The 142,266-nt window shown below is 47.0% G+C and overlaps 3 protein-coding genes across 5 annotated transcripts; 1 reads left to right on the top strand and 2 right to left on the bottom strand.

Moving 5' to 3' along the window:
• Nucleotides 1-12,682: 12,682 nt before the first annotated feature.
• On the top strand, nt 12,683-92,551 carry Ubr2 (ubiquitin protein ligase E3 component n-recognin 2). Of its 3 annotated transcripts, none has more exons than XM_040729669.1 (47): nt 12,683-13,094; nt 21,787-22,046; nt 28,508-28,586; nt 30,618-30,731; nt 33,028-33,158; nt 34,837-34,975; nt 35,678-35,740; nt 37,762-37,882; nt 39,078-39,185; nt 40,031-40,119; nt 41,276-41,374; nt 46,303-46,466; nt 46,551-46,650; nt 48,472-48,600; nt 49,453-49,636; nt 52,810-52,871; nt 54,021-54,131; nt 55,079-55,144; nt 56,396-56,518; nt 56,598-56,661; nt 57,416-57,540; nt 58,548-58,600; nt 60,757-60,859; nt 61,662-61,710; nt 62,902-63,056; nt 65,472-65,574; nt 65,668-65,777; nt 65,875-65,955; nt 66,584-66,762; nt 67,357-67,556; nt 68,561-68,654; nt 69,402-69,563; nt 71,204-71,307; nt 73,335-73,413; nt 75,528-75,676; nt 76,823-76,878; nt 77,036-77,132; nt 77,296-77,363; nt 78,587-78,722; nt 79,265-79,352; nt 80,892-81,022; nt 81,969-82,077; nt 83,258-83,314; nt 86,465-86,542; nt 87,485-87,655; nt 88,706-88,807; nt 90,342-92,551. In XM_040729669.1, the coding sequence occupies exons 1-47, from the start codon at nt 13,017-13,019 to the stop codon at nt 90,481-90,483; spliced, it is 5,265 nt and encodes a 1,754-aa protein (XP_040585603.1). In that variant the 5' UTR covers nt 12,683-13,016; the 3' UTR covers nt 90,484-92,551. The 3 variants fall into 3 exon arrangements, with proteins under 3 accessions (XP_040585603.1, XP_040585602.1, XP_040585601.1); XM_040729668.1 differs by lacking the exon at nt 41,276-41,374 and adding an exon at nt 41,108-41,206 and having other exon boundaries at nt 12,684-13,094; nt 79,262-79,352; XM_040729667.1 differs by having other exon boundaries at nt 12,684-13,094; nt 79,262-79,352.
• Nucleotides 92,552-95,950: 3,399 nt separating this feature from the next.
• Prph2 (peripherin 2) lies at nt 95,951-115,491 on the bottom strand. Its single transcript, XM_040729649.1, has 4 exons — nt 115,443-115,491; nt 114,210-114,339; nt 101,365-101,611; nt 95,951-97,434 (listed from the first exon to the last, which is right to left on the bottom strand). Exons 1-4 carry the CDS (start codon nt 115,489-115,491, stop codon nt 97,219-97,221), a joined length of 642 nt encoding a protein of 213 aa, XP_040585583.1. The 3' UTR covers nt 95,951-97,218.
• A 6,982-nt stretch (nt 115,492-122,473) lies between these two features.
• Tbcc (tubulin folding cofactor C) lies at nt 122,474-123,691 on the bottom strand. Its single transcript, XM_005072370.4, has one exon. The coding sequence runs from the start codon at nt 123,622-123,624 to the stop codon at nt 122,602-122,604; it is 1,023 nt and encodes a 340-aa protein (XP_005072427.1). The 5' UTR covers nt 123,625-123,691; the 3' UTR covers nt 122,474-122,601.
• Nucleotides 123,692-142,266: the final 18,575 nt, after the last annotated feature.

Below are 142,266 nucleotides of genomic sequence, written 5' to 3' on the forward strand. Positions count from 1 at the left end.
AAATAAGGAAATCTTAGAAAGAGAGAAAGAAAACTAAGACCCAGAGAGATTATTAGGTAACGGTTTCAAAGTCACTTAGTTACAAAAGGAGAAGCCAGGGCTAAGACACACACACATATATATATATGTACATGAATGGTATATGCAAAGACATACTCCAAAGACTTCGCAGTGGTTATGTCTGTGAAATGGTAACAATGGTCCAAATAGTGGGTCTTACCCTTCCCAATGTTGTGACCCTTTAATAGAGTTCCTCATGCTGTGGTGACCCCAAACATAAGATTATATCATTGCTACTTCTTAATGGAACTTTGCTACTGTTATGAATCATAATGCAAATATCTGATATGCAACCCCTATAAAAGGGTCATCTGGCCCCATGGGGTCGTGTCCCCCAAGTTGAGAACCACTGGTATAAAGTCTTTTAGATTGAGTCTTGTCTTCTAATTCAGATAACCAGATGAAATATGGGAACTTGCTTAAATTTGAACTTCTTTTCTTTCCTGTTTTTTTTTTTTGGTTTTGTTTTTGTTTTGAGATGTGGTCTCACTCTAGTTCTAATTGGCTGGAACTCACTGTGCCTCAATTTATAGAGATCTGCCTGCCTCCTAAGTACTGGGGTTAAAGGTGTCACACCCTGCAAGCTTGAATTTGAACAGAACAAACTGATTTTTAGTGTTTACTGAGCATTTTAAGAATTTTAAAGTAAGGCTGGACACAATGACACACACTTTTAATGCCTATGTAAGGCTGGACACAATGACACACACTTTTAATGCCATGCTTGGGCAGCAGGGGCAGGGGAATCCCACGATACCCTTGTCTACACAGTTTCAGTCTGGTCAAGGCTACACAGTGAGACCCTGTCTCAAACAAGGGAAATGAAATGAAATGTGCAGTTTGGTTCTGAAATTCACATTTAGCTGAGTGTGCATATTTGTACTTGCTAAGTCAGGCAGCCTTATGTTATTTAGTCCACCTTCCATTGACGAAGCTAGCGACTCCGTGTTCCCACCACAATGAAATACCGATTTTCCAGGAATTCTGCCACCACCTGATAAGACTATGGCCTGATTCAGATATTCAAATTACTCCACGAAGTGGTGACATATTAACTAGGGGTAATTCAACAACTATGCCTGAACCTCTGTCTTTGGCTTTTTTAATATCTTACTTTATCTTATTGAATGAAAAGGGAGCTCCATCAATTTGAAGAAAATCCAGTCGTGAGCACACTAGTTTGTCTCAGGCTGGTCCTCAGAAGAATTCAACCTGTGCCAGGAGGGATTTTCTCTCTCAAGTCCCCTACTACTAAAAAGCAAGATCTCAACCAGCATCCTTGATGCTGGCGTGGCCATGGCCTGGGGAGGGGAAGGACTTGGTTTCTGGCGGTCTGCCTGAGGATGTCATTTTGAATGTCACTTCCTAGTTGTTTATGAAACCTAAAATAACAAAGCGACACAGAGTACTTCTGGGTCCCCAGCTGTGCCACCGGGTCACAGATAAGCAAACGCAAGCTCCATTGTTAAAGAGAGACTGCAGCTTTCATAAGGCCAGCCCTGGGCGGGAGCGCCCCCTGCAGGCCCCTAGCCGTATCTCGGAGGATGCACATCTGAGGATGGCTCCAAGGTCATTTGAAACTCTCCTGGCTAGCAGTCTCTGTCTGAAGGTCTACTTTGAGAAAAGGATGAGAGATGTCACTCCAGTGAGCAAAATCAAAGGCAGAGGACCCGGTGATTTGGACTCGGGATCTACAGCTGTTGTGTTCCGGTTTCCAGGCGAAGTTGATGGTCAGTCTACTGGATGGGCAGCTGGCATTTTGCCTGCACAGAGTAAAACTCTATGGAGGGAATAGATGAATAACTCTGACAGAATCAAGTATGAATGGTGTGGACCCCTAAAGTCTGGGTTAGGAACTCCATGTACAAAGGCGTGCTGGTTCTGCAGGATAAGGCAGGCAGGTGGACATGAGCAGTATCAGGAGGAAGGACGCTCATCACGAGCCCAAAGTGCCCATTTAACATCCACGTGCTACTTACATGGGGCCAGGGATGGATCCCAGGACCCTGTGCTTGTGAGGCAAGGCTGACTATCAACTGACCTACATCCCTGATGGGTTCCACACACCACTTTTGTCTTAAGTATTTATTTATTGCGTGTTCACAGGTGCACACAGGTCAAAGGACAACTCAGGTCTCTGCAGTCACCATGCGGGATGCAGGGATAAGAAGTCATCAGGCACATGCAAAAGCCAGCCCGGCACTGTGGATTAGCCTTTGCCTATTCCTGTATCTGCAGGTAATTGTTTCACCAGTTGCTAACATGTACATTGTATTTTACTGCTGTCCAGTTTCATAGCTACAATGACTTAAGAATGGATTTATGGCCAGGCAGTGGTGGCACACGCCTTTAATTCTAGCACTTGGGAGGCAGAGACAGGAGGATTTTAGTGAGTTCCAGGCCAGCCTGGTCTACAGAGTGAGTTCTAGGACAGCCAGAGCTGTCTTGAAAAAAAAAAGTAAGAACAGATTTAAAACCTAACTCTTTCAAGGATCCTTTCAGGGTTGGGACAGTGGCACCTGCCAGTCAAGTGTAAGGATCTGAGCTTGAATCCCAATAACTTCTAACAAAAAGCTGGGCACACACATACACATATAACCACAGCCCTCCTACAAAAGTTGGGTACAGTACATGCATGCATAACCACAGCTCTCCTACAAAAGCTGGGCACAGTACATACATGTGTAACCACAGCTCTCCTACAAAACTGGGCACACACATACATGTGTAACCACAGCTCTCCTATGAAAGCTGGGCACAGTACACACATACATGTGTAACCACAGCTCTCCTACAAAAGCTGGGCACAGTACACACATACATGTGTAACCAGAGTTCTACAGAAAGGTGACAGTGGAGACAAGAGAATTCCCACAGGATCATGGGCCAGGTGGCTCAGCATAGCCCATGTCTAGCTTGTTTGATCCAGCCTCAAGCAAGGTGACAGGTGAGGGAAGGCAAACTTCCAAGGCTGTCTCCCCTGAACCCCATGCACAGGACACGACACAAACTCATCCATACTCACACACAATCAAAATTAAAACTGCCCTTCGAATTTGCCTATTTTCCCACCAGGTAAAAGGGAAGAATTTATCCCTCATATTGCAGCTGAGAATTCCCCCTAATTTAGGAACACAGGGCCTAAAACTCTCTAACAACTCATTCATAAGAGAGGGTCTCACATAGCACAAGCTACCCTCTATCTCTCCAAGTACCTGAGGCTGGCCCCAAACACCTGTTCTCCCTACTTCCACCTCCAAATGCTAGAATTGCAGGTATGCACCACCGTGCCCAGCAGAAGTCATACGCTCATAAGAGAATGGCTCCCATGGTGGTGAGATGGCTCAGTGGGTAAGGACGCTGCATGCTAACTCCAACAACTGAGTGTGGTCCTTGGGACCACAACGGTGGAAGGAGAGAACTGGCTCCCACAAGTTACCCTCTGACCTCCATGTGCTTGCGGCGGCACAATACTCTCTCACCCATAGATAAATAAATAGTTTTAAATGCAATATAAAAATATCTATGGTCCCTCATTGCATAACTCTACAGCAGCAGGACCAAAGGGTGAGAACAAGTAAAAAGTAAGTGGGCTGAACCCCGGGTCTATCTGGGCTACCACCTACAAAATGGCCTGATAGACACTGGTGAGGGATTTTTCAACCCTGCCTTGATAGACAGAGGCTGGGCAAGGAACGAGAAGAAACTTATAAACCAGGAAAGAGCAAGTGAACCCGTGAGTCTAATGATACACCTCCATCCTTTAATTTGTTAACTCATTTTAATTTACTTGTACAGTGTATAATGTCTCTGAGCATGTATGCCATGTGTGTACAGGGGCCTGTGGAAGTGACAAGAGGGTTCAGATCCCCTGGAGATAGAGTTATAGGCATTTGTGGTTGCTGGGAACCCAACCCCAGTCCTGGGTAACAGCGGCAAGCACTAAACTATCTCTAGCTCCTTTTTGGGTTTTAGAAAATGCTGCAATCGACATAAGGATAACTCAGTGGGTAATCTGGAACAAAAATGCGTATTTTCACACTCCACTAGAAAGCTTAAAGTAAAAAATGGAAACACCTTTAAAGTAAGCAGATAAAAGCAAACTACATATCTGAGAATCAAATCATGAAAGAGGGAGGAAGGACAGGGTGGTGTGTGGAGGAAGTCCTATGTATATGTCAATAAAGCACTGCTGGCCAATAGAAATCTAGATAGGTGGGACTAGGAGTCCAGGAGGACTCTGAGAAGGAGAACACAGGAAGTCGAGATGTAATGCCATGGGGTAGGAAGCCCGGAAACTTCTCCGGTAAGAGAAATACTTAGATTAACAATTATGGGGTAATTATTTAAGTCAGAGCTAGCCGGTAAGAAACAAGCAAGGCCAACAGCTTCATAATTAATACAGTGTCTTGTGTGTTATTTGGGGACTATAACGTGGCAGAGCCCAGGCGACTGGCGAGTGATAAACCAAAGCGGCTCACAAGGAAAAAGCTTCCCTTTACAGTGGTGTTTGGTTAACTTTTCTTTTACCTGAATGGCTGCTCTGGTCCTATTCTCCCCGCCCCTCCCTTCCACTCCCTTCCCTTCTTCACTAACCCTTCTCCTCTCCTTCTTTTCCCATCCCTTCTCTTCCCCTTCCCTTTATCCTCTCCTTTCTCCCCTTCCCTACCCCTTGCCCCCAACCCCACCCCTGCTCTTTGGCAGGCTCTCATATAGCCCAGGCTGACCTCAGACTCACTATGTAGCCAAGGATGACCATGAACTCCTTGTCCTCCTGCCTCCACCTCCTGAGGGCCAGGATTGCAAGAGTGCACCACCGCATCTGGCTTCATCCTGACGCCCTCATGATGGTTCAGCTGGTCAAAGCCTAGCCCTCAACAGGGAGGTATTATTCCCTCCAGTGGAAGGCTCACAAGGCATAAACAAAACGGGTTTTTTATGTGTCAGCTGTGGGCAGACTGAACAAGTGAGATTCAGAGAGAGAGAGAGAGAGAGAGAGAGAGAGAGAGAGAGAGAGAGAGAGAGAGAGAGATTCAGACCTAAACTCTACTATAGAAGGGTTTGACTACTGTTGCCACTGGAAAAACTAATTAATAGTCTGAATTAAATGTCAATCATAACTGATAAAGGAGAATGCTGGTCTTTTTTAAAACTAATCATTTAAAATTTTCCCAAACCTTGAAGATAGAAATGTTCCACTTAGTAGGGGTTAGGGAGATGGCTCAATGGATAAAAAGCTTGCTTTGCAAATGTGAGGACCAGAATTTGGATCCCCGGCTTCAGCACTGCTGATGTGAAGATAGTAGAATCCATAGTGCAAGGTGCCTATCGAAATTAGTGGAATCAAGAGTTTCCAGTTCTGCTAGTGATCCTGCCTCGGTAAATAGTGGAGAAGGATCCAGGAAGACACTTGGGATCAACATCTGGTCTCACACACATGCACACTCACACCCCACACATATACACATGCACATTCATATTCCACAATACACACATGAACATAGGCAACATACATATGCATGCATAAAGAAAGAATGAGAGGAAGGAAGGGAAGGAAGGATTGAGGGATCGAGGGAAGGAGGGAAGGAGATTCTACTTGGTTCTAGCACCAATGCGTGGAAATTAACTCTTACTAAATCACATCATTGTGAAAACCCAGTATTGTAAGGATGAAAAGAAGAACCTGTAGATTTCCTGAGATAGAAAACCATGTCAGCAGCCGGGCGTTGGTGGTACACGCCTTTAATCCCAACATTTGGGAGGCAGAGGCAGGCGGATCTCTGTGAGTTTGAGGCCAGCCTGGTCTACCAAACGAGTTCCGGGACAGCCTCCAAAACAATACAGAGAAACCCTGTCTCGAAACGTTCCCCCCCCCCAGAAAAAAAAAAAGAAAACCAGGTTAGCAACAAGTCATCAGACATCAAAATAGCTGTGGATTTCTTTTCTTTCTTTTTTTCTTTTTTTTGTTTTATGAGACAGGGTTTCTCTGTATTGTTTTGGAGGCCGTCGGTCCAGCCTGGCCTCGAACTCACAGAGATCCACCTGCCTCTGCCTCCCAAGTGCTGGGATTAAAGGCGTGCGCCACCACTGCCCTGCCTGGATTTCTTGATAGTAGTACCAGAAGCTACAAGAATCCTGGAATGCTTTTTGACACAGCCATTTTTGCGAAACTACTGCAATACATGCTTAAAGAAAATTATGGTGGTTCCAAGAATGAACACAGTGTTAGAGATAAATAACTGATAAATAGCTCCAACACAAGAGGGAATTTCTTTTTGTTTTACTCTAACTTTTTCAAAAATTATGAGTGTCTTGCCTACACGTATGCCTGTACTTCCAGACCAGAAGAGGGAGCTAAACCCCTGGGACTGGAGTTACAGGCCATTGTGAGCCACCATGTGGGTGCTGGGAATCAAACCCAGGACCTCTAGAAGAGCAGCCAGTGCTCTTAAGGGTACGGAGGCAAAGCATTCCATAGTTACCACCTGCTTTTATCCTTTGCTATACTGAAAATGAACTTGGTAATTATCTGAAAAAGGAATTTTATTCAATATTATGCTTATCACATGAAACACCAGAAAGAGCCGATGAATTCCACAATAAAGATAAACACATAAAGCATAGTGGTACATGACTTTGATACCAGTACTCGGGAGGCAGAGGCAGGCAGATCTTTGAGTTTGAGGGCACCCTGGTCTACAAAACAAGTTCCAGGACAGCCAGGGCTACAGAGAGAAGCCCTGTCTTGGGAAAAAAAGATAACTACATAATGGTGTGTCTGTCATAGAATACTATGCAACTATAAAGAGCATTGTTTGTTTAAAAAATCAACATGAGTTTCTGTTTTATTGACTTATGTTTGATTTTTATTTACTTATTTTGAGACAGGGTCCTGTGTATCCTAGGCTGGCTTCAAACTCATTATGCACCTAAGTAAGAATGACCTTGAACTTGTGATCTTTGTGTCTCGCCGTCCAAGTGCACCATCGTGCCCAATGAGACTCTGGGGTCTCCAGCTGACTGTGCCGTTTTCCTCATCTGAGCTGAGTTTTTCTACTCCTGGCTGTGATTTCTGGATTCTGACAGCTAATTCTACTGCTTTTCATCCATTTGCTTTCCACCTCCCAAACTTCTGATGTAGACCTCTAGCCCCTCCCTCACTCCCGTCATGAGGCATTCCATTCAATGTATTAAGTGACGGTTACAGCTCAGGGTTAAATGCTTATATGGAGAAACACTGAGATTGAAGCTGACCTCCCACATAAAGCCCAGGCAGTAGAGGAATGTAACACCATTAAAAGGCAACACTGGAGAAAAGTGTTCACTGAGAGCAGAAAAGGCTTTGCCTTGACTCTGAACATGAAGGATTCCTTTACAAATTTCTTCCTGGGACTGGAGACACAGATTGTGGGGTATGCTGTGTGATATGTACTGCTGTGATTGGCTTAATAAAGAGCTGAATGGCCAATAGCTAGAAAGAGGTTAGGTGGGACTTCTGGGGGCAGAGAGGACTCTGGGAAAAAGGACAGAGTCATCAGCCAAATGGAGAGGAAACAGGAAGTGCAAGATGAAAGAGAGGTAACATCACATGACAGAATGTAGATCAATATAAACGAGTTAATTTAAGTTATAAGAGCTAATTAGGGACAGGCCTAAGCCATAGGCTGAGCTTTCATAATTAATAAGAAGTCTCTGTGTCATTATTTGGGGCTGGTGGCAGAAAAGAAAGTTCATCTACAGAGATGTCTTCATGACTGAGAGTAATCCCTACTCTTTTAGAGGATCCAGGCTCATTTCCAAGAACTCACATCAGTTGGTTCATAACCCAAGGGATTCAGAACCCTCCTTTGACCTCCAAGGGCACCCACACACATAAGCCATACATTCGCAGAGATCTGCACATATGCACATAAATGAAATAACTTAAAAAATGTCAAAATAAGATGGGTGTTGCTGACACACACCTTTAATCCCAGTACTCGGGAGGCAGAGGCAGGTGGAGAGGCCAGCCTGATCTACAAAGTGAGTGCCAGGATAGGATAGGCTCCAAAGTAATACAGAGAAACCTTGTCTCAAAAAACAAAAACAGCAAAACAGAACAGAACCTTAAATAATTAATACTGTGAGGGAAAATCAAGCCAAGAAACTGACATCAAAACTGGTCTAGAGTATATGATTCTCTGAGGCTGCCAAGGTAGATTCTCAACCATAATTTGTTCAGAATGTCTGTCCTTGAAGAGCAAAGAGAAAACTAATTTGAAGGAACGTGCTATGGTTTCCAAAAATCGCCACCCAAATACAATTCTTAGAAAGGAAGCATGGAGTCATTGAAAGTTAAAACTCAAAATGTAGCTCAGTTGGATCAGGCACACCTGCAGAGAGAATTTACTATCTAGAAGATCCTTCTAGAAGGGCTACCGATGTGGTTCACTGGACAAAGTTGCTGAGCAAGCCTAGTGACCTGAATTCGATGTTCCAAACCCACATAAAGGTGAAGGGAGAGGGGCTGGAGAGATGGCTCAGAGTCAAGAGTGCTTGCTGCTCATGCAGGGCATCTGAACTTAGTTCCCAAAATCCATACTGGATAGTTCACAACCATCTGCATCCAAATCTGGGGGACCCAATATCCTCTTCTGCTTTCCAAGGACATCTATTTGCACACATGCGGCATAACCCCCCCATATATAGACATAATCAAAATAATAAAGTAAGATTATTATTAAAAGGTGGAAGAAAGGAGCCAATTTCACAGACTTACTTTCTGATCTCCACCCATGTGCCTGGCATGCACCCACACCCCCACATCATACACATGCACACACAGGAAGAGGAAGAGGAAGAGGGAGAAGAAGAAGGAGAGGGAGAGGGAGAGGGAGAAGGAGAAGAAGAGGGGGAGGGGGAGAGGGAGGGGGAGGAGGAGGGGAAGAAAAACAGAACTCAAACATAAAAGCTTTGAGAGGAAATAGAATTAAAGGTGACACTGGAAGAAATAATGGCTTTGAAGCATTCTTTGGCCACACACCTCTAGTCCAGACAACAAATGTCATCAACCACTAAGCAGGTCAGCTTCTCTGCTCACAGTACAACACAATGAGAAATCAACAACAAAAGGCATCCACAGAGCTACACACATTGGAGACGTAGCACACATCTCAGATAACGATAAGACTGGAGAATGTTCATAAGTGAGTGATAAGGAAAATTCAGCCAGCCAAATATGTGAATTGTAGTTAAAACAATACATGGGGGATTACGGGCAGGTGGTGGTGGTCCCACCTGGAATCTCAGCACCCAGGAAGCAGAGGGAGAGGAGTGTTGCAAGGTGAAGGCCAGCCTGGTCCTCATAGTAAATGCTCAGGTTTCATAGAGACCCTGTCTCAAACAAAATTATATATGAATTTATATGTATATTATATATGAAATTAGATATTAATACGTGTTGCTTTCATAAATCTGTGGGTTTCAATATTTGTCCCTAGTCTAGGAAATAGAGCCATAGAAATGCAACCCAAACCACAAGTTCAACTCAAGACTCACTGAATCAGAAGTTCTGATCTCATTTCCAGACTCTAGAAATCCATATTGTACAAGACATGGCTCATGGACAATCTTCACAACCACTGTCTTAAGATATTCATAATGAAAAGGGACGGACCTGGAGGGAAGACCCAGAGGAGGGGTCCAATGCTGCCCGGTGGTGGCCCCAGTAATGGAAGTTCCAGACCCAAACAATCCTGAGCAGGTCATTTGGCGTCATAATGAAAAGGGAAATACTGATGTACTGGGTGGTTTTGTGTGTCAACTTGACACAAGCTAGAGTCATCAGAGGAAGGAGACTCAGCTGAGGAAATGTCTCCTTGAAATCCAGTTGTAAGGTATTTTCTCATTTAGTGATAACAGGGGAAAACCCAGGCCATGGTAAATGGTGCCATCCCTGGGCTGCTGGTCCTACGTTCTATAATAAGGTGGGTTGAGCAAGTTATGGGAAGCAAACCAGTAAGCAGCACCCCTCTCTCCATGGCCTCTGCATCAGCTCCTGTCTCTGGGATCCTGCCCTGTTTGAGTTCCTGTCCTGACTCCCTTCAGTGATGGGGGAAATGGCAATGTTGAAGTGTGAGCTGAATAAACCCTTTCTTCTCCAACTTGTTTATGGTCATGGTGTTTCACCACAGCAACAGAAACCCTAACTAAGAAACTGATAGCCCATCCACTCACGAATTTTTAAAAAGAATACCTGTATACCTTTCTTTACTTCTTACTCCATGGCTGGCTGTGTAGCTGAGTGACTGGCCCCAATGTCCTCTTCTTCTTCTTTTCTTGCTCCTTCTATTTATTCTCTCTGACTACCAGCCCCATCCTATCCGTTATCCTGCCTAGCTATTAGCCATTCAGCTCTTTATTAGATCAATCAGGTGTTTAGACAGGCAAAGAATCACAGCTTCACTGAGTTAAACAAATGAAACATAAAAGAATGCAATATATCCTTGCATCATTAAACAAATGTTCCACAATATAAACAAATGTAACACATCTTAAAATAATATTCCACAAAGGGTTTCACTATGTAGCCCAGGCTATCCTGGAACTGTATATATAGACTGTACTTGAACACACAGGAATCCCCTTGCCTCTGTCCAGAGTCCTAGGATTAAAGGCATGTGCCATTAAGCCTGGCAATGTCTTTTAAGACTTTGAATAACATTATAATAGTAGGAAAACAAAATCATAAACATGTTCTCATCTTGGTCTAGCTCAGAACTGTTCTATATGTCAGTCAAGCAGGTTAGCATGCCTGATAGGTGAACAAATAATTCTGTAGCATGTGTGATACCCCGACTCCATTTTTTCTCAAGATTTATTCATTTTTACATGTACAACTGTTTTCTCGGCTTAGAATGTACATGCGCCACGTGTTTGCACCTGGTGCCTTAGGAGGCAAGAAAAAGGCATCAGATGCCTGAGGACTGGAGCTATGGGTGGTTGTGAACACCACATTGGTGCTTGGAACCAAACCTGAGTCCTCTGCAAAGCAACAAGCACTCTTAACCACCGAGCTCTCAGCAGCCCCTGATATTTCTTTTATTAAAAACGTATAACTTCATGATATGTGTGCTTATGCCACACCATGTATGAAGGTCCGAGGATAGATACTGAGAGTTACTTCTCTCCTTTCACCAGTTTCTGATGGTGACACTCCAGTTGTCAAGTTTCTATGGCGAGCTCCTTTACCCAGTGAGGCAGCTTGTAAGCCCAGTAGTAATATTTTTGTTTTATTTTAGCTAGGAAATCAAACCTAGTACCCAGTAGGCAAGACCCATCCCCTGTGAAAGAGCAGATATTTTTATATGTGCGCCTTGCAGGAGACTGGAGTCAAGACAATGATAGATAAGCTTTGGATAGGATCACACCTTGACCAGGACTGCCCTCTGTCAACACCTAAACAAGGTGGCGAACTTCGGGGGGGACGACAGAAGGATAGGTCACTGGACTTCTTTGTCGCTCTTCCCAATGTAGCTATATCGAAAAGTCTCCCTTCTCCTGCTTTTTTATTATTGCGTGTCTCTTTAACTGTCCTATTAAGAACAAATGCCCAAGCCTCGCTTGTTAGGGGCTGCCAGGCTGCAAGATCTAATCTTAACAACTCCAATAACAAAAACATCAGCCTCTTCCTACAGGGCAACTAGAGTCTGGTCACCTGGGAGGCCCTAAACTTCTCCACGAAGACAATTTAAAAGGTATTCAAATATACGCCACAAATCACAGTCAGTAAGTACATACTAGCCTCTGGCCAGTCTGCCTTTAGAAAAAACGACGGCTAAACACTCGAGTTCAGTCAGTATAATCTTGCAGCAACCTAGCTGAAAAAATACCTAGTACCTCTTCTGCTGCCTTGTGGGCTGCCATTGGACCCTAAAGTTTTTTGCTTTTGTTGTTGTTGTTGTTTTTTTTTTTTCTTCTCAACCTTTGAAAAGCTGCAAAAAACAATAGCAGCGCCAGCTCTTCTCCCTGACTCTCCCTCCGCGCAGCCGCAGGACGCAGGCGGGCTGGACGCGGAAGTAAGCGCGCGCTGCCCAGGCTGTTCGGCTCTAAGTGGGCTCGTTAGACTTCTTTTCTTTTTCATCAGAGCTTAAAAAAAAAAAAACTCAATCAGTGGTCATAAACTAGACTACTCTCGAAGTTTAAAAACATATGTCCTAAAACTTTTCTAGACCTGGTTCCTAAAGACACCTCGATGACTAGATGACAAGGCGTTCGAACCTCAGGATGGAACGCGCGGTTCATTCATTCTTTCGACAATCGAGGGCTTGTCAGACACCAGACCTTTGACAGACAGCTGAGTGTCTATTGCGCCAGGGACTGTTAGTGGTGCTGGGGAGATAAAAACATGACGAGCACAACGGGGATTAAGAGACTGATACGGCAGCTCACACGTTATTTCGCTCTCCTGGCGTTCAAGTCCCTCTCGCGGATTCTACGTTGTCGTTTTCCAGGCTTCCGCCAGGGGATGGGACTACAACTCCCATGATGCCCGCGCGCCGAGTCCTTTTTAGAGGCTCCGCTTCGCTCCCTGGCCGTGCTGGGAACGACTACAGTACCCAGAGTGCTCTGCTCCCCCGCCTGGGTGTCTTTGCCCCTCTCTTGGCGTTGAACGCGGTAGTGGCCAGCCGGAGTGCCAGGCCCGGCGTTCTCGGTGTCCTTCCCCGGGTCACGGGCGAGGCGGCGACTTGACTTCTGGGCGCCGAGCCCGGGCGCGCGCGCAGGCGGCCGCCGTCCTCGCTGCAGGTTCGCGTCCCGCTTTGCTCCTTGCGCGGCTCGGCTCGCGGCCGCCGGGACGGCCCGGGACTGACGGCCCCGGGACAGGGGCGACCGTCGCGACTGCGGGAGCAGAAACGAAGCCGAGGCCCGGGGAGAGGCGACAGCGGCGAGAGCGCCCGGGGAGGAGAGAAGGAGAGAAGATGGCGTCGGAGCTGGAGTCCGAGGTGCAGGCCATCGACCGCAGTTTGCTGGAATGTTCCGCCGAGGAGATCGCTGGGGTGAGAGCGGGAGCCCGGGAGGGCTACGTCCGGCCCTCGCAGGCCGCGCCCCGGGGGAGGAACAGAGTCCTGGAAATCCCGGTGCGCGCACTGACTTCGGGTAACAGCCGCGCTGGCCCTGTCCTGTGGGGGAAAGGACCCAGGAGGCCAACGAGCCTGCTGCCGCCTTCCGTGCTCGGAGGTTCCCCCGTATGCCTGGCGACTCGACCACGGTGCTTTCATTATCCCTCTTCCTTCACCCTCCATTAAACCTACAACACTCGGGCCTTTGCCCTTTATGCCGGCTGTTGAAAGACGCGAGCGAGCGAGCGAGCGAGCGGCTTCCTAGCGTCGTCGCACAGCCGCCCTACTTTATCTGTGACTCCTTTTCTTGGGATAAGCAGAGCAGCGTCTGCTCTTAGGCTCGCTGTCCTCACCAACTTTGTTGCTGGGACTGCCGGGGGCACGCAGGCTGCAAACTGCGTAGCCCCACATCCCCCCTCCCCCAGTGCTTTTTGAAAAAGTTGTTTTGCACTTGTTTGTTTAGTTAGATGGCAACATTGGTGTCTGTGTGCAAGGCAGTGTCTTGACACGTTTGCTGACCGTGGCGACTGGGAGATTTTACAAAATACATTAATTTTTCTAGAAGTTGGGAAAAGTTGGACGAGAACAAACGTTATATAACTTTGAGAAAGCAGCTTTGGTTAACAGATGCAAGCTCATTAATGATAGAGTTGGTCACAGTGTGTCAGCAGCCCTTAGGCCCTAAACTGAAGCCATTCAAACCCAGTAAGGGCTAAAAGTGTGTTATGAACACTGCTGATATAAGCAGCAAAATTATAAAAACAACGACTTCAGCAAACTCAGTGTCATCTTTTGCCAGTGAGGGCAGGGGACACCTCTCAGAACAGATTGTCCATAGTGACTATGAATGGTTCTGACAATTGGAGCAGTCTCGAAGGCCTCCAGTTGAAAACTCTTAGGAAATGAGTAGGCTCTTCAACACGTCAGCACTCTGCGTGCTGGAGACAGTATTTGGGATTTGAGACTGTTGAGTATTTGGAGTGAATTGATGAGACCGAGGAAATGCAGGTGGAAGTCAGTGAGAGGGTAAAGGTGATAAATTTTTTAAAAATACATTGTTGCCTGAAGAGTCTTTCGAAGTTTTATACTTTTTTTTTGTAAGAGTAAGGTGTGCAGCCTGTTTTCATGGTCTTTCTGTGTGAAATTGCACAACCCAAGGATTTTCAGCCCCCATCTGCCTTTGATTTATCAAAATTTGGAAAAGAAAATGAAAGCCCTGTTATAAGAAAATTAGGAAATAAATAACAACTGTGACTTGGCATCCTTTTCTGATTGTTGTCAGATCTGTTTATGTTAAAGAAGTGGGTATTTGTTTTTTGGTGTTTTTTTTCCCTCTCCCACTGAATTTTTTGCATCTGCTGGCTAATGATGTTAGCTGTGTTACTCCATTCTAGAAATGATAAGAGTACCCTCAGTTTGTTGAGGTTCCTGAGGAGTCATTTATAAAACCAGTGCCAGAGGCTGTTGTTCCCAGTTCTTAAGTGGTGAAATTTTCAAGCAGATGGAGTGGGAGAAAATAAGGAAAATTCAACAGAACCTTTTTATTTATTTCTGTGTGTGTGTGTGTGTAACTAGTGTTACAGATGCCCGGTGTGGGTGCTGGTCGAAGAGTAGATGTGCCCTTAACTGCTGAGCCTTCTCCATCCTCAACAGACCCTTATTACCTTCCGCTTGAGTTTGTGAAGATCTCTCTCTGAGTCCTGTTGCTTTTTGCTCAGTTTCCTTTTAAACTGTAGGAAAATAGTCCGAAGGTCAAGAGAAGTCCTTCAAGTAGGGCAGATGCACACTAGAGTCAATGCCATACTCCCCAGTTGTATAATTTTTTTCCTAGCGTTGTATCTAGAGGGGTTTACTGGGTGTATTATATTAAGATGCCAAATACTTAACATTCATTGTTCTTTTAGCCTTAGGCTCCAACTAAAAATTAGCATGACATTTTCTCTTGGGTTAAAAGTAAATTTTAGTCAGGTGTGGTGGTACATTCCTTTAATTCCAGCACTTCTGAGGCAGAGGCAGGCAGATACCAGTTTGAGACCAGCATGGTCTGAATAGAGTTCCAGGCCAGCCAGGGTTATGTAATAAGAGCCTATCTCAAAAAAATTTTTTTAAAGTAAACTTCAGAGAAGATTAAACAGAAAAAGTAGTTATTGTAGAATTTAGACCTCTGTAATTGGTAATTTTCTAAGACCAATTCCATTTGAACTTAAGTACTGATGCCTTTTGTGTCATTATTTTGAAGTGGGCTTGCTGTGTGTCCCAGGCTAGTCTTGAACTCAGAACCCTCCTGCCTTAGCCTCCTGCATGCCGGGCTTGCAGGCATGTGATTGCACAGCTGGCCTGTGAGTACCGTCTTGAGCACAGGATTGACACCATGTATCTGTCGGGCAAAAGGACTTTGCTATTGCATCCATTTCAATTAAGCTGAGTCTACACGTGTGATCTTAGAGGGTCGTTGAAGCCAGCTGGTGTCAGTCTTCTCTTTCTTGGTAGAACTGATTCAAGTATGATTATTCCAGTGGGTTCTGATGGGTGACTATCATTTAGGAAGTACATGAACTGTTCTCGTCCCCTTCCCCCAGCACAAAACAAATATAAACTGTTGTGTTGGATGGTGCACATCTGTTAATCCTAGCACTCAGAAGGTTAAGGCAGCAAAATCACTTGGGAGTGCCGGTCCAGCCTGTGCTACATAGGGGATCCTTGTCTCCAGAAACAAAACGAAAAGAAATTTGGAACTGGGGAGATAGCTCATTCAGTCAAATGCTTCTTCATGAACACAACATGAGGACTTGTGTTCTCTGCCCTCTCTGCCCAGCACCCACATAGAAGGCCAGGCACAGCAGTGTGTGGCTGTGATTCCAGCACTGGGAGCAGGAGACAAGAGGACCCCTGGGGCTTGCTAGCAAGCTAGTCTGTGTCTGTGTGTGAAGAGCAAATGGACTTGCGTGTTGGGCACTCTTGAGGAGCTCATAGGACATCACAGGCAGTCTATTTCCCTTCTTTATGTGGACTCCGAGATTAAACACAAGTCACCAAGCCTGCCAGGCAAGCTCCTTTAACCACTAGACCACCTTGCCACACTCATTATAGACCTTTTGTGAGGAGTTTTGTGGTGCGTTGATTACTTCTAGCTTTAACATTATGGACAGTCTTAGGAATGTACAGCACACACTGTATGGTTCCAGGGCTTGGGTGCATTTCTAGAGTTGTTTGACCATGACTTCCCTTTTATAGTGAACATGTCCCCCTCCAGACCTCCAAGCTGTAAAAACTGCTAATCTATTTTCTGTCTCCATAGATTCGTTTATTCTGAATATTTCATATAAATTGGACTGTACAATATATTTTATGGTTTTTCTTCCTTCTTTTCACAGATGTTTATCAGTGTTGTAGAATGCATTGATACTTGATTCCTTTTTATTACCAAACAACAGCCCCTTGTAAGATGTATATAGCACATGAGTGGATGTACTTCTCTCCATTCATGAATGGAGAGATATTTGGGCTTTGATGCTTTTTGGATATCCAGAGTGAGCTACTGTGAATATTTGTGTGGAGTTTTGTGTGTGCATACTTTGATTTCTCCTGGCCATGTCCCTAGTGGCGGAGCTGCTGGGTCATATGGAAATACTCTTTTGAGGAACTGCCAGCCTGTATCCAAAGTGGCTGCAGCGTTTTATATTCCATCAGCGGTGCGGGAGGGCTCCTAGTTTTCGCATTCTTGCCAGCACTTGTCTGTGTTTTTGATTATCACCATGATGTTAGGTATGAAGCACTTTCTCATGAGTTAGATTTACATTTCTTACTTGATCATGATGATCATGACTCGACACTTGTCATGAGCTTATTGCCCATTTCTGTATCTTCCTACCTACTATCTTGCCGTAGTTTTCCTATAATTCCATACTCCATTTTACTTCTAGGGACTGCTGTTCTATAATTACTTCACATGTTGCGTAGCCTTGTTTGAAAGCAAACCAGATGTGCTTGAAGGATGCAGTTTTATCTGGCTATAGAACACTTAGATGCAATAGGAAAGAAAGCCAACCTCTAGGGATTCTTTTGTTTTTGTGTTTCTATTTTATATATGTTCTCAATCTCGAGGTTTAAGTTTAGCAGTCAATAAAAGGAAAGCTGGAAATGTTGTCATAGCATGTTTACTTTAGTGGAATGAGGTGACAGTTTCTCTACTTACTTGATGGGGGACTTAGAAGGTAGTAAACGCTCCAGTCCATGTATCTGAAATAAGGACAAATTAAAGTACAGCCAAGCTGGAAATCCCAATAATGCTTTATGAAGAAGACTCAGTTGCATTTAGCAAGTGAGAACTGATGTGAAAAGCTGTTGATTTAATTATTTTGAGAAATATGTGAGCAATCATTGTGAGAGACAATCCTGTTTTTTCTTGCTTTATATAATGATACATGTTAAGTTTAATCAGATTAAGGTGCCTGCAATACAGTACAAAAACGTTAGGTGGCTTTAATTTTTCACACAACAGTAATAAACTTTGGTATTTGTTTACCTATTTTGGTGGTATTGGGTACCCAGGGCTTTATTAACTACTGAACTACGTCGCCAGCCCCAGTGGTCTGCTTCTAAGTGATGGGGAACACATGGCAGCCTTTTAGCTGGGTTTTGAAGTAATAGCACACAGTAAAGTGATATTTAAAATTAGATACTTGTTTTACTAATGACATGCTTCATGTAAGGATAATAGCCTTAACCTTTTTCTTTCCTTTAAGATTTATTTTTAATTTTAGATATGTATATGTATGTGTGCGTGTATCTGTGCACATGTGTGCAGGTGCCCTCAAGAGGCCAAAAGAGGTCATGGATCCCCTGGACCCAGAATTATAGGTGGGTGGAAGCTGCCCTGTGAGTACTGGGACTGAAGTCAGGTTCTCTGCAGCCACTGAACCTTCTCCAGCTGAAGCTGCTTTTTTACCGCAGAAACTGCCAACAGATTTGATGCATCTGCTGATGGAGCTGCAATAAATACTACATAATCTCTTCTAAGAGCCGTCTTAGTCTTGACTGCAGTTCTGCAGAAGTGAGGCTTTAGGAGAGATGAGAGCATGGAACTCAGTTTTTCTTCATTCTTTTAAAACAGGGCCCCAGGTGGCCCAGATTGACTATTACTCCCTAAGTAATAGAAGGTGACCTTGAACTTCTGATACTCCTGCCTCCACATCCCAAGTACTGTGATCACAGGCATGGCTACCATTCCCGTTCCCCCGCCTATTTCACCACCTTAAACTGATTTTTTTTAATTCAAGTTCTCATTCACATATCCCCCCCTCTTTTTTTTTTTTTTTTTTTGGACAGGATTTTTTTCAGCTCAAACTGGCTTCGAACTCACAGAGATCCTCAGCCTCCCAAGCACTGGGATGTTAGTGAGCCACTACCATCCAACTGAAAAAAAAATGCTTTTAAGTAAAGCCTTTCATAGTGTTGTCAATTAAAATTCAGATTTCTTACCTTTTCATTCATAAAAAATACATAGGATAATGTGATAACTTTTATTCTTATCTTGGCTTACCTGACAATGGGTATGCAATTGGACATTACTCTTGGATGTGGCCAATAAAAGTGCATTTAGAAACTTACTGAGTCTGATGTGGTGGTGCATGCTTTTAATACCAGCCCTCAGAAGGCAGAAGCAAGAGGATCTCTGTGAGTTCAAGGCTAGCCTTGTGTACATAGAGAGTTCCAGAATGTTCAGGGCTACACAGAGACCCTGTTTGTTTTTTGGTTTTGTTTTTGTTTTTTCGAGGCAGGGTTTCTCTGTGGCTTTGGAGGCTGTCCTGGAACTAGCTCTTGTAGACCAGGCTGGTCTAGAAATCACAGAAATCCACCTGCCTCTGCCTCCCAAGTGTGGGATTAAAGGTGTGTGCCACCAACGCCCAGCACAGAGAGAGAACCTGTTTTAAAAACAAACAACAATAAACCCTCAATGAGTAAGATTCCACTGCTTGTCCTTTTAGTAACTATGGAGCCTAAAGTGTGTGTGTATGCTCACATACTGTGTACCTGCATGTATAAAATTTGATTTATAGCTCTTCTTTAAAGGAAGAATCCTTAACATGTGGGATTGTCTCCTAAGAAATATTGTTATTTAAAAATAATTTAGTCCCTTCCTGCTTACATAAAGCAAACATGAAGGTCATGTTTGGAAATTCACTTTTATTCAAGCGGTATTTTGTAGTTATGGCATTTCTTTCAGTACTAAGCCTTGTGAACCAAGTGTTTAGATTTTTATCAAAGTTGTCTGGAACATGAGATTGACTAAAAAGTTAACATATGCCACGTCACAGATATTTAAAATGTTGTTTTTAGAAGGAAATGTGTGGGCTGATAATAGCTAAGTGAAGGTCTAACATGGATCTATCTATCTATCTATATATCTATCTATCTTCTGTGTGTGATCACTTTTCCTGGATGTATACATGTGTGACCATGTGTATGCCTTGGTGCTCTTGGAGTTCAGAAGAGGGCATCACATACCTTGGAATCACAGTTATGGATGGTTGTGAACTACCATGTGGGTGCTGGGAACTGAATGTGGGTCCTCTGCAAGAGCAACAAGTGCTTTTAGCCTCTGTGTGTGGGACTCACAGCTTCTTATACTGACTCCGCCAGGTGCTGGACTATTGCTTGATCATAGTCCCTTGAACTCTTGATCTTCCTGCTGCTACCTCAAGAGATCTGGGTTACAGGTACATGGACAGCACCGTGCCCCGCCCCTCCTTTTTGAGACAGGGTTTCTCTGTGTAGCCCTCGCTGTCCTGGAACTTGCTCTGTAGATCAGGATGGCCTGGAACTTGAACATCTGCCCGATTCTGCCTCCCGAGTGTTGGGATTAAAGGTGTGCAGTGTCATACCCGGAAAATACAAGTCTTTTTTTTTTTTTTTTTAAGATTGTGATAGCAGCCTAAGTAAACACTGGGTTTGTGAGTTGTATTAGCAGTTCAGTTAACTGTGTTTTAGTAGAAGCGGGTCATTTCATTTCATATTTTGAGGTTTATAATCTTTTTCTTGACTTAGAACCAGTGCGGCACAAAGACATTTAAGAGAGCAGTGGGCACATGGGCAGAAGGAGGCGGAAGGCCAGGGAAGGACAGCAGGAGAGAGGGAAGACAAGGGAGTGCTTCAGGGACCTTCCTAAGGCTCAGTGGGTTTGGTGGTAACTTAACTGACCCATGCTGCACGTCTGGACGTCCCCTCTGCTATCTTTCCATGTGGGCCATCTTTCTGGAATTTATGAGTAAGAGCGTACTTGCAGTCACTCACCCGTCTACCTAAGTGCTCACTGCCTCACACCTGACAAAGGGGAAGGGAGGTGGGAAATGGACCAGAAGGCACCTCCCAGGAGGCAAAGCAAGTGCGCTCAGAGAATGACTAGAAATGGCCGTGAGGCGGGAAGTAAGCCAGAAGGCCTTTGCGGCCATTTCCAGGGCTTGACCTTAGACATAATGGGAAGCTGTGTGACATGTTCAGTCGTGAGGTTAGACACGTTTACAGAGGGACAAGGCTGCTGGGGCCCCTAGGAAGGGCATGGCTGTGCTGTTCCTGGGGATGGGGTGAGGGTTCTGTAGAGAGAAATGAATGCCTGTTTGATGGTGAGGACACAATTACAGTGTTGCTGAAGCAGGAGGAGGATTTTCAGGGTATGTACTTAGGTAAATGTTAGAGAACAAGAGTAACAGACTTTGATGGCAGTGGGAGGGTTATGAGTTCAGTTGTGGGCATTTTGAGTTGGTACTTGTGAGATATCCAGATGTGTAAGTAGTTGGAAGCAAAAGTTGAGGCACAGAGCCGGGTGTTGGTGACGCACACCTTTAATTCCAGTGCTTGGGAGGCAGAGGCAGGCGGATCTCTGAGTTTGAGGCCAGCCTGATCTACAGAGCAAGTTCCAGAACAACCATGACTACATAGAGAAACCCTGTCTCGGGGAAAAAAAAAAACACACACACACACACACAGGAAAGGGAGATGGGAGATGTTTTGGTTTTGGGATTTAGTGGAAGAGTAAGGAGGAAAGGATTCATAGAGAGAAGCTGGTCAGAGAAAGAAGCCAAGTCAATAGGTCAGGCTATTGTGGGATGGTGTTCATAAGACCACACACATACACACACACACACACACACACACACACACACACACACACACACACACACCCTCACCTCATCTGTCTATCCAGCCCTGAAATGAAAATCCCTGTCAAAGTTGGAATAACATTTTCTGAGCAATGCATTAGAAGTCAAAGGAATACAACTGGCGTCTGAATAAGGAGAGAGGGGGGGGGGAGAGGAGAGAGAGAGGAGAGAGAGAGGAGAGAGAGACTGTGTGTGTCTGTGTGTTGGCAGGGGCACATATGTCAAGGCTAAAGTGACAGCTTTGTGGAGACTGTTTTCTACTACCTTTACAGGGGTCCTGGGGATTGAAGTCAAGTCATCAGACAAGCACTTTTCTCATCTTGCTGGCCCAAATTAAAATGTTAATGTATAACAGTATAGACAAAATATGATTGTTACTGTATTTTTACCAAAAAGGAAGTTGGGTGTAATTGTTCAAATTAGCAGTCAGTTGACCTTATCTAAAACTTTGTTGTTTTCTTTTTCTAAAGAAATGGCTGCAAGCAACTGACCTCACCAGAGAAGTATACCAGCATTTAGCCCACTGTGTGCCCAAAATCTACTGCCGGGGTCCCAACCCTTTCCCACAGAAGGAAGACACACTGGCCCAGCACATCCTGCTGGCACCAATGGAGTGGTACATCTGTGGTGAAGACCCTGCCCTGGGATTTCCGAAGCTGGAACAGGCGAACAAGCCTTCTCATCTCTGTGGCCGAGTGTTCAAAGTAGGGGAGCCCACATATTCCTGCAGGTAAAACCCAACAGTTCTCGTAAAACCTTCAGATTATTATTTCCAAATTATGAAATTACACATTTAAAAGTCCACACCCCCAATATGTACAGTTTAATACAGTGAGGTGGGGACAGATACTCATTCATGGAATGATTTTCCAGCTCAAGAAGCAGCCTGTCCCCACAGGAGAAGCCCCTAAGTAGCCTCCGTCTCTGTCCTGGCCACAGTGCTCCCTTACCCTTCCTGATGCGTCTTGCTCACAATGATTCTTTTTGATGCTCAGATTGTTCCGGAGTTGGCCGCGGAACCCCATCACACTGGCTCCTTTGTTCCTCTCCTCTGCCTTCATTAGCTTGGGGTGCTGCTTCCCTTTCTGGCGTGATGAGATGCCCACAGCTTTCAGTATTTGCTGTGACCTATATGGAGACTCAGTCATTTCTCCAAGGAGTTTCTTTTTAATTGGGAATGGTAGAAAGTAGGATATGTTTGCTATATGGGCTTACTAATACAAGATGACCTTAAAAATTGATGAAATTGAGTCTGAGAGAGAAGAAAGAACCTGCCATGAACCCTTCTGACTTCCCATGCTTATTATCACTGGTTAATACTTCTGTCCTTCCAGAAATTCTCCGTGCATAATAGGCGTCATGCATGCATGTATATACATGTATGTATAGTCTATCGTAAATGTGTATGCATACATAGAGGCTGGTGAGGTGGCTCAGTGGGTAATGGCATCTGCTGCTAACCCTCATGACTGGAGTTTGACCCCAAAGACCACTGGCACTCAGAAGACCACACACATGTGCCCATACACACAAAATAAATTAATGTAGCAAACAGAAATATGTAAGTCAGATGTGGTGGCACACACCTCTAATCTCAGCACTCGGGTTGCATAGACAGGCAGATCTCTGTGAGTTCAAGGCCAGCCTGGTCTGCAGAGTTCCAGGACAGCAAGGGCTACACAGAGAGACCCTGTCTTGAAATAAATATATACATAGAATTAAAATCTCTGTTTGACAAAAGCTTAGTGTCTTTCCATTAAGTTTACACAGCTAGAGAGTATTCCATTGCAGAAACATACTGTTGATAGAGACAGTCTGTTTTTATAAAACATTTTGCTGTATAATTTAAATTAAGCTAATTAAGGTTTCTTGAGTTTCCATGTTAGTTTTTCCTTATTAGTGTGGCCAGAATATCAATTCTGATTGTACTATACAATGAAGCACTGTAGCATGAGTTTTAATTGGTCTTAATAATAAAAACTCAGAGTCAGATATAGGGGTAAATGCTCAGAGAGACAAAGGAGCAAGCCGCAGCCACCTCTTACCTCACCAACTGCTCAGCCTGAAAAGGGGCCAGCTCCTGTCTGCACCCACCTTATATTCCTCTTTCTACCCAGCCACATCACTTCCTGTTTCCTCCTCCCTAGTGCTGGGATTAAAGACATGAGATCCCAAGAGCTGGGAGTAAAGGTATGTGCCACCACTGCCTGGCCTCTATGATTAACTAGTGTGGCTAACTCCACACTCTGATCACCAGGCAAGTTTTATTTGTTAGGGCACAAACAAAATATCACCACAAAGCACTCACTGTTGGATCAGTTCTTTGTCATTAGAAAGATCTCTTTGGGTCTGTGATGATGGGTAGATATGGTTCAACCTTGTGATTCACCAATAAGGAAGCTGCCTTCCAATGGTTTCAGCAGTGTCCTTTGTACCCACAAGATATACTTCCAGTCACACATTTGTATATCTTTAAATCTGCAGTCTGAATATTACCCTCAGTCTTTACTTGATTTTTTTTTCTCATGATCTTGACACTTTTGAAGATTACAAACTAGTTAGTTTTCAAAATGGGTTCGTCTGGTAAATGAACCTTGCACCAGATTGCCACAGAGGTGAGGAATCCAACCCTGCTGTGTGGCCTGTGGTCCCCTTGACCACTGGGTTGCTGTGCTGTCTGCAAGCTGTGTCCACATGAAGTCACATTTCCACCTTTCATTGAGAATTTTGTAAGGAAGCACCTTGTCACTATGAGCTGTCCTTTTCTCTATCAAATTTTGAGTTCCTTTGTTTGTTTTTAATATTTTCAGTGCTAGGACTTGACCTTGAGATGTTTGACCCACGTCCACTGGTGTAGCACCCTTCTCTCACTTGGCACAATGTCCTAGCCTCACACAAGAGGACCCTTTGGTGCCACCTGCTTCTTATGCTGCTAGTGTTCTCAAAGCGCTTAGTGTCTGGCACAGGATTTCTGGGCAGTGGTGGCCCACGCCTTTAATCTCAGTATTCAGGAGACAGAGGCAAGGGGATCTCTGTGAGTTCGAGGCCAGCCTGATCTACAAAGAGAGTTTCAGGACGGCCAAGGCTACACAGAGAAACCGTGTCTGGGGAAAAAAAGATGACATCCACAGTCTGGGAGCAGAGAGATGGATGCTGGTGCTCAGCTTGCCTTCTCTTCATTCAGCTCAGGATCCCATCACAAGCGATTGTGCCTGCACTCAGGATGGTCTTCCCACTTCATTTAAGCCTCTCTGGACTCATAGACATACATATATTTCTACTGTGATTCCGAATCCGGTCAGTTGACAGTGAAGATGACCGGCATATTTCCATCCCACACACATTCCACCCCTGCTTCTGTTTTATCACCCAGCTCTAACTGAACCTCAGCTGTGCTGGGACTTCATCCTGGGGCTTACCTTGGGAACTCGTTGCCTTGGTTACTGCTCCCTTGTTGTTTGGCCCCTCTGTATTTTATCTCATCTCGCTTGTTCCCAGTGGCCGTGATGGTGGGCTAGTTGAGTGTATGTTATCCTCCCAGAGCCAGTAGAAATCCCAACTGTATCTGAACTCAGGCGGCTTGTTTGCTGAGCACTATCCTGACCAGACGAATCCCATCAGTGGGAATCATGTTTAATCCTTCCATGGCCTCTGAGATAGTATCCTTCAGGAACCTGGAGGGTCAGTGAGCAAGCAACTTCCCTGCAATCATAAAACTTAAAATCACATCTGATACAGAGGAAAACCCAGAATCCATTTCTGTTTCCCCTGCTACGTGCTTACAATGCAGATGTCAAATGTATGGAGAGTCCCCTCCACCCCAGGCAAGCAATCAATCAGTTAGAAGATAGTGTCAGGTCTCACAGGTTGAAGTCTCAGTCCTACCTCCTCCTACCCCGTCTCAGATGATGCACAGCCCTGAAGCCCCTGTATTCAGGATGGATTTATTTGTAATTGGGATTCCTATGGCTCCCTCCTTGGTTTGATTAATGTGCCACAGGAAATTGTAGTTCTTGGCTATTATAAAGCATGTTGCAGAGGATACGGATGAAGGGATATGCAGGAGAAAATCTGAGAGAACCTTCTGTACCTTCTGGGCATGCCTCTCCCAAGGTGTTCAACATTCTGGAAGCTCTCCATGCTGTGTCGTATGGGAATGTGATTGGACAAAAGTGTAAGACCTAATGCTCATGATAGACAGAATGGGAAAATCCCTGAGGCTTGTCTGAATGGAGTCTTCTTGGCCTTGAGTGTTCCTTTCAGTGGTGTGGGGCAGGACTGCTTCTGGAGTCTCCATTAGGATCCACTTAGGAGCTACTCTCAGAGAGTTTCTTCGTGGCTGTCTGCAGGACAGAAAGGCTGTGGTGACTAGGGTGTGTTTTCAGTTCTGAGGACGTGCTTAGGGGAGGGAAGAGGTGAGAGGAGGGCAGGAGAGGGCCGGAGGGAGCTTGCGTTCTGAGGTCTGTAGCACCTCAGGGTTATTCCAACCACTAGGAAACACAAGCCAGAACATGGACAAAGCCAGAGTGTCTGTGTCCTGTCTCACCAGGCCTCTGACTGGAAAGCCCTTTCTTTATTCTCACATACCAGTATGTTAGGAGGTTTTCACTCATGCATAATAAAATGTGGGAAAATGGCCTGTTTTTTTATGCAGCTAAATTTAAATGCTTAGACATGTACTTTGTTGTTGAAAATATATGATGGTGGCTGGAAACTGGCTCAGCAGTTAAGAGAACACACTGCTCTTGCAGAGAATCCAGCATCCACACTGGTCAGCCGGAAGCTACAGGTAGCCCAGTTTTAGCAGGTCTGACTCCCCTCTGTCCTGTGCAGGCGTCTGCACTCAGGGCATATACACATGCAGATACACATACATAAAATTTTAAATGCTAAAATATTTGAAAACACATGATCTCCTGGCAAGATGGCTCAGCAGTTAGGGGTGTTTGTCACCAAGCCTGATAACCTGAGCTAAATCCCAAAACCCACATGGTGGAAGGAAAGAGAGAACTGACAACTGCAAGTTGCTCTCTGACCTCCTTCATGTGTGCTCTGTGGTAGATAGGCACACACACACACACATAGGCACACACAAATAAATATCACATGAGGTACATGAGTTGATAGTCATAAAAGTTTTGCTTTTGAATATTCTTGATTTTGGTTTTTTTGTTTTGTTTTTGTGGACTTTTTCTTGTCACCAAAACTCAGAAGTGTGACAACTGCTGTTGGGGACTATTGTTCCTAGTAAACACTGGGGAGTTCCTGAGATAGAGGAAGCAAAACAAGACCTCTGTCCAGTTTCCTAAGTTCTTTGTCACCTCCTAGAGAAAGAATTCTGAGGCCAAAGGAATTTTGATGCATTTATTACAGAGCACAAGTAGGGCATGTAGACTTCTAGAGAGAATTGTGTGACAGCTTGTCTTATGGGCAGACTAAATGGAGGAGAGGATTATTCACAAGTTTAAGGCAAATTATTATAATTTTTTTTCATTTTTGGTTGTTTTTTTTTTTGAGACAGGGTTTCTCTGTATTGTTTTGGAGCCTATCCTGGAACTTGCTCGGTAGACCAGGCTTGGTCTCGAACTCACAGAGATCAGCCTGCCTCTGCCTCCCGAGTGCGCCACCAACGCCCGGCAAGGCAAATTATTTTAAGACTGAGTCAGGATTTCCCCTGCAGAGTTCACTCTCTTTCTACTTTTACATGGAGTTTTCAGGTGTGTCAGGTACATGATGGGAGCAGCTAGTCTTGCAAGGCTGAAGATAGAGATGTTATTTTAATGAAGCAGGGATAGCAGTCATCTCGGTTGGCCCCAGCCTCTTAGCGTTGCTACTGTGGTTTAGTGTTGCAGCAGTCCAGGGTGGCATGCTGTAACATAGCTCTGAAGTTGCATCAGCAGCTAACCTCCATGTAATTTGACTCTTAGTAGAAAATCAAGTTGTATTGTGGTCTACTCTCTGTTAGCACAAAGTACATACAAAGTTTAGTATGTAGACAGCATACTTGGGCCTTAGAAGGAACTGTTGTTAACTTAGAATCGTGGACTTGGTGTCCCCATCTCTGTTATCCCAAGGAGGACTGGTCTGTGAACTGTTGCTTGCCAGTTGCATATGGGAAATATTTATCTAGTGCTTTAACATAACAAATATTGTCAGTCAGATACCTGTGCTACTGTTCAAAATATAGGAGACAGCTGAAAGGTGGCATTTTATTGCTCTTACTTTAAGTTCCTTTACTATTGCTCCTAGTTATATATTTCTAGTTCTTGTTCAGTGGTATTTATTTGTCAACCTTTTGAGAATGCTCTTCAGATTTAAATATAGAAAATTCTTCCACTCTGGGTTTTACAGCCTCAGACATTCACTCTGGAACCCAGTTGGTCATAGGGCAGTTGTTGCAGCAGTATATAAGACATTCTTACTGGCATGGTGATGCATAATCCCAGCACTCGGGAGGCAGAGGTAGGCAGATCTCTGTGAGTTTGAGGACAACCAGGGCTACAAAGAGAAATCCTATCTTCAAAAAACAAAACAAAACAAGAACAACAACAAAAAGGCAACTTCAAATAAATAAAGTGTCTGTGTCTCTTAGGAACATTTGTCACTCCATTCTTTGGGAATTTTTTTTTCTACACGCAACCAAATCAGCAGGCTGTCAGAACTATCTTGGATTTGTTATGGGCACTAAACAGGGTGGCCTTTACCCACTAGAGATGAGACTGAGAGGTACGTCTGGACAGGAAGATCCAGAGGAGATAGATGTTAACCTAAGAACACCAAGGGGTCAAAGAAAACTTCACCTTTAATCCCAGCACTCAGGAGGCAAAGGCAGGTGGATCTCTGAGTTAGAGGCTAGCCAGGTCTACAGTGTGCATTACAGGACAGCCTGAGCTACATAGTGAGACCCTGTCTCAAAATAAACAAAAAAGTGGTATCATCTTACAAGCACTCCAGCCTGACCTTCATTGTAGATGCTGCTTCAACAGAAGGTTGTAAGCTGTGAGTGATCACATCTTCCCAAACTCGTGGAGATGTGGGTCATCCAGTCAAGTGTGGCCTGAAAGCCTCGGATCCTACACTCCCCTGTGAGCTGACTTCACTGAGCAAAGACCTCCAGCGATGGGGACTTGTAGGAGGGCTCTGGTGTTGTGGAGGAGTATTAATTCATTGTCTTTTTCTTTAACTCGACAGAGACTGTGCAGTTGACCCCACCTGTGTTTTATGCATGGAGTGCTTTTTGGGAAGTATCCACAGAGACCATCGATACAGGGTTAGTAATGTCCAAATGACAATCACACACAATATTGAATTTTATACGAGGTACATTTTGTCTCATTAAAAATCTAACAGGGAAGTTGGGCATTGGTGGTGCACGCCTTTAATCCCAACATTCGGAAGGCAGAGGCAGGTGGATCTCTGTGAGTTCGAGGCCAACCTGGTCTACAGAGCCAGTTTCAGGACAACCTCCAAAACAATACAGAGAAACCCTGTCTTGAAACAACCAAAAAAAAATCTAATGGGGGAGGGCTGGAGAGATGGCTCAGGAGTTAAGAGTGCTGGCTGCTCTTTCAGAGGTCCTGAGTTCAGTTCCCAGCAACCCCATGGTAGTGGCTCACAACCATCCGGTGCCCTCTTGTGACATACCTAAAAAAATGCATAAACAAATAAAATTTAGAAAAGAAGCCAGTGGGTGTGAAGGCAAGCTGGCTGTGGTGTCCACCCATGCCCACCACGCTTTCGTCGACTGGCCGGGCAACGCCCTTCCTCCCTCGCTGCTCCCCTGGGAGCCCGCTCAGCTGACAAGAAGGGCCTTCAACAAACGCAGGGCCAGTCTTCAGTGAGGGCATATGAGCAGCTGAGCCACTTGCTGGAGCCTCCAAACCATCCTCATTTTAAAACCTAAAGATTTAACAGGAAAGGGGAGAGGATGGTTTTCAGATTGTGGGATTTTGGTTTTTGTTTTTAAGATATGTTGCTTGTTAGTATAGCACTTTCCAAGAGTGGGCAGAGCCCTGAGTTCTATCATAGGAGGAGATTTGGAGGTGTTCAGTGTAGAAAGGAATTATAAGCCTATGCTTCTTGGAACTCAGATTTAAGAAAGGTAACAGGGAAATCAGGTCTTCTGTGATAGCTGTCAACTAGCGTGGTCTGGTATTTTAAATGATTATTAAAGGGGCCTATACTACTGTGTCATTCAGGGCCCACCTCCAGCCCCTAAGATTCTTGATAGTAGTTTTATTTGGGGCTGTCCCCAAACCTGCCCTTGTTCCTCTGCCGGGAGTGATGGGTGGGACAGCAATAGTCAACGGTGAAGGACAGTTGTTAGAGGAACCTCGTGCTCTCACTGGAGTAGACTGTGGGAGGAGCTTCAGTCCTGATCGTAATTCTGGAGTGCAGCTGGGTCAGGGCTTTTCCACTGTTTTTCTTCCCTCTGCCCTGGTCTTGATAATAATGAACAAAAAGGACTATATAGATATAGTTGTCTTTATAAAACAGCTTGAGTCTCCCAGGTACCCTTCAGCTGTTCTGTCTGGCCATTAGTAACAAGAGCACATGTGTACACCAACCTCTTTCCCAAGTGGCGACCTACCCATGTTTCTTGGCCCACATCTGCATCTCCTGGGAATACATGGAATGTGCAGGATGACATTAATTATGCTGGGATACAGGGCATACAAATGCTTACTTTGGGCAGAATAGAGTCAGATTTCTTCTAAAATGTGGTGTATCTGAATTAAGGTTACTCTTTGTGGCACTTCTTTTAAAAGAATTCCAGTGTACCAATTATTAGCCTGTAGGTTCTGTCTTGCCAGACTTAGTAACTAGTTGCTGTAGCTTAAGGAAGTGTGACTAATTCTTGAAGTCTCCAGGTGATAACAAAGTTTCACTGAGCACTTTTTACCAATCCTTTAAAAGAACAGAATTTTAATGAAGAACAACTGTTTCCTTGAACCTACTATGTTACAGCATCACTAGCAGAGAGGCAGAGCTCCCTGGCAAAACCCTAGGGAGCCTCTGCAGTCCTCTATCTTCCTAATTTAGAAAGTAGATAGGCAGACACAGCCACCCTGAAATACCTGAACTCTCCCACTATAACAAAGTAGCCCATTTGCTTTAGAAATCAGTCAAAAGCTTACAGGCTTGCTTGCTAGGAAACATTGACAGCCCCTTTTATTTGATTTTTTTTTCCCTTCAAAGCAAGAGAACATTTAAGCAGTTTTCTGTCCTCAGCACTTGATATTCTTATTTATTATCTGACAATCCAGTGAATACTTACCAGATGCTGTCTTCTGTTTTCAAGATGACAACATCAGGAGGTGGAGGCTTCTGTGACTGTGGTGACACTGAAGCATGGAAAGAGGGTCCTTACTGTCAGAAGCATGAACTTAACAGCTCTGAAGTTGTGGAAGAAGAGGTAACCCAGAGTTGTCTTTAGGTGGATATTGTGTGCATGTGTGGCTGTCTTCCTCTCTTGCTTTGCACCTTACTTTTGGAAACGGTCTCTCTGAGCTCTCGGGTGAGGGACACTGTTCCCACAGAGAGCCTTGCCCAATGCATGCTGTACCAGGCCCAGCTGTTTACATGGACGCTGGGGATAACTCAGTCCCTCATGCTTGTGGGAAGCTGGCCAGCTAGACTAGCAGGAATTCTCCAGCTTCAGCATCAGCAAGAGACCCTGCCTCAATACCAAGGAAAAAGACTCTGTGCTCTATACGCATGTACATATGTATGCACTCGTACCTACACACATCAACACACCATGCACACATTCACACAAAGAAAAAAGTAAAATAGTTCGGATAAAAACAACAGAATAGTATTTTGCCATGTGAAAGTAATGTGAAATTTAAATTTTATTATCCATAAATATTTCTTAAACATAGTCACGCTTCATTGCTTTAAAGATACTTTTTTTTAAGTGTCTATGGGTGTTTGCTGCTTGTATGTCTTTGTACTGTGTGGGTACAGTGTCCTCAGAGGCCAGAAGAGATTATCCAATCCCTGCGGAACTGAAGTCATGGATGGTTGTGAGCTGCCATGCAGATGCTGGGAATCAAACCTGGGTCCTCTGGAAGAGCAGCCAATGCTCTAATGCTGAGCCACCTCTCCAGGCCACCAGGCATCGATTTTAATGCATTGTGTGTAATTTCTTTCCCACTGTAGCAGCAGAATTGTAGAGCAGAGCCCCACAGCTCAACCTGCATTAGGCAGGGTTCTCTACAGAAACAGAATTGACAAGCACAGATACTTTACAAAGGGAGATTTATTAGAGTCTAGGCTTGTACAGTAGGAGCTGGCTGGTGCAGCAGTGGCCATCTGCATGCTGGAGACACAGAGCAGTCCTCAGAGCTGAATGCCTCAGCATTCCTAGTTGGCACTGCAGCCCTGGAAGTTCCTGGAGAGTCACTAATAATGCTCAGTTCACTTTGGGAAGCCAGTTTTCCCGAGGCTGGAGTTGGATGGCAGCAGCTTTAGCTGCGTTTGCTCAGAAGTGAAGGCAAACAGCACTGGCCTGGGGCCTCTTTCTAGCTGATTCCTCATCAGAAGATGCTGCTGACTTTGAGGGTAGGTCCTCCTCCTCAGTTAAACCTCTGTAATAACAGACGGACCCAGACCTGTGTCTCCTAGACAGTGCCAGACTCCCTCAACCTACCGATCATTGCAGTTAAGAGCACTTGCTGCTCTTCTGGAGGACACAAGTTCGATTCCCAGCATTCACGTAATGCCTCACAACAATTTTTATCTCCTGTTCCAGGGAATCTGACAGCCTCTCCTGGCCCCTTAAGAGCCTGGGCAAGCATGTGTTTCAAGAAACACTTGTAGGCAAAACACCCATAGCAGTAAAACAAAAATAATTTTAAAAAGATCAACTATTCGAGTACTGTCTGATTATGGGAAAAATTTGTTGAGCAGGCAAAAAGGCCATTGGATACATTGTGTTATGCCTTGTTCCCCTTCACTAAGTAGTAGCATCTCCCATCACTGTGACAATTAAGAAAAGCCCCATCAAAATGGCATATGGCCCCTTGGCAGGAAGAATGAGCAGGGAGGTAGTGAGTGTCAGGTCCCTCTTAATTGAGAAACACAGTGTACTGTGTGACACCTCCTGTGTTCATTTAAGAGACTTCTGCCAGGTCCCAAATGGGAAATGGCGTGTTTTCTCCCATGTGACTCGGATGGCTGATTATCTTTTCTTGTTTGTTTTGTAGGGTGTTTTTTTAATTAGTTTGGTTTTTGCATTTATTTAGTGTGTGCACACATGCATACCACAGACTCATGTGACAGTCAGAGTGCCTTGCAGGAGCCAGTTCTCCCCATCTACTGAGTAGGCCCAGGGATCAGACTCAGGGTCAGGCTTGACAGCAAACACCTTCGCTTAGTTCTGCGCCAAACATTGGTACATCCCAGGCAAGGCTGTAAAGATGGTTTGGAGACAGAATTTAGAGATTCCAGTGTGCCATTCCAAAATGTTTAGTTATATTCATTAGGCATTTGAGTGTCTGAATGTTTTGACTCAGTTAATTTAAAATTGAGATCATTGGAAGAAAACATTTTCGGGAGTTTAATTTTGTATTTTGTAACATATACAGGATTGAATCCATTATGAAACGAAACCTGTCACCCTTCTTGTGTTTTGAGAATTGGAGTTGGGAGGCAGAAGAAGCTAATTAGTGTGCACTAAGGGAGTTATGTTTTCTGTTCTCCTTCAGGATCCGCTTGTGCATCTGTCAGAAGATGTGATAGCAAGAACTTACAACATTTTTGCTATTATGTTTCGTTACGCAGTAGATATACTGACCTGGGAAAAAGAAAGCGAATTGCCTGCAGACTTAGAGATGGAGTAAGTATGGCCTGTTCCTTGTGTGTGTGGAACTGCTATATTTTAACTTCATTGACACAGCTAGGAGAGAACATAGTCTTTTCTTTTAAAATCACTATTACATCTATTTACCCATTTGTGTGTGGGAAGGAGGGGTTGAGTGCCATGAAGGTCAGAGGAGAATCTGCAGGAATTGGTTCTAGCTACCAAGTAGGTCCTGGAGACCAAATTCAGGTTGTCAGAGAGAGCAGCAGGTGTCCTTATCTGCTTAGCCACAGTGCTGTCGCAGCCCAGCAAATTTTTTTTTTTTTAAGAAAGATTGGATTTTAGTGGAAGCATGACTTTGGTATTATACCCTTGCAATTTGTATGATTTTCTTAGGATGATTGGTTTGTAGCAGTGTTAGACCATGTAGGGTTAGCAAGATGTCTCAGCAAGTGAGGCTGACAACTTGAGTTCTGTTCCACATGATCCCTGACATCTCTGCCTTTGCTTTCTTTCTCTGACTGACCTGAAACTCACTGTGTAAAAAACAGGATGCCCTCAAACTCACAGAGATCTGCCTGCCTCTTCTCCCAAGTGCTGGGGCTACAGGTGTGTGCCACCACACCCACTAGCCTTCTTTTTGATGACCTAATAAAACTGGAAAGATGTTAGGGGATGAGCTCTTTTATATAAGTGGGTTTAGGGGTTTTATGAAATGCTCAAATGCAGTTTTAGCCATTTTACTTCCAATTATGAAATGTATTCAGCACTGGGCTGTTTTACTGTACATCTACCATTTTTATTTAGACTATTGAGGTCAGAGACTGGTGAGTAGACACCTGGATTTAGCCACAGCTGTGTTGAAAGGCCTGGCTGCTGGTTCCTGCCTCCATGCTCATTTTACAGGCCTCCTCTTTTCTGAAAAGTCACTTCCTGTTTGTTGGACCTTTGTTCCCCTGAGGGTGACTGTGGGCTGGAGATTGGAGATTAGGAGGTCACCAGACTTACTGGGCATCAGTCACCAAAGATGACTCCTTTGCTTTTTAAATGTGTTCCAGATAATTGGGGTTGTGCCTAATCCTCCCTCCCTCCCTCTCCTGTTTGTTTTTTGGGTTTTTTTTGATACAGGATTTCTCTGTGTATCCCTGGCTGTCCTGGAACTCACAGAGATCTGCCTGCCTCTGCCTCTGCCTCTGCCTCTGCCTCCTCAGTGCTGGAAATAAAGGCTTGCCACCATAGCCTGGTTTTTGTTTGTTTGTTTGTTTGATTGGTTGGTTGTGTTTTTTGTTTTGTTTTGGTTTTTTTTGGTTTGACTTTATTTTCATGGGGGGGGGGGGGGGGGCAGGGTTTCTCTGTGTAGCTTTGGAGGCCGTCCTGGAACTAGCTCTGTAGACCAGACTGGCTTCAGACTCACAGAGATCCACCTGCCTCTGCTTCCCGAATGCTGAGATTAAAGGCATGCGCCACGTTTGACTTTATTTTCATTTAACTGGCCAGGGCCACCAGGGAATGTGATGGACTTCTCTGGTAATATTAATATTTGCCATATCAGTTACCATCTGGCTACAAACCTGCACCACCCAGAGCCCTTGGCCAGCACTTGAGCTAGTTTCCCTTCTTCTAGTTCCTCTGTTACTGCTCATGCCCACGCATGTCTGCCTTGAGGGCCACGCCCACTCTTTACACTGCATTAATGTCAATGTTTTCTCCCCAGAGAGAAGAGTGACACCTACTATTGCATGCTGTTTAATGATGAGGTTCACACCTATGAGCAAGTGATTTATACTCTTCAGAAAGCTGTTAACTGTACACAGAAGGAAGCCATTGGCTTTGCAACTACAGTTGATAGAGACGTAAGTAATTTATCATAAGAAATTTAACTTTTTTTTAATATGGGGTCTCACTCTATAGTTCAAACTGCTGTGTTGGCTAGACTGACCTCAAATTTATAGAGATCTGTATACTTCTATTTCCCAAGGTCCGGGGTTAAAGAAATTGAGCTTTTTAAGTAGTGTGTAGTGTGAGTCTACTTGTATGACTATATGTGTCTAGGCTGGTTTTTTAATTACATTTGCATATTAGCCCAAATATATATATAAAGTTAAAACTAAGCTCTTACCAGGTAAAACATTAAAAGTAAATGTACAGTCGTCCTAAATCTGCCTAGTCATTAAAAATGCTGCCCCATGAGAGTGAAGGTATAGAAGCCTGCTGGAATAGTCAGGGTAGCATTAAAGAAAAGTTTTAGCTGTTTTACTTTAGTTTTTGTTCTTTGAGACAGGGTTTCTCTGTGTAACTGTTTCTCTGGACCTCACTCTATAGACCAGGCTGGCCTTGAACTCACAGAGATCCTCCTGCCTCTGCTTCCCAGGTGCTGGGATTAACAGCGTGCATCACCACCACCTGGCAAAATTTTAGTTTTTCACTGGTGACTAGTTCATTTGTTATAAATATTAAAGACTGACTCAAGGTGTATGTTCAATCATAGTCACTGGTTTACAGACTATTCGTGCTGAATATAGTGCTTTTACAGTTAGTTTTAAATGTCTTTCCAGGGGCGTAGATCTGTTCGATATGGAGATTTCCAATACTGTGATCAAGCAAAATCAGTCATTGTGGTAAGTGATTTACAAACATGTCTATTATTTTTTATCGGCATAAGACTCTATCTCAGCATTTATTAAGGCATTTGTATGCCTCTATAAACACACTGTCACCTAAGTGTGTTCAAAGATCGTGATTCTAGGTCGCTCAAAGCTATGTAAGATTGCTGATGGGAAAGAAATTATACATGTTTTTGGCCACAAAAATTTTTACCTAAAAAAATTTGATACCTAAAGTCAAAAGACAGATGGCAGATTTCTCACACAGATGTATATGATGTGTTTGTACAGAGAAAATATGCAAACCTATTTATGGATGTAGGATATGGAGAGGACTCAGATGAGACATAAAAGGAAGTAAAGTTATATGTTTAGGAAGTGTTGCTAGACTCCAGTAGACATTTCTCTAACAAAGAGAAACCACAATAAGAACACGGAGAGCTGAACTGCACCTGGCCTGGGGAAATCAAGATGTCTCACTCCTGCTGGGATGACTTCAGCAGGGCTGTGGGGTGATTGACACCCTTGTGGAGTGTTGATGGAAACGTGAAGGACGGGAGCCACTATGGGAAGCTGCATGGCAGTTCCCCTAGAAATTAAAAATAGAATTACATATGAGCCAGGAGTTTTGCTTCTGGGTATGCACATAAAAGAGAAGTTTCTACAACCCAGTGCCTGTTGACATGTACAGTGGAATGTTATTCCACATTTAAAAATGAAGGCCACTTTGTAGGTGCTACAGTGTATATAGCTCTTGACTGATGTTAATGAGCAAGTAATGGATGAGATTGTGTGTGATTCTACTTGTATGAGGGATAGAAGAGTAGAGCAATGGCTAAGGAAGGGACAGGTACATGCCCAGTGGGTATAATAAGGTTTCAGCTTTCAAAATGAAGAGTTCTTGGGGCTGGAGAGAAAGATGGCTCAGGGCTTAAGAGCACTGGCTGCTTTTGTAGAGGACCCAGGTTCAAATCCCAGCACCTACATGGCAGCTTATAACCGTCTATTATGCTAGCCCAGGGGACCTGATGCTCTCTCTCTCCACTCCACAGGCACTGTGCACATGTGGTATGCAGACATCCATGTGGGCAAAAACACACATATACATGAAATTAAAATGTAAAAGCTTAAAAATAAATAAAAGAATGCATCCTCTAGCTGGGCTTGGTGGCACCTCCTTTAATACCAGCAGGAAGCATATGTAAGAGGATCTCTGTGAGTTCAAGACCAGCCTGGTCTATGTAGTGAGTGCCAGTACAGCCAGGGCTACGTAGAGAGACCCTGTCTGGAAAAAAAGAAGAAAAAAGAAGTGTTCTGAATATTGGTTCTACAACAGTGTGGACAGTGAACAGTAGTACTGACCTGTGTTCTTAGAAATAGTTAAGCTGGGGCTGGTGAGATGGCTCAGAACTTAAGAGCACTGACTGCTCTTCCAGAGGTCCTGGGTTCAATTCCCAGCAACCACGTGGTGGTTCACAACCATCCCTAATGAAATCTGGTGCCTTTTGTCATGCAGGCATACATAATAAATAAAAATCTTTTTAGGGGGGGTTGAGACAGAGCGAGTTCCAGGACAGCCTCCAAAACAATACAGAGAAACCCTGCCTCAAAAAACCAAAAAAAAAAAAAAAAGTTAAGCTAATGAGTTTTACAGGTGTATATTTTAGTATGGCTTTTAAGTTGATAATACATATCTGTGTAGTGAACTGAATTATTTAAATAGTTCTTTGTTTTACAAAATTGAAGGCAGAGAGGAAACTTATTTGAGAATTTAAGTTATTTCTACTTGGCACTATGGGTTTTCAGATACATGGCTGAAGGCATTGGGGACTTACATGATAGGGCCTCTTACTGTTGTCACTGAACCTTTAGGTTCTATCTAAAAAATAACCTGAGTCAGTACATTATAAAAATAGTGCTTTATTATAGATCATGAAAGTTGTGTGGACAGTGTAATTGTATTAAGAATGCTAGTGTCTCCTGCCTCTTAAACAGCTGTTTTAAGTTAGTCTTCTCTCCTCCCTGTTTCCTTTAAGAGGAACACCAGCAGACAGACCAAGCCTCTCAAAGTTCAAGTAATGCACTCGTCTGTGGCTGCTCATCAGAATTTTGGTTTGAAAGCTCTGTCTTGGCTGGGAAGTGTTATTGGATATTCAGGTAGGTTTACAATGACAAGGCTATTTCTAAATGACTTGACCAAAACAACTGTTTTCATTGACATATCTCGTGCAACCCTTCACAAACAAAGCTGCAAAATGCTGCCATAATAAATGTTGATGATAATACAATTTAAATAAAATTAATTTAAATAATTTAAATGTTTGGCCTCCTACAACTTTTGTGCAAGATGATACTTTCCATATCTGAAAAACATGTACATTGGAACATATGGATTTGTTTGCTAGTCTTTGGTTTTCCTTTTCTCGGTTCACAGAGTTATATAATGTATCATAATTATGACCCTCATGTCCAAAGCCAAAAGTGACAGTTGGGTTGTAGCAGTGAAGGGTAAACTTGGGATAGATTTGTGCTACCTGTCACGTAGACAAGACATAATGTTACTTAACATTGTATTGAAGGCTTAGGAAACCCACACTGTGGACTGATAATTAAAAATACAGACAGGACCGGGTAGTGGTGGCTCACACCTTTAATCCCAGCTCTCAGGACGTAGAGGCATGAGGATCTCTGTGAGCTCAAGGCCAGTCTGGTCTGCAAAGCGAGTTTCAGGACAGCCGGGGTTGTTTCACAGAGAAATCCTGTGTGGGGGCAGGGCTCAGACGAGATGCACCGTGTGTGTGTGTGTGTGTGTGTGTGTGTGTGTGTGTGTGTGTGTGTGTGTGTGTGTGTGTGTGTGTGCTGGGAGAGTGTGCTGATGCTGGAGTGTCTGCCAGGCACACACAGAGCTGTAGTGGATTTCCGTTTGATGGGAACTGTGTTACTAGCACCAGTAACCCAGACAGATACATATTAACAGTGTAGGATCACTATTGTTCTGTCAGCAATTTTGTGTCATAGCTGCCTTACACATTAGAGTGTTTGTGACAATTTTACCACACCTGCCTAAGTACCTAGAGAACAGCATCATATCAGCGGGCTTGAGTTTCTTTTTCTCTGATTAAATTCTTTAGAGCAGAGAAGGCCATTGCCTTTCTGACACATTAACTTCAGCATCCTGCAATTAGAGTTGCTTGTGATTTGAGATTTCCAATTCACTCCTTTTTGTGAAAGTAAAATAGTTGATGTTATCAGATTAATGCACTCTGTTGGAGTCCACAGTGAAGGGCTGTCTCCCGTTAGTCTTCGAAGCTTGCGGTTTTTGTCTCATGACCTCTCTTCCTTCTGTTTAAAGATGGCCTCCGCCGGATTTTGTGTCAGGTTGGATTACAAGAAGGACCAGATGGTGAAAACTCCTCTCTGGTAGACAGACTGATGCTTAATGATTCCAAATTATGGAAAGGTGACTTGCTTATTGCTTGTATTGCTTGGTGTCAAAGTTGGGTGGTTTTTTTATTTGGAAATATTGTTAATAAATACATTTATGCTTTTTAAAATTATTCCTAGCAAATATACACAAACTTTAGCACTGTAACCTTACTGTTTGAAAAAGAAATTATAGGGTAGTCCTGTGACCTAGATTAAACAATCTTTATATTTCATTACAGTATCATATTTAGAATTAGGCAAGGTAGCACATGCCTGTATTCCCAGCACTCTGGAGGCCAAGGCAGGAGGATTGAGAATTCAACACCAACCTAGGCTATAGGCTAGCTATGCACTATATAATAAGGCCCTGTTTCAAAAAAGCAAAGAGGAGGTTAATTTTGCACACATTTTATTTTTAAAAGCATTGCTGGATGGACGAGATATCTCAGCAGTTAGGAGGACACACACTCTAGCAAAGGACGAAAGTTCTACTCCCAACACACACATCAGGTGGCATGTCCCCATTAACTCCAGTTCTCAAGGATCTTGCACCTCTGCCCTCCGAGGTAACCCGGACACATGCGCACACACACAGACACACATGCAAATAATTAAAGAAGTAAAATCCTTTAAAAGAAAAAAATAAAAGGATTAGCTGGGCACTGGTGGCACATGACTTTAATCCCAGCACTAGGGAGGCAGAGACAGACAGATATCCTGAGTTTGAGGCCAGCCTGGTCTACAAAATGAGTTCCAGGACAGCCTCCAAAGCTACAGAGAAACTGTGTTGAAAAAACTAAAGAAAATAATGAATAAAAGGGTCAGTAGGAGTGTTGTGTGTGAGCCCTGGCTTCTCTCACGCTCTGCCCTCTCCTGTAGGTGCTAGAAGTGTGTATCATCAGCTGTTCATGAGCAGCCTGCTCATGGACCTCAAGTACAAGAAGCTGTTTGCTGTTCGATTTGCAAAAGTAAGTAGGGGTCTTTCCTTCCATTTTGATGATAAACAAATAGGTTATGTAAGAAATAACTGTAGTATTGTGGGCTCCAAAAATATTAGTGTTTGACAGTGAGATGTGAAGTTATCCATTTGAATTCTAAGAAACTTCTGAATATTTTTACCTTTTGCCAATAAAGGCATAGAAACAAGACCCCCTGCCCCCATGTAGTGATTGCCAAGCAGTGGTGGTACACACCTGTAATGCCAGTGCTTGGGAAGCAGAGGCAAGCAGATCTCTGAGTTTGAGCCCAGCCTGGTCTACACAGAGAAACTGCCTCAAAAAGCCAAAATAAAAATAAAAGGAAGGAAAAAAAAAAAAAGGCTAGCAACATAAATACGAAGTGACTGGGGTTGGAAATGATGATGACTTCACCCCATGTCATTATGAATGGGTTTGATCCTATTCCTGGAGGCAATGTGCCTCTGTTGGTATGGTTTGGGAATGGTGAGTTCCAGTTGGCTGGCGGAGTTGGCTTAAGTTTTGCTTTCAGCAGCACATGATGACACTATGTACTTAATTTCTGTATGCCCCCAAGTAGGAGCTCTTAACCAGGGAAGCACACGATAGTCCCTTGGAGAACATCCATGTTTGTGTCCAATTCCCAAATCTATGGATGGTGACCTTGCAGGAGTCACATGATGTTCTAAAGCCAGGAAAGGCTGGTTTGGGGACAGACAGCATGATTTGCTGTGATACACACACACACCAGGTGACAGTGGCACCTTAGGGTTTTAGGCGGCCTGACTCCGTGTGGGCTGCTAAACTGCCACTGTGCTCCAGAAGAACCCATTGGCACAGCTTTCTGCAGCAGTGTTGACACAGAATCTAATTGGTAGTGATCCTTGAGTTTCCATTGTCCTAGCAGTGTTTCCTGTTGCCGTCTCCAGCACTGACTGTTCAGTATAACCCTTAACTGTTTGGTCACTGCATTAGAGGAATCTTCCCCCTTGTTGTTTAGAATTACCAGCAGTTGCAGAGAGATTTTATGGAGGATGATCACGAGCGAGCAGTGTCGGTGACTGCTCTATCTGTCCAGTTCTTCACCGCACCTACTCTGGTGAGTAGTGTCTGCCTCTCCCTGTAACTCATAGCTGGCACTCCTTGCCTTTTTTTGCCTTCTTAATAGAACTATGAGCGTTTGCAGAGTGATTATGTGACAGATGACCACGACAGAGAGTTTTCAGTCGCAGACCTCTCGGTTCAGATATTCACAGTTCCTTCACTTGTAAGTACTGAAAGACTAGAGAACACTCTGGTTTCCATTAACAGAAGTAAAGCCTCAGAATCATAGAGGTAAGACCTGTGTGCTCCTGGATAGGCTGATACTTCAGATTTTGGATGTCACCAAGCACACACAGCGTTCCTTTGAATATCGAAGTCATAATGGAGGAGAGTTAGATTTCCTAGTGGTTTTAGACTGTTAAGGTACCAGTTAGCTGGTTGGTTTATCAGATATATTCCTGATGTTCGAATCAGATAGCATGCCATGTACCATCCTGGATCTTGAAGTGTCCTCCTCCTCCACCCTCCCCTCCTGAGGAAAAGTAGCTAAGGCAACTGAGTCACGCCGCCTGCTCGTCTTCACTAATGTTCACCTTCTGCTGTGGTGAGTCAGCGTGACTAAAAGCACCTTGGGGAGGACAGGCTTTATTTGGCTTACGCTTCCACATTGCAGTCCAGCAGTGGCGGCAGTCAGGACAGGAACTCACACAGGGCAGGACCCTGGAGGCAGGAGCTGATGCAGGGGCCATGGAAGGATGCTGCTCACTGACTTGCTCAGCTCACTTTGTCGTAGAACCCAGGGCCACCTGCCCAGGGATGGCAGCACCCACCATGGGCTGGCCCTCACACATCATCCACTAATTAAGACAATGCTCCACAGGCTCACCTACAGCCCAGTCTTACGGAGGCATTTTCTTAACTAAGGCTCCCTCCTCTCAGATGACTCTAGACTGTGTCAAGTTGACATGAAACCAGCCAGGACAGTCCTGAAGCCTCCATTAATTATTTTATTGTGTAGGGTAAAGGTCATACTTGGTTGAAGAAATTTACTAGCATTTATTAGGCCAGGCTTTTAAAAATGCAATGGTGAACAAAACAGATGGAAATTGAATAAATAATTAAAGTGCTCTGCCAGAGGCCTGGGTTCGGTTCCCAGCACCCAAAAGGTAGCTGGAAACTGCCTTTGACTCCAGGCTGATGGTGCCTTCTGGCCTCCTCAGGCACCAGACTAGAACGCAGTGCATAGACATGTGTAGATGAGCAGAAGTACACATGAAGTTTGCTTTCTGAGACAGAGAATAAGGACATAGGCCTTTGCCAGAGTCCAGAGGCTTAGCTTAGGAAGGCACCTTATGTGGAGACTGGGAGGGAGGATGTGTGCCGGTTGTGCCGTGGGAGGAGCTTCACATGTGGGAGCAGGAGCTCAGTGTTCTTGGAGACCCTGAGCTTGCAGCAAGGCTGTGGAACTTTAAGAACAGTTTTTACTCACTTTCCTAACAACTACGTGTTTTAGGGAGGCGGGGGAGTTCATTTCTTTTTGTTAAGAAATGTGTTCTAGTGCAAGCCTTTAATTCCAGCACTCAGAAGGCAGAGGCAGGTGGATCTCTGAGTTCAATGCCAGCATGGTCTACAGAGCGAGTTCCAGGACCACTAGGACTGTTATACAGAGAAACCCTGTCACAAAAAAATAAAATAAAAAGAAATGTATTCTAGTAGAGAACACCTTTAGTAATCTGCCATTAATGAATGCTACATAGGCCAGATCAAAGAACTGTGTGCTCATCTTAATGGCACAAGAGGTACCTGAACTATTGTATTTTGACTTATGTGTGTACATGTCTGTATATGAGTATGTGTGTGAGTACATGTGAGTATGTATGTTGTATGGTACCAGGGATCTGACTCAGGGCCTCGCATGCTAGGTAAGCTCACTCTACCGTTGAGCTGTAGCTCCGGCCCTACATCTGTGCTGTCTGTAAGATGGGGAGTAGACTAAGGAAGACAGTGGAGGGAATCTGATGAACTTACTAGAACTTAATGCGATGAGGCTGGATGAAATGAGATGCTCAGCTGGCAAAGCCACTTGCTGTTAAGCCTTAGCCCTGAGTGTAGCCCTGAGACCCACGAGTGGAAGGAGAGGAGAACCGAACCCTGCAAGTTGTCCTCTACATTTTTCAAATCTGTAGCTTAGCTCAAGCTAACCCTACTGGGAGCAAAAGAACACTGGGATAGGTTTTTTGAGATGCTTCATTAGTAATTCTTAAACACATTCCTGGCCAAAAATAATATGTGCTAGGTACTAGCAAGAATAAAAATGTTCGCCGGGCGGTGGTGGCACATGCCTTTAATCCCAGCACTGGGGAGGCAGAGGCAGGCGGATCTCTGTGCGTTCGAGGCCAGGCTGGACCGATAGCCTCCGAAACAATACAGAGAAACCCTGTCTCGAAAAACCAAAAAAAAAAAGAATAAAAATGTTCGATAGCAATATGACCTTTGTCACCAGAATTACCTTCCAGTTAACTCAGCCTTCATTTCAGAGCAGACCAGTAATTAGAGAGCTGGGGAAATGGCTCAGTTGGTGAAATGCTTGGTTTGTAAGCACAAGGACCTGAGTTTGATTCCCAGCACCCACATAAAAAAGCCAGGAGTGAGCCGGGCAGGTCGGGGTGGGAGGATCCTGGGGCTCATTGGCCTGCAAGCCTAGCCTGCTCAGGAGGTTTGCAGGTCAGGGGAGAACTTGACTCAAAAAGTGGATGGTGCTTGAGAAATGACACAGGAAGTTCCTCTGACCTCCTATGTACACACACACACACACACACACACACACACACACACACACACACACACACACACACACACACACACGAGCGCTCTCTCTCTCACACACACACACACACACACACACTCAGAAACTAGCAGGTAGAATGGTAGAATTCAAGTTATGAGAGTGCCATTGTCTTTTTTTTCCTCTTTTTTTTTTTTTTTGAGCCAGGGTTTCATTGTGTAACCCTGACTGTTCCAGGACTCACTATGTATCTCAGGCTGGCCTCAAACTCACAGATCTGCCTGCCTCTGCCTCCTGAGTTCTGGGATTAAAGGTGTGTGCCACCACCACCCAGCTTATTTTATTTTTTTATATTTCATTTTTATTTTATATGAATTGGTGTTTGTCTTCTGTGTGAGGGTGCTGAATCCCCTGGAACTGGAGTCACAGACATTTCGGAGCTGCCATATGGGTGCTGGGAATTGAACCTGGGTCCTCTGGAAGAACAGTTAGTGCTCTTAACCTCTGAGTCATCTCTCCAGCCCCCCAATTTATTTTCTTAACTGCCCCAGTCAGCATCCACCTGATCAGATCTGTAGTGTTGAGTTTAACCAGAGCATGTACCCTAAATATTACTTTTACTCAGTCTTTCAGGGATCTTTAGCCTATTGCAAATATATTGTAAAATGGGTACTGAGTCTGAAAATGCAAATTTTAATATGAATTATAAAAAAATAGCTGAGTTAGAAAGTGACAATATTTTATAAAGCAAGTTGGATTGTAGGCCTATGCATCAAGTGTGGGGTCTGTGATAACAGTTGCTGAGGCTGTGTAACCATTGTTTAATGATGACCACTGTCTTGAAAGGCTACAACAGTGTAAGGACCGAAAGCTTTCTGTGTAACCGTGGGGAATGTACCTCCTACCATTTTAGACCCAACCTTCTTTAACTTGACCTCAACTACCAGAGCCTTGGCTGTGAGGCTGCCTACTGCCAGTGTCATGCCCGCTAAGCCTCCAGTCCCAAGCTGGTGCTGCACGGCTGTTCCTAGCCTAGTGCGATTGCCTCACCTTCCCTTCCCTTCCTAATCAGTAGAGCAAACAGGAAACACGGTCCTTTCCTGTAGCCTGTCTGCACTTGTAATCGTCGCTGGAGAATTCTATGTCATTCTTACACCTTTCATTCCCCTAGTTGAAGTCTGAATCTACTTTGACTCCCACGTTTTCACTTTAGTATAGAAGTTGGGAGCGAAATGGAGTGGTGTGTGAAGGCTCACATACTGGATGGGCATGGGACTTAGTAAGCCTTCTTATGGCAGGAGGTTGGTGACATTGTCAAAACTTAGACTGTACTCCCTCTCAGTGGTCCCACTTGCAGGAGGTTTATTGTTGGCCGTTTTATACAGTGGATATTTGTGACATCTTTTGTAAACGCACAGACCTAAAAACAATGCAAATGACAACAGCCCAGACCTGGCTCAATGTGGTAGGAAAGTCTGCCTGACGATGGCTAGCAGAATGAGAGGCACTGTGTGAACTGCTGCAGGCTGCTCGCGACTTAGAGGTTGTTTTCTGTTCTGTTCTGTTTTGTTTTACGAGACAGGGTTTCTCTGTATTGTTTTGGAGGCTGTCCTGAAACTCGCTCTGTAGACCAGGCTGGTCTTGAACTCACAGAAATCTGCCTGTCTCTGCCTCCCAAGTGCTGGGATTAAAGGCGTGCGCCACCGAAGCCCAGCTCTATGTAAGAGTTTTTACATCAAGTAAAAACTAAAAAGCAGAATGAGTTGATAGTACGCTCTCTGTGGGGGAAAGAGGTAACTGTGATTGTATATATTCACACTTACATTTAATGCATACTGAGTCTTCTATCGCTTACACACACTTGTAGGTAGGTTAGGTATTAAACACCAGCTCTGGAAGAATGCACAAATCTCGTAACTGTTTGTTTGGATGGTAAACCTCAGGAGCTATGAGACCTTTCACTTCAGAGTCAGAAAAGCAAAAACAAATGTCAACTGGTAAAACAGAGGGGGTACAGTTTCATACTGAACTTTAGAAAATCAGTCATGTAGATCTCTGGACCCTGCAGTAAATACCCATACTTACTGTAGACTGTGTATACATGTCTCAACTAAGGAGAAGTTATATCATTGCAGCACCTTTTGGCCTTGGTGGACATGGCACACCCATGCTGCACATACATACATGTGGGCAAACGCTCATACACATAAAATATAGCTCGGTTTTAGAAGGATCTGGTAGTCACTTGGGAGCTGAGATACCTGTGTTGGGAAAGTTCAAGTGTGGGTGCTAAAGTAGTGGTAGTAGCTCTTGGTTCCCTGGGGCACAGGTCTTGATGATCATCGTTGTGATAAACTCTGGTTTAGGCTCGAATGCTCATCACAGAAGAGAACCTGATGACTGTCATCATTAAGGCCTTCATGGACCATCTGAAACAACGAGATGCCCAGGGCAGATTCCAGTTTGAACGCTACACTGCCCTCCAAGCCTTCAAGTTCAGGAGAGTTCAGAGCCTCATCTTAGATCTCAAGTGAGTGTTTCCTTCATATCCAGACAAATTACAGCTTGGAAAACGCCAGTGTTTCTGTGTTCACCGCCACTGTTGTCTATGTAGGTATGTGCTGATTAGCAAGCCAACTGAGTGGTCAGATGAGCTGAGGCGGAAGTTCTTGGAAGGGTTTGATGCCTTTTTGGAATTACTGAAATGCATGCAGGTATGTATGAACTGAACATACTTCTGTGGGAACACATTGCTGTGTGCTTCCCCAACCCCGTTTTGGGCGCATTTCCGAAAGATTAGTTGAGTCAAGAAATTCTTCTATAATTGAGGCTCCTTGAGTAGATTAACTAAGATCCCAGCAAAAGATGTTTCAGTGGACCAGTGAGGTGACTCAGTATATAGAAAAACACTTATAAAAAAAGAAAGAGAGGGAGGGAGTAAGGAAAGCAGGCAGGCAGGCAGGCAGGCAAGCAAGCACTTATTGCAGAAGCCAGAGGCATGAGTTCTGGCCCCAGAACCCACAGCAAATACAAGATTTTTTTTAAAGATGTTTTGTTTGGGACTGGAGAGATGCTCAGCGGGTAAAAGCACTGGCTGCTCTTCCAGAGACCCAGGGTCAGTTCCTACCATCCATTCACTTAACAGCTCTAAACTGGCTGTGACTCCAATCCCAGGGATCAAGTGCCCTCTTCTGTCACCACGGGCACTGCGTGCACAAGGTACACGCAGTTTGTGCAAGTGCTTTCTGTGGTTGTTTTGTTAATGTATTTACTTGGGAATACACTTAAGTTTATTTAGAAACTGTAGTTGTTTTCAGGTACTTGATGGCAAAACTCAGTACCCGGTACCCAGATGGTAGGCAGGCATTCTACCATTAAGCCTAGCTTCCGAAAACCTCCCAGTCTTGTGTGTGTGTGTGTGTGTGTGTGTGTGTGTGTGTGTGTGTGTGTGTGTGTGTGTGTGTGTGTTGCAAAGCAGAGTTTTTTATTGTTGGGGTGTGTGTGTACTTACTGATGAGTGGATTCCATAGCACACCTATAGAGGTCAACAGACAGCTCATGGCAATCAGATCTCCTTCCTGGGTCTCAGAGTGACTCTAGTCTTCAGGCTGGCATCAGGCTCTGCTGCCCACTGAGCCACCTCCCTGGCCCCTATTTTATTTTTAGTGTTTCCACAATTCCTTTTCCTCTTGGTCGAATCTGTACAGCCTTGACTGTTTTCTTAATCAGTCTCTTTGTGAAGCTTACCTACTTGCAAATCAGAATATAGAAGAAGAAAGAAATCAACATGTAAGCAATTCAAACACAGAAGGCAGGAGACCTCTCTAAAACACTTAGGCAAGAACTATTTTAAAAAGGCCATTGCTTTTGGGAAATGTCAGGGGTGTTCTGTATTCTCTGTTAGTAAATGGTTCTTGCACACCAGGATAGCTTAGCTGGTTCCTAGAAAAATTGCACTCTTTTGTGTCAAAGGGTGTTTGTCTGTTTTCATTCTGGCCCTCTGAGCTACATATTAGTGAATAAGTATAAAGGCTGTCTTCTGATATGACTGTCTGGTGTATTTCTGAGCTGAGTCACATGTTACAAGCCTGCTAAGGGCTGCGGGTGGAACTGTGCTGAAGCAAGGGCTTAGTGTGTGTGGGTTCAGCCAGCACAGGCACACAAGCCCTGGCAAGGTGTGCTGACACATACCTATAATCCCAGCACGCGGGAAACTGAGGCAGAGGGATCATGTGCTTCCGTCCAGCCAGTCTGCTTAAGGAGACCCTGTCTCTAACATACATACATACATGCATACATACACATACATGCATACATACACATACATGCATACATACATACATACATACATACATACATACATGGAATTTAGGGGGAATTTATTGAATTCCTTAGTTTTTTTCCTGACACTTCCTCTTTAAAATTCTACATTTGAATAGTCTCTGTAATCAGTTTATATTTCTTGTGCATTGCTCCTTGGGTTTCTGTGTGAGAAAAAGACTAGTTTTTTATGCTAACAAACTCTGCTTTCTAAGGGAATGGATCCGATCACACGCCAAGTAGGACAACACATTGAAATGGAGCCGGAATGGGAAGCCGCCTTCACGCTGCAAATGAAGCTGACACATGTGATTTCAATGGTGCAGGATTGGTGCGCTTTGGATGTGAGTTCCTTCCTGTGGTGGGAACTGTGAGAAAGAGTGGGGTAGACAGTGTCTAATGGAAATAAGAGATTTGAGAAAGTATTTGTACAGCTTAGCTCAGAAGCAGCGTGCTTCCCTTGCGCCTGTGGATTCAGTACAGAGCCACAAGCTCCCATTCTGAAGTGTAATTAAAAAGGCAAGGAGAGGCTCGTGTACTATGTCCACTTCCCATAATCCTCCTTCACCAATAAGAGCCTGTGGCAGTCTGGGTCAGAGAAGCGTCCGTGAGACTTGAACAGTGTATGGAAACCTGCTGGACAGAGAAAGGATTTCTGCATCAGAGGCCAACTGCATCTTTCTGTGTGATGAGAGGCCTGTGATTGTCTAGGGATGGGCAGGATTGCCTGATGTCGGCACCTGTCATAATTTGATTGAAGTGGGAGGCTGATGTTAGGGTCTCCCTAACACCGACGTGGTCCAGTAGTGTTTGTAAAATTACTCTATGGATGGGACAACAGTTGAAGCTGGAAGTTTAACAGAGAGATGGCTGCCAATGCCTTTGAGTTACTGGAAAGTGAGAGAATAGCTAGTTTTGAGGGAAATTGAAAAGAGAAAGTTGTCATTTTGATAATAGACTAGACAGCATGGACTGAGGTAAAGGACATTACTGGTAACATCTAGATTCCCACAGCTTTATTGATAAGTGATGTCATCCGCTGAGCAGAGGAGGTGGCTGAAAGGGACCCATGCTGGGAGGGAGGACTGAGTTTGGTTTGGTCCTTATTATTTCTTGTCATGGAATTTGAGGTGCTAAGTCAATGTTGTAGCAACTCAGTCTTTTGAGTAACTTACATTACAAACCCTCTTTTTTAGGAAAAAGTGTTAATTGAAGCTTACAAGAAATGCCTCGCCGTGTTGATGCAGTGTCATGGTGGTTTTACTGATGGTGAACAGCCAATCACACTCAGTATTTGTGGACACTCAGTGGAAACTATCAGATACTGTGTTTCCCAAGAAAAAGTTAGCATTCACCTCCCAATTTCTCGCTTGCTGGCAGGTAAAGCATCGCCCCTAAAAAAAGATCCTAAAGTTCTCCCAAGTGACTATTTGTGGCGTTTATAAGTACCTCCTGTGTGCTGGGCGTTATCCTGAGGGTTGGTCATTCTGTTGGGAAGTAGAAGTCACTAAACTTGGTGGGAGGACCAAGGCATAGGAAGTCCTTAGTGTCGAGCAACTGAGGTATTTGGGCATCACATCCTGCACACTGTGCTGCAGGCCTTATTCCAACATCACTGCTCACACACATCTCAGTGACTGAGCTCACACTCACTTTTATGCCACTGCTAATAAATTCAAGCCACCAGAGCTGCTCTCTCTAAACTCTTTCTTGCTCATTGAGCAATAACCTTGTAAGCAGGTTGCAAGTGAATGCCTCACTGATCTCAGGCTGTTTTACAAGCCACTTGCAGTCACTGCACTACCTACAGCAGACACCCAGCAGTGGTCAGAGGCTGTGAGCACGTACCTAATTCTCCTGGTGGTCAGAGGCTGTAAGCACGTACCCAATTCTCCTGGTGGTCAGAGGCTGTGAGCACGTACCTAATTCTCTGGGTGGTCAGAGGCTGTGAGCACGTACCTAATTCTCCGGGTGGTCAGAGGCTGTGAGCACGTACCTAATTCTCCGGGTGGTCAGAGGCTGTAAGCACGTACCTAATTCTCCGGGTGGTCAGAGGCTGTGAGCACGTACCTAATTCTCCGGGTGGTCAGAGGCTGTGAGCACGTACCTAATTCTCCGGGTGGTCAGAGGCTGTGAGCACGTACCTAATTCTCCGGGTGGTCAGAGGCTGTGAGCACGTACCTAATTCTCCGGGTGGTCAGAGGCTGTGAGCACGTACCTAATTCTCCGGGTGGTCAGAGGCTGTGAGCACGTACCTAATTCTCCGGGTGGTCAGAGGCTGTAAGCACGTACCTAATTCTCCGGGTGGTCAGAGGCTGTGAGCACGTACCTAATTCTCTGGGTGGGTCCCTTGAAGCGTTGCTTCGAGATCTCTGGACTCTAGATACCTTATCCTCCTTAAACTGTGTTCCCTTTAGTTTGTTTTTTCAGCAACCTTTTATTTTATTTTATTTTATTTTATTTTTGGTTTTATGAGACAGGGTTTCTCTGTATTGTTTTGTAGGCTGTCGGTCCAGCCCGGCCTCGAACTCACAGTGATCTGCCTGCCTCTGCCTCCTGAGTGCTGGGATTAAAGGCATGCGCCACCACCGCCCTGCTAATCTTTTATTTTTAATAGTCTGTTTTTTATTTTATGTGCATTGATGTTTTGCCTACATGTGTGTCTGTGTGAGGGCATCAGATCGTCTGGAACTGGAGTTACAGTTGTGAGTCACCATGTGGATACTGGGAATTGAACCCGGGTCCTCTGGAAGAGCAGCTGGTGCTTCTAACCACTGAGCCATCTCTCCAGCCCCTCCTTTAGTTCATTCTTAACTCAGAAAATAGTAACTTCTTGTTACCCATCACAGAGCCTGTAATTAATGATGGTTTTATTTTTGTATTTCTCAGCGAGAGACTATGGAGACTCTATACCATGGCTTCCTTAAATGTATACTGAAGAGGTTATGTACTACTGATTCAACTCCTTTGATAGATCATAGCCTTGTTGAGGTTATCCATTCCTCATGGGAGTATTAACAGTTTGTGTCTTTCAAGGAATTGGTCCATGTCATCTAAGTTACTAAATTATGAATCGAGCTGTTGATCACTTTCTTGTCATGGGGTCAGTAGTGATGACTCCTTTCCTTCTGGAAGTGTGTGTTTTGAGCATCATCACATTCTCTGGCTGATAGCCCACCCTTCACACCCCGCCCATCTCTAGGGCATGGTCATCAGCTTGTAGGCAGAGACCACTTACACTGAGGCTCCTGAGGTTTTTATTTGTAAACATTTGACCAATGAAATAGTACAGCATGCTGTGGACACTGGCTAACGCCTGTGATTGAGGACTGAGGAGAAGAGTTGCCATGAGTTCCAGGCTAGCCTGACCTACGTTCAAGGCTAGCCTGTACTACAGAGTGAGACCCTGTCCCTAAGTAACAAGAGAAAGGAAAGGAAGAAGGGAAAAATGAATAAAGAAGGACATGTCAGAGGAGATAAAGTTCTGGTTATAGGGAAAGTTACTCTCCTTCCTATAACCTCCCGTAGCTACCCTCTAGTCAAGACTAGGGAGCAGAAAGAGTTTCTTCATCTTAGTGACTTACCACTTTATTCCTAAAACCTGATTATCTGGATAGAAACTGATGCTAATAGTTATCCACAGTGAAAAACTAATACTCTAGAAATATACTCATTTCTGCCCACGTTTTCACCACCCTGAAGTCTGTGCTGTGAATATCTGGGAGTATTCGTCTCCCAGTATTAGATGAACCCTGTTTGTGGTCAGAATAGAGAACAAAATAAACAGTCCATATAGGTGGCTCTGGTGGCTCATGCCTGTGACCCCAGCACTTGGGAGGCAGAGGCAGGAGGACTGAGCACAAGGTTGAGACCAGCCAGGGCTACATAACAAGAGCCTGTCCAAAACAAAACACAGTTCACAGACAAGGTGCAGACAGTGGTGCTTCCGCATAACTGTTAACAGGTTGCTAGGAATGGCCAGCAGTGAAGGAAGCCTCTGGAAGACTTGAACAAGAGCAGTAGATACTGATGAGCACAGACTGTCAAGGGAATGGCCTGTGGTTGAGCTAGAATGTTCCTCTCATGGGTAGGAACTAAGTTGGTTTTGACTCTAAACTGTAAATTCTAGGAATTTAATTCTGAGGTCAGAGTCAGCATAGACCATGAGTCCAGAGCCAGTTTCTCTGTTCAGTTACCAGAAGGATCTCAACTCCTAGCAAGAATGAAACCCATGGCCCAGGAGATACCTCCACATTGGCATAATGTGTATAAATTGGTTTGGTTGCTACCAAGCTGCTTTGACTGTGTCTGTACATGCAGCATTTACTTCTGAAATGTCATCAGTATTGATGAAATGAGTTCTAACTGCCTTTGTCAAAATTTGTTGAAAAGCTTCATTTATAGATACATTGTATTTTATAACTTAATTTGTAATCTGGTACATTCCCAAAGATAGTTTTAAAAGTTAAATGGTGAAGTTGGGTGGCTAGTGAGTCAAGTAAACACTAGTTTTACCTATAGAAATTTGTTTTTGTTTCTTTTCTCCCATGCAGGTTTGCATGTATTATTAAGCAAAAGTGAAGTGGCATATAAATTTCCTGAGCTCCTACCTCTAGTAAGTGGCTTTGACATTAAAAAGAACATCTGGTCATTATGCTTGTTGTGTTTGAAACCAAATTGGAACAAACTGTTATTAGTTTGGGTTCTCCTTGTGTTTGAAACCAAATTGGAACAAACTGTTATTAGTTTGGGTTCTCCAGAGGAACAGAACCAACAAGCTGTGTCAGGTTTGTGTGTGCGCACACGGTAGAAGCCGTTTTAAGATCTTACCCCACACATTTGTGAGGTTGGAAATGAGTTTGTAGAGCATCCCAGAGGACCATTGGCATTGTAGTCACAAGCGCAGAGTCCCGCATGGAGGCAGAGCACCTTCTTCAAGGACCACACTTGGTGGGGCGGTGCTCAGTGGGTGAAATTGTTTGTATCAGCAGAACCAGATGCAGCAGCACATGCATCTGTAATGCTGACAAAGACAGGAGAATCTAGAGGTGTTCACAGGTCACACAGCTGTAAGAGCCGGCCTTAAACAAGGTGGAAGGCAGGAACTGATTCCGAGCTCTTCCTCCACACATGCACCATGACGTGCATGTGCACATGCGTGTGTGTGCATGTGCGTGCTTGTGTGTGTGTGTGCGCGCGCGTGCACGTGCGCACCTCAGCACGGAGACCGCACTTGTTTACACTGCCATCTAGATTGATGGCCCACCCACTTTATAGGGGATGATTTATCATTTTCAAACTTTGCTAAAATATCACTCATAAAGAAACCTCTCTCAGATGCTTGGCGGTGGTGGCACATGCCTTTTATTCCAGCGCTCAGGAGGGCAGAGGTAGGCGGATCTCTGTGAGTTTGAGACCATCCTGGTCTACAGAGTGAATTCCAGGATAGCCTCCAAAAAATGCTACAGAGAAACCCTGTCCCAGAAAAAAAAATGCCTCTCAGGCTGGAGAGATGGCTCAGAGGTTAAGAGCACTGATTGCTCTTCCAGATGGTCCTGAGTTCAATTCCCAGCAACTGCATGGTGGCTCACAGTCATCTATAATGAGATCTGGTGCCCTCTTTTGACATGCAGGTGGACCACTGCTAGATTGGGCTGACCATAAACAACCTAGCTAAATTGACACAAAGACAAATTGTTTTGTAAACTTCTGTCAACCTCCTTTCCTTATGCACATGTGAACAAAATTTTTTTTTAACTCGCAGAGTGAACTGAGCCCACCCATGTTGATAGAGCATCCGCTTAGATGTCTTGTCTTATGTGCCCAAGTGCATGCTGGGATGTGGAGAAGAAATGGCTTCTCCTTAGTAAACCAGGTAAGTGGGTGTTGTTTGTTTTTTAATTCTGTGATGTTTTGATTCCATTCATTAGCTTTTATGAGAAACCTTTTATAGTTTTAAGTAGACTTAGTCATTGAAAGTTTGGAATCTGGGGCCTAGAGAAATGGTTTAGCGGTGATAACGCTTGCTGCTCTTGTGGAGAACCCTGGTTCAGTTCCCAACACCCACGTCAGGTTGTTCTCCACCTCTATAACTCCAGCTCCAGGACTCTCTTACCTCTTCTGACCTACGAGGGTATCCACACACATGGCACAAATAGACAGACACACACACACAAGTACAGGGTAAAATAGATGAGATAGACTCATGCCTTTACTCAAGAATTCAGAAGTCAGAGGCATAAAGATCTCTGTGAATTCCAGGCCAGCCAGGTCTGTCTATATATAGTGATTACCGGGTTATCCAGGACAACATAGTGAGACTCTGTCTCAAAAAAAAAAAAGTACGGAGTGACATAAGATAAAAATCTCTTATTTGACTATAAAGTTGAATGAGGTGAGTGTGTGTGTGTGTGTGTGTGTGTGTGTGTGTGTGTCAGTGATGGTGGGGGAACATATGTAGAGATCACTGCATAGCTTTGTGGAGTTTGTTGCCCCTCCCCACCTTTACATGAATTCTGGGGATCAAACCTGGGTCATCATTTGTCACCATCTCAACCACCCCTGTTCCCCTCATCCCCAATTTCGGGAGCCCTGAACTTTCCTGAAGCAGTCCTTTGTTGTTGTTGGAAGATCCACAAAACGGTAACGACCATTAATGGATATCTCTAGTTGTTTATTTGTGCTAAGATGATGTTAGCTAAAAACCCACACTAGATCCATATGAACAGAGGCACACACTTGTGCTTACACGAACACATACGCTTTTTCTTGGAGTGGAGGAATGATCAGCGTTTATTTATCTAATGTAATTATTGTTTGTAGATCTATTACTACCATAATGTGAAATGCAGACGAGAGATGTTCGACAAGGACATAGTGATGCTTCAGGTAATGAATTAAAAGCCCTGACTTCAGGGTAATAGGGAGTCTTGGTCTTGCTTCCACTGAGCCAATCACTTACCACTCACTCCCAGATTTCTGGCTCCTGCCTGCCCTGTCTACTAACACTCCCCCACTGGAGCCAGCAGCCTGCACAACTCTTCTCCCTGATTCCCAGAGCTGTCAGATTCAGCATGCCAGACATGGCCTTATTTGTTCCATAGCCTCCTGTTTGTCTGCCTTGGAGAATCACCCGGTTGTTAAAGTCAGAAACCTTGGCTGGGAAGATAGCCCAGTACTTTAGAGCTGTTGCTGCTCTTCCAGAGAGCCTGAGTTCTGTTCCCAGCACCCACATCAAGCGCCTCACAACTACCTGGAACTCCAGTTCCACAGGATCTGATGCTTTTCTGGTCTCTGTAGGCATAACACTCACCTGTCAGACATGCACACACATAAACATAACATTTTTAAATAAAGTAGTCTGGCTTGGTGGCGCACCCCTTTAATCCCAACACTTGTGAGTTCAAGGCCAGCCTGGCTACATGGTGAGACTGTCTGAAAAACACTAATAATAGCAGCAGCAACAACAGGAATGTGACAGGGCTGTGCAGATGGCCCAGCACTGACTGTCCTTCCAGAGGACTCTAGTTCAGTTCCCAGCTATTGAAACCCAGTTTGATTTAGAGTTTTTTAAATGGCATTAAGAGAAAATTAAAACAATCGCAAAAAGAGAAGGTAGGAGACTGTAGACAGATTTTTAAAAACAACTGGGAGAATTTTTATTAATTATGAAAGCTTGGCCTATAGCTTAGGCTTGTCCTACTAGTTCTTAAAACTCAAATTAGTCCATTTCTAATGACCTACATGTTGCCATGTGACTTGTGACTTTTTCCTCTCCTCCTGCATGTCTTGCCTTCTCTGTGTCAAGCTGGTGAACCTGCCATTCTCTTCCCAGAGCTCTCTCTGTTCAGAAGTCCCTGCTGTATCTCCTTCTTAGCTATGTGTTCTTTAGGTTTTAAGGGGCATTGTTTGTGTGGATTGTTTGACCACTTAGATTCCTGTCCCCTTTGTCAGCCACACCAGATAGGGTCTATGGCTAAGCAGGTGTCCATCTTTTCTTAGAGCTGGTCAGATAAGCTGTGTTTTCTTAGAGCTGGTCAGATAAGCTGTGTTTTCTTGGGTGGACTAAAGCATCTCTCACTAACAGTGAATATCCCTCTGACCTTCCTCTTCTCCTTTCTCTCAAACAAACAAAAAAAGACAGGTGTCTCCATGATGGATCCAAATCACTTCCTGATGATCATGCTCAGCCGCTTTGAACTCTATCAGATCTTCAGCACGCCCGACTATGGGAAGAGATTCAGTTCTGAGGTTACCCATAAGGTAAGGCCTGTGTCACTCCCCCGTGTGCTGTAGGAGACGGTGTGCTGTGTTCTCACCTCTGAACCTGCCCTTCCTGCAGGACGTTGTTCAGCAGAACAACACTCTAATAGAAGAGATGCTGTACCTCATCATCATGCTTGTGGGTGAGTTGAGACCGGCTCACGTCTGCAGAGCTCCCGAGCGGTGCCCCATCAGTCTTGCAAAGGCCTGGGTTTAGGAGGAGGGACTGAAAAGGCTGTGATGGCTGAAGCAGAATCAACCGAAAGGCTGCTTGGGGGACGGGTGGGGCTTGCACTGTCCAGTAACGGTGTGGTGAGCAGAGCTGCTGGTACCTAGACCCTCCCTTTGCTTCTTCCCTCTGTGGCTCTGGGTGTGAATGGCTTCGGGCCTGGGCTCACAGGTGTCTGTTCGTTATTACCTATGTCTCCAGGACATGCCCTGTTTTCCCAGTTCATTGATCCCTTCTGCTCTGTCATTCACCCTGCTCTTTCAGACTTTCTCTGGCCCTAAGTATCAAACCCAGCTGGCAGGAGTAACGCTGATGGCGAGGGAGGTCACGGGGCGAGACCTTGCCTGTCCCCAGACAGTGGGGAAGAAGGCCCCTTCCTTGCCTGCCCTCAAACAGTGGGGAGGAAGGCCCCCTCCTTGCCACCAGAGCAGGACAGGGTGAAAGCCTGCTTGCCACTAAGGCCTCTCGCTTCTCATCCTTCCCCAGAGCAGCCAGCCACCCTCAAGTCGGAGTCACACTCAGCTGCTCTCGCCTTTCTCCCAACAACCGCTCGTTACTTTCACAGCAGTGTCAGACAGAGGCGTGTGCTCTGTGGCAGGAACTAGTATGGATCTCATAAGTACCATAGGTCTGTGAAATGTTTGCATCTACCTTTTCACTTTGGACAGGAGAAAGATTCAGTCCTGGGGTTGGACAGGTGAGCGCCACAGATGAAATCAAGCGGGAGATTATCCATCAGCTGAGCATCAAGCCCATGGCGCACAGCGAGCTGGTGAAGTCTCTACCTGAAGATGTGAGTGCCTACAGCTTCCAAAAGAGAACTAGTCAGCTTCCCCACTCATCCATCGCGGTGTGCAAGTTAATCTCTGTGCTTTCATGCAAGTTACAGCTCTAAGATGTGGGTAGCTCTAGTTAGTGGAGTTACTGTGGGTAACTGGAAGAAAACATTGGGAATTCTGACTAGCAAGCAGACCAGGGTTAGAGATAGAACACTGAAGAGCACGGTCTTAGAACTAAGTTCTTGTCCACTAGAGGGCGGGCATCTTAAGGTCTTTCTGAGCTTGCCATGACTGCACAGAACACTCTCAACCCAGTTGAGGACTTTCCTTCACAGGCACCAGAAGAGTCTTTTGTTTCTTTTCTAATTTTGGTTTTTAAGACAGAGTTTCTGTATGTAGCCCAGGCTGGCCTTTGCCTTCCCAGTGTGGGAATTAAGGTGTGTGCCACCACAGCCTGGCGGAGAGTATTGAAGAGTCTTTTTTTTTTTTTTTTTTTTTTAACAATGAACTGTCTTTTTTGTTTTGTTTGTTTGTTTGGTTTTTTTGGTTTTTCAAGACAGGCTTTCTCTGTATTTTGGAGGCTGTCCTGGAACTCGCTCTGTAGACCAAGCTGGCCTCAAAACCCCTCTTCGACATATCCTGCCAGAGTTGAGATAGATCAGACCTTTGACCTTTTTCACACAGCCCAGGGCTCTGCAGTTCCAGGTGTTGATTCTTTTGATTGGCTTGCTCACTCACATCATCATGACAATATGGGATGCCCCTGGTTCATGGGAAGAACCTCCGCTTTCTCTGATGGCATTAGGGATGCCCTTATTCTCTGATGTGGGTTAGGGATGTCCCTGGTTCAGTGGGGAAGAGCCTCTGCTTTCTCTGATGTGGGTTAGGGATGCCCCTGGTTCAGCGGGAAGAGCCTCTGCTTTCTCTGATGTGGGTTAGGGATGCCCCTGGACCAGGCTCTGCTCAGAGTGCTGCAGCTCCTGTCCACACCACTGAGCACGATTCTTTCTTGCTACCTTAGGAGAACAAGGAGACTGGCATGGAAAGCGTCATCGAAACTGTTGCCCATTTCAAGTGAGTTTGTCATATTTTATGAAGCTTTAATTTTTTAAACATTGACTTATTTTGTGTGTACCTGCGCCCACTACAACATACATAGCAGAAGTCAAAGGGCAACTTGAGGAAGTCCGTTCTTTTCTAGGATAGGCATTCCAGACATTGAACACAGGTCATCAGGCTTGGCAAATGCCTTTTCCCACTGAGCTGTCTGTCCAGGATCCATAATCACTTTTCTTAGTGTGTTTGTTTTAATAAAGCTAAGGGTGAAGCTGTCACTTTGAGAATAGCAGGCCTTTTCCAGTTTTAATTCTGGACTGGGCTTCTCATTGGTGTTTCTTAGGATGAGGCCTGACTCAGTCAGTAAATACCAGCAGAGGGGTCTCCTTGCCCCAGACTAGGTATTCAGAGTTGTTGGTTTCAAACAACAGGGATTAAGATTAGGCAATGATTTAAGCAAGTTCATCAAAGTGGCTTTGTTTCCATTTGAAGGTGCTAACTAACTGAGGGTTAGAGCTGCTTTTGGGGGATGCGTCCCAGCGCCTGCCATGTGCTCACCAGAATACTGGCGTTTTGGGGTTTTGTTGAGGCAGTTTATCTTTTCAGGAGAGGTGGGTGGATGGGTGGCTGTGGCTGCATGCGTGTGCCTGTAGGGGCCAAAGACATCAGATTCCGTGGGGCCACAACTGTAGGCAGACATGCGCCACCTGATCTGGGTGTTGGGAGCTGCCCTCCAGGAGAGCAGCATGTGCTCTTACTGCTAAGTCATCTCCAGCCTCAGGGCAATTTTTTCATCCTGCACTTTCTTGTCCCACACTCCAGCTGCATTGTCTTTATTGAAATACTCTAAAGACTATATGTAAAGCAAATAGTCAATATGCTGTTTTAGAGAAACTTCAGGAGAGGGGGTTATCACCGTCTCCCAGCCATCCAGCTGCATCTGAGTCTTAGTTTTTCAGTATTTGTAGCATGTTTATGTGTTTCTAAGTAGCTAGGAAATGGGTTTGTTTTGTGTTTTAGTGTGTAATTCAGGTCCTGATGCTTGCAAAGTAAGCTCTCTACATTGCACCCCATCGCCACCCTCCATTGCCTCTTCCGGAGGTAAACAATGGGGTGTGGTGGGTTAGTATACGGTGCCTTGTCAGCACATGGAGCCCACTTCATCCCGCTTCTCCATCATCAAGCACTGTAGGAATTCGTCTCCTCTGCTGATGTTAGTGCTCAGATGTCCTACTGTCAACAGCAGGCAGTGTGCATCGTGGGCATCTTTATCGCGACTAGCAGAGCGTCTCTCTGAAGAACTGTTAGACCCATAGGCAAGCACGGCTTACGTCCTGATGAGTAACTCCCCAGCAGGCCATAACTCCCGCTAGTCCCTGCGCTTGGTCAACACCCAGTGTGTGCACTTGCTCGCTTTGGGGGAGGGGAGATGTTGCTATGGACTGAACTCAGGACTAGTGACCACTTCACTGAGCTGCTCCCAGCCTGCTCCACTTTTGTAGTCTGTATAGTGAGTAGTGGACTTGTTGCCTTGCCTCCACTTACACTGTGTGTATAGTGAGTAGGTGACCTCCACTTACACTGTGTGTATAGTGAGTAGGTGACCTCCACTTACACTGTGTGTATAGTGAGTAGTGGACTTGTTGCCTTACCTCCACTTACACTGTGCAGCCAACGAGGGAGAGTATCTGTGTTTATTGACCATTTGTAGATCATGACACCTTGTGTCATTTTCTTCCCAGCCATTCATCCCCATCCTACGGTAGACACATTGGGCTCACTATATTAAATACTCTCTCCCTGTTTCTTGATTTTTAACTGTAGAGAGTTATTTCACTCAGGTGTTTTAATGGAATTTGTCCTATAGAAGTTTTTTTTAGACCATATTACATATTAAAACAGAAAAGTTAACACCATGCACAGTGATATCCAGAGGCTTAGAAATGCTGTGGTTCTGAACCTGTTCTGTTGGACTTTTGAGCTACATCTCCATCCCATGCACTTTGATAGTCAGAACCACCTCAGAGTGGAGGTGCTGCACCCGACGGCTCCAGCGAGGACTTTGGGTGTGCAGTGTCATGTCCACCCACAGAGCAGTGGGTGTGACAGCTCCAGCTTCCTGAACTAAGCCTCTTGGTATGGGTGACTTTGCTAATAACATTCTTCCTCCGTAGGAAACCTGGGCTGACAGGTCGGGGCATGTATGAACTGAAGCCAGAGTGTGCCAAAGAGTTCAACCTGTATTTCTACCACTTCTCCAGGGCAGAACAGTCCAAGGTAAGGGAGCTCGATGCAGAAGGAAATGCTAAGTGTGTTTTCCGTGAAGATCAAGCTTGTGCTGCCTTTCACACACTGGAAAGGGATCCTGGGGCACACAAATAGCGTTGCCATGGGTCTAACACGGTAGGGCCTTCACCATGTTGTCTGTGTATCGGTGAATGAGTTCAAATGCGCATGTACACACCTAACTTTATTTGCTTATTTATTTATCTGTGCTGGGGTCAAACCCAGGACTTTGCATGTGCTCACAAGCAATCTGCCACTGCGATTCATCCCCAGGTCATTTTTCTTGACTTCTGAGAATAGATTTTCAACTTGAATCAAGTTTGACTAGCCAGCTTGACACACATTCAGACTTGGTACAGTTTGATATGGGTTTTGGCCTTTATGCAATTTTCCTAGTCATTTCAAAGACTTGCATGCTTGCAGTCTTCATTTAATGTACTTTTTCAATAAATGGTGTTAAAAATAAAAATGATTGTGAAGTTCTTATTTTTTGTTTTGATACATTTTATAGCATTCAAGCCTAAGTTAAGTTTTCAGTTTGTACCTGTTTTCCCTGAATCTTAAAGAACATGTTTGAGGATTCTTTTAACTGACAAAAAAGAATTCACCTTGATGTATAAGTATTGCGGGGAGTACTAAACATTAATTAGGTAGAAACCATCTACCCAATTCCAGGCTCCTGTCTGGAATCCAGGCAGAAGGATCAGTTCAAGGCCTATTCTTAAGGGGGTTAAAAACAGATGCTAATGTTATGTATTGTAATTCTTGTTCCTATTCCATTGTCTTCCGTTAGGCAGAAGAAGCTCAAAGGAAATTGAAAAGACAAAACAGGGAAGATGCAGGTACTTGATCTTCTTTCCAAAAGTCTGCATCAGGCTCTCACTGACAAAACACTGCTTTCTGTTGGCCACAGTGATCAGCCTTGGAAGGGTGGGAGACTTAAGAATAGCTTTTCATGTGAACTTTCTCCTGTTCTGAGGAAGAATGAATACATTAGTAGTGAGATGTACTGCACATTGAGATGTCACTCCCTCCCCAAACATCTGGAAAGGGTTGAAGTGGCATAGTGTGCCCATCTGTGCCTGCAGATGTCTCAGCACGTCCTTCCGCTGCTGGTCCCGGCGATGCTGCTTGTGCTTTGATAAGGGTTCAGGACAGGGATGAAAGATGACCTGTGAAAGCATAACACATGGGACCATAGTTCACATCTCCATAAGACATATGCAAATGGGTGGGTGGGCTGGATAGGCAGCTCAGCAGTTGAGAGCGTTGCTGCTCTTCCAGAGGGCCTCATGGCAGTTACCCACTGTCTGTAACTCCAGTTCCACAAATTCTAACAGCCACACATAGACATGCCTGCAGGCAAAGCACCAGCGTGCATTAACAAATAAATAAATAAATGGCTAGGGAAAAAAACTGAGTGTTTTGGTGGCCCACCTTACATCTCAGCAAGCAGGAGGTGGCAAAGACAGGGATACCCCCGAGCAAGCCAGCTAGCTAGATTAGGCAGATATGGAGATCCTGTCTTGGTGTATAATATTTTCACAAAGTGATCAAGGAAGACATCCAACATCAACCTCTAGCCTCCACACACATGTACACCCCTGCTTATACACGTACCACATACATGAACACACAAATACGCAACAGGGCACAGAGAAGTCTGTGCCAGGTCACTGTGTGGTCAGTGGTTTTATGGAGATCTTAAACACTGCTGGAGATAAGAGGGGCTTTTCATATATAGCTGGGGTTGTGTTTTTCTTTTTTTAATATATAGCTGTCGTTGTACATTTGGTTAACATTGAGAATGTAAAATACAGCTAAAAGATATGTGCTAGTAATTGTCCCTTAATGAAGACTATCAAAAGTACCTAACAAGCCAGGTATGGTGGATCACACCTTTATCCCGTACAGAGGCATGGAGAGTCTTTGAGTTTGAGGCCAGCCTGGTCTGCATAGCAAGTCCCAGGACAGCCAGGGCTACACAGAGAGGAATGATTGCTTCAAACAAATATGTTCTGCTTTATTCCTAGCACTTCCTCCTCCAGCTTTGCCTCCGTTCTGCCCCTTATTTGCAAGTCTGGTTAACCTTTTGCAATGTGATGTCATGTTATACATCATGGGAACAATTCTGCAGTGGGCTGTAGAGCATCATGGATCTGCCTGGTCGGAGTCTATGCTACAAAGGGTAGGTCTGTGTGTATTTCAGTTTTCTGTAGCTGAAAAAAGACTGTCTAACTCAATGGAAAAAAGAGGCCCACATGATAATTTAGTACCTTCTCCTCTTGTCTCTGATGAACCACGTGCCTCCTGATGTTTTTACACCAGGTGGTTATGGCTAACTGGGTCCCATTAGCCAGCCTGTCTCAGCCCCTTGATCCCAGCCTTTGCACAGTCTGGGTTACAAACAGAATATAGATGCTTTCACACATGATCCTCATTCAAAGAACCATTAGCTCATCAGTGTCCGTATTTCACAGTTAAAGACACTGGGACATGGATACTTCGGTTCCTGTAACTAAAAGGTGACCAGTGCAGAGCCGGTTTTACTTTACAGCTTTAATGTCAGTCTTAAGTGATCAGATCCACACAGGCTCGATGAGCAGCTGTTGCTTTATCCAGTATCGGTGGGGAAGCTGAGTCTCAACGAGGGTCTTCTAACTTCTGTTCCCCTACTGGTGACATCATCATTATTCAGTCAGGAAAGTGCCCACTGTGTGCCTCGCCTTATACCAGGCTCTGTACATCCAGTACTTATAACCTCAGAGCTCTAGAGGGAAGCTGTCTGTTTGTAGGCTAGAAAGATGATACCATTGTCTCTGAAGACTTCCCGTAAGAATATGATGTGACAGTAGGAAAAGCAAGAATTCTAATGAAGGCAAGCCTTCCTCTAGCAGCTGCCATTCTTGGACTGTCTCCGCAGGCTTAAGTATGTCATTGGTTTAGATGTGTGTAAACTTCACCCTTGCGTGTATGTAAGATGTAAACACAGGCAGCTGTGGTACCCTGGAGACTGCTGCTGTTATGTGAGAAAATACCCGTGGGGCTAATGAAGCAGGGATGAACAGTGCTCATCCTCCACACAGATCTGTCACTCTTCTATCAAGTTCTTGCAAGGCAACCAGTTGCCCTGTGTGGAGGGAAAGCTAGAGTACCTCACATCCATCCCCTTCAGACACATGGCAGGAATATTTGTGAGACAGTGGGGAGAACTATAAACACTTAATAAACTATGGCATTCAAGACAAAAGTATCTCTATTTCAAGGATTTAGTCTTTAGGGGGCTGGAGAGATGGCTCAAGAGGTTAAGAGCCCTGGCTGCTCTTGGGAGATTAGGGTTCAGTTTCCAACTCACCTGGTGGCTCACAACCATCTGGAGCTCCTCAAGTGCTTCTGGGCTCCTCGAGCACCAGGCATGTGGTACGCAGACATACATAAAGTCAAACACTCAGACACGTAATTATATTACATTAAAATATTTTGCAAAAAAAATTTAGCCAGGTGGTAGCAGATGCCTGCCTTTAATCCCAGCACTCAGGAGGCAGAGGCAGGTAAATCAAGCAAGCGTGGTCTACAGAGTGAGTTGTTGGGGAAGTCCTGTTATTTGTCAATAAAGCACTGTCTGGCCTATAGGGAATCTAGATAGGAGGGACTAGGAGTCCAGGAGGACTCTGGGAAGGAGAAACACAAGAGAGTCAAGATGTAATGCCATGGGGGTAGGAAGCCCGGAACCATTCTCCGGTAAGAGAAATACTTAGATTAACAATTATGGGGTAATTACTTAAGTCAGAGGTAGCCAGTAAGAAACAAGCAAGGCCAACAGCTTCATAATTAATATAGCCTCCTGTGTGTTTATTTGGGACTGATGCGGCTCTAGAACCAGGCTGGCGGGAAGGCTTCTCTCAAGGAAAAAGTCTCCCTTTACAGTGAGTTCTAGGACGGCCAGCACTGTTTCACAGAGAAACCGTGTCTCAAAAAACCAAAAAAGGAAAATGTAGTCCTTGAAGATGAGAAGTTGGTATTATCAGGATGAGTAAGTGTGTATTAGATGCCTCAAGTCTTAAATTTGGCCACCTGGTTAGATTTTGTTTTTCAATGTTGTAGTGTAGGTAGGAGACAAAGCTAGAAATTACGTATATGCGCCGGGCGTTGGTGGCGCATGCCTTTAATCCCAGCACTCGGGAGGCAGAGGCAGGCGGATCTCTGTGAGTTCGAGACCAGCCTGGACTACCAAGCGAGTTCCAGGACAGCCTCCAAAGCCACAGAGAAACCCTGTCTCGAAAAACCAAAAAAAAAAAAAAAAAAAAAAAAAAAAAGAAATTACGTATATGCATATATTGCTTGTCACAGCAGTAGGTGGAGAGAGCCCTAAGAATTCACACTTGAGATCTCTTCCTAGCTGAAATGGGAAATTTTGTTCGTCTTTGCATGAATTCAGGGTTAGGGTATGAGCTTGACCCCTTTGACTGAATAAACAATTGAGATTTGTTATTATCATGTTTAGTCTCTGGTTTGTCATTTCTCAATGGTAAATTCTTTTTTAAATACTTGTGTTTTGGATTTTCTATTTTTTGTTCTCTAAACGTGAGAATTTTTGCTTAAGGTGCTGCACTTGATCGGGATGGCCCTCCAAGAAGAAAAACACCATTTGGAAAACGCCACGGAAGGGCATGTGGAGACCTTCACCTTCACTCAGAAGATCTCAAGTATGTGTAGTCTTTCCATGCTCCCCGCTCTCACCGAGTAATTGATTTTACGTCATAGCAGCTGTTATGGTGCCTTCTGTTTCTCTTTCTTAGAACCTGGTGATGCGCCGAATAACTCCCCAAGCATTCTAGCTATGCTGGAGACGTTGCAGAACGCTCCCTCCCTTGAAGTCCACAAAGACATGATTAGGTGGTTGTTAAAGGTAATATTTCCACATTGCTGTGCATCTTGTGAGAAATAGTAAATACTTGTTATTTGTAATAAGATTTCTTAACTTCAGGATAACAATTTTTTTCCAGATGTTTAATGCAATTAAGAAGATAAGAGAGAGTTCTTCCACCAGTCCTGTGGCAGAGACAGAAGGAACCATAATGGAAGAGGTAATAAAAAGCCAGCTAAGCCAGGCGGTGGTGACCACGCCTTTAATCTCAGCACTTGAAGGCAGAGGCAGGTTGATCTGAGTTCTAGGCTAGCCTGGTCTACAGATGGAGTTCCCAGGATGGCCAAGGATATGCAGAGAAACCCTGTCTAGAAAAAAGCAAGTTAAAAAAAAAAAAACAAGCTACAGCTAGGCATGCCAGCGTATTCCATTATTAGCTCTAGCATTTGGCAAGCAAAAGCAAGTAGATCTCTGAGTTCAAGGCCAGCCTAGTCTATGTAACTCATTCCAGGCCAGCCAGGGCTATTACATATTGAAACCATGTCTCAATAAAGGGGAGGAGGGTAACTATAGTACAAAAATCCTTTAGCAGGTCAGTATGAACAAATTAAGTTTCTCTGCAGTAAGTCAGTTGATATTATTCACAAAGGTTAGACTCCAAAAGATGTATCTATTAACTTGGGGCAGTTTTCTAGTTTTCTTTTCCCTTAGTCTTAGATTGACTCTTACATTTAAATAAGAAGAGAGTGGAGTGGATCTTAATTAATGCCCACAGTACAGATGCTTTGCTTAGGGGAAAAGACTGTCCATAGCCTCTAGGAATCTAACTGAATGGAGCATCATTCCAGAGCTCAAGAGATAAAGACAAAGCAGAGAGGAAAAGGAAAGCAGAGATTGCTAGACTGCGCCGGGAGAAAATCATGGCTCAGATGTCGGAAATGCAGCGGCACTTTATTGATGAGAACAAAGAGCTCTTCCAGCAGACCGTAGAGCTGGACGCCTCTGCCTCTGCCACTCCTGACGACAGGTAAACAAACAATGGCTTTTAAGACTCTTGACCATTGGGTCTTCCTTTTGCTTTTAATCCTAAAATAATCAAGTAGAAGTAGTCTCCATTAAATGGTGCTCACTTCTAGGCCAGGGAAGTAATTCAAGGTCAGCCAGTAACTGTGTTCCAAACAAGCAGAGGTCCGAGTTTGCTACAGAATTCACTGGAAACAGCCAGGTGCTGATACCCGCTTGTAACCCCAGTGCTGGGGAGGTAGAAGGGCAGGTCCCTAGGGCCAGGCAGCCTAACCTAATCAGCAAGCCCCAGACCAGGGAAAGGTCCTGCCACCCACACACGGCTCCACACACACAAAAAGAAAGCTCTGGCTCTAGGTAGTTCGTGTATCTGCCTAGAGAACCTTTGACATTCAGGAAAGAACAAACACTGTAGGCTGGTATGTGTGCAAGCAGATTGCTCTGAAGGTTAGAGACGGTTTTAAGCACATGAACGGCTCCTACCACTTCATATTATGAAAACCAGTGGTTCAACATGTACCTGTCTGGAGCCTATCATTTAATGGTTATAGAGAAACTCTTAGTCTCATTCAATATAGTCATAACCTTTTTTTTACAGCCCTCTGGTTTCAGATACAGCACTTACAGCATTAGGCCCAGCACAGACACAGGTCCCTGAACAGAGACAGTTTGTCACCTGTATATTGTGTCAAGAAGAACAAGAAGTCACTGTGGAAAGCAGGGCAATGGTCTTGGCAGCATTTGTTCAGAGGTCAACTGTACTGTCAAAAGACAGAACCAAATTCATTCAGGATCCAGGTAAGCTCTAGCTTTTCTGTTAGATTGTAACCAGCTTCCCTGGCAAAATACAAGCAGCCTCCATGACAGGCATCAGGGTTCACATCTATAAACCCTGCACCCCAGGGACTGGGCATGATTCTGAGTTCGAGTTCAAGGCCAGACTGGGGCTATAGTAAGAGATGGCCTTTTTTTTTTTTTTTTTGTTACTTAAAATGTTCTGCCTTCATATACACCTACAGGCACCAGACCTCATTATAGATGGTGGTGAGCCACCATGTGGTTGCTGGGAATTGAATTCCAGACCTCTAGAAGAGTAGCCAGTGCTCTTAGCCTCTGAGCCCTCTCCAGTCCCCCAAGAGACTGTATCCTAACACATTCCTTACTCTGAGCTCAGGGCCTGATGGGGAATTGGAATCTCTCAAAACTCATGGATGCGCAGGTCCCTGTGCTTCGGAGGGAGCTCAGGGGCTGAGCACTTGCTAGCTGGGAGTGGGCACCTGCCTTTCATCACAGCCCTGAGGAGGGAAGCCCTGCTCAAGTGTGGTGAATCTTCCTAGGTGCTTGATGTCTAGACTGCAGTTTGCATGCGGTGTAACCAGAGAATGACAGGGACGCAAGGCAGATGTGTGTTTTCAACCTCACATTACAGGGCTGTTTGACTTCCATGGGTGATGATAATTACAAGAGTCTCCGTTTTTGTTTGTTTTTCCAGACAGGGTTTCTCTGTGTAGCTTTGGAGCCTGTGTTGGAGTTCACACTGTAGACCAGGCTGGCCTTGAACTCACACAGATCTGCTTGCCTCTGCCTCCCAAGTTCTGCAATCAAAGGCGTATGCCACCACTGCCCGGCTTACGAGCCTCAATTTTTAGGTTACCAGAGTCTTGCATAAATTGGTGATATCTAAAGTCAGAGTAAATTAGCATTTCCTCGCCCAGGTCTTCACAAATCATAAGTATACATGTTGACATAGCAAAGTTAAATGCTTAGAGTTCTGTTTTTTATTTGTTTGTTTTGTAATGCAGAAAAATATGATCCGTTATTCATGCACCCTGATCTGTCTTGCGGAACACACACTGGCAGCTGTGGGCACGTTATGCACGCCCATTGTTGGCAGAGGTAACTTATATTCTTATATTACTCAAAAGAAGCCATCTGAAGGCTCAGAATTGACTTCTAAAGCAAAGGAAGCTTCATTCTGGGGATGAGGATAGAAAGAACTAAAGACACTAGCAAACTTGCTATACACTTGCCTATAAATAAGTACTCTTTGTAGTGAGTGTAAAGGGGCTATAAGAGACTTGAGAGTCTCGGTACATCTTAGTGTGGCTTGGCATCAGAGTCCCCTTCATCCCTCCAGAGAAGAGAATGCATCTCCATTAGGTAACAAGCGGGAAGGACAGAAAGGCAGATTGTCTGATATAGGCTATATAAGCAGTGCATTCTTTGTTCAGGTCCAAGGTGAGCAGCACTGGATTCCAAAGGTGTTAGTACATGCTTTGAGGCTCCCGAGTAGTGACTGTCTGCCTAGAGGGGGACCCTCCCATGCTCTGCCCTGGGGCTCCGTGTGCTCCTCAGCAGTGTGGTTCCAGACTGCTGACTGTTATTGTGGCTGCCCCAGACAATGAGAGCACCGAGACGCGTGTCTTCTCAATTCTGAGATGCCTATTAGATGAGTCAGGGTTTGTTGTTGCTTATGTTTCTGTGTTAGGATTCCAACTCCACTGTGAGGAGTTAAATAACTCAACAGAAGTCATACTGCCTGTGTTTAAAACAATTCACGTTTTAGTTTTTGAGGAAGATGACTTAGTGTTGATGCTCACACCTCCTGCTGACGTAAGCATCCCCTGTTCTCTAATTGTGAAGGTATTTCGATTCCGTTCAAGCTAAAGAGCAGCGAAGGCAGCAGCGACTGCGCTTGCACACTAGCTATGATGTAGAGAATGGGGAGTTCCTGTGCCCGCTCTGTGAGTGCCTGAGCAACACCGTGATCCCCCTGCTGCTCCCGCCAAGGAGTGCTTTCGGCAGGTAAGCTCTTCCCAGCCCAGTGCATGCACCACAGCTTTACCAAGGTGGGAGACTCGGCTCTGGGCAACCGCATGACCAGCCCAGATAACCTCCTAAATGTGTTACCTGTCATTCTTCTAGCAGATCTGTGGGGTTTGCCTGTGGTCTATAAAAGGGAACGAGCTAAAATACAACTTTTTTTATTCATCCTAAGTGCTACAAAAGATTTAATGTGATATCTTCCTTATTTCTAGAGAGCCTGTTTAAAGATGGTCCCTCATACTTCCTTCCCAAAGACACTCAGTCTATTGCTGGGTGTGGTAACATACACCTTTAGTCCCAGCATTTGAGAGGCAGAGGCAAGTGGATCTGTTTCCATGGCATACATGGGTACACACACACCACACACATAAAATTAAAAGTGAATAAGTGGCCAGGCAGTGGTGGCGCATGCCATTAACCCCAGCACTCGGGAGGCAGAGGCAGGAGGATCTCTGTGAGTTTGAGGCCAGTCTGGTCTACAGAGTGAGTTCCAGGATAGCCTCCAAAACAATACAGAGAAACCCTGCCTCAAAAAACCAAAAAAATAAAAAATAAAATAAAAGAAAGTAAAAATAAAATAAAAAACATTTATATTTATTGTCAGGTTCCCATTTAATCTGTGCTTTCTAATCAAAGGCGCATCATGGTACTAACTTAGCCTGTGTTTGAACTAGGCATTATCAACTGCCTGTGAGGAAAATTACATTGGTTGATTTTACCTGTGGCTTTGGCTAGGTTTTTGGTTTCTTTCCCATAATTGTTAGTGATGACGTAGCTGTAACTGAAGAACGTTACGGAACAGTCTTTGGACTGTTCTGACATAACTGAGTCAAGGGTCAGCTCTGGACCTCGGGACCCAGCTCAGACTGCATAGCTCAGTCTCATTGTGCATCACACAAGCACAGTCAGTCCTGGGATGATTTGGAGCAGCCGGTGGGATGCTGTGAGCATCTTACAGTAAGGGCTTTGCTAAGTTTGTCACTAAGCATGTGGGAATGTTTGTGGTGGTGGTGATTGTGAGGAGTAAGAAATTGTGCCATATTCCACTACTAAAACTAAGTGGCACTTTCAATCATGTTACCATCATCGATCAGAACATAACTTCATTTCCTTTGCCAGTATCTGTTCTGGGTCTTTTGCTTTTGTTGCTGGCATTTAACCCATAACCTCACACTTGGAGGCACCCCGGGTACGCCATGTGAAAGTCACAGGACTGCTTCTGGAAGTCTCTTCCTTCCTGCCACCACACGGGGTTAGCAGCAAGCCCCTTACTGGCTCAGCCATCTCACAAGACAGATTTTTTTGTTTTTAATACAACAAATTTTCCCTGACCTGACTTCTGATTTTTATTTTATGTGTATGGTGTCTTGCCTACATGTGTGTCTGTGTCCAGACAGTATGGGGTTCTCTAGAATGACGGGTGGTTGTGAACCACCATGTGGGTGCTGGGAATCAAACCTGGGTCCTCTGTAAGAGCAGCCAGTGCCCTTAATTAACCTCTGAGCCATATCCCTACCCCATAGCTTTGGTTCTGAAATATTTGAAATATGTCTAAAATGCATGTATTACTTAAGAAAGCTTTCATAACTTTTTTCCTTTCTTTTTTCTTTTCTTTGGAGGGGCTTGAAGTTTTCAGACCAACCAGATCTGACCCAGTGGATTAGAACAATATCTCAGCAGATAAAAGCATTGCGGGTACTCAGGAAAGAGGACAGTGCCCCTGGTAAGTGCTGGGAATGCGTGTGTGTGTGTGTGTGTGTGTGTGTGTGTGTGTGTGTGTGTGTGTGTGTGTGTGTGTGTGTTTGAGAGAAAGAGCGAGAGCAAGCATGAACATGCATGTGCGTGCACACCCACAAACTGTGCTGCACATATGGAAATCAGAAGAAACCTTAGGAGTTGGTTCTGTTTGGTTCTCTCCCACCATATGGGTTATAAGGATCCAACTCAGATCTTCAGCCATCTCGCCAGCCCTGGTAACCTGTTTTCTTTTCCCTCCAGAGTATAACTTGGTTGGAAAATGTGTCTCCAAACAAAATCATTTTAAATATTATAAAACGAGAATCTAGAGAAATGGCTCAATAACTCAGAGCACTTGCTGCTCTGACAAAGGACCCAAGTTCAGCTCCCAGCACCCAAACCTCAGGTTCACAGCTGCCTATAATTTCAGGCTTCCAAGATCCTCTTCTAGCCTCTGGGACCTATGTGCACATCTGCATTCACTCATACACAGGGGGGCGAGGAGGGAAGGGAGAGATCTTTAAAAATATGTGTAATAGGGGCTGGAATAATAGCTCAGTGGTTAAGAGCACTGTTTGCTCTCTTAAAATATCTGTTCAATTACCAGGACCTATGTGGTGGCTATTCGCAATTCCAGTTCCAGGGAATCTTAATTCACTCTTGTGACCTCAAGTGGGCACCAGATACACATGGTGCACAAACTAGGCAAAACATACATCTAAAATAAAATAAACAAATCTTTAAGGAAATATAAATAGGTTGGGCATAGTAGCACATGCCTTCAATCCCAGCACTGGAGAGGCAGAGGCAGGCAGATCTCTGTGAGTTTAAGGTCAGGCAGGCATAGTGGCATGGTGAGACCCTATCTCAAAAAATAAAATAAAGTATATAAATAAATGTCCCGACCCACAGGACATTCAACCTGGGTTTGGTAGGCACCTAGGAGAAAGATGGGGGGCAGGGGACACAAGGACGGACGCCAAGACAGGATTCTGATTAAGGTGACAATTTTATTTCACCCTAAAGGGGTTTATACGGGGAATGGGGGAGGGGAAGGAATGGGAGTGTTAACTGCAGCTGCAGTGAGCCTGGCGGAGCGAAGGTCACTGGGAGGGGTAGGTCATCCTGCGTCCTCTAGTAACCTAACTGCAGGTTCTAACTTTATCTTTCACATTCCACCTTCTATTGTTCAAGCCTATGCCCTAGTGACTAGGCAGATAAGCTGCAGGTCTGTTTCTGGAATTTGGCAGGTAGTAGGGTGGTCCAGAGTCACGTACTCTCTGTGAGGGTTGAGTCACATCTTCTCTTATGAGTACGTGAAGCAGCCATACCCGGTTGATGGCCGGAGGACCCTGACAAATAATAAAGAAATGAAACCTCCCATTTTAGAATTTGATATGAGCTAGTCAGGGTGGCACACATTCACAGCATCTCAGCTGTGATGAGGGGGGACACTAAGGCGGAAGGATCATAAAAGGCCATCCTTGGCTAGACCCAGGCTCAAGAAAACAATACAAATAAAGAACCTGATCCATTCCATTTGTCTGTGCTGCAGTAAAGTGCACTTGACTCTTCATTTTGTGAACACACAAGCTCATGTTTATGTAACACCTCTCTCTCCGCCAGTGATGGATTCCCTGCATGGGGAGACTGAGTGTTGAGATAGCATTAGTTCCCATGGCAGGACCGAACTTCCTAGACCCTGCTCTGCACTCAGGGCTTGTGGGAAAGTGTGTGGACAGGAATCTATCATTAGTTTTCAACACACAGCACCATCCTCTTGCCTGTGTTCTAGTTTGTGGCTGTGCTATGAGGTCAGCTTGAGCAACTACAGATAGTGCGCTGGTCAACCACAGGAATACTTGTTACTCTATGTGTGGACATTTTGGCAGTGTGTAGTAATTGGAATTTTTTTCAGGGTTTATTTATTTGTTCATTAGTTTATTTGCCTACGTGGTTGAAATACATAAAGATTGTGTTGTAGTGAATAATATAAAATGCCTATTTCTGCAGACACTTCCTCTACAGAGAACGTAGAAGACATGAGTGAAATACAGGTCCCAGAAGGCTTCAGACCTGATTTTCATCCTAAGTGAGTATAAGATACTCCTCCCTTTAAATCTAGCTCATTTGAAAAGCTATACAAGCTGCTGGTGGAGTGTGGCTTTCGGGACTGAGGGTGGAATGTTACCAGGGCCATCTTGAATTCTGCAGTTCACATACTGCATGAAATCTAGCAAAAATGTAAGAGCGTGTAGATGACTCTTTCACAGGAGACAAATAGCAAATATCCTGATATCAGATATTTACGTTATGCAACATAACAGTATCAAAATTACAGTAATGAAGTAGCAACAAGAAAATATTATGGTTCAGGTTCCCACAACATGGGAAGGGTTGCAGCATTAGGAAGGCCGAGAACCACTCATGTAGAGGTTTACTCTGGTCAGTGCCTGCTGCTCCACAGGGTAACAGCCACTGTGTCCCTGTCTCCCTGGCATGATCACATGATCACAGCATCCAAATCATCCAAATCCAGACTACTCGGCTTGCCCACTGGTCAGTCTCAGGCTTCTTCTGATTTCCTCCTTTCTCTTGGACCCACCAAACTCTCAGTCACCAGGTTCCCAACCAGAATACCCTGCCTTGTCGAGCCCAGAAGCCAATCACAAAGTCCAGTCCGGGTCTAGAACCAGGCTGCTTGGCACCACTGCTCGTTCTCTGTGACTGCCTCGTTCCCCTCTCTGTAAGCGGAGGGACATAAGGACGCAATGCCTGTGGAGTCTGCCCGTCCTGTCCCCATAACCTTCCTTGTGCCTTCCTGTGACCCTGTGCTGGATATTGAACTCGGGACCTAGGGATACCAGACATGTGTCCTACAACCGAGCTATATAACTCAAGCCCCATTTTCGTGTTTTGAATTCAGTAATACCTCCTTGTCAGATAAAATCATTGGAGGGGTGTCAACCAATGGTCCATTTTTGCACTTCTTCTAAGTAATACCCTGTGTACTGTGAGGACTTCTGTCCTGTAGCAGTCAGCTCCTGGAGTCCACAGCTCCTTGTCTTCCCAAGCTTGCTCCTCTGTCTGCTGTGGCTGCCCCTTGGTGGTGCGGAGGTTCTGACCCAGGCCTGGCGCTCGCTTTTCCACACTCTCAGCCCTGTCAGACATCTTCTGTCCCGAGACCTTGCTCCAGCACATAGCCTCAGTCTTCTGCACGTGTCAGGACAGGGCGCAGCTGGCCTTGCACTTGTCCCTGGCTGTGCTCCTCTGTCTGTTGGTTTTGAGACAGGGTCTCGCAGTGTAGCCCTGGCTGGTTCCATACTCAGTGGCATTTCACTTTTGGGAATGGCCATGCAGGGTTCTGTGTATCTTTGAGAAAAAAATGCCAGTCTGAACTCTTGGCATTCCCTTGTCTGGAATGTTTTACGACGTTCTTCTGATGTCTCTTCCTTTTTTGTGGCTTCTTAGTCATTGGGCAGTTTTCGTAGCACTTCTCATCTGCTGTCTCTTGTCTGTGTTTCTGTGTGGTATCTTGAGTTTGTCCCTTGGGGGCTTCTTTCTTTGATATGGTCCTCTGTTTGCTTATATTGGCCTTCTTAGACTGGTCTCTTAGTCTCAACTGGTGTTCTGGCTTGGCTTCTCCTGCCCCCCACTCCCCAGCTCATCCACTCTAGGAACTGAACTCAAAGTGTTGCTCACATACCCTAACTAAGCTATCTCCAAGTCCACGTTTAGTTTCTGTTCACTAACTTAGTGAATGTTTATGACACTTTCCTTCCATCTGTCTGGTCCTTGGGTAGCAAGTTAGCAGTAAGCTGTAGACACTGGGTCTACAGCTGGGCAGGTCACAGCGAGGTCAGTAGCCACCACCAGCTTTTGACCCAGGAACTCCAGATGTCCATGTGTAGAACAGCTTTCCTTCAAGGCTCTGCTCTGGAAACACCAGTGTCTGGCTGTGGGGGACACCCTGATGATCAGCCAGAAGTTCCATGGTTCCGACAGTACATGGACCTGGTTGCGCTGCCTTGGGTCCTGAGCCTTCCCTGTGCTCATGCACAGAACATAGCTCCCCTCAGCCAGGCAGTGGCACACAGCCATCTCTGGAGGTGCTCAGTGGTTTGATTGCCCCACAGGACAGAGCAGCTGAGATGGAGCCCTGTTATACGTGTTTGCAACTTTTGAACTAACCCTGTGTTTACACAGGAACCCATATTCTGATAGCATAAAAGAAATGCTGACAACATTTGGAACGGCTACTTACAAGGTGGGACTCAAGGTTCATCCCAATGAGGAGGACCCCCGGGTGCCCATCATGTGTTGGGGGAGCTGCGCATACACCATCCAGAGCATAGGTAAGACACTCAGTGAGGTGTTGATTAGAAGCTGGGTGTGATGGCACACAACTTAATCCCAAGGCAGAAACAGGCAGATTTCAGGAGTTTGAAGCCAACCTCATTTATAGAGTTCCAGGCCAGCCAGGACTTCAAACTGAAACCCCTGCTCTGGAAAAAAAAAAAAAAAAAAAACAGCTGGGTAGTGGTGCATGCCATTAATCCCAGCATTTGAGGGGCAGGGGCAGATGGATCTCTGAGTTCAAGGCCAGCCTGGTCTACAAAGTGAGTTCCAGGACAGCCAGGGCTACCCAGAGAAATGCTGTCTTGAAAAACAGCAAAAAGGAAGGAAGAAAGAGAAAAGAATAGTGCTTAGAAGATGCAGCTTCCTTGGGACCAGGCCCCGAAGTGGTACACAGACAGACAGACAGACACAGTCTTTTTTAAATGATGTTTAGTGTAAGGAAATATAAAGGAGTAATAAAAGAAAATAGGTAAGAATTGTTTACCAGGAAGATGCTGGTTTGTTTCACAATTTGTAAGTAAATACAGCAACAGAAAACAAATTTAGGTGGTGGTTATGGGAACTTCTAGTTGAGGGACCCAGTAGGGTTTTTTCTTAATTTTATGTTTGTGATTGTTTGCCTGTATGTATGTCTGTACTATGTGTGACCCTGGCGCCTGCAGAGTGCAGAATTGGGCATCAGATTCCCTAGAACTAGAGTTACAGATAGTTGTGAGCTGCCAAGCAGGTGCTGGGAACCAAACCCAAGTCCTCTGCAAGAGCAGCAAGTGGACTGGACATGGAAGTACACGCCTTTAATCCAACACTTGTGAGGCAGAGGCAGGCAGGTCTCTGGTCTACAGAGTGAGTCCTTTTTTTCTTTCATCCAAAGTGAGTTCTTCCAAAATGACTTAAAGATGATAATACCTAGCTGCCCATAGTGGTGCCTTTAATCCCAGCTCTCAGAGACAGGCTGATCTCTGAGTTTGAGGACAGCCAGGGCTACACAGAGAAACACTGTCTCAAAAAACAATGCTACAATCTGACAAAATTGCATTCTCTTCAGAAATAATAGAACTTATTAAAGGTGTACAAAGAAAATAATTTTTAAGAAAACAATATATGGCATTCACTTTACCTTCTTAACCATCTTTAACCTCTAGAGAGAATTTTGAGTGATGAAGAGAAACCCCTGTTTGGGCCTCTGCCATGTAGACTGGTAAGAGCTCTCATTCCTCTCAGTAATACCTGTTTCCTGTAAAAATGCTAAAGAACTTGTGTTTGGGGGTGAGCGGTACTTGGTTTTTGTTTGTTTCGTTTGTTTATAGAAGGCTCTGCTCTTTTCTCTGGTAACTGTAAGGACTTCTTTGTTTCAGGACGACTGTCTCAGGTCCTTAACACGGTTTGCAGCAGCACATTGGACAGTGGCGTCACTTCCTGTGGTGCAAGGACACTTCAGTAAACTCTTTGCATGTGAGTGTCTGGTGTCTGTGACCATCTATGTTCTGGCAACTTCTAGTCTTTGGAAATTGTCTTTGTAGGCGTCTAATGTCTCCATTACAAATGAAGTGTTTGCTCTGTGGTGTCTCTGGACTGATGACCTCAAGTGTGCTAATGTGTCTTCTTCCATCTCTAGCCTTGGTGCCTAATGACAGCTATGAAGACCTCCCGTGCATATTAGACATCGACATGTTCCATTTACTGGTGAGTGTTTACTGTTTGCTGGCATCCTCGCCGCACTCCACAACACTACCTTGGACCTCATGAGTCAGTAGCCAGGAAAGCCGACACGAGGTGCTGTCACCATGGATTTCTACACATCCGTATCTCGTTAGGTTCTGAGGAGCCTTGGTGTGGGTGTCTGGGTGTCTGTCCTCTCTTGTTTGGCTCTGTGGCTGAGAGCTGTAATAGAACCGTCTGCTTTAGCCCACTAAGGTACAGTAACGACGGCTGCGTAAGTGATGCTGGCATTCATGCAGTCTGTTTAGTCGTTTTGCGCATTATAGGAAATCTGGACGGATCTAGCCTGCAGTCAGATACGTGATGGCAGACCTGCCTCTCTCTCCTATTTGTACTTTTTAAACTAGGGTACGTTCATTGTATAAAATAGTAGCTTCCTATGAAATTTGCATATACGTGTGTATATCACATCTTTGATCACATTCACCGGCCCCTCCCTCTCTTGTCCCCACTGCTTTCTGGGCCCCTCCCCTTCCTGTTTACTTTTCACCTTTGTTTTTAAATCTAGATACCACAGATGAGAGAAAACATGCTATGTTTGTCTTTCTGGTCCGACATATTTCATTTAGTGCGATACCTGGTTCCATCCTTTTCCTTATTCGTAATATCACTTCATTCTTAATGTCTGAGTAATACTGCCTTGTGTGTGTTCTTTTTTTACTATTTTTTTATGTTTATTTATTATTTATGTGTGTGTGTGCCACAGCTCAAACGTGGAGGTCGTGTTCTCTGATCTCCGCACTCCTGGGTGCATACACAGAAACTAAATGTTAAGAAAGTGAAGGGAGCCGGGCGTTGGTGGCGCACGCCTTTAATCTAGCAGAGGCAGAGGCAAGCGGATCTCTGTGAGTTCGAGGCCAGCCTGGTCTACAAAGTGAGTTCCAGGACAGCATCCAAAGCCACAGAGAAACCCTGTCTCGAAAAACCAAAAAAAAAAAAAAAGTGAAGGGATTTCACATACATCATGACCAGCAGTCGTAGGGAATCCCCTGGATGAGTGACATGACAGTGACTGACTCTCCGGACCCCTTCAGCTCCAGTTCATTGAGCCAGCTCTAGTGGCTTTCAGACATTGCCCTTCTCCCTTTTTAGTTTAAGGGGAATGCCAAGCTAGGAAGAGATCTCAGGAGAGCGCAGAGGAGTCGCCGTGAGGAGAGGCCTCTGCTGATGGTCTGTTTGCTGTCTAGGTGGGCCTGGTGCTTGCGTTCCCGGCTCTGCAGTGTCAGGACTTTTCAGGAAGCAGCCTCGGCACTGGAGACCTGCACATTTTTCATCTGGTTACCATGGCACACATCGTACAGATCTTACTTACCTCGTGTACAGGTTTGTCAGCTGCTTGAACTGAGTCTTCCAGGTTGAAAACAAGCATGTTTGGGAGAGAGCAGTATATAAATCACAGTCAGGATACTTGCCTTTCTGCTTGTCTTCCTGTAAAAAGTTTTAAGTTAGGTTTCTTTCTCTTGTGAAGATCCCCTGTAGTATAAATGTTTGGTTTTTTTCAATTTAGTTCATTAATCTGTGAATGGCATCGAGTGTTGTTTCAGAGTGCCAGTTTTGTTTTAACTCATGTTTCATTAGTATCACAGCAAGCTCATTCTTAAGCTATGCTTCCAGTCACACATCCTGTTATTCAAGCATTGCAAGACAGTGTGTTAGCTATAGTCCCCACTGGACGGTGGCTGACTTAGTGGTCAGATGGAGAGCAGTGCTGTGTGCACACTTGAAAATTTAAATCCTAGTATTTATAAGAGTATTTCCTGTTGTATGTGAGTGTGTGAATACGTTTAGGTGCTTGGCTCGTGGACTTACAAGCCCTTTGAGCCACACAAAGGAATGGAGACCAGTATGTCTTTGTGTTTCAGAAGAGAATGGCATGGATCAAGAAAATCCCACTGGGGAAGAAGAATTAGCTGTTCTCTCTTTGCACAGAACACTTCACCAGTGTACTGGAAGGTGAGACACCAGGCTTCCATGGGAGGTGCTTCCCATGTGCCAGTGGGGGAAACTGCTGTGTGTTGCCGTGTTAAAAAGATCTGGCAGTGACTGCTTTGACATAACTCAGTCTCTGACAGTAATGTCTGGAGCCTCACGCTTACTTGGTGGTGAGCCCTACAGTTGCTCAATCAGATGCCAACTAGTAGAAGGATATGCTCTGAAGATGCTCTCCTAAGTTATTTCTCAGCAATTTCAAAATGCAAATAGGAAGCCAGGCGGTGGTGGCGCACGCCTTTAATCCCAGCAGAGGCAAAGGCAGGCGGATCTGTGAGTTCCAGGCCAGTCTGGTCTACAGTGCCAAACAATAAATAAATAAAAATCAAATGCAAATCGGATTAGCATAGTGTGTTTACAGGATGATCCACAGAAACACCGTGAGATTACTTGAACAGCACATACTGGTGTCACTGTGCCTTGCAATAGCATTCTCACTTAGATCCTAATAACATGGGTTAGGGGCCTGCAGGCATGTTTGCTCTGGGCTGGAGAGACGATGCCAGCGGGGTTTGAATCCTGGCACTTATAAAAAGCCCTGTGGGTGGTGGAGACAGGAGGGTCACTGGGACTGGCTGGCCTGCAGTACAACTTCAGGCTTTAAAGGAGTAAGTGGAGAGCAGGCACCCAACGTCCTCTTCTGGCCTCTGAGTACACACACACATTTGGATACACCATCTGTGTATATACACACATTATAGAAAAGGTCTTTGAATTATCCCGTCTGAGAGCCCACTCAAATGAAGTAATCTAACATACAGAAGAACTTGCAGGGATTTACAGATATGTCCTGGTGTTATTTGTGCCAGCAAGGAGCTGAAAGTGATCCAGGGGTGTGTGTAGGGACATAGTTTGAGGACACTTGTGATCAGTGTGTTCTAAAATACAATGTCTGGATTAAACATTACAGTATGTAGTATGTTCTAGATAGTCTGGTAGTTAAACGTCATGTAGTTGCAGCTGTTTAGACAAATTAGTGTGGAAGCAATATACCAGAGTAATACCTGGTGGTGTAAGATTCTGTGGTAACTGCTGGGTTTGTTTTCTGTGGGTTTGTTTTGGGGTGGGTTTTGGTTTTTGTTGTTGTTGTTGTTGTTTGAGTGTTTGCTTTTGTTTTGTGTGGATGTGTGGTTTTTCCAGACAGGGTTCTCTGTGTAACAGCCCTGGCTGTCCTGGCATCTGCTTTCTAGACCAGGCTGGCCTCAAACTCACTGAGATCCTCCTGCCTCTGCCTCCTGAGTGCTGGGATTAAAGATGTGTGCCCCCACACCTGGTTTGGGTTTGTAATTTTTCTGTATAGATAGCTATATTACTTTTGTAAATATTAGAGGTCCTGTCACTATTTATGTTTGACATCCCATAATAATTAGGGCTGTCATTAACTGGCCTTTGACCCACTCCTCCTAACTGAAACATCATCAGTTCCAAATGTCAGTCTTGTTTTCACACCGTGCTCTATCGTAGTGATCTTTTCTTAGTGTCTGTCCTGTTTTGTCTCCACAGTGCCTTGGAAGAAGCGCCCTCCGCCTGGCACCTGTGGAGGAGCCTCCAGGCCGCCATCACGCCTTTCCTCAAGTGCTCAGCTTTGTTTTTCCATTATCTAAATGGAGTTCCAGCCCCACCAGACCTTCAGGGTAACTTCTGTTTCTTTCAAATGTAGGAAATAGTCACAATCTACTCCAGTCATTTAGAGTAAAGATAAGGCTGGGCACTCTGGTCTCAGCGCTGAGAGGCAGAGGCAGGTGGCTCTGTGAGTTCAAGACTCGCATAGTCTACATAGTGAGTTTCAAGACAGCCATTGTTACATAGAGAGACCCTGTCTCAAAAATAAAAATTAATAATAATAATAAAAATAAAATAAGTACAATAGATGAGTTAGAAAATGTAAAATGGGGCTGGAGAGATGGCTCAGTGGTTAAGAGCACTGGCTGCTCCTCCAGAGGTCCTGAGTTCAATTCCTAGCAACCACATGGTGGCTCACAGCCATCTGTAATGGATTCTGATGCCATTTTCTAGCATGCAGGCATACAGGGAAATAGAGCACTCACACGTAATATAAATAAATCTTTAAAAATCTGACAAAAAGAAAAGAAAATGTAAAATGGCTTGGGACAGAGCCAGTGATGCTTGCCAGGCATGCTCAGGCCTGGATAAGTAAACAAGTCCATCTGGTTAATGAGAGGCCTGTAGAATGTTGATGTACATCTTTGCATCCTTGCTTTGCCTCTGAATCCCAGAAAGGTATAAGAACTGTCAAATGAGCACTTACAAAGCATGTTAGATCAGAAATACGTGTTTTTTGTCAGTTTATGCTACTCACAGCAAGGTTCAATTTATATATTACTCATAAGCTAGGTACAGGAAGCAGAGACAGGAAGATCTCTGAATTCGAAGCCAGCCTACATAGTGAGTTCCTGGAAAGCCAGAGCTACACAAAGAAACCCTGTCTCGAAGGAAGAAAGGAAGGAAAGAAGAAAAGGGAGGGAGGGAGGAAGGAAGGAAGGAAGCTCGCTCTCTAGCTCATCCTTCTGCCCAGGACGTAACTGTGGGCATTTGTGCCTCTTTTCTTCCTCCTTGCAGTTTCGGGAACAAGCCATTTTGAACATTTATGTAACTACCTTTCCCTACCAACGAACCTCATTCGCCTTTTTCAAGAGAACAGTGAGATCATGAACTCTCTGATTGAAAGGTAATGCTTGGACGTTTCAGCATTATCTAGGATGGTTTATGAAATGAGCCTTAGCTTTTCACATTTCAAAGTTCTTCTGTGGAAAACTACTGAACCTGATAGAATTCAACACTAATTTAAGCTGTGAGAATTAGGGTGTTTGCCAAGTGTTGGGGTGCATACTTTAACCCAAGCACTCAGGAGACAGAGGCAGATCTCTGTGAGTGTAAGGCCAGCCTGGTCAACATAGCGAGTTCCAGACTAGCCACGGCTACACAGTGAGATCCTGCCTCAAAAATAAATGTTTAAGAGAAAGAATGAGGAGTTCATCTAAGGATTTGGCTTCAGGCTAAGATTACTGCCAGCCTAGCAGGTAAGTTTGCTTGGAGGGGAAGGAGAAGTACTGTAAGGAAATGTTTATTACATTAATGGAAGTGTTTCCACGGTTGTTTGTTTGTTTTGTTTGCTGATGTGGGAGCTCCCCCATGAAGTTCAGGCTGCCCTCAAACTCCAGACCTCCTGCCTTGACCTCCTGGGGGCCAGGACTGCAGGTGCACACCACCGCACCAGTCCTACTTCATAGACTTAAAGCTGCCACCCACCTGTGCTCCCAGACGAGGGCTTGCTGTAAATTCAAGGCCAGTCTATGTTTATATCTTGAGTTGAAAGTCAGCCATGGGCCACATCCTGAGACCTGTCTCAAGCAGTAAAAATGAGACAATAGCTTATGACTGCAGGGATCTAAGCGGTCCTATTCAGGAGGTAGAGTAGAGGATGGGGGGGGGAGGGGGCAATGTTGAATGTGGCTAGATTTCTGTTAGGGCAGATGAGACACATCTGGAAATGGGTAGTAGTGATGCCTGAACAAGTTGAATGTGCTTAATGCCAGAGAACTATCAAATTAATAATGGTTAAAATGGTCAGTCTTTCCTGTGTTTTATCACATTTTTTTTAATGTCTGAAAAGCCAGGTATGATGGCATTTGCCTGCAATCCTAGCACTCAGGAGGCCAAGGCAGGAGGAGCTGAAGTTCGAGGCCAACCTGGACTTTATAGGGGGACCCCCATATCAGCAAACAGAACAGCATAGCAATGCAGACAACTATGGGAACAGAACCCATAACAGACCAGTCAGAGCCAGCTAGGCCACACAGCGAGACCCTGTCTCAGAAATAATCTCCCCTCTTCTGTTTGCCTTAAAGTTGGTGCCAGAACAGTGGAGTTAGAAGCTACCTGAAAGGAGAAAGAGGCGCAATAAGGTGAGCTGGGGACGCGGGTGTTTGGTGTGGGGCGGGCGGCAGGAAGGGGGGCGCGGGTGTTTGGTGTGGGGCGGGCGGCAGGAAGGGGGACGCGGGTGTTTGGTGTGGGGCGGGCGGCAGGAAGGGGGGCGCGGGTGTTTGGTGTGGGGCGGGCGGCAGGAAGGGGGGTGCTGTGTTTCGGTGAACAGCTGTCAGTCTGCTGCTGGAGTTGGACAGGAGAATAAATACACTACACCCCTGATAGGGAAAAGAGAGCAAGTTAGCTCTTTTGGGGGAAACTGCTTTCTAAATGGAGCTCTTCATCCTGGGTCTTGTTAGCTGGCTGTCTTTCCTTTCTTTCTTTCTTTCTTTCTCTCTTTCTTTCTCTCTTTCCTTCCTTCTTTCCTTCTTTCCTTCTTTCCTTCTTTCCTTCCTTCCTTCCTTCCTTCCTTCTTTCTTTCTTTCTTTCTTTCTTTCTTTCTTTCTTTCTTTCTGGAGAATTTCAAGTTACCCAGATATAGAAAGGGTATTATGGGGTGGTGAGCTGGGTGTCTCTCCTGAGACACCAACAAACCCAAGAAACACTTCTAGCCGATAAGTTAGGAAGTACTTGTCACTTGTAGGAACATGGGTAAGGAGCTACTCACTGGAAGACAGGTGACTTAAAAGCTCACCCTACCATAGGCAACTGCTGGGGAGAGCTGGGTCACTGGGGTCAGAACCCCAGATGCCCCTGCACCCTCTATACTCTGGTCCCCTGCCCCCAAGACCAAGGGCTGCTTAGAACTAGGGGAGTGGTTGCTGGATCTCAGGGGAGGCCTCTGGTGACCCCACCTCACCTTCCTGAAGGCATAACGTTCACAGCCCCACCAATGCCCACGCTAGCTGTATGCTTCATACATTAATGTTCACAGCCCCGCCAATGCCCACTCTAGCTGTGTGTTCCTTATATTAATGTTCACAGCCCCGCCAATGCCCACGCTAGCTGTGTGTTCCTTATATTAATGTTCACAGCCCCGCCAATGCCCACGCTAGCTGTGTGTTCCTTATATTAATGTTCACAGCCCCGCCAATGCCCACTCTAGCTGTGTGTTTCTTATATTAATGTTCACAGCCCCGCCAATGCCCACACTAGCTGTGTGCTTCATACATTATGAGTGCTGGGAGGGAGGAAGTCACCTCACTGCCACAGCATCCCTAGTGACAACCCAGGCATGGCCAGTTCTTTTCCCATTCGTTTCCTCTGCGTCTGTGCATTAGTTGAACTCTGTCTATGTAAAGCATCCCTCTGGATCACACAAGTGTCTCGTGACTCGAGCCTGCTGCTCCTCAGTGCACACCGCCATGGTAATCAGAAGACTAGACGAGATTGCCTGTGGCTCATACACGTCCAGAAGAAGTGAGAACGCTTAGTCGGATGAGTTTGAACCTGTGTCTCAAGTTTCCACATTTGTAGATGGTTGCCTGACACCACCTCTACCCTTAGCCGGCACCATTCCTGTGGGACACAGTGCTGCTGTGGTTTCTTCTTCTTCTTCTTCTTCTTCTTCTTCTTCTTCTTCTTCTTTTTTTTTTGGTTTTTTTTTTTTGTTTGTTTGTTTTGTTTTTCGTTTTGTGTTTGTTTTTCAAGACAGGGTTTCTCTGTGCAATAGCTCTGACTGTCCTGGAACTTGATTTGTAGAACAGGCTGGCCTCAAACTCAGAGATCCACCTGCCTCTCCTCCTGAGTTCTGGGATTGAAGGCGTGGGCTGCAGCCACCACCTGACTGACAGTGCTTAACTTGAAGTACACATCAGAGTAACTGGCAAACTTTGAAAATGTAGAAGCCACTCCTGGCAGATGTGGTTTCTAAAGTGGGAGCCCGGGCATGTGTGCCCCTTTAAAATACAGTTAACCACGGTGCGAGTATCAAGTGCTGCCCAAGTGCCCCTTGGGGAGTCCACACTGGCTTTGCAGTGTAGGAGATGACCACACCCCATTCCTGTGCTGAGCAGCCACAGGCCGGGGCCTCACGCTGAGAAACAGGCCCTCAAGTACTGAATGGGTTTGAGTCTCAGCTTTTCCTGAGTTCCTTTGAGTGGCAGACAGTGTGGCTGATCGGAAGGAGATGGACATATTGTTACAGGGCCGTCAGATCACCCTAGTAAGGACAACCCTTCAACACCAGTCCCGAACTGAGTGGATAGGCTCTCACGCCGTGCCACCCAGCAGAAGCCGGGAGTGAGTGCCCTCCCTCCCTCCTTCTGCAGCTACTCGAGTCTGCTGAAAGGGGCAGTGACTGAGGCATCGCTGTTGGCCTCACTCGTGCTGAGACATCAGGGGGTGGGAACTTAGACACTGCGGTTACAGCTCACTCGGTCAGCCCCACTCCCTGGGCTGCTTTGAAAGAAACCACACAAGACACGTACAGTGTAGTGTAGAAGTCAGAAGAGCTTTGTTTTGTGTGTTTACATTCTTATTTGTGTACGGATGTGGGCGCAGCTGTGCCACAGCCTAGTGTGACAGGCGGAGGACAACGTGCTGCCATTGGTGCTCTCCTTCCACCATGTGGGTTCCAGGGCTCGAACAGGCTTCCCATAAGCACCTCTGCCCTCTGAGCTGTCACCAGTGTGGATAGAGTTACTGGAACACTGTCAAGGGTGCATCATTTTAGGCAGGCTTTATACTCTTCCTAATGTCTCTACTACAGACAACGTCCCCTGGGTGGGCTTTCCTGCCCCAAAGATTGGCAGACCCATTTGGATGGCCTTTAAGAGGAGGCAGCGGTTGTCATCTTTGCTAGGAAGTCTCCAGCTGGGTCATAATCTTAGGCGGTTTAGATAGTCTCTGCTAATGGCCTTTCAGGGTCAGAGTGTCCTGTCCTTACCACCGCCAGAGTTTCACTCAGATCTGCTTCTGTAGAGTCCTGAGTTTAGATCCCTCGTCCTCCAAGGCCTGGTTACAGGGAGGGATCGTCTCCAGGCCTGCTCATCAGGTGCTAGGGGTGATGGCTCCCTAGCAACTGGGTGTAAGCGAGAACATATTCAGGTGCCTTCTCAGGTCACCCCGTGGCAGGCGTCCGTTGCTCACTTTAGCCTCCGTTGATTTACTTTGGCTAAGCAAGAATTAACCTGATGTCTTTCTAACATGACCATGAATTCAATGAGCTCTTCACATTTCTAATTTCTTAGCTACCCGAGAGAATCTAACAAACTGATTGACCTTCCGGAGGATTACAGCAGCCTCATTAACCAAGCATCCAATTTCTCGTAAGTTCCTCTCAGTGCCCTGCCCCTCAGATCCTTCCGCAGACAATCGGAGGGGTTTGGTGGTGGCTCTTTGTTTTGTTTGGGGAAGAGAAATCAACCGTCCTTTCCATAATGTGTGTCAGAGTTGGCCATGGGATGAGCAGTGGGAAGTGGCAGGAACCAAGGGTTTCTGAGTAGTAACTGCACTTTAATAAGAGCCTTTGAGATTCTTGATGAACCTTTAAACACGTGCACAACCGGCTAACACTTGCAGGCTGCGGAGACGGCTCAGTGGTTAAGAACTCTGGCTCTGTTGACAAAGCGCTGGCCAAACCAGGTGGAGAGGAGAAAGAAAGGGTTTGTGTGGCTCCCCGGCTACACTCTGCCTCTGAGGGAAGTCAGGGCAGGAGCTGAATCAGAGGCCACAGAAGAAGGCTGATCATCGGCTTGTTCAACCTACTACTTAGCCCACCCAGGCCCGCCTCCCTGGGGATGCCAGTGCCCACGGGGACTGTGTGCCCTCCCACATCAGTTAGCAATCAAGAAAATGCCCCACAGCCTTGCTCATGGGCCCTTCTGATGGAAGCAATGTCTCCTCTCGCCTCCCTGTGTCTGAGATACTAACTGCATGGGCTGTCACTTCACACTTTCACTTAAGTAGCCGTGCGTCTGCAGGGCTTTACATACAGTGAGATTGTCCGTGGCTGTGCACATCCCTTTCGTCATCGTGCTCTCCTTTACTGCCCTCAGCTGTTGCTCTGCTGGCTGTCTCTGGTACACGGCTCTGTTGTGCATCTCTGGGTGTCTTTGGTACACGGCTTTGTTTTGCTCCCCTGGGTGTCTCTGGTACACGGTTTTATGTGTGTTCCAGTGTCCTAACACAGGATAGCTAACACTGATAAATTATCTTCCAGTAGCCACACCCCTTCATAGCAGTGACATGTTGTTGTCTTTGTCTTGGAGGTGCCCCAAGTCAGGCGGTGACAAAAGCAGAGCCCCAACTCTGTGCCTCGTGTGTGGAAGTCTCCTCTGCTCTCAGAGCTACTGCTGCCAAGCCGAGCTGGAGGGGGAGGACGTGGGGGCCTGCACAGCACACACCTACTCCTGTGGCTCCGGGGCTGGCATCTTCCTGAGGTAAGGCCCTGAGGGCTTGTTCCCTGAGCACTGGTGCTCCTGGGCAGACACAAGAAAACAGCACTCCGGGGAATTAGAAGCCGCTGTGTTCAGTCTGTGAGGACTGTAAAGTTCCGGGCTCTCACATTTCCTGTGTGGCTCCTGCCAACTCTGTTGGTTCTTCACAAGTGCCAGATCCCAGCTGGACAGCCCCGCTCCCAGCTGACAGCTCTGTGAGAGTGCCCCGTCCCAGGCGTCCTCCCAAACCGCATTAAGAATGCCCTTCCAGGAACTGGGGAGACAGGGCACGAGAGACTGCTGCTCTTTCAGAAGACCCGAATTTGAATCTCACAACCCGTGTGGCAGCTACACAGCTGCCCGTAACTCCAGTACCAGGGGATCTGATCCCTCTAATGGCCTCTCTGGACTCACAACCTTACACGTAAAACACAAATTAATAAATCTTTAAGAAACACCATTAACTGGTGGAGGCAGGCGGATCTGTGTGAGTTCAAGGCCAGCCTGGTCTACAGAGTGAGTTCCAGGACAGCCAGTACTACAGGAGAAACCCTGTCTCTGAAAACCAATAGAGAGAGAGAGGGAGAGAGAGGGAGGGAGAGGAAGGGAGGGGGAGGGGGAGAGAGAGAGAGAACACCAGCTTTTCCTTCTGCTGTGCAGGTGTGTTAGATTTTCCCTGCAGGCACAGGCTGTAACGGGTGCTGTACTCAAACAGGAAACACTTAGCATAATTTCCAAACGAGTATTTTCTCATAATTGTAGTGAAAAGATCACTAGTATTCTACTATTGGAGTCCTAGATTCTCACTCTAAAGTCACGTATGCATTTGCAGAATGTCGTTAACCATATACGTCACAGCCATCTTAGTTCCACTGAAGACTTGAGCGGATGGCTTGGTGATGTCAGGTGTCTTTCTGCTATAGTTGCTCTTCTCTTCGAACCCTGGGCTTTCATGTATTTCTTTATTTTCTTACATAAACCCTTGTTCCATGTGGAGTTGAATCACCACCTCGTTACCTGTAAAATGCACAATGATGAATGCTTTCTCCACAGAGTACGGGAATGTCAGGTGCTATTTTTAGCTGGCAAAACCAAAGGATGTTTTTATTCTCCTCCCTACCTTGATGACTACGGGGAGACGGACCAGGGACTCAGGTAAGACCCCAGCCTTGGGGTTAGTGAGACTGACCCTGAGCCTTAAAGCCCTTCCCTTCATGGTGACCAGTAGGCCCCGGTTCTTCTGGAGGTGACTTTGTTTCCTGTGGACTGGTTTCCAAGGAGGGCACCTGAGTGTGCCATGAGAGGGTGGGCAGCTGGCTCCATTGGTGAAGTGTTGGCCGTGCCAGCGTGAGGGCCTAGGTTTGGTCCCCAGAACCCATGTAAACGCTAGGTGTGGGACTGCACACTCATGACGCCAGTGCTGAGGAGGTGGAACAGGAGCATTCTAGGGCTTATAGGGCATGGGTACGTGCCAGATAAAAAGTGACTGAGGAAGAAGACACCTGAGGGTGTGCATTGCAAACAGGTGTGAGTACACTCACACTTGCGGTTATCCACTTACATGCAAACAGAAATTTTTAATTCTTTTTAAAATGCCCGAGGAGATGGCTCAGTGGGTAAATACTTGCCTCAGAAGCCTAGGACTTGTATTCAGATTCCCCAGCACTTGGTGACCCTAGTGCAGAAGGCAGGCAGACGGTGGCACTTTAGTCTCAGCACTCAGGAGGCAGTGGCAGGCAGATCTCTACATTTCAGGTCAGCCTGGTCTACAGAGAGAACTGTTCCAGGATAGCCAGGGCTACCCAGAGAAATCCTGTCTTGATAAAACAAAAAGTAGATAGTAAATAAAAACTTTAAAGATGGCCGTGGGGAACACAGGATCAGTAGGAGAAAAGAAGACCTGCAATCTCGCCCACGTATCACCTGCGAGGGTTGCCAATACAGCATCCATCCCCAGCGTCAGCAGCACGGGCCAGCCCTGTCTGACCTGTGAGGCTCTCTGCCGGGGAGGCTGCTTACATCCTGATGACGTAAGAACAGCAGTTTGACTGAAGCAGACACAGCTACCCTTGAGACAGTTGCTTGTGCTATGAGCCCCACTCACAACGCCCACTGCAAGTCTTTTCTTTGCCCTGAGAGGGAGAAAGAGCTAATGTATATGTACTTCCTGGGCTTGAACATCCAAGTTTGTGTCATGTGCCACCTGGTGGCAGTTTATCCCACAGCCCCACAGGAAAGGGCCCAAGTCCACAGCAGAGTCAGTAGCTCAGGACTCCGGGCCCACTTGGGAGCTCAGCGAAGCCTGCACGCTGTTAACCTGGACAGCAGTTGCACACCTTTGGTTCCTTTACTGAGGCTTCTAGGCGACAGCTCCCTTCTTCACTCCTGTCACTCTGTCCCCTGCCTCACTACCCTGCTTACCCATCACCCACAGAATAAAGTTGTAGCCTCTTAACCTGGACCTCCTGGGCCTCCATCCCCTTTCCCTGGCCTCAGTCTGGCTGTGGTACTGAGATGCCATCTCTGTTGAGCACGTGAGAAAGTGGCGTGTGTATGTGCATGCGCATGTGCAGACTGGGCAGAAAGGGCAGACTCTGAAACTTGTTCCGTGCGCCTTTCCTAGTGCAGGAGGGTTGGGATGTGATGGAGGGGTAAACGGTGCCTATGGGTGACCTGTGTCTCTTTCTAGACGAGGAAATCCTTTACATTTATGCCAAGAGCGGTTTCGAAAGATCCAGAAGCTATGGCAGCAGCACAGTATCACGGAGGAAATTGGACACGCGCAGGAGGCCAACCAGACCCTGGTGGGCATCGACTGGCAGCATTTATAATCACTCCTCCTCCACCAAAAACTTGAACTTGGAGTTTTGTAACCCAGCTGGCTTTTCCAGAGAGACAACAGAAAATAAGTTCGGCTGAATCTATTTTGAAATAAATTCTTTATTTAAGCTTTTCTTCCCAGTTTTATTTTTCCAGTTTCTGGCTCCAGGGACTGATGAAAACCATTTTCTGCCAGATTTTATTGCTGTGTCCCTCAGCTGTTCCTGGGCCAAGACCCTTTCTGAGGCCGGAGCCCAGCTCCTCCGGAAGCTGCCTGCTTCGGTTGCCAGTAGCCTGAGCCATTCCACGCCACTGATTGTGGTGGACTTGTTGGCTGTTCAGCAGAGGCCTAAAGGAGCCCTGGGGCACATCGGCAAGACACTTCCCACCCTGGTGCCTCAGCCTGAGGTGTGGTTCGCCTCTGGGACTGGACCTCACCTCCAAAAGCAAAGATGTTGAATTTGAAGCTGGGATTCCCTTCTCTGCATGGCCTAGAAGGCTGGGGACACTAACGGGAAAGCTAGGGGGAGAGCAGCTGGCTTTTCACAGCTGTGGATGGTTGGCTTTTCTTAGTTTTATCGAGACTTTGGCTTACTCAATTAAAGGGCTTTTGAAATGGAAAGGACCTCCTAGCTTTGCATACAGAAACTTCTGCTCTGAGGTCAACAGAGCGAGATGTGCAGTCTCACCCAGACAGCAGCAGACAGATGAGAGCTCAGCTAAGTGTAAGGCTACAGGCCTGTAATCCCAGCACCTGGGAGGCTGAGGCAGGAGGACCAGGAGTTCAAGGCTAGCTTCAGCCACGTTAGGAGCTTGAGATTAGCCTGGATGACTTGAGACCTTGTCTCCAACCAAGCAAAATTGAGGAGCACTGGCTCCTTGCCCCACCCCACATCTGGATTAGATGTGTTGCTGCTTGTCTGCCAGCTGGCTTAGGACATTCCTTAGACTGTGTGCACACAAGCTTCTAGTCCTTTTAGGTTTTATTCTAAGAGGTGCCTTTCTAGAACCATAGCCACTTAGTGCCGCAGTTACAACTCTGGCACACTACACACCTACTCTCATTCAACAGACATGCAGAGAGCTCACATACATGCGGTGACAGCAGATTCAACAAAGGGATGAACTCCGGTCTCCATGTGGCCACATGAACAGAAAGAGGCCATCGGCTTTTCTAAGCCAGCTAACAACCGTTTCACTCAGCCTCTCAAATCGCAACCACAAGTTCTGTTCCCCTCAGCTGCCAGTATCCCAGGAGGGTGAGAAATCTAGACCAGAAGCTAAAAGAAATGCAGCTAGCAGTCTCCAGGATCATGTGAGGAGCTGCCTCCCCTCCAAAGGATGGACTTCACGTAGCTCTTCTGCTTGGCACAGACTCAAGAGCTAGGGTTACGCGACAGGAGCCCAAGGTAAAACCGTTCCTGCTCTCCCTCCCCTGGCCTCCTTGACATGCTCTGAATGGGCTGTGGATGGTACAACTGATGCTTTTTTAACCTTTGACCTGTCTTCAGATTTTAAGTTTGGCTTCTCTTGGCTTTTTGCCTTCCATTCACTGTTCTTAAATTTAAAGTGATGAGACCTCTCTGGGCATGAGCCCCAGTCTGAGAGCACTTGCCTAGCATGAGTGAAGCCCTGGTTCGATCCTGGTACCAACCAAGAAGGGAACACAATCATGAGCACAGCTTGTTTCATCTGTAAACATCTTCAGGGTCATTCATCCCAGCACTCCTGGGTTTAGGCCTGACTCCCAGAAGCCTGGGGTTAGCGGAGGGTGGCCCTGCGGTTCCCTCTCGAGAATGTCAGTCTGATCTGCAGTGAATTCCCACAGATCTGCAGCCTCACTCTGTGTGGCAATGTTAAGATGGTTTCTCGTCCCGATCAGCACATCTGACTTTTATTTGTTCCGCATGTGTTTTGTTGTAGAAATGTTTATATAACATGCTTTCCATATCAGGGAAAATCACATGTTTAACAAATTGGCTATAATTTTAATATCTGTGGACAACTTGTAAAATTTGGGATGTATCATATGTAAAAAGTTTAAAGATACTCAAATAAAGGCTTTAGGTGTTGACTTTACTTCCGTTGCCACCATCTTCTGTCTTGTTTCATACAACACCCCAGCAGAGCTCCCCATGTCACCTTGCTGAGAAAGTGGGACGTTGATATTAGCCTGAAATTTAAGAGGCTTAAACTATTAGTGTCAGTTATGGCCACTAGCCAAGCCACATTGACCTTGCCGGGAAGCATGTACATCATCTCTGCTGATTAGGGTCCCTGCTCGTTGTCTGTGAGCGCTAGAACTCTGCAGGGCGTTTCTGACCTCAGCTCAATAGGAAGCAGGTCTGTGTACAGCTACCCTTGTCATGGGTGAGCACTTGCTTGACCCTGCCTGCTTGCTTCTGTGTGGGTCCCTGTTCCTGCACTCAGCAGACTTCTGTGTGGGTCCCTATCCTTATACTCCACAGACACTTGGTACAAGAAGACGACCTACTCAGACCAGAGTGCTTCTGTGTTCCTAGAATCCTCTTACCAGGACACTGCCCAACACCAGGCTCTCCATGGGGACACTGCCCAACACCAGACTCCATGGGGACACTGCCCAACACCAGACTCCATGGGGACACTGCCCAACACCAGACTCTGCATGGGGACACTGCCCAACACCAGGCTCTCCACATTGGGCTTCCCACCTGGTCATTACTGCTGCGCCAGCTGACTCCTGCCCCAGGCCAGCTGCCTCTCAATGGCTACTGGGTTTCTCTGTGTAGCCCTGGCTGTCCTGGAACTCACTCTGTAAACCAGGCTGGTCTTGAACTCAGAGATCTGCCTGCCTCTGCCTCACAAGTACTGGGACTAAAGGCGTGCGCCACCACCTCCCAGCCTCTATCCTCTCTTACCAAGTGATGTGGGAGACCACCGCCCAGCTGTCCATCCCCACTCTTATCCAGTGGTGTTTATTGTGGCATACTTTACAAACAGTAAGAACAGTCCTTTCTAGAGCAAGGGGTTGATTTTACATTTTGACAAATGCACACAGCTGTTTTACAACCACCACACTGAATTAGAGCAGTCCAGTCTCCCGGAACATTCCTTCATGCCCCTCATCGCCTCTCCCTGCCTTGAATGCTGGCTCGCTCCTGTCCTGCACCCCTTCCAGATTGTTAGGTGACTGGAGTCATATCAGGTGCCTCCCAGCCTGCTGCTTTGCCAACCAATTCATTCTAAAACTGGAGAGCATAGCCTAGTTACCTGGCATGGATGAAGCACTTGGTGCCATCGCAGGCCACACAAAACTGCTGTGGTGTGTAACACCTACCACCCAGCACTTGTGGGAAGATCAGGAGTTCTACGTCATCTCAGGTACACAGTGAATTTGAGGCCTGGGATAGATACAGTTCCTAAGATAAACGTATTGCCGGGCATTGGTGGTGCACGCCTTTAATCCCAGCACTGGGGAGGCAGAGGCAGGAGGATCTCTGTGAGTTCCAGGACAGCCTGGTCTACAAAGCGAGTTCCAGGACAGCCTCCAAAGCAATACAGAGAAACTCTGTCTCGAAAAAAAGTATTAAAAGGAAGGGTATTTGAATCACACGGGCCTCTGGTTGCCAGTGGTGTCCCACCCTTCAGATATTAATGCAGTCACCAACTGAACGACCTTTCGTGACTGTTGGTGAACACCTGTGCCTACAAATACTCCTGTGTAGGGTTTTGTGAATGGCTGAGCTGTCCCCTCTGCAGCCAATCCACGTCCACTGAGAAGTGGGAAGCACCCATCCCACCTCGTGTGGACCTCTTACTGTCCACAGGCTCTGCTCTGCCGCTGACACACCGAGAACTCTTCACACCATGGGTGAGAGGTCCTAATTGTTCCCGCTAAGCTGTAAACCTGCTGGCCTAGCATGACAGGTGCCCGGGAGAGGAGGGCTGGGAGCCTGCCCAGCAGAAGCAGCTAATCTTATTAGCCCATATTGAGGTTACTAGGGGTTTATTTGTTGATGGCTTAGTCTTGAGCTTGAAACATGCCAAAGGGATCTGGAGGTTCTCACTTGAGGTGAGACTAAAAACTCTCGGGATTGCTGGGTATTTAGCACAAAAAGCCACCAAGTGGTATTTCAGTAGAGAACGTTTGAAAATAGAAGGCTAGGTCAAGATAGTGATGTGAGACTTCAATCTCAACACCCAGGCGGCAGAGGCTGGCAGATCTCTGAGTTCTAGGCCATTCTGGTCTACATAATGAGTTCTAGGCCAATCAGAGTTAACACAGTAAGACACACAGGCCAGTGCCTAACCCATCACGCCATTGAAGAAGAAAGTCTCTTCGTTTTGTCTTTACCAGTGACCCTGCCTGAAGCTGGGCTGACACACCCGTCAGTGAGTTTGCCAAGCCTGAGGAGCCTGGTACCAGAGTGTTACTGGGCACTGGTAGGTCACCAAAAGGAACGGACTAGGTTTTCCTGACAACTATCCGACTACCTATGACTGTTTCCAATGCTATTATTCCTGTCTTTTCCAAACCATACCTGCCCATAACCTGGTCCCAAAGAGGCTTATATTTACCTATATAAGAAAACACTTTTAGGGGCTGGAGAGATGGCTCAGAGGTTAAGGCTCAGTGGCTGCTCTTCCAGAGGTCCTGAGTTCAGTTCCCAGCAACCACATGGTGTTCATCTGGTGCCCTCTTCTGACCTGGAGGCAGAATACTGTATACATAATAAATCTTTTAAAAAGAACAGAAAACATTTTTATTTACTTATTTTTAGAAATGCAACATGGAAAAAAAGAAAGGCTTGGGGGGGTAGGTTCAAGACAAGATTTCTCTGTGTAGCCCCGGCTGTCCTGAAACTCACTCTTTGGACCAGTTTGGCCTCAAACTCAGCCTCTGCCTCCTGAGTGCTGGGGTTAAAGATACATGCCACCACTGTCTAGCTAAAACTTGATTTGGGGGGGGAGTTGAGATAGGGTTTCTCTGTGTAGCATTGGAGCCTATCCTGGAACTCTATGTAGACCAGGCTGGCCTCAAACTCGCAGAGATCTGCCTGCTTCTACCTCCCTGTACTAGGATTAAAGGCATGTGCCACCACCACCCAGCTAAAAACTTTTTTAAAGTTACTATTTATGTAACTGTGGGAGGGTGCCATGTGTGGGGGTATCCATAGAGGTCAGAAAAAAGCATCAGATCTCATGGAGCTGGAGTTATAAGTAGTGTGAGTACCCATGGGTGCTGGGCACCGAACCTGTGTCCTCTGCAAAAACAGCAAGCACTCTTAAGCACTGAGTCAATCTCTCCAGTCCCCACCCCCTCCCCTGTGTGTAAGACACAGTCTCATGTAGCCCAGGCTAGCCTTGGAACTTACTTTGTAGTAGAAGATGACGTTGAACTCCTGATCCTCTGGCCTCTGCCTCCTTACACTGGCTAGAATTGAACATCCTGCAGTGTGTGCTGTTGAATGCACTGAGACAGTCACTTAGCAAAAGTGATTTTCACACAACATAGCTTTTAATGTCTCTTAATACAACTGTTGACAACATAGGTACACGTGGGTCCTAAAATAGCTCTCACGTTGGCTCCCAGCCCTCCTGAGGGATAGTGGGAAACTCGGGGTCTTCAGCACAGTGCCTGTCCTCTGGGCCATCCTTTGCTCTGAGAGACTAGGGCCAAAATTTGATGGTGTCATCAGGATCTCTGACTGGGTCTTCCCCCTGAGAGAGGTTAGAATTACACAGTGCACTCCAACAGCAACTGGGCCCTGTGGTGATCTGGGCATCCCAGCCTGGGTGCCAGCAAAAACCATGCCTCTCTTTCCCTGAGAGCTTGCCTGTCTTTCCCAGAAGAAACGGCAACTTCCCACACCTGCTAGTCTGGAAAGAAAGCCTGTCTCCGACAGGCTTCTTGATGACAGAAGCCCTTCCACACCGCTTTGGGGGAAACAAGTTCCCAGAGGCCCTTGCCCTCTTGAAGTGCAGTCCCCAAGGATCTGAGCTCACAACCCCAAGCCCACCAGGAGGTAAGGCCTGGTCCGCAAGTGGTAGATTCTTGTGATCGTCACTGTCTTCCACAGAAGTACAGCAAGCTCGCCCTGCTCTGTCTCAGACAAGCCACAGGCAGTGGCTCACCCAGCACTTTGTGAGTGGAGGGGGTGCTGCCACATGCCAGGAGCCCGTGGGTGAAGCTGGAATAAGTGACTCAGGGAATGGGGGAGACGTAGGATAAAGGAAAGGCCTCACCTCGTCACCATCTGTGGATTCCTATGTGGGGTGAGCCTCTGGGGAGTCCATTGCTTTTATAGAAATAAAATTGCCCCTCCCCCATAATCTACCATGAGAAACGATGACCAGCCTGTCAGCCCTGCCCTTAAAGAAGAGACAACATAGCCCTTGGTTTTTTCACCCTGTGTTTATGTATCAAGTGACGATTTGGACGCAGATAAGAGACAGACACTACCAGGGGAGGGGTCTTGATGCAGCCAGTCACCTGTGGGAGAGCTGGACTCAGACAGAGATGAATCCTGGACCGGCCCCTGTGAGGCTGGGCATCCACTGGGAAGGCTCGCTCCCTCACATTTAGAGGCAGCCATTTCACATGTCTGTTGCATGCCCTAAGAACCCCGAACTTCAAGGCCCACTGTCAAGGAGAGTCAGTAGGTGCCCAGCTTTCTTGGGAAATTTGGACTTTCAGCTGGACAAGGGGAGATGGACATTTCCTGGAGTCCGCTACGTGTGAGGAGGGGAGCGGCCCCAGCCCGTCAGCCAGCCTCTGGAGCCTGGCCTGCGTCTGCGCCCTCAGCCTCCACCTGGTTGCTCTTGCCCAGCTTCTTGAAGCTCTCCAGAAAGGCCTTCCAGGTCTCGGGCACACTCTTCTCCAGCAGCCAGCCCTCGCTCTCCCACTCAGCGGGATCCTCGGAGTTGGCCACGCTTTCCAGCGCTGTGTGCAGGTAGCGGAGTCCAGCAGTGATGCTCACCTGGTGGGGAGAGCCGAGACTTAGGGCAGACATGGGCACAGCTGGTGGGGAGAGCCCAGACTTAGGGCAGACATGGGCACAGCTGGTGGGGAGAGCCCAGACTTAGGGCAGACATGGGCACAGCTGGTGGGGAGAGCCCAGACTTAGGGCAGACATGGGCACAGCTGGTGGGGAGAGCCCAGACTTAGGGCACACATGGGCACAGCTGGCAGCTGGGCTGCTAGGAAAATGTGAGTGCCAGCAATACACGTCTCCCTGGGCGTGGGGCTACACTGATGGTGGCACCCAGCCTGCGTTGGTAAAGGCCTGACCCATCCCACCCTGGCCTCCCTCTCCAGCCCCACCCCCACAGCTGTTTAGACCATGTAATAGTCTCCACAGTTGCCTGTTAATCCAGAGCCAATCCTGAGTGAGGGCCCTCCCCCTCCCTCCCTTCCTCCCTCCCCTCTCTCCCCTTCCCCCCTCCCTCCCCCTTCCCTTCCCTCCCCCTCTCTCCCTTCCCCTCCCTCCATCCCCCTCCCTCCTTACCCCTCCCTCCCTTCCCCCCTCCCCTCTCTCCCCTTCCCTCCCCCTCCCTTTCCCCTCCCTTCCCTCCCCCTCTCTCCCTTCCCCTCCCTCCATCCCCCTCCCTCCCCTCCCTCCCCTCCCCTTCGTCCTGCCTCCCACCTTGCTGCAGACACCCCTCCTTTGCTCCATGCCCTCCCACCCTTTCCCAGTGCGTTTCTTGGCCCACAAGAATGTCAGTAGTGTCCCTGGATGGGATCACAAAGTCAGTCACCTCCTGACCTGGCAAGATGGCCTGATGGGTAGAGATTTGCTGCCCAGAGTCACCCTGAGGTTGATTTCACATAGTGAAAGGAGACCACTGACTCCCGCAGGTTGTCCTCCAACATCCACAAGTGTGCCATGGCACACATATGCCCAAACATGTACACACACACAAAGCAAAAAAATACAATTTTTTAAAAAGTCAAACTCAGTGACTCAAGCCAAGGCCATGCAGATAGAGCTCTGTGAGTTCAAGGCCAGCCTGGTCTACCAGAGAGTTCCAGAACAGCCAGGGCTATTTAGAGAGAGCCTGTCTAAAAAAAAAAGTCATTCTGAGACTAGAAGACGACTCGGCAGTCAAGAGCACTTGCTCTCGCAGAGGACCTGGGTTTGGTTCCCAGAAGACACAGGGCAGCTCACAACATCCATGACTCCAGTTCCAGGGATCCAAAACCCTCTTCTGACCTCCACTGGCACCATGCATGCGTGTGATGTGTATACATGCATGCAAACAAAACACACATGTAAAATAAATCTGGAAACATGAAAAGTCATCTCGTCCACAGACCCTTCGGTGTGAGGGTCATCTCCTACCCTCATTCGTGTGTGGGGGTGAAGGGATGTTTGTCACCAGCTTCCCTAACATCCCCTGTGGCAGACTCTGGTGCCAAAAGTGCCAGGGTTGGCCTCCCAGCCTGTGTTTGCGAGGATGTGAGACTGGGAGACAATGGCTGCCTTCTTCCGGCTTCTAGATTTCCAAAGGAGATGGCGACTGCCAGCCTGTGTTTGTGGGGTGTGCCCCGTTGTCACCTGACAGGGAGAGCTGTCGGCTGGTTGTTGGCTAGGTTGGTAGGTACTCCTTTTGCTTCCCTTTTGTATTACATTCACTCCCTAACCTCTGTGCAAGTTGAAGCTCCCTGTGCCGCCCCAGGCTGCTCCCAAAGAGTAGGACTAACCCCGTATCCCATACACCTGGTTTACCCAGCACCCCGGCCCCAGAGCACAGCGGGTGGTGGCAGCGCCTCACCAGACGTCTGCCCATTGGTGCGCTGGGGGAATTTAACTGTAGGAGTATCTGATGATAGTGCCTGGCCAATTTCAGCTATTATTGCTTGCTCAAAGCTTACTAATGTGCTTTACAATGAAAAAGTGACCTTCTGACTGAAGCCTGCTACACCGTGACTCATTTGTTCACGTTTGGTCATCTCCTGACTGGATGTGATGTTCAAAAGGTCGAAGCCAGGGTTACAATGCTGCCAGAAGCCCAGTGCCTGTAGCAGCTCTGCTCACCACAAGTTGGGGTGTTTGAACTCCCTGCTCCCCATGAACTGGTCCCTGTGAGCTGGGGAACATCTACAGTAGTCTGGGAGGAGGTCAGGTGCTCCACTACAGTCCTCAGTGACAGGTGCTCCACTACGGTCCTCAATGGCAGGTGCTCCACTACAGTCCTCAATGGCAGGTGCTCCACTACAGTCCTCAATGACAGGTGCTCCACTACAGTCCTCAATGGCAGGTGCTCCACTACAGTCCTCAATGACAGGTGCTCCACTACAGTCCTCAATGGCAGGTGCTCCACTACAGTCCTCAATGGCAGGTGCTCCACTACAGTCCTCAATGGCAGGTGCTCCACTACGGTCCTCAATGGCAGGTGCTCCACTACGGTCCTCAATGGCAGGTGCTCCACTACAGTCCTCAATGGCAGGTGCTCCACTACAGTCCTCAATGGCAGGTGCTCCACTACAGTCCTCAGTGACAGGTGCTCCACTACAGTCCTCAATGGCAGGTGCTCCACTACGGTCCTCAGTGACAGGTTTTGTTGTGGGTTTTAGACGGTGGTGACTGTAACCTGGTGGAAAACTGCCCCCTCATGCCACCCATTCCCAGGGTGGCTTAGAAGACCCGTGTAGATACCCCCTGTCCACGTCCATGGACTACAAGAGAGATTCAAGGAACCTTCTCTGATAGAAGGAAACTGTCTCAGCTAATGTTTCTGTCTTGATACATTTTGATTTTGGAGGCTGGGTTTTCTTCTGCTGCAAGAATTGCTCTTTACAGGCACCACGTGTCACCCCTGAGCAGCTTGTGGCCCGTTCAGCACCTAGAACAGCTCCCAGCTCTGCTGTTGGAGAATTCCCTTCCAAGGATGAATTGGACAAGGGAGGGGCGGGGGAGGGGTGCTGAGTTTCAAGCTCCAGAGCTTCCAAAAGAGGAGCTAAACTTTTCAGAGGACATGAGGTGGACACCTTATACACTGACTAGAACGAAGCACAAGCCCACACAGACTCCACTGGCTGAAGGTCCCAGTGCGCACATCACCGTATACGAAAGGCCACCAGTAGTCCCCAGAGGTAATGCTGCCGTCCACGTGTAACGTTACTATAGCCATTCAAGGCCTTAGAAACAAAAAGTGGGAGCAGAAGAGGAACCCCCAAGTCGGGCTAAGTGTCCAGATGGGTGAATCTCAGACACAATACAGATGGGCAGCTGCTGTGGACTGGAAGGGCTGAGAGTTTTCGTGGCGGGGGTTAGGGGGTGGGGGTGTTGGGGGTGGGGGGTGGATGTTCCAGAACTAGATTGAGGTGGCAGATAGGTGCTACTGTGAGTACACTAAATAGCTTGATTTTTTTGCAGAGTGTAGTAGCATGTGCGCCTTCAATCACAGCACTTAGAAGGCAGAGGTAGGCAGACCTTTGTGAGTTTGAGGTCAGCCTGGTCTACATGGAAAACTTCAGGACAGTCAGGGCTATATAAAAAGACATTATCTCAAGAAGAAAAAGGAAAAGGAAGGAAGGAAGGAGAAAAGGTTCATTTTATGTTGATTTTACCTAAATATTTTTTGTAAGCAATGATGCCAACCAAGATGGTACACACTATGGTCCCAGCTTTTAAGGGGAGGCTGAGGCTGGAGACAGTAAATTCAAGGCCAGCGTGGGCAACATAGTGAGCCTGTCTCCACAATAAGAAGTCAGGCATAGGGAGGGACACCTGTTCCCCCAGCACTTGGGCGGCAGAGCCAGGAGGATAAGGAATTCAGGGCTAGCCTTGGGTATATATCAAGTTCAAGGCCAGCCTAAATTACATGAGGCTTATTCCCCAGGTCTGGCTTCACCATGTTAAACCCAGGTCAGGCAGGCTCCCTCTCCCTGTCCCCCGTGGGCCTACCTCAAAGAGCCAGACTAGGAGCGTGATCACACCCATGGAGTTCATGAGGCTGCTGTAGTAACTCAGCAGAGCCGCCCTGCAGCCCCGCAGCCAGAGGTTGAGCTCTTCGGTCTGGTGGTCATAGCTGTAGTGTGCCGAGTTGTTGGTGAGCTGGTACTGTATGCAGGGCCGTGGGGAGCTGGGGTTGCAGCAGCTGAAAGGGACTCCGTCTACCAGGTACCGCCCATCCACATTGCTCTTGATTCGACTGGAAGAGAAACATCTCGGTTCAGGTTTCCAGGCCACCTTCAAGCAGCAGGCCTTCCCACCCACTGGGGATTTGCCTTTGCATTCATGCTCTGCCCACGAGCACCCACCACATCCCTGCCTTCCTCGAGTGAATGTTCTAGAAGGTAGAGGCAGAGGGCAAAGTAAACAGAGGTCACAGTAATTTACCCAACCACTACCCTATGTTGCCAAGCAGGCCCCCAGCTTGCAGGGACTTCTCGGATCCCTGCCAGGCCAGTAGGAATTGAGGCCCTAGAATTGAGGTGACTGCTGCTTTTGATACAGTTTTACCCCTCACCCCTTCACCAGCCATCTCTCCCCATCACAGGTCTTCATCACCAAGGCCCTTTCTAGAAAAAAATGTTTCTGGAAGGCCTGCTCTGGCCCAGAGCCTGTGCAGAGGCAGCCCCCACACCCACCCGGAGGCTGGGACAGGCATAGGCCTCACCCCTGCAAACTCACAGCAGTGGACTCTCCCTACTCCCTTTGAAAGACAAGACTATGTCCTCAGCTGACTCCCTAAGCTGCCAGACAAGGCTCCCAGCCCTGCATATCTGTATCAGTTTGTTTCTTTAGTGACTGCTATGTCTTCTCAGGGATCCAAGATCCAAGAGGAATCTTCCCACCCCACAGATCAGGAGTGACAAATTTCTTCCAGCAGCACACTTAAGATATGTGTGCTGATGGTGGTGGTGCTCACCTTTAATCCCAGCACTCGGGAGGCAGAAGCAGGCGGATCGCTGTAATTTCAAGGGCAGCCTGGTCTACAAAACTACACAGAGAAACCCCGTCTCCAGGGGGAACCATGTATGTACTTGGCTGGGCTGGTGGAGCACCTGTACTCCCAGCCCTTGGGAGGTGGAGGCAGGAGGATCACCCTGATCATCCCCAGCTGCACATTGCATTCAGGGCCAGTTCAGATCACATAAGGCTCTGTCTCCAAAGACAAATACGTAATAAAGGCTAGGGAGACCTCTCACTTGGTGAGGCGCTTGACCGTGGGGGTAGAAGGACCCCCACTCCATTTGCTGACTTAGGTGTGGGCTTTAGGGAGCCAGGCAGATGGACTCTGGAAGTCACTGCTAGCCAGTAACCTGCTTGACCAGCACCCAAGGACACCTGCGGTTGTCCTCGACCCTCCACACACCCATGCATCCTCATGTCCAACATGCATGAACACACGTATGCCCGTACACCTTCATACGAGCTCATAAAATAAATCAAGCCTGCCTTAGCCCTGTCCCCTGTTAAAGCCCGTCTGGGGGCTGGCAGGATGGCTCAGTGGGTAAAGGGGCTTGCCAAACTTAATGACCTGAGTCTGAGCCAGGACCACACAGCTGGAGAAGAAAACTCACTTCCACACGTTGTTTTCTGTATACACAACACACACACACACACACACACACACACACACACCACACACCAATAATAATAAATTGTTCTTAAAAACTGAAGAACCCACATGTTAGCCTTACATCCACCAATGGAGAGTGTCTTGGATTTTGTTTGTTTTCTTGTTTCAGTGGCAGCCCGATGTGGGCATGGACCACATGGTCCATTGGTTTGTCATGTGGAATATAGATGGCAAATCTATAGAAAAGTGCCTGTGTCTGTGGGGGGTCCTGCCCCTCCCCATCTCGTTCTCCCTTGAGAAGCTATATCACATGTCCATGAGAGACAACCCACACCTCCATCCATGCCCACGCCCACACCTCCTGCCCACGCCCACCATCCACACCCACGCCCACACCCACACCCAGGCCCACACCCACACCTCCCATCCACGCCCACACCTCCCATCCACACCCACGCCCATACCCACACCCAGGCCCACACCTCCCATCCACGCCCACGCCCACACCCACACCTCCCATCCACGCCCACGCCCACACCCACACCTCCCATCCACACCCACGCCTCCCATCCACGCCCACACCTACACCTCCCGCCCACGCCCACGCCAGTGTAAGCTTTGATCTCTGCAGACCTTGCAGATAAAAAAAAAGTACCTTGGACTTTTGAGTTTTGTTTTGTTTTAAGGGAATTCATCAGCATGTTACTTGAAAGGATATGGTTCTCTTACATTTATTATTAAGACACACACATGTCACAGCATCATGCGGAGGTCAGAGGACAACTTGGGGAGCTGGTACCCCACCCCGTGACTAAGCCATCTTACTTGCCCGCTTCAACTTATCTGAATTTACATCTTCTCTTTCCAAGAGAAGCCGAGCACCCTTTGTTGCAGATCCAACTGTGGGGCCTTTTCTGGGAGCTGCTTTCTACACATCAGGACTAGGCTTTGGGGAGGCCGCACATGGCAGCCTGGGTTATGACACAGTGCCACACGTCCCTCAGTGCTGACATCTCTCCGTGGGCAGACACACAGGAAATACAAAGTGCTCGCTCGAAGGGAACCTCACTGGGCAGAGGCCAAGCAAGAGCCGTCCTGAGTGCCTGGGGAGCCTACATCAGGCTGTGAAATGAACAGACCAAAGGACATCGCAGGGACACAGTCACTTGTGGGTTAGTGGCTGTAGTTCAGGCAAGGTCTTCTCCAAGGCAGGCATGTGCAGGCTCGCTGCCCTTCAGGAGGCAAGGTCTGTGTAACTCTGGGCTGCCACTAGAGCCGTCTCCCTGATGGCACCCTTGTGCCCGGGACAGCGTGAGCCAGACCTTGCTCAGTGTCTGCCCGTCTCCTGGAACTTGAGCTCAGTGCCTGGCCCCTGCTGGTGAGGGTGCCCTCGGTGGGCAGGAGACAGGCTGGAGGGTGTCGGCCGGGCCTCCAGGTGTCCCTGAGCTGGGCAAAGCCTGCACACCCTCCTCAGGTACAGCACAAAGGTATCTGAGCTGAGGGTCAGACCCGTAGTCCCTGGGCCGAGGCTGGCAGAGGCCCCCACCTGTCCACCCCTTCCCGCCTGAAAGCTGGTGGCCCTGGCACACTGAGCAAAATTTAGTCTCAGAGATGATTTCTCCCTCCAAGCACCCAGGACGCTCAACAGGCTCTACTCAAAGCTAGGGGCACCCACACTCGGGTACTGTTGGGCCTACTTCTTTCTGACTTGCAGGCTGTCCCCTGAGCCCTCTCTCCCAGCACATAGTCTCTGAAGCCATCTCTAGAATCACCAGGGACAGTGTGGGCATGGCACAGACCAGATCTCAGTGCCACGTTATCTGTGTGACTGGGTCTTTCTGGGCCTGTGTGGTGACTGGAGCCCGTGAGGCTGGGCCTCTCCTGGCCTGTGTGGTGACTGGAGTTCATCTCCTCACAGGTGATACAAGTAATACACTGTTCCCTCAGCCTTCAGAAAACGTTGGCTTCCGCACCTCAGGCCCCTGAAAACCCCCAGATCATTCTGGAGAGGAGGAAGTGAAACTCTGGGCAGGGCAGTGTGTCATCTAAAACCTCACAGGTCATAGAAGACAGGCTACAAGCAGTTACCCAGGACTTCCCTATTGCCTTGGAATCCATCACTACTCAGGGAGCGGAGGCCTCTATCCCAGGCTGGCCTTAGCTCCCTTTGTAGCTGAGGATATCCTTGGACTTCCGACTCTACTGCCTTCACCTCCCGCGTGCTTAACGTTACAGGCATCTCCACCACACGCAGTTCATGCGGAGCCGGGGTGCAGCCTGAGGCTCCCACCCTGCTGGGTACCCACTTTTCCATGGAGCTCCATCCCAGCCCTGCTTCTGTCGGGGAGAGTTAACACGAAAGATGTGACCCACTCTTCCCGTGTCTCAGGAACAGCACCATCAGCCACCCCACACCACCCCCACATGTCCCCACATGTCCCCAAGCTGAAGTAAAGCCTGCTCACACATGAAGTGAGGGTCAGGTGGGCAGTCATGGGGCCGAGGCCAGCAGAGACTCGTGAGTGTCCCCACTGCTCCTTCCTGAACTTGAGTGAGCAGGACACCCTGCTGGTCCCCACAGGCTGGGACCATGTCTCCCTCACCCTGGGGATCCTTGGCAACATCTCACCTCCTTATGCAGCTCCTCACCACCTGAAGGGAATTACACCTGCCACAGCAGGGAAGAAACAAGCTAAGCAGAGAGGAGGGAGGAAGAGAGGAGGGCGGGAGGAAAGCATGCTACCAAGCTGTCCCCTGGATCAACTGTCCACCATAGCTTCTTACATCTCACTTTTCGGGTGGGCTGCCAAAGCTCAGAGGTCTATGGAATGGCCCCCACTCCCCAGCTGTCCCTCTGTGCCCTGAGTAGGGTTAAGTCACATCAAGGTGCACCAGGTGCCTGTAAACCCCTGCTCTGGCTTCCCTGGCTTTCCCTATTGGTTCATCCATTCACCCCGAATTGGAAGAGCCTGCAGGATGCCTTGACAAGGCTGGATTTGCCTTGGCTGGGGGTGGGGGTGGGGTAGCCTAGAACACAAGCTTTTCCTTAAGACTCTACAAGACCCAGTGACCCCCCCCCAGCAGAGTACCTTTATAGCCTGGGAAACAACCAGCTATAAATAGCCAGGTCACCACCACCTAAGGAGCTCTGTGCCACCTGGCTATGTCCTAATCTGTGTTTGGAAGGAGGCCAGGCCCTAAGGAAACAAAGCGCTACCCTGGACGAGGGCCGGGAGGGCCGGGGAAGCCCCACCTTGAGCATGGCTTCCTCCCCTGTGCTAAACTAGGTTCCTCCTTCAGGACCCAGCACCCCAGTGTGATGAAGGAGGCATGGCCCGAAATTGAGACAGAAGAAGCCCTGGTTGGTTGGGGACAGGTCTGTGTTCCTGAGGACTGGGGTCGTTCACGGGCTTGGCTCCTCCCTGTGCAGACCTCAGGCAGTGACAGCAGAGTACATACCCTCCTCCTAGGCCCCCAACTGAGGGGGACACTAAGGCACAGTTGTGACCTTCTGGACTGCCGCAGAAGTGAGGGTGGGGTCTGGGGCAGTTCTAGGCTGAGGGGGCTATCTCTTTACTCTCTGGGACACTGACCCAGAAGCCTGAGATTCAAACTGTCCTCTGACCTCTGCACACGGTGGCACATGCACCCCACCCCCAAAAAGTAAATAAATACATGTTGTTTTAATTTCTTTTTAAAGCTTTCGTGGATAGTCGCATGCCTGCCCCGTCTCCAAAATAAATAATTTTAAAAACCAAAGAAAATAGAAAAAGAAACTCAAGACAGTTTCTCATCCATAATTGACAGGCGGCTTGACATTTGTCACATTTTAGTCTAGGAGTCTTCACATTTTCTTCACTTTTGTCTTTTTCTTTTCTTTTTGAGACAAGATTTCTCTATGTAACCCTGGTTGTCCTGGAACTCACTCTGTAGACCAAGCTGGCCTTGAACTCACAGAGACTCACCTGCCTCTGCCTCCTGAGTGCTGAACTAAAGGCATGTGCCACCATGTCCTGCTCTTTTCTGTTTTCATGCCTCTTACCAGTGCCAATCATATTTTCTGCGTGTACAATAGTGAAAATTGTCTCCAGGACAATGGAATTAAGATAATTGCATCCCCCTAAGCAGTGGTGGCATATGCCCTTAATCCCAGCATTTGGAAAGCAGAGACAGGAAGATCTCTGTGTGCTCCGGGCTAGCCTGGTCTACAGAGTGAGTTCCAAGACAGCTAGGACAGAGAACCCCTTGAAAAACAAAACAGGCAACAAAAGATAATTGCATTTGCATCCCAGCAAGTTGGCATGGCACACAGAGGTAAAATTTTAAACGTATTTTTAGAACATATTGTTTATTGTAGTGGGGCAAAAGAGTTCTGCTTGTCCCCAGGCTGCACTTTCTTCTGAGGAAGCTTATGCAAATCATGCCCTCCTATCCTGTCCCCACAGACCTGTCATCTAGGAAGGGCAGAGCTAGTCACAATCCCCTCCTTGGCTGGGGATTTGTGGCTGTAATCTCCTTCCACAGAGAAAATGACATCCCAAGCGGTGACCTTCACTAGGGTTTCCTTCCCCCTGAGAAGTGAAGCCTCATCTAGCTGACAACGGTCCAGAAACCCCTGGGCTTCAGGCACATTCTGCTGCTGGGTGCCCGCCAGTTCGACACCCCCGAGATTTGCTGGAGTTAGAGGCATCTGGGTGACCACTGCCCAGGGAGGTCAGCCAGGGCGTCGCAGAGCATGTCCCCTCCCTAGAGAGCATCCATGGGGAAGGCAGCCAGAGCTGAGGCCAAGGCTTCTTCTCACCAGCACCCACCACAGGACTTCATTTTCACACACGCCAAGAATACAGCGAAACTGCTCTGCGGGTGAAAGCGCTTGCCACGCCTACTGTGCCTGAACACCAGGTCCGCAGTGGAAAGAAAGACCCTGTTTCCTAAGCTACCCCTGCCCTCTGCACACACACTGTATACACGCACACGGGTCAAAACGCACTTGGCATGGTGGCACATGCCTTAAATCTCACTTGAAATGCAGAAACAGAAGGATTTCTCCTAGTTCAAGACCAGCCTAGTCTACATAAGGAATTCCAGACAGCCAAACTACATAGCAAGACCCTGACTCAGAGAGAGAGAGAGACAGAGACAGAAACACAGAGACAGAGAGAGAGAGAGAGAGAGAAACACAGAGAGAGAGAGAGAGACAGAGACAGAAACACAGAGACAGAGACAGAGACAGAAACACAGAGAGAGAGAGAGAGAGAGAGAGAGAGAGAGAGAGAGAGAGAGAGAGAGAGAGAGAGAGAGAGAGAGAACAAATAGACATCTAGTTGGCACCTGCCATATACCGGATCTAGGCAAACCAGAGAAAGTGCTCCATGACCACATATTCCAGTATCTTCCCTAGAAAGTTGGGGAGACATCCTCAGGGGTCAGCTACCTGCTTGAGGTCACATGCCAGTTGAGGACACAGTACAGTCCAAAGCTGACTGCACCCCCTCCCTGAACATCCCAGGCAGACAAGGACAGACTCTTTGCTGACACCTTTAGCCTTTTCAAGTGCTGAAAGCTTGGAAAACCAAGGTGCAAACCAGGAAATGTAAAATGTATGACAGACTCCGCCTCTTTTGACAGAACAAGGTGAGTACCAAGAACTATCTGAGTCCCAGAGAGCCCTGAAGACCCGTTCTTACTGTATGAAAACACGCTCTCCTCCTGGTGACTCCGATCTACCTAAGCATCTTTATTTCACGCCACACCTTTCCCTGCCTCGGCCAGATGTGTTGAACCAGATGAAGCTGTCGTGGTTGAGGGCCGGAGGGCCCAGGCTGCTGGCAATGTCAATGGTCCAGCATTAGCCTCCTCACACAGAGATAAATACCCAACAGAGAGGGGAAGCTCTGGGCAGGCTGGGGACATCAAACCACTGGGTCTCCCACCCTGGACGGGGACTACTCACTCTTTGACCTCCTTGGAGGAAAAGTCCAGGTAGCGATTGCTGATCCACTGAATCTCGAACCAGTCCCGGAAGCCATTGTTGCCGCAGCATTTGAACTCAATCTGAAGCATGTCGATGGTCTTTTTCATGAAGCATCGGCCCGGGGTGTCCGTGTCCCGATAGTACTTCATCCCATTCTTGAGCCCGTAAGCCAGGGTGCTCTCCAGGGAGCCCCGCAGCAGAAAGCAACAGAGAGCCACGAGGAAGAGGGTGGCATTGAAGAAGACACACACGGCCAGGTACGGCTTCAGCCAGGGCTTCCACCTGGCGTACTTGGCAGGGTCGAGGGCGTCATAGCAGATCTTGCCAGCCAGAGAGTTGAAGACACAAGACAGCACCCCCACCCCTATCAGGGAGTTGGGTACGAAGTGGCTCTCGGAATTATTCATCACTTCGCTCCTCTTGCGGAGTTCAATCTTCAGGAACAGCCCCAAGCTGAAGAGGATGATGCCGGCCAACACGGACAGCCAGTTCATAAGCCAGAGCCCTTGGGCCAACTTGACCCGCTTCTTCTGGTCAAACTTGACTTTGAGTAGCGCCATGCTTACCGAGTGGGGTCCAGGCAGCCTCCCACAGTTCAGCTTCCACGCCTAGCCCCGGTGAGGTCAGGGCCTAGACCACTCAGGGCCTTAGGAAGAGTTCTGGGGGCCCACGCTGCAGGGAGTTGCCCATCCTGGGGCCTCCCTAGCCTAAGATCCCCGCTAACTGGGTAATGGTAGCAGGAAGCAGTCTAGGCCTTCGTTCCTGCAGCGACCTTCCCAGCCAAGGAGGGACAGCCCGAACGCTGCGGATTAAAAGTGGGATCCACAATGCAGTTGTTAATCTCTTTAACCAGGGTCATCATCCCATTAGAGAAAGCAATGCCAACTCAGAACATGGCTGGGAGGAGCCTCCAGGGGTTTACTTGCTCAGCTCATAAGCCCAGAACCCAAAGGACGGAGCTGGCTAGAATAGGCTGGGCAGCTCCTGCAAGCCACAGTGACATGTTGGGTCTGCGAGTCTGTGACAAGAGAGCGGGGCTGGAGAGGCTCAGTGATTAAGAACACTGCTCATACAGAGAACTTGGGTTTGATTTCCAGCACACACACAGTGGCTCACAACCATTTGTAACTCCAGTTCCAAGGGACCTGACACCTGTTTCTGACTTCCCCAGGCCAATCACATGAGCGGTACACACCCATATCAGACAAAGCATCCACTCACATGTGTTAGCATCACAAAGGAGTAATCCCAGACACCATCCTCATCTCGATGGCTGTTTTTTTTTTTTTTTTTTTGGTTTTTCGAGACAGGGTTTCTCTGTGGCTTTGGAGGCTGTCCTGGAACTCACTTTGTAGACCAGGCTGGCCTCGAACTCACAGAGATCCACCTGCCTCTGCCTCCCGAGTGCTGGGATTAAAGGCGTGCGCCACCAACGCCCGGCTGCTGGGGTTTTTTTGTTTGTTTTTCTTTTTCCTTTTGTTCTTATTTTAGACAGGGTTTAACTGTGTAGCCTCGGCTAGCCTGGAACTCACTGTGTAGACCAGACTACCTTGGCCAGGTGGTGGTGGCACACGCCTTTAGTCCCAGCACTCGGGAGGCAGAGGCAAGCAGATCTCTGTGAGTTTGAGGCCAGCCTGGTCTACAGAGCAAGTCCCAGGACAGGCTCCAAAGCAATACAGAAGAACTCTGTCTCGAAAAAATAAAAACAAAAGCAAACAAACAAAAAAGCAGAGATCCCATTTCTTCTGCCTCTTGAGTGCTGGAATTAAAGACATACAATGCCACAGGTGGCAAGTTCAAGGCCAGTGTGAGCTACAGCAGCCCCTGTCACAAACAAACAAATAAGTAGCCAACTTAAATAGCAGCTGCATTTAACACCTGTCACCTCAGTCACAAACAAAGATAGAAATGGGAAGCTTAACCCCAGGGATGGTGGCACATGCTTTTAGTTCTAGCACTAGGGAGGCAGAGGCAGGAGGATCTCTGTGAGTTCAAGGCCAGCCTGGTCTACAGAGTGAGTTCCAGGACAGCCAGGGCTACACAGAGAAACCATGTCTGGAAGAGAGAAAAAAAAAGGAAGGAGGGAGGGAGGAAGGGAAGGAAAGAGTTTTTGGCTTTAGTGAGTCTGTAAGGTTTTGTTGCTTTTTGTTTCTGTTTTGGGGTTTGTTTTTCTGTCTTGATTTCCATTGTTAAGACTGGCTGTCTATAGCCCTCATACTGATTTGTAGCCCAGGCTGGCCTCAAAATTGAAGAAATCGCCGGGCGGTGGTGGCACACACCTTTAGCCCCAGCACTCGGGAGGCAGAGGCAGGCGGATCTCTGTGAGTTCGAGGCCGGGCTGGGCCGACAGCCTCCAAAACAATACAGAGAAACCCTGTCTCGTAAAAAAAAAAAAAAAAAAAAAAATTTGAAGCAATCTTCCAGTCTCAGCACCACCAAGCCAGCTTATTTTCATTCATTCTTTCTTTTTTTTTGGGTGGGGGGGGAGGGTGGTTTTCAAGGCAGGGTTTCTATGTGGCTTTGGAGGCTCTCCTGGAACTCGCTCTTGTAGACCAGGCTTGTTCTTTCTTTCTTTCTTTCTTTCTTTCTTTCTTTCTTTCTTTCTTTTCTTCTTCCTTTTTTTGTTTTGCTTTTGGAAACAGGGATTTTTTTCTTTTTTAGTCAAACAGCCCTGGCTGTTCTGGAACTCGCTTTGTAGACCAGGCTGGCCTCAAACTCACAGAGATCCTGCCTCTGCCTCCCAAGTGCTGGGATTATAGGTGTGTGCTACCACTGCCTGACTACTTAATGTTATTTCTAACTAGTAGGTATTTTTTTTTTTTTTTGGTTTTACGAGACAGGGTTTCTCTGTTTTGGAGGCTGTCAGTCCAGCCTGGCCTCGAACTCACAGAGATCCGTCTGCCTCTGCCTCCCGAGACTAGTAGGTATTTTAAAAGCAGTTTTAGCTTTACAAAAATTTGAACAGAAAATACTGTTAGGCTGGTTGTGGTAATGCGCACCTTTAATTTGTTACATGGAGAAAGCCCTGTCTTGAAAAGCCACAAGAAGAAGAAAGAGGAGGAGGGAGAAGGGGGAGGGAGGAAAAGAAAGAAAATACAGTTACTATCCCAATCAGTAATATTTTTAAGACTTTATTATGCATACACTGTTCTGCCTGCATGTATGCCTGCAGGCCAGAAGAAGGCACCAGACCTCATTATAGAGCCACCATGTAGTTGCTGGGAATTGAACTCAAGACCACTGGAAGAGCAGTCAATGCTGCTAACCTCTGAGTCATCTCTCCAGCCCCCAATCAGTAGTATCTTATATGGTTGTGTTATACTTTTATATTGTGTTGTTTGAGGCAGGACTTTGCTATGTAGCCCAGGCTAGCCTCGAATTTATCTCCCTTTCTGCCTCAGCTGCTGGACAATACATTTATTTGTTTGTTTGAATGTTTATTTATTATTTTCTTTGAGACAGAATTTCTCTGTGTAGCCCTAGCTGTCCTGGAACTCACTCAGTAGCTTCCATGTGGGTGCTGGGAATTAAACCTGGGTCCTCTGGAAGAACAGCCAGTGTGATTAACCACTGAGACGTCTCTCCAGCCCTGGAATTAATTTTTTATTCAATGGTTTTATTAACATACTCATATTCACAAATGCAACATTCTCCAGATCCTGTTTATGCTATTTTGCTTTTAATTTAAAAGGGTTGTGGGGCAGGAGAGATGGGCATTTGATGCATGCCCTCTTCTGGTCTCCTCTGGTGCCAGGCATGCACATGGTGCACAAATATACATGTGGACAAAACACACACATAAAATAATAAATAAACAATTATAATGAAACCAAACTGTCCCTCAAAGTTGTGTTTTACTATCAGTGTTAAACCAATTAGTTGCAACCCCCGGGGATGAGGTGATGAGGGTCGCTACTAATTTGGTGGGTCTTCACGAGCAGATCCGATCTTAAAAGTAAACTTCAAGAGGTTAAAGGAAACAGGCTCAAGACAACTTTTGCTGATCAAGAGCATTTATTTTTGGGGTGAGATGGTTCTTATAGGAAAAGAATCTCAGGGGGCGTTACAAGCATGCCAATCAAGTCTCAACTCAAATATACACCAAATAGGTAGAGACAAAGCTGTAATTTTCCATCAGTCGCATTCCACAAATGCTTGTCAGTGTAAGTCAGGTGCAGGAATTAGGGAGGGGTAGGAAGTATTCAAAGGAACACTTTAACCTTTTGTTAACAAAGACAATTGCTCTATAAGGGTTACTTCCCCCTGGCTAGGTGGGTGGGCTGCCCTGTGTAAATTTAACTTTTATGGTTAAACTTTTCCTTTGTCTCAAGGGCATGTGTGCTCGCAGTCACGTAGGCAGAAGGCCAAGAAATGGCTGACAGACTCCATTTTGTTCAAGGTTCTAGCAGTCCCCAACACCAATTTACACCCCGTTTCCCATGGCCTGTGACTTGTCCAGGGTTTTCCACAACTCTGACACCTTCAGCTAATCAATATCATCTTTTACTTACAGGCCACTTAGAAAAATCATTTCTACTGCATTAGTGGTGCGGGCCTTTAGCTCCAGCCCTCAGGAGGCAGAGGCAGGCCGATCTCTGAGGTTGAAGCTAGCTTGGCCCACAGAGCGAGTTCTCCAACACAGCCAGGGCTACACAGAGAAACCCTGTCTGCAAACGCCCTCCAGGATCAAAGACAAGACAAGGGCAATGAGATAAAGGTGCTTGCTGTCATTCCTAACAACCTGAGTTGGATCCCCAGGAGTCTCATGCTAGAAGAAGAGAGCCAACTCCTACAAGTTATCCTCTGACTTCTGCTCACACGCTGTGGCGCCAATAGATGCACGCGCGCGCATGCACACACACCAGCGTTTTGTTTGTTTGTGTGTGTGTTAATTTCCGGGTAGCCCGAGCGGTGCGCGTCTGTAATCCCAGTACTACCGAGGATTGTTGAGTTTGAGACCAGACCTAGCCAGACCCCGTCTCCAATATCTTTGTTTCCAGATCACTAAGTAAAATCAAACCAAAATCCACACAAGAGGTATAAGAACGAAGCCACGGAACAAAGATGGTTTTTTTTTCCTCCAACAAAGTCACCTTGGAAAACAGCACTGGTTCCTCTGCTGGAGCAAAGCTTGGGCTCAGCCGGGCATCTCCCGAGGCCGGCTCGGGGCCGGGGGCTGGGGTACACAGGAACATCCTGTGTTGTTATTGTCATACAGTTTGGGCAAAATTTTTTGTTGTTTTACGTTACCCAGGGTCTCTGATTTTCTTTTGACAACTCCTGCCTTGGTTCTTCACAGCTCTGGAATTTGAGAACTTCTCAACTTTTCGCCACCAGAGACGTTGGAAAGAACGGACTTGGCTTGCTGGAGTTGCTAAGCCTCAGCGCAGACTTTTCCCCAAGCGAGACTCTGCCTCCCTCAGCAAGCATCTGGAAGCTGTCCAGAAACAGGATTTAGGTGGCTGTGGGAAGCCCCTAGAGCACGTGTGTGAATGAGAGAAAACAGGAGGGAAGCGCTGGGTTGAAGTCAGAAGTAGGCATGTGACAATAGCCCCGCAAGGACAGTGGGAGAGCCGCGTGCCAGCCAACCGTGCGGGGACCGCGCGGAGCCGGTGCCGCGGCTACGAGCGCCCCCTCGTGGCCATAAAGAGAATGGTTTCAAAGGGTGGAAAGAAAGGGGCGCTCAGGCCACTCACCTCTGCGAGGCTGGCATCCTTGAGGAGGTCAAATTGCCAAGGAAGGCAAAAGGAAACTAGAAATGGGCCCACGAGAGGAAAACATTTCACTTTCATCAGGATATCACGCGACGATTAAACCTCAGTAAATGCTAACTATGTTACATTTAAAGCATAAGAAAATGGAACTGGCCAAACGGCTCAGCCTGGCTGGCCTTGAACTCACTGTGTAGATGGGGCTGACCTCCTACTCACAGAGATCTGCCTGCCTCTGACTCACAGGTGTCACCACATCAGACAGCTGTTATGGTTGTATTTGTCTCTGAACATATCTGCGCATCATCCTTTAGCTTGAAATTTAGTTTAGTTTTGCTTTTGAGACCAAGACTCACTGTGTATCTCTGTCTGACCTGGAACGCACTATGTGGACCAGGTTGGCCTCAGACTTTTAGAGATCTGCCTGCCTCTGCCTCCTGAGTTCTGGGATTAATGGCTGTGCCACCGTGCCCTCCTGACATTTTATTTTCACACAGTATATAACGTTTGTTTGGCAGTGTTTGTCTCTCAGCATTTTGAGACAGCTGTTCTAGGCTTTTTTTATTTTATTTTATTAATTTTTACATACTAATCACAGTTCTCCATTCCTCCCTTCCTTCCCGGCCCCCCACCTCCCCCTGAATGTGCCAGGCTTTGTTGACTCCCCATGGGAGGCCTTACCCTTTCTGTTCCAGGGTTTTCTAGTCTGGGGTATTAGTAAAGGGAAGATGGCCGCCAGTCTAATTGCACGTTTCTTTGTGCATGAACTGACTTTTCACTTGGGCCAGATAGCTCTCTGTTATGCGAGCTGCTTGGTGCATTGCGGGTTGCTTCTCGCTACCTCCCGACTGCAACAGGAAAAGGCGCCCTCACCAAGTAGCCCCAGGAAGGCAGAGACCACGAGCAACGGAGAATTTCACTTTCTGTGGCATGCTTTCTCAGTAAAAGGTGACATGGGGGGGGGGTGTCAAAGGCAGCTTGAGCTACACGAGATCCTGACTCAAAATAAATAGATGATATTAAAGGCTCCCTAAGGGTGGCATGGGGAAAAAGGTCAAGAAACTCTGCTCTAAGATAAAGTTAACTAACTGGGGACGTGGGGGTGGGGGAAAGAGCTAGAAGGAGATAGAGGAGGAGGGGGAGGACAGAGAGGAGGAGAAACAAGGGGAATGGATGAATTCCTCAGGAAGGAGCCAGGAAAGAGTAGATTCTTGGTTTGGGTGAGAAGCCTCATGCCGGTGCTGTCAGGACTCCAAGGCAGAGGCAGGGGCATAGACATGGGCTCCAGGTCAGCCCTGTCTACACGGTGAGTACCAGGTCAGCTGACCCCAACAAAGGCACATTCTGAAGCCAGCTTCCACTGTAGCAGACACAGCTCAGTCTCACGAGCAGTGAGGCAGTGTACCATCCATGGGGCTTGACCGGGTTCACTTTCTCCACCAATTTAACAACCAAAAGGCTGAAGCCGGGCATGGTGGTGCACATCTTTGATCCCAGCACTTGGAAGGCAGAGGCAGGTGGATCTCTCAGTTGGAGGCCAGCCTGGTCTATAGGGTGAGTTCCAGGACAGCCAGGGTTACATAGAGAGACCCAGTCTCGGAAAACCACAAACAGAATTAAAAGGCTGAAAAAAATCTCTTACACAACAGGTAGCATTACAAGAGATGACAGCACACACACATGCATACTCATGTACACATGCATGCACACTTACCAGTACAAGCACACACATGCACACACATATACACATACATACTCATGAGCACACACATGCATACATGCACACTCACACACATGCACACTCACATACACATACACACACAGCAATGCTTACAGAAGACCCTACACAGAGCAGGGGGGAGAGGGGAGACACTGAAATTCACCTTCCCCTTGAGGGATAGGAATTCAAGTGTTTTTGCTGGCCTGGGGTGTGTCCCCTTCCCCTCATTTTGGGTTGATCATCTTAAACAAAGAAATAGGTAGCCGGACAGTGGTGGTGCACCCCTTTAATTCCCAGCACTTGGGAGGCCGAAGCAGGTGAATCTCTGTGAGTTTGAGGCCAGCCTGGTCTACAGAGTGAGTTCCAGGACAGCCTCCAAAGCTACACAGAAAACCCTGTCTCTAAAAACCAAAGGAAGGAAGGAAGGAAATGAAACAGGAGCTGACAGGCCCATAGTTTCAGGTAGAGGTGTTCAAGACTAGCCTTTAACATATCTGGCCTGACTAGACCAGTTAGTTGGAAGGGGGACCCTGTTAGCAGGAGAAAATTGGGAAGTTTGCCATCTCCATTACCTATCCATGGCCCTCTTATCTGTCCGTGAGCCATCTGTGTAACTCCCAGTTCTTTGGAAGCTGAGTCAGTCAATAATCTGGTCAGCTAACAGTCCTTTGCTCTCTCTTGGAAATTTCCATTATGGTAGGGCATGAAGGGATGCCCTTTCCCCCAGGGATTTCAGTAACCCAAGTTAGGAAGGGGCAGTGTCTTCCACCTGCCTCTCCTTCATCACAGCCAATGCTGGGAGTTTCCTCTACTGGAGTCCTTGGAACGAAGCTGTGTCTGCAGAGACCAATGGAGTCACAGTCAGTGATGTGGGGAGGTCGGGGCACTGCGGTCCCCGAGCCACATTATCTCGGGACATCATTAGTCCTCTTAAGGGCCACTTGCTGCCCTCCTCTGTTCCTGACCTTTTGTGACCGTTAGGTTAAACCCTTTGGAATGTACAGACAGATCCCTGGTTCCACCAAAGGCTGTATCTGTGACAGTCAGCAGCCCAGGCCATAGCAGAGTCGTCCCTGTTGTCACTGGCATTTGACTTTCTTTGTTCTGTTAGTATAAAAAGCTCACGAAATCGCTGCCTCATGGGAACACAGCATTCGAGGACACCTAACTCTGTGATCCTTGGAGACAAGAGCTGTCTCTTCTGTCCACACCCCGGAGCCCTCGTTCTTTGGTCTCTTTGGGGCGTATCCATGATGTCTCATCCTTTCTTAAATCTTTCCAAGGAAACAGCGATTTTGCTAAACTCAGAGGCCCAGGGAGTCCAGGAAATGTTGACTGAGTTGGCCTGCACTGTCCACGTTCTTCAAGTTGGTTTCTCCCCCCCCCCCAAAACCAAGCCTGCCAAACTTACACCACTCTGAAGGGTCAGACAGAGGGTTCAGGAGTTTGAAGCCAGCCTGGACTACACAGTGAGGCTTTTTAAAACTTTATTTATTTTTATTTTATGTGCATTGGTATCTTGCCTGCATGTATGTCTGTGTGAGGGTGTCAGCTCTTGGGAGTTATAGTCTGAACCGTCAAGTGGCCACTGGGACTTGAACTTGGGTCCTCTAGAAGCATAGTCAGTGCTCTCAACCTCTGAGCCATCTCTCCAGCCCACATGGGAGAATTATCTCTAGGAAAATAAAACTCAAATAAATGGGCTAGATATATGTCTCCGTGGGCAGAAGGCTTACACAGCACGCAGAAAATCCTGGCGCGATTCTCAGGATTGCATCAACCAGGCATGTGGCACGTGATTGTAATCTCAGCACTAAGGAATGTAAAGGCAGGGGGATTAGGAGTTCAACATTATCCTTGACTACACAGCCAAGTTTGAGACCAGCCTGGGCTACATGAGATTCTGTCTCAAAGAGTTGTGTTTGTTTTTTAAATGTAGCTACTGGGAGCCCAACAACTTGACCTCAGAGGCCGACTCTCTCCTTTGCCTTTCTTGTTCACTCTGCCTCGGCATATAATGATTCTGCTGGGCGTGGTGCCCCCGCCTTTGCTCTCAGCACCCTAGAGACAGAGGCAAGCAGATCTCTGTGAGTTCAGCCAGGGCTGCACAGACAGACCTTGTCTTAAAAGCAAATAAACATCTGATCAGCAGAGTAGCTCAGGGATAGAGCATTTGCCTAGTGTGTGCCAAGACAGCAGGAACCTAGGAAAGCTTTAGACCAAGAGTGGCATACTTTAAGAAGATCAATTTGGTAGCAGCATACAAAATGATTTCAACAATGGAGGTAGAGAGATTATAGATAGATTACAAGAAGATAGCGTATCAGATTGGCGAAGATCCAGACGTCTGCTAGCAGGTTGTGCTGATAAAGATGGGAATGTATAGAGCTCTTGGAGCACCTGTAAATTAACACGCCTCTTAGGAATACTACTGGTGTCATATTTTAGATGCTCACTGCCTGTTGATGCGGCAGTTTCCATCCTAGCCTACAAAAGGGCATTTCTACACAAGAGTGTTCATTGACAACTTTTGTTGCTTTCAAAACAGGGTTTCTCTGTGTAGCTCTGGCTGTCCTGGAACTCCCTCTGTAGACCAGGCTGGCCTCGAACTAAAAGACCCACCTGCCTCTGCCTTCAAAGGCTGGGATTAAAGGCGTGCATTACGATTATCCCTACCGGTCACCTACAAGATGTGGGTGTCTTTGGTAGTGTCCTGGCGCTGTTGGCAAGCCACGCCCAGCATATTGACAACGCTAATGTTTTTTCAGCACTGATGAAGTGAATCGCTGGCTCCCTGTGTAAACAAACCCACTTGAAAATTGCAGTTGTATGAAAGACCTCCAAGTATAAACCGTTACAAAGCAAGGGGCATGCTTCCACTGGGCCTCAGGAAGAAACGGCTATTCAGTATAGCATGTTTATAAATGTATAGACAAAATAAAAAAGAACCACAGGGAGATTAGCTTTATGCTAATCCATTTCCTCCCTTTTCTAATTGTATGAGTGTTTTTGCCTGCATATAAGGCTGTGCACACTTGCAGGCAATGCCCAAAGAGGCTAGAAGAGGGTATCAAATCCCCCCACCCACCCCAGGACTGGAGTTACAAGATGGTTGTAAGTTGCCCTGTGGGAGCTGAGGATCTGGAGTCTCTCTAGAAAGGAAGACTGGCAATGATTTTTTAAAAAAATATTAAGTATGTTAATGGGTGCTAGCTAGATGGCTTGTTGTTCGTCTGGTGGGGTTTACTACAGTCATAGCCATAAGATCTGAAATTGGTGGCATTAGGTCACTCAGAGGCACAGAGGGCTTGCTCAACAGCAGGGAGATTTCAGTCAAAATAGCCAACACTAATGGCTCAAACTGTCATTCTGTGGTCCATTACAACTTGCTGGGCCGGGCGTTGGTCGGGCATGCCTTTAATCCCAGCACTTGGGAGGCAGAGGCAGATGAATCTCTGTGAGTTTGAGACCAGCCTGGTCTACAAGAGCTAGTTTCAGGACAGCCTCCAAAGCCACAGAGAAACCCTGTCTCAAAAAAAACAAAAAAACAAAAAACAAAAAACAAAACCAAAACAAAACCCAACTTGCTGATTTGTGGTAGATGTGTTGGTAGATGCTTGTAAGATCAGCACTGAGGAGGTTGAGGCAGGGAGACCAAGAGTTCCAGGATAGCCTGGGCTACATGAAACCCTATCTGAAGGAAAAATAAACTAAAAACTAACCGACAGATTCCTAAGGTCTAAGGGATTTTTCAAGGCATTTACTTAGTCTGCTTGGTGTGAGCTCTCCTCTGCCTGCCTGGTAAGGCCAGAAGTATCTTCCCCTCTTTCTTAGTGTTTGAGATGGGGGTCTCTGACAGAACCTGGAGTCTTTTTGCTGGATTGGTTGGCCATGAGCCTCCTCAACCTCCTGTCTCCACCTGCCCCAGCACTGGGGTTAAAGGCAAAGGACTCCACACTTAACTTTTTCATGGGTTAGGGTTCTGAACTCGGGTCCTCAAGCTCCCCATCGAGCCATCTCCCCAGTCCCAATGTTTTATTTTTATTGCTGTTTTTCTTTTCCTAGGAGTAATGGAGATCAAATCTGGCCTACCCAAGGACTTACCCAATGCCAGGTTTGTACTAAGTGTAGTGAGCCTTCCTGTAAAAATGGCCAGTCTTCAAAGAACTGTAAGGCTATTAGCGTACGCTACTGAGTGCTGTCTCCTGCCGCGCCTCTGCTTGTATCTGAATGCACACGATTGAGACATGACTGCATATGACATCTGTGTCTCTGCTGTCTATCAGAGGCATTGCTTCTGAGTGACTGACACTTGGTGTTCCACCCCAAGGCTAGTGGATGAGAGAGAATCTGGCTCACTTCTTACCACAGGTCAGACTTCTGCTGTGAATCCGCCCATGCTTTGTTCCATCAGCCTGTTACCCTGTCAGATCTCACTTACCCAAGAAGCTACTTTAAATCCTCTTTTGGAGTGAGACAGAGCATTTTAATAAATGTGTAAGGCATTTCAAGTATCTTAATCCTTGAGGAATAAAAATTGAAAAAGAATGCTTGTTAAAATCTAAAAAACATGTCCTAAAACTAACTTCCAGGCCAGGTACGATGGTGCGCACCTTTGGTCTCAGCCCTGGGGGGAAAGCCAGGTGATCTCTGAGGACAGCAAGGTCTCCGGGGCCGGGATTTGCACAGTGAGACCTGTCTCAAAAACACAGCAGAGTGGAAGACAGGGTTGTAACTGAGGGTGTTAGAGAAAAATGCGTGGGAAAATTCAGACCGCCACTGTGTGACAGCCAGCAGCATAAACTGAGGACTTGGTTTGGCCTGTCAGCCTGCTGTTAAGATGGAGTCCCACTGGGAATGCAGCCATAGGCCCCAAATCCCAGCAGGGAGGAGGCTCAAGTGGGAGGATCAATGTGTTCTGAGAGCAGCCTACAGACCTGGGCTAGCATGGAAGCTGGCCTTAAAAAAAAAAAAAAAAGATGGGGTAGGGCTGGAGAGATGGCTCAGAGGTCCTGAGTTCAATTCCCTGCAGGAATGGTGACTCACAACCATCTCTAATGGGATCTGATGCCCTCTTCTAGCAGGCATACATGCAAACAGAACACTCACATACATAAAATACACGAATAAATAAACCTAGAAAAAGGTCCACACTAGCCTCAAATTCCAGCAGTACATGTGAGCTGTGACTTTATACCCATTACAAGCTTCCTCACGTGCAGCGTGGAGCCAACACTACTGCTCCATGGGCTTTGAGGGTAACACTAAGTGTACCAAAGGTATGTGAGCTGCGTGTGGTGTCAGAGGCAGCAACACGGGAATCTCTGAGTTCTACACGTCAGGGCTGCATACAGAGGCCCCCGGTCTCAACCACAAAACAAAAAGAAACAGAAAGATGGAGTCCATTCAAAACTTCAGACCTAACACAACACTGGATTCCAAAGTCCAGGAAGGCTTCAAAGCCCGGAGAAAAATAGACAGGGCTGTTGTGGGATTCCCACCTGGGTCCATTACTGCTGTACTTTACCCCAAATAACACACAGGACACCATATTGTGAAACTGCTGGCCGTTTGCTATGGTATCTAATCCGATAGCTCTGACTTAATTATTAACCCCTAATTATTAACACATATTTTATAAGTTTTTCTTTCCAAGGACACAGCCTCATGGGTCCTCTTCCTGTGATCACATGGCGATGACTCTCCTCACTACATTTCCCAGAATCCTCTCAGACTCCTAGTCCCACCTATCTTGCTTCCCCATTGGCCAACAGTACTTTATTTACACCAATCAAACATACACACAGAAGGACTTCCCCCATCACAGGGCAAACCTTGGGGAGGGGGGGGACAGCCCTGTTAACGGAGCTTGCGGGGCGCGGGCTTGCCACTACCATTTAGCTGTCTGCTAATGGAATTCTCCTGACATCCCTTATTATTTATTGAAGACCCACTTTATCACGCTCTGTGATCAATTTAATAACAGCAAATCCCTGAGAGCCCGACCATCCTTCCCTGCCTCTTCAAACCACCACACTCAAAGGAAGGCAAGCAAATGAAACCCAGGTAGCAAAAGCCCCGGGTTAGCTCTGTCATGAATTTAATGAACTCACAAGTGGGAGAGTTAACAATCTCAAGCCCCTATCGCAAACATAGACAACGTGACAGGTTTAAGTAAACTGAATGGGATGTCACTGGGTGTGGCTAGTGCTCAGTCCCACTGAATGTCCCGCTCCTCTTCAGGGAGAATACTCCAGTTGGGGGAAGCCACATTTCGGGCCAGCCAGTTGAAATCGTCAACGTGGTTCCAGTTATTTCTGTTCCTATCTAAACCGGAGTCCTGGAAGTCCTTGTCGATCCCCAGGTAGCTCCAGGTGTAAGGGGCGAACTGGATGCCGCTGCAGTCCTCCACGATGGCCCTGCTGGTCACCTGCAAGAAGATGCGGGTGTCTCTGGTAGTGTGTACTCGGAGCTGCTGGCAAGCCACAGCCAGTATGCAATCTCGACAGTCCTCCAGGAACACAGAGGTGGACACCGGGCCGCAGAGCACCTTGCAGCCGCGGGCCTTTGCCAGCCGTAAGGTGTTGGGATTGCCACGCAGTCTCACAGTGCAGTTGGTCAGGTCGCTCAAAAGGACGTCGCGCTGGTGCAGCTCGTCGGCTGTCTTCTCCAAATCTTGGGACTCCAGGCTGGAGAAGCCACAGGCCCAGCTGAGCTCGGGAGCCCCCTCCTCCTTGGTCAAGGGCTGCGAAGGGGTCTCCGAGGCGACCGGTGCGGCGTCCACCTGGGCGGCCCCAGCAGCATCCTTCTTCCGCGCCTTGAAGGCGAAGCGCTTCTTGGGCTGCAGCTCCTGGCGCCGCTCGGCGAGCTCCGCCTGCAGCTGCGCCAGCGCTGCCTGGCCCTGCCGCAGGTCGTAGGCCGCGAGGAACAGAACCGAGTCGTTGAGGAGCTTGCGCAGCCCCTGGAGCCGGCTGGCCGCCTCCTCCAGCCGCTCGGCCGACGCCTCGCCCCGCAGCAGCTCCTCGGCCGCAGCGCGCTCCCGCGCGAAGGCGGCGGCGAAGAAGCCTCTCTTCTCCTCCTCCACCTCCTGGCCCTGCCGCTTCTGCTTGCGCCTCTCCACCTCCACCTGCCGCTCCTGCTCGCGCCTCTGAATCCGCTCGGGCACCAGGCTCAGCTCCCGCGGGGGCCCAGCGGCAGGGTCGCCCAGAGCCACGGGGCAGTCCACACCCTCCATCTTGACTCCAGGCTTCCTCTACCCGCCGCCTTTCCTCCCGGCGCCCTCCGCAAGGCCGCCCACCAACGCGCCCTGTGATTGGTCGGCCGCGATGACGTCAGATCCCGCCATATCCTCTTCGCCTATTGGTTTCTTCGCGCTGGAGGGGCGGGGAGGAGGGCGGGGCTGTCTGCCAGGAGGGGGTGGGGAGACAAAGGTCCGGGTGGATGGGTGGGGTGGGAGGCAGGCGGGTGAAGCTTTTTTTTTCTTCTTAAAGGGGCAGGACTTATATCCGGGATTGTGGGGTGAGTTGCAGCAGCGGCAGCTGCACATGTGGGTTTGTTTATAAGAACAAGGTTAGAAACTCGCAGGCCTCCCCCTCCCCCCAGCTCCTCCCTACTACCCCCTAACAGGCCGGAGATCTGCTACTGGGTGGTGGGGAGGAATGTGTGCTTGTGGTGGTGGTGGGGATAGGTAGTGCGAGAAAGATGGAGGGGGGGGGTTATTGCACCTCCCGGGCCGCGCCGGAGGAAGCTGCAGCTGGAACAGCTGGCCGGGGAGCCGCTTGCATGCCTCTGGTTTCTTCTTCTTCTTCTTTTTTTTTTTTTTGTTTTTCTTTGCCTTTTCCCTTCCATCACCTCTTTGCTCAGCCGGTCCCTGCCACCCCGATAACCCTCATCCTTCCTGCCCTCCCCCATTCACTGCAGCTCCGCGCGGCCTGGGGGCGCCTGGGTCCCCGTGGGCAGTTATTGGGGCGGAAAGAAGGCGCGAAGCATCGCTACGAGAGACTGGGTTCCCCGCTGGAGCGGGTTCCGGGGTTCCAGGGGGAGTCTAAAGACAGATTATTATTATTACTATTATTATTACTGGCCAATTGCTGCAGTCAGAGGGAGGGGCGGGGGAGATGACATGCCACCCCCACCCTCTTTCTCCCCAGAGCGGTGGCGGCCACTCCCTGCGCAGCTGGCAGTCGCCGGCCGCGTGGGGCTGAGTCCCCAGGCCGGGCGCCTCGACTCTCCCTATAGGGTCGACGGTCTTTAACAGGGCGATGGGGAAACGGTACATTATTTCTAGAGGTGGTGGGAGGGATTTGTCACCGGAAGTGAACGAGCCTAGCCTATAGTCCGGACGAACCCGAGTTACGAGTGGGCAGCCGAGACCGCGCAGTCCCTAGCAGAAGCCCAAGGTGGAGGCCGCAGAGGACCCGGGTGGCATCCTCGCATGCTGCCTTCAGCCACCGGGCCTTCTGAACCCGGGCAACACATACAGTCCTTGATTTCAGCCCATCTCCACCCGGGTTGCCAACCTCCATTTTTGTTCTTTTAATTGGGATTTTTTTTTTAACTGCCAAAAAAAAAAAAAAAACCTCACTTGAAATTTAAGCCATATACCCGCGTTTTCTGCGTAGAAGATGCGAGGGAACGAGAGCCATTCGATTAAGTTGGAATTAAGACTTGAGTTCCAAGCCTCACGTCCCACTCCTTTCCTTTCCTAACCATTAAAACAAAAATCCAAACCTCAAGCACAATTTTTTGATTGGAGAGAGCATTTCTCTACTGAGTCAAGACAGCTGTCACTGGGTGGCAAATCCCTGTGAGGTGGAGAGCAGGAGGGGAGTCACACGTTTCCGTGTCTGTATACTCGATAGAATGGGAGGCGGATGGAAAAGAAAAGCCGATGGTCACTCAGCTAGCCGTGCAGGCGCCTTATTTTTGTTAGTTTTGTTTCCTGGGCAAGATAGGAGAGGCTTTGTTTTCTACTTTTTAAAAGAAATTTTATTTCACAAAAGTATGCATTTGAGGCTACTGAAATATATCTGATGAGTTTGTTGACGGTTCCTAGGAAACTCAATAGCTTCTTTCTTTCATGATTGATTGTTTTTTAGACTTATTTATTTGTGTTTTATGTGTATATGAATGCTGTGTGTATATCCATGTGTACCGCGAGTGTGCAGTGTTCGTGGAGGCCAGAAGAGGGCATCAGATCCCAGGAACTGGAGTTACAGGCAGTTAATGGGCTATGTGGGTGCTGGGAAAGGAACTCAGGTACTTGGAAAGAGCAGCGAGTGCACCTGACCACTGAGCAGTCTCTCCAGCCCCAGATGAAAGACAGATGTAATCTACGAAGATTGAAAGGAGGCTGATTTTGCTGCAGGGAACAGCAACAACCCTGACTTGCTTGGCTTTAGTTTCTCAGTATCAGAGCCTATCCCATTCAAATTAAGAAAGTTGGTGGTGGAAAGATTCTTGAGCTTGGAGTCTGGGCTCTCCGCAATGGTGAGTCTGTCAGTGGTTCTAATTGAGGACTATATGCAGAGTAGAAGTCGGTGTCATCAGCCCTTTCAAGATTGCGTTTCTGCCTATGGACAGTTTTTGCAGAGTCTACTTGATAGGAAGGTAGTGAAAGTTGTCTGTTGTTTAGCTTAATGTTTAAGCAGAAAAGGGTCATGCAATTGACCCTGTTTTGGGGACAGTTTTTAAAGACTGGTGTGAGGTCTGAGAGGGATTGATTTGAGGGTGCCGTTGGAGCACAGGGGGGAGCTTTTTTCTTTTAATTTATGTATACAGTCTCCTTCCTCCCATGCACACCAGAAGAGGGTGCCAGATCCCAATATAGATGGTTGTGAGCCACCATGTGGTTGCTGAGAGTTGAACTCAGGGCCTCTGAAAGAGCAGCCAGTGCTCTTAACCCCTGAGCCATCTCTCCAGCCCTTGGGGTGAGCTTTTCTGTGCCTTGGCTGGAGTAGGTGGCCAAGGCAGGTGTCAAGCTATGTATCCGGTTTCTGAGTTAAATGCCATAGGAAGGCTGCTTAATGCTGGCATTGCCAGACCATGTTGCGTCCTCATTCTAACATTTGAGGGCACTGGATTGAGAATGTGTCCCTGACAGAATCCCGGCTCATCAGAGGTAAGTGCCTGTCCTGTTGGGAGGAGGGGGAGGCGTGCAGAAGGAAGAAGACGGTAGCAGAAATCATAGCGTTAACTCTGCACCTCTCAAGGAGAGGCCGGTGAATCTCGTGAAAGGAGGATGTAAAGAGATAGGGACGTTAACTTTTGGTTTGGTTTTTGGTTTTTGAGACAGAGTTTCTCTGCGCAGCCCTGGTTGTCCGCTGTCCTAGAACCCACTCTATAGCTTAGTCTGGCCTTGAACTTAGATTTGTCTGCCTCTGCCTCCTGAGTGCTGAGCCTAAAGGTGTGCATCACCTGGTGGACTCTAACTTTTTAAAAAAAACTATTGTATTAATTTATGAGGACATACACATATGCACACTCAGTGGGTGGGATGTCAGAGGACAGCTTTCAGGGATTGGTTCTTTCTTTCACCCTTTATGCGGGCTCAGGCTTTAGGTAAACACTTGACCAGTTCAACAATCTTGTCTGTCCAACCTTAACTTATATTTAACAATGGCTTGGATATTTTATGGTTCTCTATGTTGGGTTTACTTTTTTGTTTTTAGATCTTTCTTTCCTTTCTATGTGTAAGAGTGTTTGGCCTGCATATATATGCACCGTGTGAGTGCAATACCCACCAGAGGAACATGGTGGATCCCCTGGAACTTGAGTTACATATGGTTGTAGACCACTGTGTGGGTGCTTGGAATTTAACCCAGGTCCTCTGTAACGGCAGCATGTACTCTAACCACTGAGCAACCTTTCCAGTTCCTACTTATCTTTTAATGCCTTAAAAGTGAATCATATGCCAGGCCTGGTGGTCCATGCTTATAATCTCAGCACTCAGGAAGCTGAAGCAGTAGGATCAAGAATTCCAGACTTGCTCGGCAGCGGTGGCACACCTTTAATCCCAGTACTCAGGAGGCATTAAAAAAGGAAAAAAAAAAGAATTCCAGGCTAGCCTGGGCTATATAGCAAGATCCTATCTTTTAAAGAAGAAACACAGACTGCAGAGACGGCTCAGAGGTTAAGAGCACTGGCTGCTCTTCCAGAGGTCCTGAGTTCAATTCCCAGCACCCACATGGGTGGCTCACGACCATCTGTAATGAGATCTGGTGCCTGGTGCCCTCTTCTGGCAGAACACTGTATGCATAGTAAATAAAGAAGAAACACATTGCATGTTTGCAGTTACATGCCTTGGGAAATAATAAGCAAACGGTGAAAGCCTTAAATGAAAGGATCCTTGGTGTGTGCTTGTGCAGGAATGCAGCCTTTGAAGATCCTTGGTGTGTGCTTGGGCAGTGCAGGAATGCGGCCTTTGATGATCCTTGGTGTGTGAGGCCTCTCGCAGCTCAGTGGGATTATCAGGGGTACTGGGTAGAGGGTAGAACCCAGATGCACCAGGGCCGATCCGAACCCTGCGTTCTGCAGCCGGAGGGGCCGTTCACCCGTTCATCTCTCAGCAAGCTATGAGCATGTACGGGTTGTGGAGTGTCCACTGATGAGATCTGTTCCTCTCTTGTCAGGGGAGGCCAATTTTCCCACCTCTAATGCTGGCTTTTCTGGCACAGAGACAATGCGAGACAGCTGTGAGGGTATGGCCTGTTCTTAAAAGGTTCCCTACTTATCAGAGGCATGACAGCTGCTTCCTTCAGCCTCTGCTCCTGGCCGGTCCCTCCCCCTCAGCACTCACCACGCTAAGGCACTTCTTCCATTGTGTCTGAGGCGGGCACTGCTCAGGATCACTTATCTAGTGCCTGCTTATCAGAACTGACTGTGCTAGGGGGGTGGGATGGCTCATACGTGAAGTGTTTGCCAAGCCCGAAGACAGCCTGGACTGGATCTTAGAACGCCAGTAGCGGTGGAAGGAGACACTCCACAGAGTAGTCCTCTGATCTGCACACACTTGACACATACAATACATTAAAAAGGGGGAGGAGGAGGAGGAAGGAAAAGGACAGAGAACTATGCCCAGCACTGAGCCAGGGAGACCCCAAGGCTGCCAAAATTATAAAGATACACAGTGTATGGGGCTGAAGAGATGATGGCTCAGAGGTGAAGAGTACTGGCTGCTCTTCCAGAGGGTCAGACAGAGTTCAGGTCCCAGCACCCATGTCAGGAGGACGTGTGTCTCCAGTTCCAGGGAATGGATGCCCTCTTCTGGCCTGTGCTTGTGCGTGTGTGCGTGCACGTGTGTGTGTGTGTGTGTGTGTGTGTGTGTGTGTGTTTGAATGCAGGCAAGTGTATAGAGGTCAAAGGGCAACTTTTTTGTTTGTTTGTTTTTTGATTTTTGATTTTTCGAGACAGGGTTTCTCTGTATTGTTTTGGAGGCTGTCCTGGAACTAGCTCTTGTAGACCAGGCTGGCCTCGAACTCACAGAGATCCACCTGCCTCTGCCTCCCAAGTGCTGGGATTAAAGGCGTGCGCCACCACAAAGGGCAACTTTTGAGAGCAGGTTCTCTCTATGATGATGATGATGATGATGATGATTTTATATGTATGAATTCGCCTGCGTGTATATCTGTGTACCATGTATGTGCCTGGCAGCCATGGAAACAAGAAGGGGGTGTTGGATCCCCTGGAGCTGTAGTTTTAGATAGTTGTAGAGATACAATATGAGTGCCAGGAATCTAACCCAAGCCCTCTGTAAGAGCAACATGTGTTCTTAACCACTGAGCCATCTCTCCAGCCCTATGTTTTTATTTATTTATATTTGGTTGGTTGTTTTTTTTTTTTTTTTTTTTTTTGGTTTTTACGAGACAGGGTTTCTCTGTATTGTTTTGGAGGCTATCGGTCCAGCCCGGCCTCTGCCTCCCGAGTGCTGGGATTAAAGGCGTGCGCCACCAACGCCCGGCCTGCCTCTGGCTTTTAAGTGCTGGGATTAAAGCATGCACCACCACCAACTTTATTTTTTAAATTTATGTGTGTGTGTGTGTGTGATGAGTGTGTGTATGGGATCTTCAAAGACTAGAGGGTGTCAGATCCCATTGTGGGTGCTGGGAATTGAACTCAGGTCCTTTGGAAGAGCAGCAAGCACTCTTAACCTCTGAGCCATCTCTAGCTCCCATTTTCATTTGTCAATTTTTTTAGCTTTGGTTTTACATTTAGTGTGTGTGTGTGTGTGTGTGTGTGTGCGCGCGTGCGCTCGTGCGCATGCACACACACATGTGAAGGTCAGAGGGCAACTTGTGAGAATCAGTTCTTCTACCATATGGGTTTCAGGCATCAAACTCAGGTTGACAGACTTTGTGGCAAGCACCTTTACACACTGCCATTTGTCCAGCTCCACCTTGTTTTGGGGACATTGTTTCAGATGTGCTAATGAGCCCATGAGCTTCCTGTCTCCACCTTCTATCTAACCTCGTGAATGCCAAGATTCCAGATGCAAACTACCATATTCAACTTTTTTGTGGGTTCCAGGGTTTGAACTCAGGTGTATATGGCAAGTGCCTTTACCCACTGAGCCTCCTGGCTAGATCCCCGTAGCTCTTTGTGGCATAAAGTGTTCTGCTACTGTTGCTTCTCCCAGTTTGGTTCTTTGCCACTCCCTGATCTACGTCTTGTCTTCTTCACAGACTTCCTCTCCCCTCCCTTAGATGTCTTCTTTTAGGCAGAATTCCACTCTATATTCTGTACCCCTCCTCCTCTGTCTCACCTTCCATTTGGCAAGCTTACTTTTTCCAGGGATCTAAGTACCAAGAGTTGAATCAAGGCAGTCTGGTTCCTGTGTCCAAGCTGTCACCATCGCCTATCTAATCCCAATGGCACATCTGATTGTGCTGCTACCACAAACAGGACATCAGAGTCATCCAAGCACATGCCTCTCACAGCTCCACCCAGGCTGCAAATGTGACCCATTTCATCTCCTACCCCTGTCGGTCTGTCTCTCCCTCTCTGTGCTGGCTCCCCTCCCATCCTCTGGTCTTTCATTGGTCTCCCCAGTGTTGCCCTGAATGCCTGCAATCCTCCATGCTAATGCAAGCAGATAGAATCACTCTACTTAAAACCTCTGCTGGCTTATTGTTCCATAGTGTCCAGCCTCCTAGTGTGGCCACAAGCCCTTTCATAAGCTTAATGACATCATGATGCCAGATCTTTTCTGTGAAAATTAAACCCAAATCTTTTGGTGTGAGGCCTGGGCCTGTAAGTGTTGCTAGGGACTAAAGCCAGGATCTTGTAGATGGCAGACAAATGTTCTACTGTGGTGCTACATTCCTCATCCATCAATGGTCTTTTGAGACAAGATCTCATGTAGCCCAGGCTGGCTTCAAACTTGCTGTATGTCCCAGACTGGATGTAAGTTCTTCATCCCAGGATTACAGGTGTGTACCACCACACCCACAGTGTTGCTGTGTTCCTCAGGATTCTAAGTCCCCTGCCCAAAAGTAGAGATCGAAAGCAAGGTTTGGGAGGTGAGCAGAGTCCCACCACCAAGGGTCTTATAAACCACAGGAGAAACAGTACTTCATCTTGAAGGCGTTGGAACCCCTGGAGGATTTCAGCAGCATAATAACAGCTCCTATCATCTCCCCCTTTCCCACCCTAACACAGGGCCAGCCTGGAAGCCCCAGGCAGCAGGATTCAGGGCTGAGACAACCGTTGTCAGTTGGGAGACTGTAGCAGAAGCTGAGGGAATGGTAGGAGTGAGCAGCGGATAGCCAGGTGGGAGCAGGGGAGAGAAGGACAGAAAGTGTCAGAGAGCTAGAGGGACTAGATAGGACTTAGTGCTAATGGGAAACTTGCACTTGGGAGCTGAGTTTGTGAGGACCATGGTCCTTGAAGCTGTGAATCCGGAGGCACAGGTTTGGAGAGAGCCAGCGGGTCCACGCTGGACTTGCTCACTCCTGTGTCCTCTACCTGGGGCAGTATAACTTACCTTCTCCACGTGACACTTGCTTCCGACATGACCTGGCATGCACCTCCTTTCTGGGGAGGCTGTCTGTGTTCTGCCTTCCTTGTCACAGGTGTGTGTCCGTGGTGAAGCCATTGTCTGCTTATCGCCAATGTGTATATGGTGTGCATGCTTGTGTGTATGCGTGTTTGTATTGGTGTGGCGGCATGTGTGTGTGCATCTGCATTTGCAAGTTGGCATCAGGGGTCTTCCTGGATAGATCTCCACCTTATTCTTTGAGGCAGGGTCTCTCAGTTGAACCCAGAGCTTGCAGAAAGGGCTAGCCTGGTTAGCCAGCTTGCCCTGGGGATTCCTGGCACCAATTTTGAGATCTGAAGTTACAGGCAGGCTGACATGCCCGCTCAACAGACCTGAGTTCAATTTCCAGCACCCATGTGGGGGTTCACATCTGTAACTGCAATGTCCCTTTGGCATCCAAGGACACAAAGCAACTATGATGCAAAAGCATACATAGTGAACATCTATGCACACAAAAGAAAAGAAATCGTTCTTTCTGTTTGTTTCAAGACACAGTTTCTCTGTGTAGCCCTAGCTGTCCTGGAACTCATTCTGAGTTGAACTCACAGAGATCCACCTGTCTCTGCCTCCTGAGTGCTGCTGGGATTAAAGGTGTGTACTACCACCACCCGGCTGTGTTTCTTTTTATAGGTTATCATATGAAGAAAGGTTTGTAGGCCAGATCTTTTTTGCACTTAGTTTAAGCCCCCAGCACCAAAAGAAAGAAGGGGAAAGTGTGTGGGGGGCATGAAAAGCCATTCTCTGAGTCGTGCCTGTGTTATAGTATGCAGAAGTTCTCTAATGGGTAAGAGAGCACCTGGGTGTCGGTCACTGGTATGCTAAGACAGTGCTTTAGATTGCCTGTTAAGGGGGGCCCACTCATGGCGAGAGACTTTCCCCTCCTTTGGTTTAAAGAATAACTAAAGGCAGTGCACGCCTTTAATCCCAGCACTTGGGAGGCAGAGGCAGGTGGATCTCTGTGAGTTCGAGGTCAGCCCAGTCTGCAGAGTGAGTTCCAGGACAGCCTCCAAGGCTACACAGAGAAACCCTGTCCTGAAAAAAACAGAAAAACAAACAAAGCTTGCTGGTGCAGAGAAGAAGGCTGGTTTTCAGGGAGCACTGATACATGGGGTACAGGAGTTCGGTGCAGTGTGCCTGTGGTTTCTTTCTTAGGAGGTCCCCAGTGTCTACCATGCCTCGTAACTTGTGACTTGCCAAGGCACGAGTGTGTCACCTCCATGATGGTCTGTGGGGAAGGAACTGCATTTAGTGACTGAGGTCTTTCATATTTGTGTGTGCTTGTTTGTGACAGGATCCCGTATGGCCCAGGTTAGTCCAGACTCACTATGTAGCTGAGGATGGTCTTGAACTCCTCATCCTCCTGACAGCATCCCCTGGTGCTAGGAGCACAGGTGTGAGCCTTACACTGGCATCTGTGTCTGAACATGGTGTGCTGTCTTTCTCCTCATTGTCAGTGGCACAGATTTCACTTGTGTCTGAACAATACTTGTGAAACCAAGGGTGAAGCCAGGAGAGAAGATGAAGCAAATGGCAATAGATGACTCTTGACAAAAGTCTGATTCCTTAGGAGCCCAAAGCCACTGCATGGTTTTCCTGGGCTTTTCTGTGGGTAGCTTGAGAGGGAAACTATGTTCCTGCCATATTATTTTGTGTGTGTGCATGTGTGTACAGGCCAGACGTCAATATCAGGTGTCATTCCTCAGGAACTGTCCACCTTGTTTTTATTTATTTTCCCCCAAGGCTCTATTTTTGTTTTAATTTCATGAATGTGTGTATGTGCATGTGAGTGCAGGCACACATGGAGGCCAGAAGAGGGCGTCAGATCCCCTGGAGGAGCTAGAGTTACAGGGAGTTGACTTAGGTCCTGGGAACTGAACTCAGGTCTTCTGCAAGAGCCGTCTCTCTTTCTCTCCTACCCTCTCTCCCTCCTTCCCTTCCTTTGTTTCAATATTTACTGTGGTGGGGGCTATGCAGAGTTCAGAGGACAACTTGAGGAGTCATGCCTCCCGCCTTGCTGAGGTGGGATCTCTTGTTTGTGTTGCTGAATACTGCAGGTTAGCTGGCCCAGGGGCTGAGCTTGGTAGTTCTCCTGCCTCTGCCTTCTACTTTCTGTAGGAATGCTAGGATTGTAGATGTTTGCCTCCACAGTGGGCTTTTTACTTGTCGTCTGGAGATCAAACTTGGCTCCGCCTGCTTGGCTACCTTTTGCTTACTGAGTTGTCTCCCAGACCCCTAACAATGTTCCTAGAAACAGAGACAAAGGCTGATTAGTTAGGCTGGCCAGTGAGCTCCAGGGACCCTTTAACCACCTGTCAGAGCTGAAATGTTAAGCATATACTCCCACACTTGACTTCTTTTTTTTTAAGATTTATTTACTTACTACACATACAGTGTTCTGCCAGAAGAGGGCACCAGATTGAATTGTAGATGGTTGTGAGCCACCATGTGGTTGCTGGGAAGTGAACTCAGGACCTCTGGAAGAGCAGTCAGTGCTCTTAACCTCTGAGCCATCTCTCCAGCCCCCACACTTGACTTTTTATGTGGGCACAGGGAATCGAACTAAGATGCCCCTCCTTGCATCCCGAGCTCTTTACTGTCTGAGCCGTCTCTCATCTGCCCCATTTTTGGTTTTGCTCATTTGTTTTTGAGACAGGTTCTCATTGTATAGCTCAGGTTGTCCTCCAACTTGTAATCCTCCTGACTTGGTGTCTTAAACATTAGGATTAAGGTAAACCATACCATACCATATCATACCATACCATATTCTTTGCTGCTTTTTTAGAACGTGATGGAGTTAGCATTGGCTTGAGGCAGTATTAGTTTATTGCACAGGCTATGTAAGATATTGGTATAGTGCATACAGATCTTCTTTTGCTTAACAAGAGGCAGAAGCAGGGCTGGTGAGAGGGTTTAGTAGGTAGGGGAGCTTGCTGTCAAGCTTGATGACCTGAGTTAGTTCCTATAGCCACATGGTGACAGGTGAGAACTAGAATCCAATCCCAAAAGTTACCTTCTGACCTCCACAGCACATGTAGACATGTACATGCATACACAGTGAATAAATGTCTAATCGAGAATAATCCCTTACAAACATTCTAAGGGATGGCTGCTTGTTATTTTTCTTTTATCTATAATTCCAGTACTTTTGTATTGGTCAGGGTTCTCTAGAGTAGCAAAACTTATACAATGAACTCTAAATATGGAACAGTATTTATTAGAATGACTTACAGGTTGTGGTCCAGCTAATCCAACAATGTCTGCGTATGAATGGAAGGTTCAAGAATCTAGTAGTTGTTCAGTCCATGAGGCTGGATGTCCAAGCTGGTCTTCAGTATATGCCAGAATCTTGAGGAAGTAGCTCTAATGCCAGTGAAGGAGTAGATTTGCCAGCAAGGTGAGAGCAGGCGGGGAAAGAGCAAGCCTCCTTCTTCCGTGTCCTTTATATGGGCTGCCAGCAGAAGGTGTGGCCCAGAGTAAAGGTGAATCTTCCCTCCTCAAAAGATCCGGATTAGAAGTGAGCCATCCCACTTCAGATGATTTAATTAAGAAAAAATCTCGTCAACAGAGCGAGTTCCAGGATAGCCTCCCAAACAATACAGAGAAACCCTGTCTGGAAAAACCAAAAAAAAAAAAAAAAAAATCTCGCTGGGCAGTGGTGGCACACACATTAATTAATTTATTTATTCTTTTTTTTTTTTTTTTTTTTTTTGGTTTTTCAAGACAGGGTTTCCAAAGGAATCAGATTCCCAAGGAATCAGACTTCAATGCCAGTCCTTGGGAGGCAGAGGCTAGTGAATCTCTGGGAGTTCAAGGCCAGCCTTGTCTACAGAGTGAGTTCCAGGACAGCCAGGGGCTGTAACACCAAAAAACTCGGTCTCAAAAAACAAAACAAAACAAACAAAAATCCCTCACAGGTGTGCCCAGCCATTTGGGTTTTACTTGGTTCCAGATATAGTCAAGTTGACAACCAAGAGCAGCCAGTTATCTTTAAAGCACAACTTCCTCTTTCTTTTAAATTTTTATTGCATGTATTTGTTTGTATGTGTCTGTTGGAGTGGTAGCACTCAGTCTGTAGGGAGATTGCTGTGGAAGCATGAAGACTTGAGTTCGATTTATAGAACCGGAATCATAAAGGGAGGGAGGGGGCTGGAGAGATGGCTCAGAGGTTAAGAGCACTAGCTGCTCTTCCAGAGGACCTGAGTTCAATTCTCAGCACCCACATGGTGGCTCACAACCATCTGTAATGAGATCTGATGCCCCCTTCTGGCCTGCAGGGACACATGCAGGCAGAACACTATATACATAGTAAACAAATAAACCTTACAAGAGGGGGCGGGAGCCAGGCGTTGGTGGCCCACACCTTTAATCCCAGCACTTGGGAGGCAGAGGCAGGCGGATCTCTGTGAGTTCGAGGCCAGACTGGTCTACAAGAGCTAGTTCCAGGACAGCCTCCAAAGCCACAGAGAAACCCTGTCTCGGAAAACCAAAAAAAAAAAAAGAAAACAAAAAACAAGAGGGGGCGGGGCTTGACATGGTAGTCCACACTTATAATCCCAGCATTGGGAAGGCAGGGGTAGTAGATGCCCAGACCTTGCTAGCTTACCTGGTTAGTCCAGGCCTTGGGAAATCCTATCTCAAATGACAACACTTGAGGTTGTCCTCTGGCCTCTACCCACATGTTTGAATACTACGAGACGCAAACATGCTCAAGTGCGTGCACACACAGGCACACAACTGTGCAGTTACAAAACAAAATCTACCCAAGCCGCTATGCTGCCTGAGGAGGAGTGACACTTGAAATGATCTCTTCCTCCCCACCCCACAATTTAGCCAGGTGTTGGGGTTCACACTTACAACTCCAATGATTTTGCTGGCCAGACTGAGCTACACAGTGACACACTGTAGGCTTTTTATTGTCGTTGTTTGTTTGTTTGTTTTTTAAGGCAGTTATACAAGGATGGAAAAAAACAATTATGAGGAGGAAAACAGGAGAACCATATTAATTGGGATATAAGACATACCTCAATTAAAAACATTTATTTTTGTATGTATGTGTGTGGGTAGACATGTTGCAGCAATTACTTGGGAGTATGTTATTTTCTTTTCCCTTGTGGGTCCCAGGGATCAAACTCAGGTCTATAGTACCTCTACCACTGTGCCTCTGTTTTGGGGGAGGGGTGAAAACAGTAATACTGAGAGACTGATGCATTGCTTCTTGTAGGCTGCCACCATGAGCCCGGTGCATTCTCAGTCCCACACACGGACTGGAAGGCATCCCGCCTGAGCATCCCAGGCCTAGAGAGCATTTTTTGGTGGTGCCCCTTTCGTCAGGGACAAGTCCCTACCTTTGCTGAGCACTTGCTGCCTCCAGCACCAGCCAGGTGCCTTGACATAACAGACTCAATAAATGGTCGCTTAGTATACTGATGCAGGATGCCATAGCTGGCCCTGGGGAGATGGGAGATATAAAAATAGACAAAGCCTGGTCTCTCAGAGGCTCACGGTCCAGGGATAGACATGACTAATTATGAGTCACGCCAGGCGGTGTGTGTTATCAAGGAAAAGGAAGTTGTTTGGAAATATGAAGGGAAGAGGAGAGAGGGGAGGGCCGGGGGGGGGGATGGCAGAGGAGAGGAGATGAATGTCGTGGAAAAGGAGGGGCTGGGACCCTGGGGGCTCTGCAGAGCGTCGGGGTCTTAAGCAGTGAGCTCCTGGCACCTGGGCTGTTGAGGATGGGAAGGTGAAGAGAAAGGGTTGGAGCAGGGCAGGGCATGGGAGAGGCTGTTGCCATGGATCCCTGGATAAATGACCCGGCTGAAGAGGGAGATGGGAATGAAACAGAGGTCACTTAAGAATAATTTGTGCTCCAAGACCAATCTGTGAGTTTATAGTAGGCACAAACTCCCCCAACCTCTGTGTCTGCTGCTCAAACACAGCTTTTAAAACTGAACTGCGTAACCAAAGGATTGCTCAGTGGGCACAGAAGGAAGGCATAAGAGCCTCGACTGGTCCACAGGCGGGCGTTTCTGAGCAGTCCTACAATGAAGCTGTCACCCCCTGCAGAGACTCTTGCTTTCCCGCAGCGGGAGCACCTGCTGCTTTGACCTACCCTGGAGAGAGACGGGCATGCTTGAGTGATAAAAAGTCGAATTTGTTGTGTGTGACAATGCAAGCTTGTAATCCTAGCACCTGAGAGGTGGAGGCAGGAGGATTGCCACAAGTTCAAGACCAGCCTGGGCTATATATCGAGACCCTATCTTCATCTAAAAATAAATAATTTGAAAAAGAAAGAGAGAGGATGAGAGAAGGCTCATCGATTAAGAGAACTGACTGCTCTTAGAGAGGACCTGGGTTCAATTCCCTGCATCCACCAGGTGGCTCACAACTGTGCAACTCCAGTTCCAGGGGATCTGACACCCTCTTCTGGCCTCCTTTGGTACCAAGCATACACATGGTACACATACATACATGTAGGGCAAACGCTTGTAAATGAAAATAAATGTTAAAAGTGAGGGAACTTGGCAGGTAGGAGGAGTGAATAGACTCTCGAAAGGCAGGCATTGGAGAGCCTAGAGTGTCACTGGGCACCGTCTCTTCCCCACCCCCTGCACACTCAGAATCGCCTTCTCAGCTCTGAAATGGTGATCTTGTTCCCTAGCCTTCGCGTGCTCTCGTGTGCATACGCCGACCCGCGGTCAGCGTTCGGTGTCTTCCGCAATTGCTCTCGACCTTTCTGAAGTACAAATTGTACAGACAGACATTTACTTATTTGTGAACATACATGCCCACTGGCACATATGTGCAGGGAACTTGGAATAACTTACAGGAGTCAGTGTTCTCACATGTGGGTCCTGGGGTCATCAGGCTTTGGACAAGCATCTTGACTGGATGAGCTTTCTCACCCGGCCCAATTTATTTTTATCTTATTTTCTGTTGGGAGCAGGGCATAGATTCTCTCCTGCCCAAACTCAGGTTGGCAGGTGTGCATAGCGGGTATCTTTACCTACTGAACCATCTTGCTGGCCTCCTTCGCTTTGGTTTTTATTTTAAAATATTTATTTCTTTTTTTTCATTTTTTATTTTAATTTTAAATAGCTTGTTTTACATGTCAATCCCAGTTCCCTCTCCCTCCCCTCCTCCCGCACTCCCCTTCCCCCCCTATTTATTTCATTTTTTAAGTATGTGTAATGTATTGTGGGATGGTGCATGTGTGTGCAGGTATGAGCAGGTGCCCAGGGAGACTGGAGGTACTGGATGTTTTGAAGCTGTTGTTACAGATGCTTGTGAGCCACTCAATGTACATGGTAGGAATAGAACTCAAGTCTTCGGCAAGTGTATTACAGTACTGTTGGGGAAGTCTTATATCAATAAAGCACTATTGAGCCAATAGGAATCTAGATGGGTGGGACTAGGAGTCCAGGAGGACTCTGGGAAGGAGAAACACAAGAGAGTCAAGATGTACCACCGCCATGGGGTAGGAAACCCGGAAACCTCTCCGGTAAGAGAAATACTTATATTAGCAATTATGGGATAAATACTTAAGTCAGAGCTAGCCAGTAAGAAACAAGCAAGGCCAACAGCTTCATAATTAATATAGCCTCCTGTGTGTTTATTTGGGACTGATGCGGCTCTGGAACCAGGCTGGCGGGAAGGCTTCTCTCAAAGAAAAAGGCTTCTCTTTTTTTTTTTTTTGTGGCTTTTCGAGACAGGGTTTCTCTGTATTGTTTTGGAGGCTGTCCTGGAACTCACTTTGTAGACCAGGCTGGCCTCGAACTCACAGAGATCCGCCTGCCTCTGCCTCCCGAGTGCTGGGATTAAAGGCGTGCACCACCAACGCCCGGCGAAAAAGGCTTCTCTTTACACAGTACCATCTGTCTGTCTCACTATGGTGCTCTGGCTAGCCCTGGAACTCACTGTGTATGTAGATCAGGCTGGACTTAAACTCACAAAAATCCACCTATCTCTTCGTCCTAAGAGCCAAGACTGTAAACTGCTGAGCCATTTCTCCAGCCCCTCTTGATTTTTGAGGCAAGATCTCTCATTTAACCCAGAGCTCATTGATTTGGTTAGCAGAGCTGGTTAGGTGTCTTTCTGTCTCTACGTCCCCAGAACTGGGTTTGCAGACACATGCCAAGACTTGATTGTTGTTACATGTGTACTGTAGTCTGAACCCAGGTCCCCATGCTTGCCAAGAAATCCTTTACGTTCCCCCAGCCTCTGATGGATTTTTGTTTTGTTTTGTTTTGGAGACAGGGTTTCTCTGTGTTGTTTTGGAGGCTGTCCTGGAACCCACTCTGTAGACCAGGGTGGTCTCGAACTCACAGAGATCCGCTTGCCTCTGCCTCCTGAGGGCTGGGATTAACCCGGCTTCTTTTTTTTTTTTTTTTTTTAAATAAACACATATCACAGTCTCTTGATCACCACAAGGTTTCATATATATTGCAACTGAGTAGCAAGGAGTGTGGTTTGGCATTTGCAGCTCAGGGATCCCCCAATCTGCCTGCTAGCACCTGTAATCCTCTCCGCACCCGGTACTTGGTACAATTCTTCCTCTTTTAGGGTCTGTCTCCCCTCATAGGTGCCTTCACCTGAAACTTTCCACCTCATCCCTATTATCATTACTCATCTTTTAAAACCCAGCCTTAGGGCTGAAGGGATGGCTCAGTGCTTAAGAGCATTTGCTACTCTTGCAGAAGACCCGAGTTTGGTTCTTAGCACCCACTTGGTGGTTCAGGACTACCCTTAGCTCCAGTTCCAGGGGATACAACTCCCTCTTCTGACCTCGGAGGGACCAAGCATGAATGTGGTGCTCATACATACATGAAGTCAAAATAGTCCTACACATAAAATAAAACAAACAGAATTCGCAGCCTGGTCTGCAAAGCGAGTTCCAGAACAGCCAGAGCTATGCAGAGGAATTCTGTCTCAAAAACCAAAAGAGGAGGGAGAAAGTCTAGCTTTACCTGTCTCCCTCCGCCTGCCTGTCTGCACAGAGTGCCTTCCCTCTCCCCTGATGCCCAGAGCTTCACCCTGGGTGCCTCCTTCAAGCCCATATATTGTTTTTCTGTCATTTTTAATGTCAGAACATTTATGAGGACAGAGGTCATTGAGCAGGTCAGGTGACACATGACGATGCTGAAGATGAGTGGTGTGTAGAGCTGGGAGTGCTAATAGTCACGTTTCCTGTCTGTGATGCTGCTTGCCCAAGAAATAGCCTCTCTCCCCCGAGGCCGCACCCACCCTCCCTCCCTCCATCCCTCCCTCCATCCTGCCATCCATCCTTCCCTCCCTCCCTCCATCCCTCCATCCCTCCCTCCATCCCTCCATCCTACCCTCCCTCCCTCCATCCTTCCCTCCCTCCATCCCTCCCTCTATCCTACCCTCCCTCCCTCCATCCATCTCTCCCTCCCTCCCTCTCTCCCTCCCTCCTGCCATCCATCCCTCCATCCCAGATACCCAGAATTGGCTACAAGCTTCATTGCTGCTGTTCATTTAGACAGTTCTCATTTCTTCTTTTTTAACCTGTTTTTCTTGTGTGTCTGTGGTAATAGTGCAGCATAAAAAACGCTAGATCTTTCATCACCACAGTAGAGAGGTCTTGGCTGCACCCACCCAGCAGGGGTTTCCTTTCTGAAGTGGCAGGAAGGAGGTTTTGAGGTTTTTGAATATTGCTTCTAAGTATCCGAGCAAAAGATAGTTTGCCCACATTTGTGCTCCCTTGGCAGGCTAGCAACCTAGAAGATACTTGCTGGTTGGTTTTGTGTGTGGTTTTTACTTTCAAGGAGAGAAGAATTTACACCTTGGTAAAACTGCTGAGAGAGATTCCTTTTTTTTTTTTTTATTTTAAAAAATTTACTGTTAAGGGGCTGGAGGGATGGATGGCTCAGTAGTGAAAAGTATTGGCTGCTCTTCCAGAGGACCCAGGTTCAGTTCCCAGCACATACTTGGCAGCACACACACGCATGCACACACACACACACACACACACACACACGCGCACACACACACACACGCACGCACGCACGCAGAAACAAAGTATCCCTTTTCCAACAGTCTCACTTTCTGTAGTTGTTAACAGCTGTGTAGGGACCAGAGGCTGTGTAGACATGGTTAAGAGCAGGTTTTCAGGAGCTGTGTAGACAGGTGTAACAGATTAGTGCCATCAGACAGATAGAGAAAACTCATTTATTGATTTTTTTTTAATTTGAGATAGGATCTCATGTAGCCTAGACTGGCCCTGAACTCACTATGTATCTGAGTTTGGCCTTGAACTCCTTCTTCTACTTCCCAAATACTGAGATTATTGTTGTGCATGCCATGTTACTGTTTTCTGTTTGTTTGTTTGTTTGAGACAGGGTTTCTCTTCGTAAGCTCTGGCTATCCTGGAACTCGCTCTGTAGACCAGGCTAGTCTCTGCCTCCCAAATGCTGGGATTAAAGGCGTGTGCCACCACTGCCCGGCTGAGCAGTCAGTATTCTTAACTGCTGAGCCATCTCTCCAGCCCCCTCAGTTACTGGTTTTAAGCAGTGTTTTCTCAATGAGAGTCACCTCCATCAGTGGCTTGTGAAACCCTTTCACAAACATCGACAGAATGTGTAAGAAAGAAACGTCTTCAGTTCTCTTCTGAAACTTCTGAAACTTCTCTTCTGATTATTCTCCTGCCTTCATCTCCAGTGTTGTTTGTTTGGAGACATGTAGCCCAGGTTGTGTGTGTTTGTTTGTTTGGAGACATGTAGCCCAGGCTGACCTCAGACTTTCTATATAGTTGAAGATGATCTTCCAGGCAGGAACTTAAACTCCTGGCCTTAGGTTGAGGGATCTGTATCTTTCTTCATTACAGCC

The sequence above is a fragment of the Mesocricetus auratus genome, unplaced genomic scaffold, assembly GCF_017639785.1.
Source record: "Mesocricetus auratus isolate SY011 unplaced genomic scaffold, BCM_Maur_2.0 Super-Scaffold_100021, whole genome shotgun sequence".
In the NCBI taxonomy this organism is placed as follows: domain Eukaryota; kingdom Metazoa; phylum Chordata; class Mammalia; order Rodentia; family Cricetidae; genus Mesocricetus; species Mesocricetus auratus.

What these genes read in the sequence shown, in the direction of transcription:
- Tbcc (XM_005072370.4), bottom strand. Translation starts at nt 123,624, where the DNA reads ATGGAGGGTGTGGACTGCCCCGTGGCTCTGGGCGACCCTGCCGCTGGG.
- Prph2 (XM_040729649.1), bottom strand. Translation starts at nt 115,491, where the DNA reads ATGCACCAAGCAGCTCGCATAACAGAGAGCTATCTGGCCCAAGTGAAA. An exon ending in CTATCTGGCCCAAGTGAAAA is followed by an intron (nt 114,340 to 115,442) that starts GTCAGTTCATGC and finishes GTCTGCGCTGAG; the next exon opens with GCTTAGCAACTCCAGCAAGC. An exon ending in AAGAAAATCAGAGACCCTGG is followed by an intron (nt 101,612 to 114,209) that starts GTAACGTAAAAC and finishes TTTCTCTTCCAG; the next exon opens with TCGAATCAAGAGCAATGTGG.
- Ubr2 (XM_040729668.1), top strand. Translation starts at nt 13,017, where the DNA reads ATGGCGTCGGAGCTGGAGTCCGAGGTGCAGGCCATCGACCGCAGTTTG. An exon ending in AAGTGTTATTGGATATTCAG is followed by an intron (nt 37,883 to 39,077) that starts GTAGGTTTACAA and finishes TTCTGTTTAAAG; the next exon opens with ATGGCCTCCGCCGGATTTTG. An exon ending in CGGAGTCTATGCTACAAAGG is followed by an intron (nt 63,057 to 65,471) that starts GTAGGTCTGTGT and finishes TTTTTGCTTAAG; the next exon opens with GTGCTGCACTTGATCGGGAT.